General features: G+C 50.7%; 1 long non-coding RNA gene across 1 annotated transcript; it reads right to left on the bottom strand.

The window, feature by feature from the left end:
* Positions 1 to 71,538: 71,538 nt before the first annotated feature.
* LOC144936721 (uncharacterized) lies at positions 71,539 to 120,272 on the bottom strand. The gene is made up of 3 exons (XR_013637453.1): positions 120,231 to 120,272; positions 73,410 to 73,595; positions 71,539 to 71,581 (listed from the first exon to the last, which is right to left on the bottom strand). It is a non-coding gene; the product is annotated as an uncharacterized LOC144936721 (long non-coding RNA).
* Positions 120,273 to 144,179: the final 23,907 nt, after the last annotated feature.

Below are 144,179 nucleotides of genomic sequence, written 5' to 3'. Positions count from 1 at the left end.
GTGGTGCGGCCGATTTGGTTACGCCCCTTCCGTGCGACTGCCCTGCTGGCCACCAAACAGCCGTCAACATTAAGCTAAACTAAAACAAATTAACGAATTTTATTTTACCAGGTCAGGCCCACTGAGCTATATAGCTTCTTTTTCAGAAGTGACCTAGCTATCACAAACGATCGCTCAACGAAGTGGCTTATCGTCGTTTGGAAATTTATAGCAGCCAAATACTCTAAGCGCACGTTGATTCTAAAGGTGGAGTGAAAAACCAGAGGATCCGAAGAAAAATCTGCGTGACCACAGAGAGGCGCGCAAACTCCCAAATATCCAGCAGTCGGGATCAAATCCGCGATCTCCTGCGTACCAGGCGAGGGAGTTAACATCTCGCCACCGTGGCGCCCACGTGGTTGAGGACCGAACTTTAAGGTGGGCGGCTCGTGCGGCGGGTGAACCCAAGTGGTTGATTGAACTCAACGACGCGGCCATCAGGGCGGTTGAGCAATTTCGACATCGACCCGCGACAGCGAACGCTCAAAGCCATGTGGCAGCGGCAGATTACGCGGTTATACTTGACGCTGACGTCGACGCGCCGACGGGAAAACTAAAAAAACCTGCAGGAAAGCGCGACTTAAAACAATGACACGATCCGCGACGCAGGTCACTCCTGACGCGATCATCCGGCTCAGTGCGAAATTACAGCTGTTGCTCTTCGTCAACAAATCGGCGATACGAAGCAGGCAGAAGAATCAAACACGGGAAGAAGTTCGGCTCGCCGAGCCTTTCCAACAAATCCTGAGGATCGCGAGAAGCGGTGAGGGGGGGGCAGGGGCGGGGGGGGGGCAGGGGAGGGGAGGGGGGCGGAAGGCTTGACGCAAGCTCCGGGGAAACCGGGTCGCAGGCTTTACGGCTCTCGCTTCAGGACTCAAAGAGACAGCGTGGAACGGCGCGCGCGCGAGCGCGAAGTTTACAACGCCAGTGGCCGTTTTGGTGCCAAAAGCACATTTTTTAACAGCACCCTTAACATTGGGGCACATTTAATGTCCTTTTTATGTTTTGCTTACCTTGGCATTTAATCGACTGCGTTATGCGGCTGGCATCATTAGGATCAGTGTCTGCCCGTAATAATGGTCCCTTAATTAGGTTCGCAGTGGGAAGCCCGAGATTTCCCAGCCAACTAATGCCGCCGCTTTCCCGCGATTAAACCTCAATGATCCTGCCTCTTGAATTTATCCCTCGCGAACATTTCTCCCGTACAAGCAGTTTGGCAACGGGGGGGGGGGAAGCGTTTCGCTGGCACCGATCGGAATGCGAGAGTGTGGGTGGGAAAGAAGAAGAAAACCAATCCGGCGAAAACAAAAGACAACGAGAAACGGGGATGGGCCAATGACGTTGATTTTATATAAATATAGGCGAGTCGTCGTTCCAGGCCGAGCATTTCGTTCCGGTACCACAAAAAAAAACACGAAAAGTTCAGAAATCCCGTTGTCGGAGCGGCTGGCTGGGATTAGGCGGGATCACGGGAAATCTTATGACAACGCTTAACGGGCTCGCGATCGTTACCTGCAATTAGGTTGGCGAGCGGTGATGGCCGATTCATTGGAAGGTGTCATTCTTAATCGTCTCCGGCAATTAATAATGTCCAAAAATAACAAAAAGTAAAAAAAAAAATCCATTTCCACGAGCCCGAATGTGTTACATCCAGTGGCGGCGCTGGGCATACACAAAGCAGGCGAGCAAAGGCTTGTGGTGCCTAAGTAGCTCAAGGGGCATTGGATTCATGAAAAAAAAATGTGCACGAAACAAGATCAAATTCAAATCTCAACAAAACAAGCTACTTACCGTTAATCAACATTAAAAGGCAATTCATCTAATCACGATCTTACCTGCCTCTTGTCACCACACTACCTCTCTACGTCACTCCACATTTCTCTAATCTCACTACATCTCGATCTCTTGTGCAACGGCTCTTCTTTCATCTCAGCAGGATTCCATAATTGAAAGGGGGCACCACCACCACCACCACCACCCCTGGCTCCCCTCTCTCCCGCACAAAAAAAATGCATTCTGCTTAGAGCTTCCCAGTGGAATAGCACCAACGCCGGCTCCATCATTCGCCCGGCGACGACTCGCACGCTACTCACGTCCGTGGGTGCTGCAAATGAGAATTAGACCAACTGTGTAGAAAAATCTAGTGCGGGGGGGGGGGGGGGGGCAGCGCACCCCCACATAATATAATCTCTTTCCCACGCTCAAGTGGGTGTGGGGTTTACGCAGTAATACGCAGCGCCTGACTGTAACGGTGGTGACGTCTCTATTCAGCAGGTTTTTTTTTTTGACTATTCATTTTGAAAATTTACATTAAAAAACAAATCGAATTCCGCCCACGCGCCGGAGGATGAAGAGACAACAAGCCTCGCTGGTCAGCGCGGACGCGCGGTGCGACAGATCAGGGAACGCTCCCCCGCCCGCATCGACAGACGGGCAAGTCTAGTGTCACAGATAAATTGCTGTCATCCCCCGTCCGCGATGCATCACACCGCCCGGGCTCACACCGCGGCGGAGTCCATTGATTTCTCCGCTTCCCGGAGGTCGCGCGCGCGCGTCCGTGTGTGAGCGCGCGCGACGATGCGAGTGAGTGCGAGTTGGCGCACACACACACGCACTCGCACTCGCTCACGACCATAACAGCAGCCGCCATTCACCACTAAGCGATGACGCTTGCGTCGGGTGAGATGCGGCTCTCAGGCTGCGTGAAGTGTCAAAGTCTCGCTGCCAGGAGGTGACGGGGCAGACCCGAGTTGTCATGGGTTGACTGACTGAGATGACTGGCATATGCACACCACCTGTGATCTCCACTGTGTGTTGATGCACATACACTCAACGACAAAGATTATCCTCGTAAAGCCAACACAGGCTGTTGGGGCAAGTGCTGTTAGCAAGCGCATATGAATGCAGGCATGACGGCCGACGGAGTGGTGTGGTGAGCCTCACTCTCCGCCACCTTTGTCTCCCCGCTGCGGATGTTCAAACACGGCACCAGGTACTCATTTTAGAGTGAGCTGACCCACGGGAGGTGCAAAACTGGTGCAGTTAATCACCACTGATGTTATCCGTGGCTGGAAAACGAACTTGGTGCGCAAGCGACTATACCACCGCTCCCCACCCACAAACACACGCACGGACACATGAAGCATGTTCGAACAAGCTGGGCCTGTACAAACAGACACACGCGTGTACGCACGCGCGTGCGTACCCGTTGTACGCGCGCACTCGCGTTGTTCAGACGAAACAAAAGCAACTGGGCACCAATAATAATAATAATCACGCAAACGCACACACAGAGCGGTACACGGGGGTCACGACGCGACCCAACGATGCACGCGTGCGGCACTCAGTGGTGGGGATGGGGCAGTGGGGGGGGGTGCATACGAAACAATGGGGAGGGGGGGCACAACGTGGGTCAACGTGAAACAAACTTTAATAAACCTTCTGCGCTAACGAGAACGGGTGACGACGCGACCTGCTCGCGCCCTCGCTGCCTCTGCCCATGAGTTGACGTCCGCGATGGCCGGACATTGAATTGGCGACGAGAATTTGATCTGGGGGTGCTAGAGATGGACACTGCTACACAATTGCTGCTGAGCCGACAATGGGAACTCCTTCTCTCGTCCCTTGCCCCTCTCCCCCCTCCGCTCTCTCCGCACAAAGACAAAGGTCCCCCCCCCCCCCCGTATAGCCTGTAACGAACTGTCGGGGCAAGTGCTGTTAGCGAGCACCTGTGAAAGCGGCACGGTGCACGACGGGGTGGGTGGTGAACACCACGCCCGGCCGCCTTTGTCTCCCCGAGTGGCGATGTTGATACACCGCACCGGGTGCAGCATTCATTTGAGGCCGAGTCGACAGAGGGGAGGCCCACCAAGAACCGGTTCAGATAATCGCCGCCGGTGAGCGGGAATCGAACTCGGGATGGTCGGGTTCCGCTGTGCCGCACCGCCCCCTCACCAGCAGTGATGCAACAGCCACCAGACCAAGCACACCACACCACACCAACACCACCACACCCCACAACATCCCACCACACCCACCCTACCAAACCAACTCCACCACACCAACCCCACCACCCTCCACCACACCACACCAACTCCACCAAATCAACTCCACCACACCAACTCAACCACATCCTACCGCACTCCACCACACCAACCCCACCACCCTCCACCACACCACACCAACTCAACCACATCCTACCGCACTCCACCACACCAACCCCACCACCCTCCACCACACCACACCAACTCCACCAAATCAACTCCACCACACCAACTCAACCACATCCTACCACACTCCACCACGCCAACCCCACCACACCACACCCTAGCTCAGCCTGCTCTGAACCACCCTCCCCCCTCTCCCCCTCCCATTGGTGCGTTTCACTGTTGGGTCACGTCATTACAGCCATTTAAGTATCGTCTTCCACATTTAATTAAAGCTGCTGCACTGGCAGTTTTGCTGCTGCTGCTGCAGTAGATTGCCTCGAAGTTCCCGGCAGCAACGCGTACCTGGTATCGCCACGCTACGAGCATATCCCGCACTATGTAAATTCAAGGGGAGCTTATTAAAGTTAAATAATTTACCACTTGTAATGATGAATTTCACTTTTTCTAATTACACCCGCAGATACACAGCTTCTCCCCCCCTTCTTTTCTCCTATTACTCGTCTCATCCCATTGCTTTTAAACATTCACACTTTGCTTGCAGGGGGTGGAACATTATCCCCCCTCCTCCCCCCCCCCGGTCGATTCGAGATTAAATTAATTGTGGCGATTGAACGTCGTGATTCAATTCAAGAACTAATAATTTTTCAAATAAATAACACGCTAAATGGTAGCGCCTCTGGCGGTCGCAAGGATCGTATAGACACATTGCGTAGAACATATCTGGATATCTAAATCAGCTCAAGCCTGCGGCGAATCACGTGACTTGTGTGTGATCACCCCTACTCTGAACCCCTCCCCTCTCCCCGCCCCCTTTGAAAACAGACGCTGCTCCGTGCGGCAGCAGCAGCACCGAGGCCCTCTCCTCGACACTTTTCTCTCCTTACTCAGTTCCTTTTCCTCTTACTTGCCATTCTTTTTCAGCTCTCCTTCCTTTCCCATTCTTTTGTCTCTCCTCCACACAATACATCATTGACTGTACTCCCCTATCCGATGGTTTCACGGGTAAAATACTCCTAGTTACACGGAACGAATATAAATTAAACAAACATTGATAATTGCACGCGCAATTCTCTACAGGTACCGTGAAGGTAATCGTCGAGAATGATCAATGTTCATCGACGGCGTCATCGTCGTCGTCGTTCAACCACTTCATTTGCGTTTTTCGTCCCGGCTTGCACGCCAATTTACCAGCCCGGGGGAGAGATTCTCTCAAAGGTTGGGGAGCGAACGTTCTGTTAGGTGGATTACGCTGTGCTAATGGACAGTTGATGACATTTTTGGGAGGTTCTCTCCCATTCCCAGAGTGCCCCGTGTGATTGCCGGACGTGCACGAGAAGAGGTCTTTGTCCTAGTGTGGAAAAGCACGGAATGCGCTTAAAATAGGATCGAATTTTGGTGCATTAAAGAGTTACCGTTAAGGAAATATAACCGTTTGAAAGAATCGATGCCTTTATAAAGTTGTACAAATCTTATAATAATTTTTTTCAGAGATCCAAAAAAATATCTAAAGCCTGAGTAAAAGTTATTTAATGTACCATCACGGGATTACTACATTAATATGAAATACATTTTTCTCCATAAAAATGTCCCAACCGAGAAAAAAAAGAGTCGAACCCTCCCCCCTCCTCCCCCTGCACTTCCAATAATTTGTGGAGTTTGCGTCAGCCGCTGATGTATCGTTCAGCTGTGTGCCATTTTTATAAGAGTCTGTTATCGTTTTAAAATTCATTAGTCCTAAAGCTGTCTGCAAGGTACCCTGACCAAATGCTGCCACAAATATTGGAGGGACTCAGAACCTGCCCATCCATCACTCCAACGCCGGTAATAGCTGCAGCAATTAAGAGCTTCAAGCGCACGAAGATTCAAACGGCACAATAAATTAACTGGCACGAGCGCGGGGGGCTGCTTTTGTCTCAAACATTTTTTTTTCGAGATCTCATCTGCCCAACGGTCTGTCCTCTCACCTTTTCACGTCGACGCTGAGTTTAATGCGAGCAGAGTAAATTAGCGGGGATTGCGCGCTAAAAGAAGGGGGGCCAGACTGGAGGCAATGAATAACCATCCACAACACCCACTATCCCAGCTCCACAACTCCATCATACGCAACCCCCCCCCACACCATCCCGTTAAAACCCCTCGGCCGATACAAAATTTGCCATCTGCGCTGGAAAACTGACCGAGAAGCCGGTTTCCTGAAAATCATAATTTTTTTGGCCACGCGAACACACATAATAGCGCCGTTATTTATTACCGCTGTAATGTTATTACTATTGCTATTATGTTTTTTTTACCTGACTATACATTACCTAACACCGAGGTTGTTAGAGAAAAGGTTATATCTCAGGTCGTGGTGTAATGAAACATCTTAATGTTTTTAATTCGCAAGCTCACAGATTTGCACGCAGTAGCATTTTGTTACTCGTGCGAATATATATATATTTCGTCCGAGCTCCAAGTAGGAGGCGTGGGAGTTTGTGAACATCGCACGGATTTTTGGGGTAGTGGGAGGTCAGAGGTCATCCGCGTGGGATGGCATGGGGGTCCCATAATGTACGGGACCGAGGTGGCGGTGTCCATCCATCGCCTGTCACACCCTCAGTGCATGTTTAACAACTGCCTCGACATGCTGACGATATGTCCCAAGGGTAAATAGACGATTTGCAAAGTGTTCCATCCACCATTGTGCTGCCACGATATTGCATCTTGCCAACGTTTACTGGACATCTGTGAAAAAGAGCTGCAAAATATTGATTTGGAGCTTTCGTGACTGCAGGAATCTATACGGTAAAGTCACGTAGGTATAAAATACTATTTTATTAAGTCACGTAGGTATAAAATACAATTTTATTAAGTCACGTAGGTATAAAATAAAATTTAATATGTGACTTTACCGAAAGAACCAAAGAGTAAGAGCTGCAAAGCTCATCGGATTCCTCCAGTATAAATACTCTGATGCTGTTTACGTTTACGCACCGTTCCCTCACTGCTGTGTCGACCGCTCGAGGTCCCTTTTGAAGGTTCTGCATTTGCGAGGTAGCTCTGTGGTGTCTGCTTCCTGTGAACTGTTCTGCAACAAAGGGTCGCGCTGGTCTGCGAGCGAGAGCCGAGCGGATTCTCCATCTCATCACTTTGACACTGACAGCAAAAGTGGGATAGGATTGGGGGGAAAACACGATTTAAAAACCACATTCTCTCCCGGGTGGTGTTTAATGGGCCCGTGGAATCGCTGCTTGGACAATATGAACGCAAGTGCATTTCAACAATATTTCAAACCCTCGTTTTAATTCGCAGCTCGCCAAAATGTTCAGTTCTCATTGAAACTTGAAACCGCCTCGTTTTGTTTTCATGCTTAGTGTTATGCACGAGCTCTAGGGGTAGCTTTGCAAAGTCTCCAACCGCCGCAGTCGAAATTAAAACAACATCTGAGCAACATAAAGTGCGCTCAACAATTGTCAGCAAGCGCATGCGTACACCGCGAGACATTCTTAGCGGACAATGATGGTTTAATAGCAGACAATGATAGTTTATTGCTGATAAGGGTTTGGTTGTGACGCAGAGTTGGCGATAGCGACTACATCGACAAACACAGAGCCTTAACGCGGCCTTGTTTAAATGTGGGGGCGGAGGGGGGTGGGCACAACACAGTCAACGTTAAACAAAGTTTAGACAAAAATGTTAAACGCTAAACAGAATGAGTAACGATGCGATCTGCTGCCTGTGTCTGTCGTGCATTCCGCTCCGGCTCTCTCGCCCGCCCCGCGTGTGTGTAACTCAGTCGTGCATTTGCATCCGGAAACCTCTCCAAAGATTGCGGGAAATTCATGTGTCAAATTTAAGAGCAGGCCGAGCCTTTAGCAGGGGAAGAGAGAGGGGTGGTGGGGGGGGGGGGGTCAGCCCCCTGTAGCCAAAGGGGGCGACATTCATGGTTTTAGATGGGGGGTTGCTCCGTGTTTAACAGCACTGTGGGAGCCACGGTGGGGAGATGTTAACTACCTCGCCTGGTACGCAAGGGGTCGTGGGTTCGATCCCGACCCTGACGCCTGCTCTAGATTTGGAGTTTGCGTGTCTCTCTCTCTCTCCCCGTTGTCGCGTGGATTCCCCTCCGGGTCCTCCGGTGTTTCCCTCCACAGAGTATTTGGCTGCTATGCCTTTCCACAGGATAAGCCACTTCATTGAGCTATCATTTGTGGCGGCCAGGTTTGCTTCTGAAAAGGAGCTGTACAGCTTAGCGGGGGCCTTACCTGGTAAAATAAAATTGGGGGAATTGTTTTTGTTGTGCCACTGTTTACTCGGCTCTCCACCCCACCGATCCACCCCCCCCCCCCACCTGCATCCCCCCCCCCCCCACACACACGCTATGGGGCTACAACAACGGTGGCGAACCTCATGCAAGGGGGTGCAGCTATCGCACACGCCACCGCTCCATTTCAGCGACGCGCTCGGGAAATTGACGGAAGAGAGCGAACGCGGTATTCCTTATTCCGAGTCGCTTCTCCGCCACACGCCCGTCCGCCCGCCTCCCTCTGGCGTCCGCCCCTCCCCCCGCTAGCCTAAAAAATGTGATAGATTGCACCTATTAAAGAGTCTGCAATTGTACTAACTGAGCATATGTTTTGGCGATAAGGGCTCATTATGTGCGAGGCTCCAGATCGACTGATGCGTTAGTGTCTGTGCGAGTAGCTGCGAGCTCTCGTCACGGCGCTCCCAGCTGTTTGTCATAATTAATATTGTAACGAATGCCATACATAAATGTGCTAATGCACAAACGGGGGGGGGGGGGGGAGGGGGGTAGCGTAGCGCAGCACGTGGAACCCCCCGCCGCCCCCCGTGCCAACGACAACCGCGTATCTCGTGCCCGCGCTCATACCCACGGGTACCCCCGCTGTGATGGCATTGGGAAGCTGCGGCGGTGCAATGGTTTGTCGAAGGCAAGTCGAATAGACTGGACTTGGGATCCAGTGGCAGGCCGGTTCGATGCGATCCCCTGCTGCGGTAGTTTAAACAATGGGGCATGCACGGTACGTTGCTAAACCAGCCCCCCACCCCACTCACCCCCTTCCACACTGGTCAATGGGGAGGGGTGGGAGGTTACCCAGTGGCGTGTGTGGAAGATTAGGCCAAACACCCTCTAGAGGAGCTCTCGAGAACTCCCTCTCACGGAGGGACCTTCGGTTGGCAGCGGTAATGGGCTGCTGCAGCTTCACCGGTTGCACCGCTCGCCCCCAGGTGTTGTTAAACAGAGGGGCAAGCCCACACCGCCAGGGCCTCTTCCCGCTTAAGATGTCTCGTGAAATTTTACAACGGGTTAGAGAAACCGCTTAGGCAGTGTGTGTGTGTGGACTTTATATTGCGCGGCGAGTGAATTACGGCTCACGTTGAAGCTGGATGAAAGGGACACAGATTGAGTCAGGCAGGGATTTAAAGAGCCACACCGGGAGGGGGGGGGCCTGACGGGAGGGTTTGGTCAGTCCCGAGGTGGCCGCTTGGCTCAGCTGGACACAGCGGCATTGAGCTACCGAGATCCTGGATTCGAATTTGGTCAGCACGCGTCTGCTTAAGGCTGGACTCACAAGTGTGGCGAGCCAATGGCTTTTAGCCTCATCAACGGTGCATGTGCACACGCAAACAAAATATTAAGATGCCATCATGTTACATTTCACTTCATTTGCCAAAGTTACAGCTCTGACAATTGACAATATTAATCGTAGTTGTAGTAGTAGTAATAATGATAATGAACTCGGTTTTATAAGGCACCTTTCACATGAGCAACCGTCGCGTGACGATCTCAGCGCGGAGTGTGTGGGAAAGCGTGACCCCTTGCTGCGTCGAAGACAAAGAGGCCGCTTGAAGGATTTGTCTTCGGGAGAAATGTACGTATGTTGAACTTCTTGCGCACCGTACGTAGCCAAGCGGGGGAAGGGACAACAAACGAAAATCCCGTGAGCAGTCCCTTTCTCCCGCGGCCTTTCACTCCGCGCGATTTTTTCCCGAATGGATTCGTCGCCACGCGACGCGACACTGGTTACCCACCGCTCGAGCAAATGGGCATGCGGTCAATTCCCCTGCAACGCCGCATGTACTTCTCACGGCGCGAATTGGATATGTAACGCGGCGACTCTATTAGGGAACACGTTTTATTTTTTTTACAACGCGGAATGCGAATTGGATACATAACGCGATCAAGTTAACGGAAACTCCGTCGCGCGAGTAGGAACAAGTGGACGTGCGGCTGCCTCCGCCTAGCGTCATCGCACGAGGCGGGATGCTGCTGGATGCATCTCGATGTTGCCCACGCGCCTCGTTTTTGTTCAGCCTGCGTTACGCATCTCACGGTGTTATCGCGGACTGTGCTTTACCCCCACATTATTTATTATAAACACAATTTTTCCACAATGCGGTGTTCATTCAGGAACGCAACTACTACCGCATTATAACAAGGGAGGTGGGTCAGTCCCAACGCCGACCTCCATCGCTGCCAGCGGGTTTGGTGGTCATCGTTACTCGCAAAGGCCGCATGGAACAAGGCCAAGTTCCGTTCTCCTATAGCACGGTGGTACTCACGTTCCCGAAGAACACCACGCTCTGAAAAAATTGCGTTATAATAAATAGTATATAATAGAGGGTAAAGCACAGTCCGCGATAACGCGTGAGATGCGTAACGCAGGCCGAAACAAAAGACCGATTTGCCCGTGGGTAGCGTCTGGAAGCATCCAGCAGCATCCCGCCTTGTGTGATGCTGCGCAGAGGCAACCGCATGCCCGCCTGTGCGCGACGTTGCTCCGTTCACTCAATCACGTGATGTGTCCGATTCGCATTCCGCGTTATAAAAAAAAAAAACGCGTTCCCCAGTACATTCATCATTGCGTTGTATATCCAATTCGCGTTGTGAAAACAGCACGGGGCGTTGTAGTACAACGGGCCGGAGTGACACGGACCGTGGTGACACGGCCGCGCCAGAAGAGCGCAGGCCGAGCGCGAATGCCGGCCCCCCCCCCCCCCCCGCGTCGTCAGCTGGCACTTGCCGGGGATCTTTTTTTTTTATGCCGGCGCTGCGACCCGCCCGGCAAAGGGGTTCCCCACCGGCTCGCGCGCGGCCCGTTGGGAGGGAGCGACAAATCGAGCGTCTCGCGTCAATTTCACAGCTCCGCCTCGGGGCCCCCACCGCTCCACTCCCGTGGGGGTTGAACCCGTCCCTCCCCCGGTCCGGGTCCCGGATTCCGGGGCACCCTTCCTAACCCACCCCCCCCCCCCCCCGGTTCTCTCTCGACGCACGGCGCCGGGAGCACGGTGCGTTCGTTTTGCAACCTTTTAAAAACGCCGCTTTTTTTTGTCGCGTGAGCATTTCTATACACGTGGGTGTCTGTGCGCGTTGCGTTGCGGAGTTGGCGGGGAGCGGTGGCGCAGCGGTTAGCGCGCCGCGCTACGAATCCGGCGTCTCGAGTTCCATTCCGGCGCACGGCCAACACCGTTGCTGGTTATCTGAACCAGATCCTAGGCCTCCCCCGTAGGTCGGCTCAGCCTAAAAAAGAGTACCAGGTGCGGTGCATAATCCTCGCCACTGGGGGAGACAAAGGCGACATGGCGTGGCGCTGGCCAGCCACCCCCGTCGTGTGCCGTACCGGTGTTCAAAGGCGCTCGCTAACAGCACTTCTTTTGTCGTGGGGCTGGGCGCTCATCAACAGCACCTGCCCCAGCAGCCCGTATAGGCTATATGGGGGATATTTGTCTTCATAGCGGGCAGTGGTGGTGCAGCGGTCAGCACACTGCGCTATGAATCCGCTGATGACCTCTGAGTTTGATTCCTGCCCGCGGCTGACATTAGTTGGGGCGGAGATGTCCACCACGGAGACGGAGCGACGATATCAAATTGCGCGCAGGAGTTGGACGGATGGTTGCATCACAAGACCGTAAAAGATGATATGATGGCTTGGGGAGGCTTTCATCCAGCAGTGGAGAGATCATGGGGCCGACGATGTTGATTAATGATGCAAACTTCAATACAAAAGAGCTCTTCAAAACTATTTCCGCGGTAGACGATGCGCACAAAATATCCCAACACTCCACCGTCGTGTTCCACGGACGCGGCATTGGTGCAATGACACACAACGAGCAGCTCCCTGGATCGGCTTGGGCACCGGTGCGCGAATGGGGAGAAAACTTGGCCAACGGATAAACGGCACCGAACTTGTAAATACCTCGCACGTCTTTGAGAAAAGAGTTCCATAGATCATGACACGGACCGTAACATTGTAAAAGATCGCTCATGATAACAGACTGATGTAAGCAGCGAACGGGGTGAAAAAAAAACACAAAACGCTTTTCAAAATATATATATATATATTTTTTAAACTCAGCGTGCCTGATGTCATTGGTAAAACAAGCATGTGCATTGGCGTTGCCTTAGCCAAATTAATTTCCCCGATGACACGTAATCAGTTTCTGATTAATAGCAGCCTCACGTTGTGGAAAATTCAAGTCCCGGGGCCATGCAGTCGCGCGGCGGAGTTTGTTAAAGGGGACGGTCCTTGGACAGAGCCCCAGCGAACGGAGCCAGCAACGCAGCGTGACACTCACAACATTCGCAGCGCTCCCCAGAAAACCTGGGCCACGGCTGCCCCCCCCCACCCTCAATCTCCCCAACCCCGTTCCCGTTCGCTCCTGGTCAAACGATCTAACAACAAGGGCGAGGAGGGGGGGGTAGACACGAGATGTGACAAACCGCCCCCCGCCCCGACCCATAGCTACCACCACCAGGGTCCTAACAACGACGACGATGACGACGACAGCAGCAGCCATTTTGTTTTTGTCATTTGTTAGGTGACCCGGGTGACTCGCTGGCAAAATGAGACGACCCCAGTCTCTTGCGTTCTCACTTCGTTAGAGAAAATAAACTCGCAGACGGAGTTTGACTTCTATATTTGACGGGGGGGGGGGGGGGGGGCATTGGGGTTCGCTTGGTCCCTCATATTAGGAAGCATGGGTTCATATAATTGATTAAATGTTTAAATTAATTGTAAACTACTGAAAATAAATCAGTGAAGGCGTTGCTCCCCCACTCCCCGTGCCATCCTCCACCAACCCGCAAACTCCACCCATGAATCAACTCAAATGAAAACCAGAGTGTCTGTACAAAGCCAGCGAAGGGCCAAGAAGTCTAACCCGCCACCATACCTCCTCTCCACCGTGTGGATGGGCCCCACCTGTCACACAGATTTCCAGAGCAAGTTTGAATAATGTCCTCCCAACAACAGCAAAAAAACGTATTGTGCTCACCCCCCTAAATGGCGAGTCCCTGAAACTTATTAGTTTTCCGAAGTCAAGGTCGAGATCAGGGTCAGCTCCCAAGGATGTCAACGTGACTTAATAATCTAGCGCTCCTATCAAATGAAACACTCTCGGGAAATGATGGGCATGACCGAATGTTCCCAAAAAGGTGGTGGAAACCTCTCCGGGGGGCCGTGTTTCCGAACACAACAAAATAGATCTCTACACTTTATTTTGTCTTTCTCCGTATTTCTTAAAGTTTCGTCACCAGTCTCTGACCGCCTCTCCGCCGTATATTCTGTTCGTACACGAGGATAACACGCAAACTCGGGTCGTCCTCGCAGCAGTGGCATCAAACAACGCCAGTCGCCGCATCGCGCGTTATCACGTGCGCTTCTGCGGCCGTCTGGAACGTTCTTCCTTCCGATATTAGGAAACCACTGGGAGCTATTTACTTTTAAACCATCTAGATTGAAAACTCATTTCTTTACAGGTGCTTTTTTTGTGTTTAGTTTGTTGTCCATACCCCGCACCTCCGATGAGCACGGTTGGCTACGTACGGTGGGAAACATGTTCAACTTACGTACGTAAGCACTTACTTCTTTCTCCATTGCCTCTTCTACGCAGTCAGCCAATTACTAACCTTGGCGTGGCATGGCGAGGGTAGGCCCTCCGCGCGCCGTGGGACATCGGCTTCGTGGGCACACGCACGCACGCACGCGCGCGGTTAAGCCGACAGACGAGCCCGGCTGGGTGAGCCTTGAGCGAGCGTTCACGTGGAGTAGAGGAGGCGTGCCCTCCGTCTAACAAGCGAGCGCATAGATCCTCCTGAAATCTTCTCTCAGGCCGGCCTCCCACGGCAATCATGGGTCTAAATGATACGCAGTTGGTATACAGGAGGTCGTGGGTTCGATCCCGACCCTGACGACGCCTGCTGTATATTTGGAGTTTGCGTGTCTCTCTCGCTCTCTCCCCGTGGATCGTGTGGATTTTTCTCTGGGTCCTCCGGTTTTTCCCTCCGCATTTAGAATCAACGTCATCGCACCTTTGGGGTAATTTGGCTGCAGCTATAAATTTGCGCGTCATCAGCCGCTACGCTGAGCTGTCATTTGTGATGGTCAGGTCGCTTCTGAAAGAAGAGCTGCATCGTGGGGGCTTACCTGGTACAATAAGACATTTTGCTTTTTGTAGTTTTATGTTGTTATATATATAGCCTCTCTCGAGAAACGGTGCCTTAATGCGGCGAGAGAGTTTGTGTACGTCTGAGAAGCTGATCGCTATACCGTCGAGAGCCTAGTGCTCTCAGAAGGGTCACCCAAGGCGGGAAGACTTCAGTGGAGACGTCAGACAAAACCCGTTTCGAAAGGTCCCCACATGACCTTTTCAAATAAATTGTGATCCAAGAAAGCAACGGGAAACTACTTGGATTAGTTCTCCCTTGAAAACTTCAATGATGACAAGCAAAATCAACAAAGGCCCTGAGTATCGGCGTCCTTTAAATAGGACAGGGGTGCTAAGAATCTCCGAGCTTGTGTCAAAGAACCCTTTCAAAGTAGCAACTTGGAACGTTAGAAGTTTACTTCAAGCAGGAAAACTAGCCAATGTCATACAAGAAATGGATCGACTTAAAATCAACATAATCGGTCTAAGCGAAACTAAATGGCCTGGAACAAAAAAGTTTATATCGAGCGAACACCACATCTTCTGCTCCGGAGGAGAAGAAAACACCAAACAAACATACGGTGTCGCCTTTATAGTACACAAGAAATTAGCGAATAAAGTCAACAACTTTACCCCAGTATCAGAACGAATAGCACTACTACAATTAGCAGGCAACAAAGTCAACGTGAACATTCTACAGGTTTATGCTCCAACAGCAGATAAACAAGATCATGAAATCGAATCGTTCTATGAGCAACTAACCAACACGCTGAAGCCGCTGAAGAAGCAAGACATCACTATAATCCTCGGCGACTTCAACGCCAAGGTTGGCCACGGTCGAATGCAGAACATTGTCGGAGAACACGGACTCGGAACAAGGAATGAACGAGGCGACAGACTGGTTCAATTCTGCCAAGAAGAACGTTTCAGTATTGCTAACACGTGGTTCCAATTACCACCTCGACGACTGTACACGTGGACCTCGCCGCAAGACTCCGACAACAACATCGTCAGGAACCAAATCGATTATATCCTAATTAACATCAGGTTTAAGTCCAGTGTGATTACAGCAAAAACCTACCCTGGAGCCGATATATCGTCAGATCATAACCCAGTAACAGCTACAATAAGACTCAAATTGCGATCAATACAATGTACAAAGACGAGACGAGCAGACCTGGAGAAACTGAAGAACAGCGGCGATAAAAGACAAGTACAGCAACATCTCAACGATAGCATCCGCTCAATAACAACAGAAACAGCAGATGTTCAGGAGTACTGGCGCTCGTTCAAACAATGCATCACAGAAACAACAGAAGTCATGCTGGGACATCAGCCACCGAAAAAGAAACAACGATGGATGACACATTGTATTCTCGATCTAATGAGGAAACGAAGAATGTACAAAAACAACAACTTGGAGAAGTACAAACAAATGCAACAGAAGATCAGAGAAGCAATCCGACAGGCAAAAGAAAAGTGGATGGAAGAACAATGCGCCGAGATTGAAGAACTAATTAAAAAACATGACAATTTTACTCTGCACAAGAAGCTCAAAGAAGCTGGTAACATCTACAGACCAGCCCCAACAGCTACCTTGTATGCGGACAACAACCAACCAATCCTAAATAAACAAGAAAAAATGGACACCTGGACAAACTATATACACAAGCTCTATGGCACCGCGAGAACACCTGCAGAAAAAGACCAACATATGTCGAAAGACGCTCTACACATTTTAACATCAGAAGTAGAACATGCAATCAAAACAGCTAAGTCAGGCAAAGCGTGCGGGCCCGACACAATCCATGTAGAATTGCTCAAACTATTAGACAGTAACAACATACGACAACTGACTAATTGGTACAATCAAATATACAATGGCAATAAAATTCCATCCGACTGGCTACAATCCATCTTTGTGGCCATACCAAAGAAAGCAACAAGCCGGAAATGCGAGGACTACAGACTGATAAGCTTGATGAGCCACGTGCTGAAAGTCTTACTGAAGGTGATCCAACAGCGCATACGCTCCACATGCGAAAATGCATTGAAGAACACACAGTTTGGCTTCTGCAAAGGACTAGGCACAAGAGAAGCAATCTTCTGTCTACAGATACTACTACAGCGATGCTACGAACATCAGAAAGAAGTGTACATCTGCTTCATAGATTACGAGAAAGCCTTTGACTCAGTCGACCACGACCGACTAGCAGCTCTATTAAAACAACTGGGACTAGATAAAAACGACATCAACTTCATCATTGCTCTTTATTGGAAGCAAACAGCCCAACTCCGATATGACAACGAATTGACAGACCCAACACCAATACAAAAAGGTGTACGACAAGGCTGCCCACTTTCACCCAGTCTTTTCAACATCTACTCGGAGCAGATTTTTGATCGAACACTAGCAGATAAAAACATTGGTATTAAAGTCAATGGACAATACATCAACAACATCAGGTATGCCGACGACACTGCACTGCTGGCCGATTCGGAACAAGACCTACAACAAATCTTGGACGAGGTTGCCACAGAGAGTCAAATATGGGGCTTACGAATTAATAAAAAGAAAACAAAGGTTATGAAGGTCTGCCGAACTACAAGCGAAATAACAATCAAGCTTGGCAGCGAAAAATTGGAACAAGTACACCGATTTAAATACCTTGGTGTAATCATTGACGATCAGTTGAACCATGAAGTCGAAATCAAGAGCAGAATTGAACAAGCAAGGCAAGCATTTATTAAATGGAAAACACTCCTTGCAGACCGCAACTTGAGTACATCACTGAAACTGCGCACACTGAAATGCTACATCTGGTCAATTTTGCTGTACGGAGTAGAGACGTGGACACTGACAATAACAGCAGCAAAAAGGCTCGAAGCTTTCGAGATGTGGCTGTATCGAAGAATGCTGAAAATCCCATGGACAGCCAAAACCACCAATACACAAGTTCTGCAAGATATGGGCACTGACAGGCAACTGCTGAAGACCATCATTAGCAGGAAGTGTTACTACCTAGGCCACATTGCCCGAAACGACCACAAACACCAGCTATTAAAGCAAATCCTGGAAGGAAAAATCGAAGGGAAAAAACGACCAGGACGGCCAAAAACGACGTGGCTCAGTGACATCAAAACATGGCTACAATTAACAACAGCAGCACAAACTCTACACGCCGTGCTAGACCGGGACCAATATCATCGTGAAGTCGCACACGCCGTTAGGCAGCACTAAAGAAGAAGAATATATATAGCAAAAAATGTAATTCGCATTAAAAGGGAAACACTGCTGCGATTGCTTTGCTCGCGACGCTGGTGGCGGAAGGGAGCTCCGGAGTGTACTTGGTCTACCCTTCCACGTTGATGAGATACGAGACATCGACCAACGGTGCCGTACCCACTTACACTGCAAGGCGCACAGAGGTTGTGGGGGGCGCGGGGGGAAGGGGGGATTTGAAAAATCTTGGCAATGGTTTCAACGGCTTCTTCTTCTTTCCTATGGCCTAGGGCAGGGGTCGGCAACCAAAATAACAAGAAGAGCCATTTCTTTCCAATTCGGTACAAAATTCAGTATTTCAAGAGCCGCAATGCATCTGAGTACATACTGTACATACGTACATATCGTCAAGAAGCAGCCCGTAAAGAGCCGCATGCGGCTCCGGAGCCGTAGGTTGCCGACCCCTGGCCTAGGGAGAGCAACTATTTGAGCGAGATTCAGCTGCGAGTGATTTCGCCGTTCGATTGCTTTGTTTCATCTGCTCCACCGGTAGGTGAGCGCGCACTGAACTTGCAATCCAGAGGTCGCGAGTTCGGTTCCATCTGCCAACTGCTGTCGCGGCAGACGGAATCGAACCGACGACCTCTGAATTTCCAGTACGGTGTGTTAACCATCACACCATGTTTGTATGTAGGTTTTATTTATTTATTATCCTGATGGTATTCTAGTTGTCGGCTGGAAAGGGTGAGCTTTGGCGAGTGGAAGAGCTACGAAGATGTGCCGAGAGAGAGAGGGAATGACCCCAAGCGGGAAACGGTGAAAAGTCTGACGAGAAGGAAGGTGGATTGTGTTGGACATATCCAAAGGTGGAGATACGTCAGGGGTGGAGATTTGACGAAGATGATTCTGCATGGGAGAATGGAAGGAAAGAGGAGGTGGAGGAAGTAAACGGATCTGCTGGTGGGACACTGTGAGACGTGGGACAGGACTCTCTCTCGCGCGCGAGAGAGAGACGCCCAAGATCGTAAGAGATGGAAAGCATCTGTCACGCGCATCAACCCTCCGTTATGAGGATGACACCCGACAGATATAATCCAGTTGTGCTGTCAGCGTCATGCGATGGGACAAAGGAATGTACGTGAAGAACGCTGTAGGAAAGGGCCCCGGAAAATGATGTCACAGAACCGCTGCTGAAGTCACCTCGAATCAACCTCTTCATCCACACGAGGGAAATACACGTTATAATCCAAGCAAAGAATATTTGTCACGTGCCATTCAAGCTGGAATTTTCGCCTATCATCGCTGATAGGCGAAGAAGCAAAATGCAATCTGCGACGAGGCTGATATCACACGCTCAACTGCACTTGGGAACCCCGCATACTCACCGGTGGCATTGTGACCCCCCAGATTCAAACCCAAGCAGCACCAGCTGAGCACGATGAACCTCCCGAGCCACTCGGCCCACCCTCTTAGCATACAGACGCAGCTAACAAAGCAGCAGACGCACGGACAGGCAGGCAGGGAGATGAACCGCACGCGTAAGGACTCTAAAATCCCAGCCAGCGCGAGCCCACGAGTGACGAACCAAAAGGATTTGAAGCTTTCGTGACTGCAAGGATTCATACCCTTAGTTCTTTCGGTAAAGTCACGTAGGTAAAAAATGAAATTAAAGTTAATAAAAACTAAAAACAATAAAATCATTTCATTAATTTTAATTTCATTTTTTACCTACGTGACTTTACCGAAAGAACTAAGAGTATGAACCAAAAGGAGTCCAACTGCTGCGCTGCCGACGTCTAAAATTGCTAAATAAAACAAATCACGAATTAGCTGACAGACTGACGGGTCTCATGGCATAGCGACCCCCGGAGGGGGTTGTCGGGTGCGGCGGGACGGGGGCAGGCGGCCTGATTCCGGCCACTTGCCCCGCCCCCCTTGCCCCCCCTCAATCGGTGGGCGCGAACCGAGCGTGCGAGCCCAACTTGGCACCACGACGGGGGCTAGACGCGGGACACAGCTTTAAATCAGTTTGCGGGCTGTAAATCAACTCATCCCCCGTAAATACACGCGGCACAAAGAGCTCCACAGGAACACTCCCCCCCCCCCCTCCAAACGGCCATCGAGCGGCGCGCACGTCGCCAATGATGATGGAAGCCGGGGACGGACGGTGTGCCCGGGAGAAAAATAGCCGGTAATGCATTGCCGTAATAATCAAATGTGATCGGAAGAACCTGTATCGGATGGTCATCCTTATTTCATTACCATGCAAAGTGCACATAGTGCGCATTACAAAACTGTTGACCAGGCACGCGCAGCAGAGGTAGCATTTACAAATAAATGGAATGTGGCCCGCTGGCTGCGGGTTGTATATTTACCCCTCGGCGGGACACTTTTTTTTCTTTCTATATTTCGCTTTTGATTTCGGCTCACCTGAAGGATATTCCGCAGATCCGTCCCCAAACCGACCACGGAGGTGCGCGGCGTTTCCGCGTGACCCCCACGCAAACTTCCCCCAGGCCTTGGGCCGCAATGCACCCCCCCCCACCCCCAACCAACTCTCGCCGCTGTTCTTTCCCAACCGAAGCACTCCCCCCCCCCAACCCACCACCCGCCTCTCTCATTCACCCCTGTCCATCGCCACAGCCAATAACCGGCGGCATGCCTGGCCCGGATTTTACCCACAAACGCCTACCGCCCCCCACCACTCCCCCCCCCACCCAGTCCGTCTCCCCTTTACTTATTCGCAAGCCACCTCCATTCCAAAGAAAATCAAATTTAACAGACCCAGCGGAATGCTGCTCATTCCGTTTCGGAAATCGCATAACGCCATAGCGCCACACCGGCACTCACTGCCTTACTGACACGCGTCAGACTGCATCAAGTCAATGAGCAAAAGGGGCCTGATTTAATTTTAGTTCTGGTATTTTGAATAGATGGTTTTCGTTACATTTTATGGTATCATTATTTTATATATTTATTGTTACTATTATTTCTATTTATCTAGGTTTTTTTTGTATCTCTTTGATATCCGTAGCTTTATTTATTTTTTCTTGTTCATACCGGCACATATGGAAAAAAAAGTTTGGTACACATCTTTTTTTATATATATACATTATGTTTGCATGTTCTGAAATTGCTGGCTTTTATTGAGTCAGAGAAAGGCTACTGGGAAATCTGTGCGGATGCTGATTGGATTCAATTTTTCGTGTTGACTTTCAGTGTCATCCGCTGCATTCAGATTCGACTTCCGACCGGCCACAGACGTGCCACGGGGTAATTTACCTGAGAGTGCTCCGTAATTATTCATTACGAAATATAATAACGGAGCGGGGGAGGGGGGAGAAAAAAAAAGTTCAATCGCGAGATGGAATTTAGTCGGGGAGCCAGAGAGGACGTACATTTGTTTCATGGTTAAATCAAGGAACATTAATAACCAGCTCATCGCTTCGTAAAATTGCGGAAAACATTACGGGTGGCGGCAGCGGTGTTGTTCTAAAGCGAGCTCCGAGAACACAAACGGTATATTTTTATTTTATTTATTTCGCGAGTAATTGTCACCACGACCCGGAATGCAGGTGAAACATTAGATGAAAAGGAAGCTCTCCTGCGGTCGCTTGGCAACAGCCACGGGCCTGCGCAGGTTTTGACGCGGGATTCGTACCTCCGGGGCCCCGGCTCCCAGACGATGCCGGTAACCCCGTGGCTGGCCGGCCAGGTGGCCGGCCGGCTGGTCGGCCGGCCACGAGACCGCGTCGAGAGTTAACGGACAAAACCGCGAGATTATTTTAGGCCCCGTTTCCTTTATTGCGTTTCCCTTCCGAGAGGCACAATGGCGCAAGCCACAGTTGCATTCATCCCCCCGACACAAATTGACGGAAATGGAAAGACCCGAGTGTCCAGAGACATCCGCCAAAAGCGGTAATTGTTATGACGTGGGCCTTTATTGACAGCGGACCGTTGGCAGTTATGATATTCCTGCCAGATTTTGAGGTGCCCCGGCACTCAGCACCTACATTAAAAAAAGTAAAAGGTGCAGCCCTGAAATTTCTTCCACACTCCGCTGCTAATCAGCGGCGTCACGGTTTCGAGATGCTAACTACCTCACCTGGTATACAGGAGGTCGTGGTTTCGATCCCGACCCTGATGCATGTATATTTGGAATTTGCATGTTTTCCCTGTGATTGCATTGATTTTTCTCTGGGTCCTCCGGTTTTTTCCCTCCACATTTAGAAGCATGCGTTTATAGTATTTGGCTGCTTTACATTTCCACATGATACTTTGTTGAGCTAATGTGTGGCCACGTCTCTTTTGAAAGAAATAGATATTAAGCTCAGTGGGGGCTTAACCTGGTAAAATAAAAATAGTTTTGTTTTAATCACACCTCTGCTTAGCACGGTTGGCTATGTATGGTGCGAAAGAAGTTCAACGTACTGTACACATATATATATATACAATGGCCTCCGTAAGACACAGCAGCAGATAGCTCCTCTCAAGACCGAGTTTGGCCTAACCTCCCACGCTGCCCACACCATTATCCCACGCTTCACGCAACCTGCCGATCGACCGACCGGTGTACCCATGTATACTGCCGCCATGGACAGGCGGGGGAGATTTAAAAAAACTCGCCCTTTGTTACAATTGTCACGCCGGGAGATTGAATCAAACCGGCGACCTCCGAGCTGCAAGCCCGGAGCGCCAAGTGTTACACCGCGGCAGCATCGCGATTGATGCGAGGTGGCCGTTACTGACCGAGCCTTCGTCGGCGATGATATTACTGACTTAAAACCTTTTGTGACTGCAGGAATTCATATTATTGGTCCTTTCGGTAAAGTCACGTAGATAGAATTTTTTTTTTATACATAAAATAGAAAAATAAATTTAAACTAAAAGCAAAAAGCCGCAACGTTTCGATCGCAACACAAGCGGTCTTTATTTAGATTTTCTATCAACGTGACTTTACCGAAAGAACCAAGAAGATGATATTACTGCCAGGTTTGAGGTGCCCTGGCACCCCTAACCCAGCATGTGCTTACGTACACAGCGTGTTTCGGTGGAACACAATGGGCGCCCATCTCTTCCCTCCCCGGGAAACGCACGGCAATCCTCACCCAAGGCAGACGGCGATGCATGAGCAGAGAGAGAAAGAGAAAAAACCCGAAAGAAAGAACGTGCCTCATCAGTTTTCATCGCAGTTTATTGAAATAGACTTGGGCGCAGTGCCGCAATTTCCTGCTCACGCCACTGCTAGCGGAAGGTGGGCCTAGAGGGTATTTTATGTTCAGAGTATTGGCTTGCTGCTGTAAATTTCCACATGGTAAGCCATTTTGTTCAGCTATCATTTGTGGCCAGGTCACTTCTGAAAAATAAATAAAATCTTACTGTGATTTGCTTAACCTTCCTACACTTTTCACTCCTATCGTGTTTCTGTATTGTTTGTTGTTATTTCTATCTATGTGACTTTACCGAATGACCCCAACAAATACAGCTTCATAGCTCATCGGATTTCTCCAGGATAATCAAGGATTCTGATTCTGATTTGGGCCACTTTTCCATGCTGGCCAGACGTCTTGGAAGAGATCGTTCATCAACCCACACTTTACCCCACCACATGTGACCTGCCGATCTGCTTAACCATGGTGAACCCGTTGATGATGCTGCTGAGTGGACAGAGGCAATGGGATTTCGTAAACTTCCACACCAGGATATCAAATCGAATCGGATTACAAGTCCAGTGTTGCTCACCATTACACCATAGCAGCGTCACCAATTGTCACGACATGGCCATTATTTATTGACGGGGCCTTTGGCAGTTATATTACTTCCAGATGTGTGGTGCCCTAGTACCGCACCCACGTGTAAATATGTATGTATACAAGGCTTAATTTCCTCATTAAACATTTTCTGGAGCTCAGCTCGGTTACCAGCTCCGGCCGAAATCGAGCCCTCTCTATACGCAGCGTGTCCGGAGGGACGCAATGGACGCCCATCTCGTCACTCGCCAGGAATCGCGCGACAATCCTCACCCAAGGCAAGGCCGCGGTGCGTTCCCGTGAAAGTGAAAAAAAAAAGGTGCCTCATCAGTTTCCATCCCGGTTTATTGAAATCAACTTAATTTAAAACAAATTACGCCAAAATGTCCACTCGACAGAGCTTCCTGAGCCACGTACAACCGAGCCCGCCGCCAGCCTCAAATGAGCCAGACGGCATTGTGTAGCAGGCTGTGCTTGCCTTTGTAGCCTACTGATCCGGAGCTGAAACAGACCACGATAAACAACTTTCCCTCCTGGATACTGCCGCAAAAATCTGACCTGCTCCACCCCCCTACCCCGTTTCCACCCACACTACCTCCCCACACAAACACACACCCGCTCTTATTTCAAAAAGGCGCCACAGTAATTAATCTGGGCACGAAATATTTGATATACGACTGTTGTCAAAACAAAACCCTCTGCCATTAATTTTCGGCGTAATTACCCAAAAAATATGGAAGCGCGCCCACTGACATGACAGAGACAGGTGTGAAATACGACGATAATTGGATCTTCACATGAGTGACCACGGCTAGAGTGTGCTCGCGAGTGTGTGCGATCAGCAAATGTCGTGCAGAACGTGTGCAGATGCGAGCGCGGAAGGTGGAGGAGTGGTGGTGGTGGTGGAGGGGGTTGTGGGGGGGGGCATCTGCTTAACCCCACCGTGGGTCTGCTGCAACCTCGCCGTGAACCTGCGAAGCTTAACCCTTTCTGCGACGCGTTCCCCCCCACTCCCCCCCCCGCAGCCCCCCGAGGTCGGGAGATGTTAATTGGCGCGGCGAGAAAGTTACGGGAAGGAGTCCTCCGCCCGGCGCGGCCGTACGGCGGGCTGGGCGGCCCGGGCTAACGCCGCAGTGTCATATTTTATCCGCGCGCAGTAGACTGCACGACGGCTTTATATATTTTCTACTTACTTTAATGACTTAAATTGGTGGGGGGGGGGGGGTGGTTGGGCAATTGTTCCCTTAATTAATGATATTATTTAACGATAAATTGTTTAGGTGGTGGGTGGGAGGGGGCGTGCGAGTAAACGCGTGTTGTCGTCGTGTTTTTACGCAGGCTTCGAGCGCCTGGCGCACAAGACGGACGACGACTTCAGCCCTCGTGGACACTGCGCAGTCGATTCTAGATTTGAAGCTTTCGTGACTGCAAGGATTCATACTCTTAGTTCTTTCGGTAAAGTCACGTGGGTAAAAAAAAGAAAAAAAAATAATAAAAATAAAGTAATGTGATAATATTATAATTGTATTATTTTATTTTTATGATATAAAAATTAATTAAAAAAAAATATATAAAAATATTATTATTTTATTACTTTATTTTTTATTAATTTTAATTTCATTTTTTACCTACGTGACTTTACCGAAAGAACTAAGAGTATACTCCGCAGTCGAGCCTCCCCGCCTTGGCCAATGTTTCCCACACGTCCCGCACGGACCGACTGGCCAGCGGTTTCCAACGAAGCAGCCGCTTGGATTTCTTGATTTATTTTATTTAAATCACGGTCGCCGAGCACAGGACCCAAAGGCCCCGAAACGCCACCGGCCAGCAACAAACAGCCCCATTCAAGGCGAGACCTTGTCAAAGTGAACTCTAATTGTATGTTGGTGTCAATAACAATAATAGTGTGCGGCTGCTTGTCAATCCACTGCTAGACGAGGGCTCTCTCTAACGGGCTCGTCAGTGCTGCTACTCGCTAATAGCACTTGCCCCAAAAAGTCTGCTCAGGCTATACGGGGGGGGGGGGGGGTCTTTGTCTTATGGATGAAGCCATCCGCATGAGGGTTTTTTTCTTCTTCACTACGTTGCCACGCTGCTCCGTTCAAAATAAAACAAGAATTACTGCAACATAACTGACATATTTGTGAACAACAACAACAACGTCAAATTACGACTCTCGACGCGACCGAGCAAACGTATCTCGTGGTGGCGCGCAACGCAGGCCGGTTAAAGCGAGGGATTTTTTTTTTTACCCCTTCTTCCCGTGGCTTCCTCGTCAGCCTAGGGAGGAGAGCGTCGAGAGGGTCTGGACCTGGGTCGAGCCTTTGCACAGCGAAGGCCGACAGAGGAATCTCAAAGTTGGCGTTAGCGATGCGGAGTGATCAATAGAGCGTTGCAGCGCATTCATTCGCGCAAAGTAACGGAACGACGGGCGTAGGGAAACCCACTCGTGAGCCAAACGAATAAAAGCACGTGACGGGACCATCGATTAATTATCGGACGCGATTCGCTCGTTAAGCTCCGAGATCTGGTGCGATTGGATGATCGGATGATGGGACATGTGAATGATGATCAGTTTTCGCAAGCGTAATGCGACGCATTTTTAGTCGTGAGCCTGTGAATCGATTATTATTATCGACGAGGTGACGAATCATCGCATGCCGAGTGAGCAAAATGCAAGTGTCATGGATTGAACTGTCCACGTGAGAATCGATCGTTGACACTTTATGCAGATTACTTACAAATGTTACATTTCGGCTAATTAAGATGACAAGGTTACAAACAAGGCCAGAACGAATTAGAGAAAGCACTCGTTTTTTTACGGTTTGTATTTGCCGTATGTAATGGGAACATACGCACCTTGCAGCCACTAGAGGCGTTAACATTCACCGTACTATTTCATAAAATAATGCAATCAACGCGGCAATTCGTCGAATCGTTTGGGAGTGGATCCGGGGGAGGGGGGGGGCTAAATCATTACAAGCCCACCGATTAAAATCCCCCTCTCTCGGTCATCATATTTTTTGCGCGACTTTTCTCGAACACACTTCATTGAATTCCCACACTAGTGGTGGACCTGGGGGGGGGGTGCCCGAGGTGGCGGAGTTTGGCCGCCGTCCAGAAAGCGAGATCCGTCCGGAACATCGAGGACGGAGCCTTTCGTGCGACGGGAGGTGGCGAGGATTTTTCTTTTTTTGTTACTTTAAACCTCGCTCTGAGCTCCCCTGCCGCCCCCGCCCCCACCACCCGGCCTCGACTCCGCACGCTCGGTCGGGCAAATCCGCGGGCGAACCGAAATCCAGCAGCAAGGAATTGGCGCAGCATCGGAGGCGGCGTCCAATTTGCCAGGCACACAACGTAAGCCCTGGCAGAGTGAGGCTGGCGCAGTCCCAGGTGCACTTTGACCTTTGTGATGTTTGTTTGATGCCAGGCACCCCCCTTAACCCCCCAAACACCCCCCCCCTCCAACGCCCCCCCCACCACCACCATCACCCCCTCCTCAGCCAAAACTTTTCTCTCCGCCTGATGAAGACCGCTTGTGTTGCGATCAAAACGTCGTAGGTTTTCCCCCCAAAAGTTGTAAATTTTTATTTATTTAAATTTTCTATCTACGTGACTTTACCGAAAGAACCAAGAATATAAACACATCTTTAAGTTCTCCACTCATGACTGGCGGCAAGAAACTTGCCCGTGACAGGGGGAATGGCAAGAGATGTGGGCTTGAGCCAGATGATGAAGACTGGCGGTGCGCTGCGCTTCTATGCTAGCGACAACGCATGCAATAATCCGTCGATGGCATCCGTAAAAAAAAAAGAAACCGATTAATTCGCTCGCGATGCATGCATCGGATCGCACGCATGTGCGAAAAGTGGTTATCCGCGTGTTATACAGATTACGATCTCCGACCAAATCGACCGATCTCGTCAGATCTTAGAAACTAAAGTGCGCTGTGCCTGCTTACGTGCCTCAGTTGGGTTGCCACCATGCACAGACAGGTTGCCGTAGGGCCGCAGGGCGTACCTCGTGGGCAGAGGGAGACAGAGCAATGTGCACAAGCCGGACACCGCAAGACTGTGGGGAATGGTGACAGCGGTGGAGAGGGCTTCATCCAGCAGCTGATGGACCGTGGCTGATGACGACAGAGAGTATGCGCTGGATATGAAAGGCAGAAACTTTTAAATTTTGCGTGAAAATTTAAAAGAATTCTGTATAAACGGACGCAATCTTAATTACGATAATCATTTAAAGGCCTTAGTTAGAATGAGAGTGACTCAAGGCATCTCAATGCCACATCAGCCATAGGGGTTGTTTGACCATACTTCACCACACTGGTGAGTATGGGTTTGTGAATGGGGGTCTGGGACTGGTACAGACATCGCACGCCACTGATGTTAACCATGACCCCCACACAAAAGACAACGCCTCCCCTATCGAGCCTTTCAAGACTGTTGGGCCAAGTGTCAGGAGAGAGAGCCTATCGAGATCAGAACGGCACACGAGGCGGTGGGTAGCCAGCATCACGCCCGGCCACCTTTGTCTCCCCTGTGGCGATATTTACACACCGCACCAGTCGACCTAGGGGAGGCCCAGAACCAGTTCAGATAATCGTCGCTGGTATTGGCCATGAGCGGGCATCGAACCCGGGACGCCAGGTTCGTCGCCGCAACGCGCTAACCGCTGCACTACCGCTCCCCACAAGTGTACCACTACGCACGCGAACACGCAGTCACCTCGGAAAACATTGACAAAGGTTCGCCGTAAAATCCCACACAGACTGTCGCGGCAAGTGCTGTAAAGCGAGCACCTACGAAGGCCGGCACGGCACACGAGTGGTGTGGCCGGTAACCGCGCCTGGCCTCTTTTGTCTCGCCCCAAGCGCTAATGCGCGCGTGTGCGTGCGGCAGGAATAACGCGCGACAATGCCCGTGTCGTATTTCGCCCCCCCACGACTGTGACACGGCAGGCGTGGGTCAGCTCGATCCTGAGCGGGCCGCGGGTGGCTCGCGCAGGCACAGACGATTCGTATCAGCACACAGACAGTTTACATTCTGTTATTTACTTGACCAAAAAAAAAGAAATTTCTAGCCGCAAATTTACAAGCGCTGGAGAATGGTGTTTCGCAAGTCACCGGGACAAACAAAGATAATGGCCTTGCCGCAGCCAGCCCTGGTTCACGAATAACCCAGCGGTTAACGACCAGCGTGGCAGTCACTCACAAGACACTACCAGCAAGGAAACTCAGCCTGGCAGTGTGGAAGTCACCCACGAGGCACTACCAGCAAGGCAGCTCAGCCTGCCAGTGTGGTAGTCACTCACGAGGCACTACCAGCAAGGCAGCTCAGCCTGCAGTGTGATAGTCACTCACGAGGCACTACCAGCAAGGCAGCTCAGCCTGCAGTGTGATAGTCTCTCACTAGGCACTACCAGCAAGACAGCTCAGCCTGGCAGTGTGGTAGTCATTCACTAGGCACTACCAGCAAGGCAACTCAGCCTGACAGTGTGGTAGTCACCCACTAGGCACTACCAGCAAGGCAGCTCAATCTGCCAGCCCTCTGAGAGCTGGGCTGGTTGTAGGTCACCTCGTGCCCTAGTTGTCTGCAGAAATATCGTTGTAATAATAATAATATTATTCGTGTCGTTTGTTTGCTCAGGACGAGCCTCTTTGTCCGGAGGTTCCTGTATTGTAAGTTTGGATAATAACATTGATCTTGTGCGTCTTTCAGCTCATGGTCCACCCTAAACCGCATCCACTGCACAAACCGTGGCACTAGATGCTGATACCTGATGCACAAATAGGGAAATTAAAAAACACTCCTGTCGTAGCGGTGCGACTGTGGTCATCCAGAGCAGACCGTAACAATGTGTAACGACGCAATGCCCGATCCACAAATACGGAGGAGACATCGTAGCGAGGATGCAACTCCGCTGCTGCTGACGCGGTTATCTGTGGCTTGACCACCTGGGTGTGACATTGTAGTCGTCGTAGCTCTGCGTCTACATCAGCAGCAGCCGTACGAAAGAAGAGGATTACATTGATGAGTGTCTGGCATACGAGGGGATGACAAAGCTCCATGCAGATAGATTCAAGAATCCATTGATACCCTTCATTCTCCTGGCCACATCACAATTCACGACTACAATACTTGGTATTACCCAGGCAGTCTCCCATCCAAGTGTAATGCGGGCGTAAGCGACCTTCCGGAGGTGACGTCACGGGGGGTGGAGTCATGTGACGTGGGGGGTAAGGTTCGGGGCTTTAAGCGCGTAAACCGGAAGGAGAAGGCAGTCGGGGTGTGAGCGGAAAAGAGTGAGGCCACGCGGGCAAGTGTGGAGAGGGGGGGCGCCGACGGCCATCGGGAGCCAACCCCGAAGATAAGAGGAAGCTGCGGAGTGTGTGCAGCTGGGGAGGAGACAGCCAGGAGGGCTGCGTGTTAGAGGCAGCGGTGTGGCTGCCAGGAGGAGCTGCGGAGAGAGAGAGAGAGGGGGCTGCTTGTTAGAGGCAGCGGTGTGGCTGCCAGGAGGAGCTGCGGAGAGAGAGAGAGAGAGCAAGAAGCTGTGAGAGCTGCGGAGGGAGAAGAGCAGCAGAGAGTACAGCCAAGGGGGGCTGTGTGAGAGAAACAGCAGCGGAGCTGCTGTTGTGGATCGGGCCGACATTGGAGTCAGCACCGTGGAGAAGCTACAGAGTAAAGACAGCCGTGTGGGTGTATAGCACGAACCGAATAATAAAGGACACTGGGACAGACATCGTGGTCCAGTCGTTTATTACACTGGCGTCAGAAGTGCAACGGCATGTCGAAACAAGTGAGGAAGAAAGTTAATCCGGCGCCTGCATCGGCTTCTTCGTCCGACGACGACGAACTCCCTCCAACCACGGATCCTGTTGGGGTGGTGGAGGAGAGCCAGGCTGAGGCGACCACGGGAACGGGTGTGGAGGATGTTGGCGCGGTGGCGGGTCCGTCGACATCATCAGACGCGGATCAACGATGGCAAGCGATGGCGGTACAACTGGAGGCACTTCAGGACGTCCTGGCGCATCTATGCCATCTCGTCGCGCCAGGGACGATGGATGATGCAAGTGGTGCTCCGCGGGCCGCCACGTTGCCTGTCCTGCCGCCGCCATTGCCCACGCGGCAAGAGGCCGCCATTTTGCGCGCTCCGTGGCGCCAAACCGCCATCTTGGCCACGCCGCGGGCCGACGCCATTTTGAATTTGCCATCACAACCACCACCATTGGAAGACGGCGGGAAGAGGAGTCGGAGTCGCCACCTTACAACAGTTAAAGAATTTTCCGTCGGTGGGGACTGGAGCGCGTTCGCCTGCCGCTTCTTGGCGGCGGTACGCACAGCAAGATGGACCGATGCGGAGGCTTTGGAGGTGTTGCCGACTCTCCTGGACGACGAATCTGTCCGATTCTTCCGTTCCATAGCGACCGATAAGAAGGCAACTTTATGTGGTGTTTTTCAAGAAATGGCCGATGCTTATGAGCCACCAGATGATGCGCATCGGCGATTCGCTCAACGACAACGAGCACCAGAGGAGTCGCCCGTGGCGTTCAGGGGTGCGGTGCTGGAGCTGGCCATGGCAGCTTATCCTGAGACGCCACAGGACCTGCTGGAGCCTCTCATATTAGGGAAAATGTTGGAGCTGTCTCGGGATCTAGGGATCCCCATGCCTGTGTGTGGGCATGAGAAGCTAACTTCCCGGATGGCTGCTAAGTGTCTCGATGCGCAATTCAACCTCCGTCGCTGGAAACAAGTGACGGCGTGGACGGGGGAGCCCGTCAAAGAAGAGGAGGCGCTGGGGTGGAACCCTGCGCAGGCCGTCTATGTTCCGGATGACCGGGGCCCTCAACAACTGACGGCCGCCTCCGCTCCATGGACGGGACGCGGCGGGCCGAGACCGCGCGCGGTGCTACCAGAACGGGGCCGTCAGGAGGCGAGGCCTGCGCTTCGGCGCAACGAGGCCGAATGTTTCCGCTGCGGGCGTAGGGGCCACTACGCCAGAGACTGCTGGGCCCGCTTCCCGGCTCCGCCGCAGCAGGAGGCCTCGGCACCGGTCAAGTCGGCTAAAGATCCTCCGAAACAGGCATGTCGGCACGCACCAGACACTCGGCAAGGCTTTCCACCTCACCCACCACCTGTGTTGCGCGATCCTATTGTTGTTGTTAAAGAAAGGCCATCGACGGGGCCTTGTCATTCAGTTACGCAGTGGCGCAAATTGGCACGGAGAGTTGTCGCGGCCGCTACGGGTTCGTCCACTGTACCGGGGTCCATACAAGGTGTGGACGTGCGCATTTTGGTCGACTCGGGCGCGTCTGCGACTATTATATCGGATGTCATTTTCCATCTGTTGGGCATTCCGTCGCGGGCTGTGCGTCCGGTTTATGGGTCGTGCGTCGCTGCGAACGGGGGTAGCATGGGTATCGTGGGTCAGGTGGATGCTAAGATATCTATTGGGGATGTGTCGGCCTCGGGTGTTGTGTTGATATCGAGATCTTTGGCGGTTCCTTGTTTGTTAGGCACCGATTTTTTGGCTAAGATGCCCATTTTGATCAAAATCAATGAGAATTGTATTGAACTGCCGGGGGGCCGTCAAATCTCGTTTCTGCCGTCGCCCTGGGGGCGACCTGCTTCGGCCGTACAAGTGCAGGCGCTGTCCGTCGCATCTGTGGACATCCCACCTGGTACACAGATGCTTATACCCTTGCGGTATCGGAAGCCCCTGCCTGATCGGCTAGGAGCAGTAGGGGTCTTGTTGTCACCGTCCGCCACGATAACAACCGGGTTGGCGTTAGTGGGGGCACAGACCATCGTCCGGCCGGATCAATTACCGTTTTTACAGGTGCTTAATGCGGGGGGAGAAAACGTCCGTGTCCCGGCCGGTACGGTTGTGGCACATGCCACTACGGCGTTTGCGACCCATGATTGTCCACATAGCCGGGGAGTTGTTGCTGGGGTTTCCGAGCCAAGGAGTTCGGATGATCGTTGGGTTGCTCAATTATGTGACGAAAATTCTTCCCTGTCCATGGAGCAACGTGGTGCGCTGCGTAAATTGTTGTTGACATATTCCGACGTGTTCAGCTCCGATGATTTGGATTTGGGCCGCACTTCCTTGCTTTACCATCACATTGAGACGGGCGATGCTGCCCCTATTCGATTAAATTCGCATCGGATGAGTCCTGCGGAGCGAGAACACGTACGGGGGGCAGTGGAAGACATGTTGGCTGCGGACATTATATCGCCATCTAACAGCCCATGGGGCGCTCCAGTCGTCTTGGTTAAGAAGAAGGATGGCAAATTGCGATTTTGTGTTGATTTCCGCAAATTGAATAAGATATCGGTGGCAGATGCGTACCCCCTGCCGCGTATGGATGACTCCCTCGACGCATTGTCGGGGGCTAAGTTCTTTTCCACACTGGACCTCTCTTCGGGATTTTGGCAGCTTCCCCTTGACGAGTCCTCACGGGAGAAAACCGCATTCCGTACGCCGCAGGGGTTATTTCAATTCAACTGTCTCCCGATGGGATTGAATGCGGCCCCTGCTACATTTCAAAGATTGATGGAGCTCGTTTTGACGGGGTTGCAGTGGGAGACATGTCTTATATATTTGGACGATATCATTGTCTTCAGCCGCACATTCGATGAACATTTGACGCGGCTGGAGACAGTGTTCACGAGGATGCGTTCTGCCAAATTGAAATTCAAACCAAAGAAATGTCACCTACTGCAACGGTCCGTCCGCTATTTGGGGCACATTGTGAGCGCTGAGGGAGTGTCCACGGATCCGGAAAAGACGGCGTGCGTCCGGGATTGGCCGACTCCGGCCACCGTGGGGGATGTTCGGCGGTTTTTGGGATTTGCCTCGTATTACCGAAGATTCGTGCCGGGTTTTGCGACGATTGCGAGGCCTTTGCATCTCCTTACGGGTAAAGGACGGAAGTTTGTTTGGGGACAGCCGGAGGAGGCGGCCTTTCGGAGTCTGCGTGATCTATTGGCCACGGCCCCAACATTGGATTATCCCGATTTCGATCACCCATTCATTCTTGATACGGACGCGAGTGACACAGGTATTGGGGCGGTGTTATCACAGTCTAAAGGGGGTGTAGAGCGTGTCGTGGCGTATGGTAGCCGAGTCTTGTCTCCTGCGGAAACCCGCTACTGTGTCACTCGCAGAGAACTATTGGCGGTTGTTTTTTTCCTACGGCAATTTCGACCATACCTCTACGGTCGTTCTTTTATTGTGCGTACGGATCATGCGGCCTTGCAATATGCCCTTAAAATTGACCAGCCATCCGGACAGTTGGCACGTTGGTTGGACACGCTACAGGAATTTTCCTTCCAAATTCAACATCGGAAGGATGTGCGCCATGCGAACGCTGACGCACTTTCCAGATTACCGCGGCGCGGCCCTTGTAAATGTGAGTCGGGGACGCATAGGTGTTCGCCGATTCCAAACCCCCCTCAGCCGCTCACGCTGGCCGTCGAGAAGTCGGACACTCCGATGGAACCGGGACCGGCTGACGGGGTTTTGAATCTGCCGCGGTCTGTCTGGATCCGGGAACAGATGATGGATGAGTCATTGGTGTCCTTGCGGAAGCGGTCTGCTAAGGACAATGGGAGTCCGAGTACGGCTGTGGGGCCGCAAACCGCTCTCCGAGATGGTCTGCTTATGTGGCGGGAGGGGTTCCAGGAACGTTGGCGCCTGGTGGTACCAACGTCCTTGCGGTTCGAGTTGATTAGAACCCTCCATTGTGACACTCTCTTACATTTAGGGGTGCAGAAGACCTTGTTGACGTTGCAACGTCATTATTTTTGGCACGGCATGGCGACAGATGTCGTAGGGCACGTGCGCGCGTGCCCTGCGTGTGCACAACGTAAGCCGCCGAAACATCCTTACGTGCCGCCTCTCCAGTCGATTCAGGTGTCTCGAGTCAATGAATTGGTGGCACTGGACATATTGGGACCTTTTCCACCATCGGCGAGGGGTAATAAATATTTGCTGGTAGGGGTTGAGTACCTCTCCCGTTGGCCGATGGCCTGGCCGTTGCCCGATCAGTCGGCCGCGGCCATTACCGACGCCTTTTTGTTTGGGTATATTATGGATAAGGGGGCGCCTGAGAGACTCCTCACGGACCAGGGCAGGAATTTCTCGTCTAAATTATTGGCGGAAGTGTGCGCGGGCCTTGGGACTAAGAAAGTACGGACATCCCCATACCATCCGCAGACGGATGGTATGGTTGAACGGCTGAACAGGACATTGTCTGCCATGCTTTGCCATACCGTGAGTGAACAACAATCAGATTGGGATCTGCACATCCCCGGGGTGCTTTCGGCGTACAGGATGACGCCTCATGCGGCTACAGGATATTCGCCGTTTTACCTTATGTATGGTCGGGAAAACGTGCCGCCGGTGGATGTGCAATTGGGAACTGGGGTGAAGGGACCTCGGAAACCACTTCCTGAATACATCCAGGACACGGTTCGCCGAGTCACGGAGGCGCGGGAGAATGCCCGCGTGGCTACGGCCAAAGCCCAGGCCCGGAACGAGCGATATGCGCGACGGTCTGAGGGGGAGTGCCCTTGGAAGGTTGGGGACCTAGCCTGGCTTCATTGTCCACAGGTACGTCCGGGGACCTCGCCGAAATTGCACAAACCCTGGCATGGTCCCGTACGCCTCATTGCGGTTCCCAACCCACAGACAGCACGCGTCCAGATTGGGTCTCGTCGCTGGGTTGTGCATACGTCGCGCTTGAAACCATATGTTGCTCCCTTACATGATGCGTCATCCCCCAATATTGCCTTGCCGGGGTCTGTTGCTGCTGACTCTCCCCTGCCTGCGTCCGTTGATCTCGCTGGAGCGCCTGTCGTGCCTGTTCCAGACAGGCCGGCCGTGACATTGCGGGGGACGAGGGGCCCTGCTCGGAGGACGCCTGCCAGGTCTGCGGGACCTTCGAGCCCTGCAGCTCTTCCGACCCAGCTGCGGGCACGGTCACAGGACAAGCCCAAGACTAACTCTTTAGGGACACGGGACGTCGGTGGACTTCCAGCTGCGACAGGGGGATTACCCCCTGTCATTCCTCGACTTTCATCGCGTTCCCGTTCTGCGGGTGGGCCGCCGACCGTCCGGGACGGGCCGGCGACCCGCACACGTTCCAAATCGCTTACGTTTCGTTGATTGTTGCTGTCTTGTTATTTTCTTCTTACAGTTGTATTTATTGCATGCTTTTGTACGATCGTTGATGTTGATTGCGTTGTTGTTGTTCTTGTTGTTACATTATATGCTTAGTGTCCTTTAGGGGGGGAAGCTCGGTTCACCGCATTACGATTTGCTATTAGTCAGCCGAGGTCGGCTGGGATTTTTCTACGGGGGAGGGTGGTGTAATGCGGGCGTAAGCGACCTTCCGGAGGTGACGTCACGGGGGGTGGAGTCATGTGACGTGGGGGGTAAGGTTCGGGGCTTTAAGCGCGTAAACCGGAAGGAGAAGGCAGTCGGGGTGTGAGCGGAAAAGAGTGAGGCCACGCGGGCAAGTGTGGAGAGGGGGGGCGCCGACGGCCATCGGGAGCCAACCCCGAAGATAAGAGGAAGCTGCGGAGTGTGTGCAGCTGGGGAGGAGACAGCCAGGAGGGCTGCGTGTTAGAGGCAGCGGTGTGGCTGCCAGGAGGAGCTGCGGAGAGAGAGAGAGAGGGGGCTGCTTGTTAGAGGCAGCGGTGTGGCTGCCAGGAGGAGCTGCGGAGAGAGAGAGAGAGAGCAAGAAGCTGTGAGAGCTGCGGAGGGAGAAGAGCAGCAGAGAGTACAGCCAAGGGGGGCTGTGTGAGAGAAACAGCAGCGGAGCTGCTGTTGTGGATCGGGCCGACATTGGAGTCAGCACCGTGGAGAAGCTACAGAGTAAAGACAGCCGTGTGGGTGTATAGCACGAACCGAATAATAAAGGACACTGGGACAGACATCGTGGTCCAGTCGTTTATTACACAAGTACTCACCAGCAGAGGTCGCAACCGGGTACCCGATACCCGTACCCTACCCGATACCTGGGTACCCGTACCCGGCCGGTCTGACAATTTCAGGTAGTTACCTATATCACCGACTACTGATGCTGCAACTGCCTGTCAAGCATCTGGAGAAAGAGGCAGCCTCTGCGGAAGCCATCAAAACAACCGGTGAAACAGCGATGCCGACAAACAAGAGAACGGTTCAATCTGCAATCTGCCGGCTATGAGGAGACCAGGAGATGACGTTACGTCCATGGATTATTCAACGCATCGGTGTGGAGTTTTGTTTTCCACCCGTATGCAGAGGGGGTGTAAGTATATTGCTCGCCTCCCAGAAGCCAAACCGTACGTGACTAAATTCGGCCAAACATCCCAGTGCAGGACCCCCATGACACGGAGGCTTGAGACACCTTTTTGTTAATTTTATTTTGGAACAATAAAGGAAATGTTTGCTGTTAATAATCAGCATATTTATCGACACTCGATGACCTGTGACGCTCTTTTTCACAGATGTCCATTAATAAGCCAAACGACAGCACCACCGGCAGTGAAGTCTGCCAATAGGAGTTCACCCATAGCACTCACGAATCGCACGGATAAGCGCGTACACTGTATACCAGGATACATTTAGCGTTACTTTTTTTTTGCTTTGCCGCCCGTTGTCAATCCACTGCTAGATGAAGGCCTCCCCACATCCTGTCTGCCAGGTGGGTGTTAAACTGCAATTGATCAGGTGGCCCGATGAGAGTTAACGAAGGGAAGGACCAGGCCTGGTTCAGGTAATTCTCTCCGCGGGCATTAGCCGTGGCCAGTAATTGAACTGGTAGCCGATTTGAACTCACAAAGCCGATGATTCCTACGTGTGCGTAAAATTGTGGACAACCATACGAATGGATGCGCGGATAATCGGTCGATGTGTTAGCGCTAGATAACGGGAAGAGTGGATGACCAAGTTTTCACTGCAAAGCCAGACGTACGTTAAACTATTAACACTAATAAAAAATGTTTTACCAGGTAAGGCCCATTGAGCTATATAGTTATCTTGCAGAAGCGACCTGGCCGCAAATGATAGCTCAACAACGTGGAAATTTACAGCGGCCAAATACATGTTTCTAAATGTGGAGGGAAAAACCGGAGGAACCGGAAAAAAGTCCTCGCGACCACGGGCAGAACATGCGAACTGCAAATATACAGCAGCAGACGTCAGTCGGGATCGAACCCACGACCTCCTGTATACCAGGCGAGGCAGTTAACATCTCCCCACCGCGGGCGCATAGCAGCAGCAGTGCCGGGTGAACGAAGCTGACTTGTAACCCGCTGGCTGAGAGAGAAAGACAGACAGACAGGACTTGGTTGGCAGCACGTCTAAGCAGGCTCAATGTCGCCACATTAAAAACCTTTCACCACAATTTCCTCAATCTCGGCAGAGGAGGGCCCCTCTGAGAGCACCGAAGACCCCCGCGGCACGGGGGGGGGGGGCGTGGAGCCCGACGCGAAATAAAAAAAAACACCCCAGAAACGCCGTTGCCACAACACGGGACCCTGCTCAGCACCTGCTCAGCCCCCCCCCGCCCCCCAGAAAACTATAAGGGAATACAAAATTACACTCAAAAGAGAGAAACCTCCCCAAAAAATATATAAAAAAGGGGCGGGGATTGGGCAAGGGTAGGAGAGAAAAATAATCACGACGAGGCAGCGTTGTGGCCGATATGCTCTTCATCAGAACTTGAAAAGCGAATTAAATCACGGTGGGGAGAAAACTCCATTTCCTGAGCATGCTCCCCCCGCCCCCAGTTCTCTCTGCAGTGTTGTACTGCAGAACTTGGCTCAGAATGTAACACGTACTTATTAGCAATCGGCGTATTGTATTTTTAAAAAACGGGGAGAAGGGGGGGGGGCATTGATTGCTGTAGACTTGCATTCCTTTTGTGTTGCCGGTTCGTTTTAAACAAAAAATGTTAAAATAATTTTTATATGTAATTTATTTATATATATATTTTTGGATCTCGGCAGCAGTGGCGCCGCACTGTACCGAACTCATTTCGATGTGGCTCACGGCCATTTCTGCAATAAAGCATTTAAACATCGGGGCTGCGCAAACCTAAGTGAATTACGCTCCAACGCTGTATCTCGCGTGCGTACGGTAAGCGCATCTGTACTTTTCAAAGCGCGCTCACACGCACGTATTTGACGAGTGTGTTAGCAGCGGTGACAACGGATTGATTAATTGATTCGTATCGATTTCTCTCCAATTATATTCCCATCGTGTTGTCTATCGGCATCGTGTCGAGAGCCGAAGCAATTTCATACGAGAGCAGTGCACCCCCCTCCACCCCCCCCCCCCCTGACGTGTCCGGAGAAGAACCGCCCCGAAGAAGAATGCACAGCAAGTATTTCCGAAGTCACACAAATCATCACCACGATCATCGTCACCCTCTGACACGTGTCAGAGGGTGACGATGATCACACGCGCACGCGCGCGTTTTAAAATAAAAAATAATTCTCCCACTTGTGATACCGGGCTCTCCAATGGAGTCGGCTGATACCTCATTCTGGTCTACAATGACTGGACAAAATATACCCACCACGTTGAATTGTAATCACTTAATATGACCTTTTAACAATCGACGTCTGCCCCGATTGCAATCCAGCATCCCAACAGTGCCAGCTCAGTGCGCCGGCTGCTGATGTTTTTACACGCTGTGCCAGGTACTCATTTAAGGCTGAGTCAGCCTAGGGGAAAGCCAGGCACACGGTATGGATACCGCGTGCCGCTGATGCTCTCCATGGCTGCTGTTCACAGCACGGTGAGCTAACTTCTGCGCAACTGCACAAAGACAAAGATCCCACGTATAGCCTTAGCAGACTATTGGGGCAAGTGCTGTTAGCGAGCACCTATGAAGGCCGGTGACGGTACACGAGGAGGTGGGTGGCCAGCAGCACCACGACCTTTGTCTCCCCGGTGGCGATGTTTACACACCGCACCAGGGACTTATTTGAGGCTGAATCGACCTAGGGGAGGCCCAGGACCGGTTCAGATAATCGTCGCTGGTCTTGGCAGTGAGCGGAAATCAAACTCGGGTCGCTGGGTTCGTAGCGCAGCACGCTAACCATTGCACCTGACGCTCCCCCACACACATTTGAACGTAGAGAATTGTATATATATACACAAAACAGATTGGATTCTCAACTTCATTTACACTCGCAGGCCTAAGACATCCTATCTCGGCGCCCATGCTGCTTGCGACACTCAGTTTTTGTCACAGCTCATCAGCTTACACAATCATCTCATATCCGGCCCGGGTTCTGTCCTGTTCCATTTAGATTCTGCCCGAGTTCCGTTGGGTTATTTTGATTTGTGTGTGTGTGTGTATTATGCCGTGCGTCTGAGCTCTGAAACTTTCGTCGGAAAGTTTCCTTTGCCTGTTCTCTTGCCGGCAATGCGCGTTGTGTGTGTGTGTGTGCGTCTCTCCAACAAACCGGCCACGGCTCGCAGGTCAATTAAGCCAAGCCGGTTTCACCAGCCAGGCTGACAAAACCTGGGCAACGATGCTCTGCGCCAGTCCGGTCTTTTGACAGCGCAACGCAAACGCAAACGCGGGCATTTCGTGTTTCGCGCGCGACCTCCACGAGACGGCGTCTCGACAACGCTGCGAGGAGGTCACAGTGGTGCGGCACACGTTTGTTTGACAGAGAGAACGAGAGGCCAAGTCGGTGACACGAGGAAGGCGTCGAGCTTGGACCTAAACAGGGAGTAGGGACGCGACAGCACGGCAGACGAAGGGGCTCAGCAGAGAAGAAGAATGAGCGGCCTCCCAACCGAGTTCAAGGTTGACCAGGAGCTTCGACAGAAAACCTCGGGTTTGCCGGAGCAGAGAGAGTGTGTGGCAATTAAACCAGCCACCTTTGCCTAGCCAGGCTTGGCAGTCAGTCATCTCGCACGACTGACATCCAGCCAGCGGGTTACCCGTCACCGCCTCGAGTCGGAGTTAGGCCGGTTAAACGAGCCAGCTCTGTCTACCCGGGCTGGCCAAATCTAGCCAGCTATGTACCATCCATGCTGACTAAATCAGCTCGCGATGGCTAGCGATGCAAACTAAACAAGCTGGCTACACTGCTTAGCAATGCCGACAAGTCACCCCCGTACAAGGGCAGTCCAGCCAGCCATCCGTCCCTTCCATCCGAGAGCAAAGTTCAAGCTGACAAAATCAGCTGACTGCTGGACCAGCCTGGCTACGCAAGGCAGCTATGACGAGCCTGAATAGCCATGACTAGCCTGTAGACCGGCCAGACACCCATCTCTGGGTCGCTCTGGCTGGACTGCTAACTAAACCAGCTTGCTGTACCTAGCCAAACTGACTATGCAAGCTACGGCTATCCATGCCGACTAATAAACGTGGCTACGAGTCATGTTGATTACACCACAAGCTCACAATGTATACCTTAAACTAGCGAGGAAGATGCCCACAATACCCAGGCAGCCCCGGAAAGTCACTGCGCACGACCGCAATCCGGGCCGGCGCTTAGTCCATCACTGCAGCCAGCGAGAATCGCAAGGCTAGATCACCGGTCGGATAGCCGTGCTGGCTAGACCGGTGAGCCATACCTAGCCATGTCGGCAAGTCACTGCGACTCATCGCAATCCAAGCCGGCGCCTAGCCCATTCTCACCGCCTAGCCCATCCTCACCGCCAGCGAGCTTTGGGAGGCTAGTTCACCAGTCGGCTACGGATGGATAGCCGTGCTGGCTAAACCGGTGAGCCATACCTAGCCATGTCACTGCGACTTATCGCAATCCAGGCCGGCGCCTAGCCCATCCTCACCGCCAGCGAGCTGCGCCTAGTACACGCGCGAGCTCTCGCCGTGCGCCAGCGCGCGGGAAGCCGTGGAGGGGAGTGTTTCTTGGCTCGGCTTGTTAAAAATCATACATCCCTGGGCAAATAGATCTAAAGCATGATGGATGAGAGAGAGGGCCCTGCACCAGATGCTCCGCACATGATCCGCCTCTCCAGCTCAGCGTCACCATATGGGCATGAGCCTCGGCGTTCCATCATCCCTGACACAGCCTGCGCAGCTTTTTGTTTTGCTGGAGAAGGCAAAGGAGAGACCCCGTGTAGATATATATGTGCGTGTGTATATGTGCGTACTAATCTACACACACACATATGCATAGTGTACGCTCTTCATGAAGAAATCGGTTGTTTTTCCTCCCTTTTTTTCCGTCGTTCCGCACTCTTACGCGTCGTCAACGTATATACAAAAAAGCATTTTAGAAATTTCGAAATAAATTCGTGCCGTTCTGCCCCCCTCCCTCCTCCCCCGTGCCCCCCCCCCCAACCCGACAGCGCCCCCACCGCGTTCCCTTTTAACGAATGGAGATTTTGTTGCCAGTGCTGTGGGTTTTAATTATTTAATGAAGAGGTTACACAGCTTACTGTGATTACCGTGATATATTGTGTCAGCCTGTAATTTCACATGCAACGGTTTTATTTGCGTGTATTTACATGTGCGGGGGGGTGGGGGGGGGAGGAGTGGTGGGGGAGCGGTTAGCGTGTTGTACCATGAAACCCGGTGACCTGAGTTCGATTTCCAGGCACGGCCAACATCGGTAACGAGTGATATGCAAACGAGTCCTGGGCCCTTTCTGTCACCATCTGCAACAACCCAGGTGGTGAAGTATGGTCAAACAACCCCCGTAACTGACACGGCACAGTGTGGGCCTTCAGTCAGTAGTGGATTGGCCAAGGGCTGTAAATTATCATTATATTATTAATTATTACACACACACATGCGCATTTCATACATGCTATCATTTCAAAAATATACCTCGTATATTATTGTGGTTCGCCAGACGACCCAATGCAGGACCATCCTGAAAAGAGCCCCCCCGGACTCTCCGCCTTTCCTGGGTAAACATTTGACAATATCACGAATATTCATCACGTCAATGTATTACACACATCCGTTTTGTTTGCATGCATGCACGTACGTATTTGTGTACGGACATATCACAGACAACGTATACGCGCAGACCAATGACAGAGTGACAGCCGATAGAACAAACACACCCCAGAGGACATGATCCATGGAGATGGAGCAATTCAATCATCTCGTGTGCCGGCGCGAGATGGATTTGTTGCATCACAATACTGTGGATAAAAAAAAAGAAATGCGATGACTTGGGGAAGCCTTCATCCAGCAGCAGCAGATAGATCATTGCCAATAATCTCTCTGTGAAGTGTTGTGTTTGTGCATCGATGTATATGCGGTGGGAGGGGGCGGGAAAGTGGTTAGCGCATCGCACTACGAACCCGGTCACCCGAGTTCGAGTCTGGCTCGCGTGCATCACGGCGGTGAATACTTCAATTGGCCCTGGGCATCCCCGACGTCCACTCGGCCTCAAATGAGTTCCTGGTGCCGTGGTGTAAACATCAGCGCTGGGAAAGTCAAAGGTGGCGTTGGCCACCCACCCCCTCCGTGTGCCGTGCCGGCCTTCACAGGTGCTCGCTAACAGCACTTGCCCCTACAGCCCGTTAACGGTTATGGGGGGGGAGCAATCTTTTTTGTTTAACACGTAGCAGGCCTTCGCGACCAATATTATTCATAATAAAGGTTTTTGGGTTAGATCGCGTTATTTATAAAGGTGTCGTAACCCTCCTGCCCGATGATGCTGGATGTAATTGCCGTACTCAATTTTTTTTAATGTTGTGGATTCACTTTTCAACACACCGGTGGGCTAAAGCAGTGAACGATTTGTCTTTGTCAACGTGACACTTTTTTTGCTGATTGGCCGTGTCGGGTGGTGGAGGGTTACGACACATTAATAAATAACGCGATCTAACCCCAAAACCTTTATAATGAATATTTTATTGTCTTAACGAAACAGGTATAATGCTCGATAACCGCATTACCCCCCCCCCCCATTTGTTCACTCATCCCCCATTTGCCACGGACGCAACCGACGGTGGGAACGTTCGAAAAGAAGTTGGCAACGAGAGGAGGGGGAGGGGCACGCACAGATGTGTGACCTGGCCTCGCTCGCACATCTTGTTTCGCGTCTTCCTCCGCGGTTGAAATTGAGCGCCGCGATTGTTCCGCGCGTAAACACACGCGCGGCGCAGGATCCTATTTGCGTTTGGCACCGGAATGCATTTCCTGCTCCACAAGACATAACTCCTGCACTGGTGAAAACCTCCTCCAGTGGGAGCTGGTGGTGGTGGTGGTCAGAGGGGAGTGGCGGTCTAGCACGCTGCTCTACGAACCCCGGCGACCCGAGTTCGATTCCTGCTTAGGGCCGCCAACGCCGGTGCCGATTATCCGATAACCAATCCTGGGCTTCTCCTAGGTCGACTCGGCCTCAAGCGAGTCCCAGGAGCGGTGTGTAAACATCGCCACTGAGGAAGACAAAGACGGCCCGGGCGTGGTGCTGGCCAGCCACTCCCTTCGCGTGCCGTGCCGGCCTTCATAGGTGCTCCTCGCTAACAGCGCTTGCCCCAAGAAGTTTGTTAAGGCTATACGGGGGGGTGTCTTCGTCTTTGGTGGTAGTCCTGGCGATGGTGGTGATGGTGGAGGTAGTGGCGGCAGTGGCAGGGATTTGCACTGTATGTGCGTTTGCTGAACTTCTTTCGCTTCGTACGTACGTAGCCAACTGCGCTAATCAAAGGTGGCGGAGAGTGATTGGGAAGCCACTCTGACGATGTCGCAAACGGAGGTGGCAATCGCTGTACCCACAAAACATTTCGACTTTCTTTTACAATATTTCCTTCGCGGGACGTGGTTCTTTTTCTCCTAGTGACGAATTGGCACGTTCTGTTTACGTGACAACCATTACTATTTGTCTGTGTCGGGTGGTGGCGGGTTTAACGACACATATATATTTTTACGCGATCTAACCCCAAAAAAAACCCTCTATTATGGTGGTTCTTTTTGTCTCGGCAAAGGACCGTTTTAACACGGGCAGATGTGTGCGGATTATTGTCTTCCCCGTACACGTCTGCGTGGAGTGGGGCGGAAGAGGCACCACGCTTGAGACTCGAGCTGCGTTACTACACAAGCGATGGATTCGTAGACCCCATGGCACGGACGGAAATCCATACAGGCACCCGTCAGAGTGTAGTGCGTAAATGCAACTCATTTATTTTTTACTTGATTACACGCGGGGATAAAATTTTTTTTAAAATAAACAAATTGGCGCCACAGGAAGCCATAATGCCTTTTGCGCTCCTGTGCCAAGAGTCTTAAAAACAGCAGGGGTGAGATTTTTTTAAAATTGCTCTTTAAATAAACTTGCACAAAATATGTTAACGGGGAGATTGCTTAGGTAAAGAAGACATTAGCTCGCCAGATTTAGGTTCACACTCGCGCGCGGCTGTGATGAGCCCAAAAGAATTGGCTCGCCAGAGATAATTTACATGGGCTTGATGGTTCAATTCCTCTCACGCCCTTTATTTGCTCAGAAAATAATTATGCTGCGTATTTACCCATGACACCCTTGGTGAGTCTCAAGACTCATCCAGGAGGGTCCTGCATTTGGAATCTTTGGCTATTTCCATCAATCAGAATCTTTATTTAAGACTGGAAGCATCCGATGAACTCACATTTGTCCAGATTAATGAGGGTTGAGACATCACGTGTGGCAGTGGGGGTAGGGATTTGGAGAAAAAGGAGTATCTGGAAATAAAACCCACACATAACAAGAGGGGTCACACTAACATTCAAAGCTCCACACAGATGGATCAATAACACATTGCTGTACTGGTGTATCCTGGCCACATCACAGCCCAAGCCTTTAACAATACGCTGGTAATCTCAGGCAGTGTAGCATCCGAAGTATTCACCAGGCTCAGGCCAGCTTAGCCTCCAAGATCGGACAGCATCGGCCGCATGGAAGTGAAAACATCGTGGGGGGAATTACTAACCGCTCAAGAAATTTTTTTCTGCAGGTAGTTTCTAAATCATGTCGTCTGCTGCGAAGAGGCCATTAAACACCCTGTGAGATCATCACTGGCAAGATTAAGTCACCGTCGGAGTCATAAGCCGAAAATTACCCACGGCTAAATTATACGTAAATAAATGGCCCTGACACAAATTCAGCTCCTCTCAGGACTCCCTCGAAAATTTCACGGTAAATTTCAATCGACTCTCATCCGGTTAAATAAAGGACGGAGAACTGAATTGAGGCCTCGCATAAACCGATGTGTCAGCCGAGTAATGAATGTTGTAAATGTCCATTAATTGGCAGACGCGCGGGCTCGAAGATCAGCAGCTGACCCGGGGTTAGCCGTGCTCGCAAGCCCCACGCGCTCCGGATTATTACGCAACCCCATCACCCCCCCGTGTATCAGCATTACTGTAAATCTCTTTTCAATTAGCCCTCACTTTGATGCAGATTTTACTGCAGATAGTCGGAATGAAACTCCTTGCGTATGCCATAGGCTACACGGAGTTTTTTTTTGTTGCAACAAAACTGTCGGCCCTACTGCATCGGTGGTTTTCGGGTTGCAGCGTGTGCCCTTTGGCGTGATGTCCGATGCCGGGAGCTCTCTTCCGTTCCTGAATTTTCTTTAAAGCTTCCAACTAAACAATGTTTTATTTTACCAGGTGAACCACTGAGATAAATAGCTCCTTATGAGAAGCAGCCAGGTCACAAATGATAGTTCAATGAAGTGGCTGATATAGATGAAATTTCGATGTAAAGCTTTCGTGACTGCAGGGATTCATCTTCTTGGTTCTTTCGGTAAAGTCACGTAGAAGGGAAGTAATAAAATAATAAAAATAAAACATAATAAAACAATTCTCACGACGTTTCGGCCACAACGCAAGCAGCCATCCTCAGGCGAAGAATGAAACACCCCAAGCTTGGAGCGTATATTTAAGCTGGGTTAGAGGGGGGGGAGGTGGGAAGAAGAGCGCCTAAACAAAATAATTTGCATATCAAGAGGAATTCAGCATATGGAAAATGCGTAGGAGGTGGGCGGGGGGGGTTCCAAATCAATACTATGCCCGTGCATTATGCAGGATTAGCAGCATCAAAGGGGGGGGGGGAAGGGGGGGAGCATTAACAAAGGAAAGGAATGTTAATAGTATGTAGCTGTAGTTACTAAACAACCACGTAAAAAACTACAGTATAAACTGCATGACAAACTAAAGTATAAACTACATAGCATCATCAGTAAACTTACTATACTCTACAATAAGCTGAGTTACTAACAGTAAGTAATACATGAAAAATTCTACGTTGTAAAAAATTATATAATATGCTTCCATCTAAACTTTATTCTCTTACATCACACGCGTCTATACCGTACTATATACTTCCATAGGCAAAACCAACATTAAATTACATACTGTATTGCTATAAACCACCCTATACCTTATACATTTTTAATATAACACTATGTATTATTCTACCCACCCTAATGTGTATCAAAATGGTTTATTACGTCCTTCCAGTGATTGCTAAGCCAGAATCCATCTTCTCGGTTAAAATTGTCTCTGTGTTTGTAAATGTGGATCGCCTCATGTACGAATCTCTCATGATAGCCAGATGGCTTGCAGAGAACCTCTGTCTTGGAGAAGTCAATGTCATGTGAGCCCACTGAGTTGTAACAGTGATCTGCCACGGCTGAGGTGTTTGTCCTACAGTGTTTCAGGTCAGCTTTATGTTCACGGATGCGGTCCGAGACATGTCGTTTGGTTTCCCCAATGTAACTGCTACCACAGAGGCAACTTAGTTTGTAGACACCAGGGTACTGTATGTCTGGAACCATATCTTTTACAGACGGTACCAGATCACGGATTTTATGTACTGTGTTGAATCGGACCTGGATCTTGTGTTTAATCAGGATTTTGGAGATCTTTTTTGTGACCCCAGCAATGTAGGGTAAGGTGATGGTCTTGAAAGGCTCCTCAACAGGATCTTTCTTGGTGGTTGGAGTGATGGCTTTGCGGATTGTGTAGTCGGAGTAACCATTAGCCTTAAGAGCTTGGCGTACGTGTTTGAGTTCACTGGAAATGTGTTCATGGTCGGAGATGCATTGGGCTCTATGATATAGAGTCTTGATGAGAGAATTCTTCTGGGATGGATGGTGGTGGGAATCCGGTTTTAGATAAGCATCCGTGTGGGTGGCTTTCCTGTAGACAGAGTGGCTCATTGAACCATCAGGTCTCCTTTTGATTAGGACATCCAAAAAGGGTAGCTTGCCATCATTTTCGACTTCCATGGTGAATCTGATGGCTGGGTGTATGGAATTGATATGGTCGAGAAATTGGTCTAGAGCAGGCCGGCCATGTGGCCAGATGACAAAAGTGTCGTCTACGTACCTCTTCCATAAGGTCGGGCGTAGAGTCGCAGTCTGGATGGCGTCCGTCTCAAATTTCTCCATGAAGATGTTGGCTACAACCGGAGATAAGGGGGAGCCCATTGGGGTGCCCTCAATTTGCTTGTAGAAGGTTCCATTCCAGGTGAAGTATGTATTGGTTAAGCAGTGTCTCACCAGGGGGGGTACCCCAGCATTCAGTCCTTGATGAACCAAGTCTTCAATGATTGCGATGGTGTCAGGCACAGGCACCTTGGTGAACAAGGAAACCACATCAAAACTGACAAGCAGGTCGTCTGGGGACAGGGCAATCCCCTTGATTGTTGATACCAGGTCAGTAGAGTTTAGTACTGCAGAGGTGGTTTTTCCAGTGAAAGGCCGTAGGATTTCGGACAAAAAACGAGCCAGTTTGTAAGTCGGGGAGTTGATAGTAGAGACAATGGGACGAAGAGGTGTATCTTCTTTATGTATCTTTGGCAAGCCGTACAATCTTGGTGGCCTGGCTGCAGAAGGTTTCAACGAGAACTGTTTGGTCTGATCAATTAATGCGGTTGAAGCAGAAATGATGTTGTTGGTTTTGGAGACGAGGCTGTTGGTGGGGTCTCTTTTTATTTTTGTATAGCTGCCATCGGTGAGTAGTTCTTGAATTTTGTTGTTGTATTCTATTTTGTCCATGATGACAGTGGCATTGCCTTTGTCGGCTGAGAGGATGACAATGTCATCCCTCTTTTTTAATTGAGCTAATTCAAAACGCTCATCTTTGCTGATGTTGCTAGCTGGCATCTTAGCGTTTTTGAGGGTTACAGAGATTTCCGATCTTGCTTTTTGAGGGTTACAGAGATTTCCGACGTAGCAAGATCGGAAATCTCTGTAACCCTCAAAAACGCTAAGATGCCAGCTAGCAACATCAGCAAAGATGAGCGTTTTGAATTAGCTCAATTAAAAAAGAGGGATGACATTGTCATCCTCTCAGCCGACAAAGGCAATGCCACTGTCATCATGGACAAAATAGAATACAACAACAAAATTCAAGAACTACTCACCGATGGCAGCTATACAAAAATAAAAAGAGACCCCACCAACAGCCTCGTCTCCAAAACCAACAACATCATTTCTGCTTCAACCGCATTAATTGATCAGACCAAACAGTTCTCGTTGAAACCTTCTGCAGCCAGGCCACCAAGATTGTACGGCTTGCCAAAGATACATAAAGAAGATACACCTCTTCGTCCCATTGTCTCTACTATCAACTCCCCGACTTACAAACTGGCTCGTTTTTTGTCCGAAATCCTACGGCCTTTCACTGGAAAAACCACCTCTGCAGTACTAAACTCTACTGACCTGGTATCAACAATCAAGGGGATTGCCCTGTCCCCAGACGACCTGCTTGTCAGTTTTGATGTGGTTTCCTTGTTCACCAAGGTGCCTGTGCCTGACACCATCGCAATCATTGAAGACTTGGTTCATCAAGGACTGAATGCTGGGGTACCCCCCCTGGTGAGACACTGCTTAACCAATACATACTTCACCTGGAATGGAACCTTCTACAAGCAAATTGAGGGCACCCCAATGGGCTCCCCCTTATCTCCGGTTGTAGCCAACATCTTCATGGAGAAATTTGAGACGGACGCCATCCAGACTGCGACTCTACGCCCGACCTTATGGAAGAGGTACGTAGACGACACTTTTGTCATCTGGCCACATGGCCGGCCTGCTCTAGACCAATTTCTCGACCATATCAATTCCATACACCCAGCCATCAGATTCACCATGGAAGTCGAAAATGATGGCAAGCTACCCTTTTTGGATGTCCTAATCAAAAGGAGACCTGATGGTTCAATGAGCCACTCTGTCTACACGAAAACCACCCACACGGATGCTTATCTAAAACCGGATTCCCACCACCATCCATCCCAGAAGAATTCTCTCATCAAGACTCTATATCATAGAGCCCAATGCATCTCCGACCATGAACACATTTCCAGTGAACTCAAACACGTACGCCAAGCTCTTAAGGCTAATGGTTACTCCGACTACACAATCCGCAAAGCCATCACTCCAACCACCAAGAAAGATCCTGTTGAGGAGCCTTTCAAGACCATCACCTTACCCTACATTGCTGGGGTCACAAAAAAGATCTCCAAAATCCTGATTAAACACAAGATCCAGGTCCGATTCAACACAGTACATAAAATCCGTGATCTGGTACCGTCTGTAAAAGATATGGTTCCAGACATACAGTACCCTGGTGTCTACAAACTAAGTTGCCTCTGTGGTAGCAGTTACATTGGGGAAACCAAACGACATGTCTCGGACCGCATCCGTGAACATAAAGCTGACCTGAAACACTGTAGGACAAACACCTCAGCCGTGGCAGATCACTGTTACAACTCAGTGGGCTCACATGACATTGACTTCTCCAAGACAGAGGTTCTCTGCAAGCCATCTGGCTATCATGAGAGATTCGTACATGAGGCGATCCACATTTACAAACACAGAGACAATTTTAACCGAGAAGATGGATTCTGGCTTAGCAATCACTGGAAGGACGTAATAAACCATTTTGATACACATTAGGGTGGGTAGAATAATACATAGTGTTATATTAAAAATGTATAAGGTATAGGGTGGTTTATAGCAATACAGTATGTAATTTAATGTTGGTTTTGCCTATGGAAGTATATAGTACGGTATAGACGCGTGTGATGTAAGAGAATAAAGTTTAGATGGAAGCATATTATATAATTTTTTACAACGTAGAATTTTTCATGTATTACTTACTGTTAGTAACTCAGCTTATTGTAGAGTATAGTAAGTTTACTGATGATGCTATGTAGTTTATACTTTAGTTTGTCATGCAGTTTATACTGTAGTTTTTTACGTGGTTGTTTAGTAACTACAGCTACATACTATTAACATTCCTTTCCTTTGTTAATGCTCCCCCCCTTCCCCCCCCCCCTTTGATGCTGCTAATCCTGCATAATGCACGGGCATAGTATTGATTTGGAACCCCCCCCGCCCACCTCCTACGCATTTTCCATATGCTGAATTCCTCTTGATATGCAAATTATTTTGTTTAGGCGCTCTTCTTCCCACCTCCCCCCCCTCTAACCCAGCTTAAATATACGCTCCAAGCTTGGGGTGTTTCATTCTTCGCCTGAGGATGGCTGCTTGCGTTGTGGCCGAAACGTCGTGAGAATTGTTTTATTATGTTTTATTTTTATTATTTTATTACTTCCCTTCTACGTGACTTTACCGAAAGAACCAAGAAGATAGATGAAATTTATCGCAGCCAAATACTCTAAAACACGTGACTGTTTCTAAATGTGGTGGGAAAAAACGGAGGACCCCGAGAAAAATAAATGTGACCACGGGGAGAGAGACATGCAAACTCCAAATATACAGCGGGCGTCAAGGGGTGGGATCAAACCCACGCACTCCTGCATACTAGGCAAGGTAGTTAACATCTCGCCAGGGAAACGTTGGACACTGCTCCAAACACACCGGAGAAGCATTAAAAGGTAGCGTGGTTCATGAATGCGATACCTCTTAATTTTCTCACCGTTGTCACTGCAAAACAGGTTTCGCACTGCTTTACCCGCGTGTTTTTATATTTTTTGGGGCGACTGGATTAGGCCAAGCCGCCGGAGCGAGAGAATGACCCGCTACGCACGCCGCAAAGGGCGCCGGGGGTTTATTTAACGGCGCAAAGCGGACACGACCGCGAAAGGCGCGCCCCCCCCCGTTGTCGAAGTGGAGCAGACGGTCAGATTGGCAATTACATAATGGCTGCGGCGCGTCTGACCTCGCCGCATGCAAACCGAGTCGGGAAACGGCGACAATCTGGGACTCGGGATTCCGTGGCGTGCAGCTGAAAGGCGATCGTTGCCCTGCTGCTGCACGGACGCCGGCTGGTTCACGTGCATGCCGGACCCTCGGATTGGAACACGCGCAATGTTTGTGAGCCCCAGAGTGCCACTAACAAACAAAACGAACTCAACACGTTCGCCAACAACAATGTGCCCTTAAAAAGAAATGAGTTTGTATGTATGATAGGCGATGTTTCGGGCAATGGCTCTTCATCGCATGTATTGACAGATGAGTTGAGGCTTTTGTTAACTGTGCTGGTGCACCGCTGCCAATGCGACAGCAGCAGCATCGATAAATAATTTGCTGCTACGGAGGCCATCTCAATCATGTGTAGTCCATCTTTTGTCTGGCATTTCCTGTTTTTCTTTGTCCTCATTCCTTCATTTCGGGACTAAATACTGAAGGGGGTGGGGGAGGGGGTGCTGGAAGGGAGGTGGGCGTGAGGGAGAAAGGAGAGAGAGAGAGGGAGGGAGGAGGGGGGGGGGTGCAGAGTCAAATTTACGACAGCGATCCGAACCGATTGCCCCTGGTCGCCGCCTCCGCGGAGCGAAATAAAAAGTGCTTCCCCCGTCGAGTCAAAAGTTCAACGTTATCATTGCACTCCCTCTTAACCTTCTGGTGGATCTTTAACGAGCGCTGTGTCGCGGGCTAATAGTTAATTTAGCAGATTCTAATGAAGAGCGGCACTGCAATGCGCGCTGCACAGCAGGGGGAGTGATTGCCACCAGCATCGGTCCGCACGACTTAAGCACTGCAGCTAAGACACACACACACACACAAAAAGTAGATTTAAAAACCCAAACAAAACAAAATGTAATGAGCCAAAACTTTTGCCCAGGCCAGCACATTATAGGATTGGGGGTTTAAGAGCGAGTTCAATTACCATGAAGCCATGGCACTTGTTCAGGACACTACTGACAGAAGCAGGAGGAAAATGGACCTAAATGTTTGTTAATTTCCATTTGGGATTAATTTTTGATTAGCGATAAGTATTATTGTGGTTCGGTCTGATGGTTCCGCCGTTGCGCATTTTCATGCAGGCAAGCAAGTTTGCGAAAGTCGAAGCGATTGAAACTATGACGAAAGTAATGTGGCCATGTTCACATTAATTTTTTGAAATATTAAGCAAATAAAAAAACCGTTTGAATAGCGTCAACTCTGTATCTCTAACTTCAGCGTTTGTTGTTTTGTGACATTAAATCCAGTTTAGTGGTTTGAGAGCCCCCTCCCCCCACGGAAGGGAAAACAAGTATTTGGAAAAAGTCATACTTGTTTCAGTCAGCATATGCACAAACGTGTAACAACTGCCTGCGTTACAATTGTTTACACGAGCTGACTCGTACATTTAATTTCATAAGTGACCTCATCCATTCACGTCACAGCGGGTTAATATATGCACAGATTTGAAAGTGTACTTCTGTTCGCACATTTTGGTGTGTTGCTTTTAATTATCAAGTTCAGTTTTCCAAAGGCACTTTGGATATAAAAAAAAAAACTGATGTCCGCCTTTATGGTTCCTCATTGTAAGCATGGCCCACCTGCACCATTCTCCCTGGGTACACACATTCTACTGCGTCTTCCAGTTGTGCCCCTCCTTCAGATATCTCCAGGTGTTTATCGTGCTTGTTATACGCGACTTTTGCTTTTGCTCTCATTTAACAGGAGCTCGACTTTGCAACCTTCTTTGACCGAGTTCTTCAATGACGATGATGACAGTGACATGACCTGGCCTTGCAACTCCTCTCATCCACACGGCCACGAGCGAACGGAGGGGCAAGACAGCATGGCTCACGGTGGCAACATTAGCCTCACCCTCATCAAACAAATGCTCAGCACTCCGCCGTGCCGATTGTACCGCGCGCGTCGTTGAGCGCGTGTGACCTTGCCCTATCTTGTTTTTGGACGGTAACCGTCTTATTTTAATTGCACCTACAGTATGCATGACGTCTGCACGCTCAACTTCTTTCACACCAGACGTCGCCGACCGTGCTAATCGGAGGTGCGGGGGAAGGACAACGAAACTAATTGCGGGAGTTCATTGATTGCGTACGTCTACCGTGTGACCTTGTGCCCTCTCGATTTTTTTGGACAATGCCTAAATGCAATAATTAATTCAAACATTTATTTCACCACCACCCCACCCCCCACCCCAACAAAACATTATTGCAGCCGCAGCAAAAGGAAGGGTACCGTTAAATTTCGATTTAAAGCTTTCGTGACTGCAGGGATTCATCTTCTTAGTTCTTTCGGTAAAGTCACGTAGAATGGAAATAATAAAATAATAAAAATAAAACATCATAAAATCATTCTCACGACGTTTCGCCCACAACGCAAGCAGCCGTCCTCAGGTGAAGAACAGGTCTTTGTTTTATTTTTATTATTTCCATTCTACGTGACTTTACCGAAAGAACCAATAAGAAGGGTACCGTGTCGGTCTTTTTCGCGTTTGCGCTGCGTAGCACCCCGATGTTGTTTTACGGGACGGGACCGGGTGACGTCCGGCAAACTCGCGTCCGACGTTTTCGCTCCGCCTGCTCCGGCGCGAAAGCGTCGGGCGTTGTGCAAAGAAAAAACACGCGGAGACCGGAGCGGCGCAACGCGGCGGCCACCGCGGGAGGTTCGGGCGGCGGCAGACGCTCGATTCTCTCGCACGACTCTCCGGTTTCTCTCTCCGGCCACGTGCGCCCTCCATGCACCTCTCGGTGGGTGACATTTGAGACGGGCGCTCTGCGCCGTGGCCATGCAGAGCGCTTAAGGGCCAGACGACGAGCGCAGATTGATCAGCATTCGACTGTGCAGGTGTAGACCTGCACCACGTTTTTTTTCTATTGCGTACTCTTTCACGCCGGAGAGATGTCTAAGAGGTGATGTGGGAGTTACCCACAATTTACCCCCCCCCCCCATCCCCTATCACCTGCCCCCACCCCACCCACATGCGACACGACGATTAGCACGGTTGGCTACGTACGGTGCGGAAGGAGTTCAACATGTACGTACGTACGACGTTCGACGGTCTGCGGTGAACCCATTTTAGTTTTTTCTTTCAAGTGCCCAACAGTACGGTCCTTCGAGAGGTATAACACGGGGGACAAAAAACGCGCAGCGGCCCAGGGTATCATGTCCTGGAGTAGGTAGGGGATCCATAGGGGATGGTTGGGTCCACCACCCTGCAATCGTGGGGGGGGGGGGGGGCAACGACGGTGTTGTAGCGTGTTAATAAGGGGGAAGGAGGTGAGGAGGTGGCTTTAAAAAACTTGCAGCGTCGTTTCAACTTTCCGTGCCGGGAGGTCGAGCCGGTGACCTCTGGATTGGAAGTCCGGTGTGCTCGCCGTCACGCCGCTGTCTGCGACAGCATCCCCAGCCACTTGCGTAGACTCCTAGACACGTGGGGAGAATTCTGTTTAATGTGATCGCTTCAAGTAGGTTTTTATTTCATCGATGGCCAGGTTTTTGTGCAAAAAGGCTATTTTTGTACGAGTAACATCTCCGCTGGTTTTGCGTCGTTAATAATGTCATAATAATTTATGGGCATTTCTTAAGCAGTGCTGGATGAAGGCCTTCTCCATCTTCTGTAAGTCATGGTTTTTTTTTTTGTTAGCCATACTTCACCACGCTGGTTAGTGCGCGTTCGTGAGGGTCATAAATAGTAAGTAATATAAAATTATTTATTAATTAAATCATACGTTTGTTGGCTCCACCATGCGCCCGTGTGTAATGCACGAAAATGCAGTACACTTGTGGCAGAGAAGAGAGAGAGAGAGGGGCTCACTTTAACTACTCGGGCATTTACATCATTAGACCTCCTTTGCCAGTACCAAAATATAATAATACGGTTTTTCCCCTTTTTTCTGGCAACAAAACTGAAACCTATTTACAAGGAATCATGTGTGCATTAACCACAATACTTGTGGTCAAAATGCAAACAAAAAACACTCTGATAAGAAATGCATTGTCCTTGAAACTGATTGGTCCACACCAGAGACGGCTTTCTTTTGAGCCTCGATTCATCTTCTTGGAACCAAGAAGATTAATCCCTGCAGTCACGAATGCTTTAAATCGAAATCTTTTACAATCTTACGATTGGTCCAAGCTCAGAATCTCCCCTTGGCCACGTGGTGTGCTTGGACCAATTACAAGGCCGTAAAAGTAACAGCGCCAGAAATTACGACGCTGCCCGTTTGTAAAAAGTTTTACATCCACATAAAACAAAAATATATATGAGATTTACAAGAGTGCTGGAACATTCGCATTACTAATGTTGGGTGAAGGGCTGTAAAGTTAATGGCTTTTAAATGGGCGATTTGATTATTTTTTATCATCCTTTTCCACCAAAGAGGAGATCTGTTTTGTATGTACGTATACAGAAATCCTGTACACTATAAAGTACGACTCGTATCTCACGCCTGCGTATCGGCGAGCGGACATTCGTGTTGAAATATCATTGGGAGGAGGATTTATTTCCCCCCCCCCCCCCCCCCTTTGGCTGCCACTCGATCATTAGCCTCGACCACCGGCTCCCATCATTTCCAGCGCGTGCCCTGCCCAAGCCCTGCTGTCCCGAAGTTACATTATGCCCTCTGATCGACACGTTCTGCTCTGTCTCTCGACCTGTGTGTGTGTACGTACGTCGAACGTGTTTCGCGCCGTACGTAGCCAACCGTGCCAATCGGAGGTGCGGGGAAGGACAACAACACTGAACAACAACGAAAACCCAATGCGAATCGTGCATTCTCCATGCTTGGTTTGCAATACTCAGCACGAAATGAACTCCAGTCACTTGTTCACCAGCGGTAATTTCACTCCCCTTATCACTCTTCCATCGCCTACTACTGCGGTTGATGCTGCTCCGCCAAAGAGGACTCGGTCTGCCAGACAGATTCTCTCGTGTCGTCTGCACTGTGTTCAACCACCACGCTGCAGGTCACAACGAGACAAAGATCCCCCGTACAACCTTAGGATGTTTTTGGCGCAAGTGCTGTTAGCGAGCATCTATGAAGGCCGGCATGACACACGAGGGGGACGGATGCCGACCACCACGCCCGGCCGGCTTTGTCTCCCCAGTGCTGATGTTTGCACACTGCACTGGGTACTCACTCAAGGCTGAGTTGACATCGCGAAGGCCCACGATAATAATCTCCACTGTTATTGGGCATGGGCGGGAATCGAACTCACGACGCCGGGTGGATTGTGGCGCACTGGACAGCAGTGGTTGACCTTCACCGCGTACACACGCACGCACATTTCAATTTGTATACTGATGGAAATGCTGTGTGCGTATGTATGAACCAGCTGTGCCTCATGCATTAAATATTGATGGACAGCTTACGATCGATATATCACTTATCAATAGATTTTTATTCTTCTACAAATGTGAATTTAAAATCCAGCGACGTAAATATAAATACCAGGCCTTCATTGGATGTCGGTAATGTCGCACAGCAACCGTGTACACATCACAAACACATCTTTACGTGGTCAGTGCACATCACGCTACGCACTGAACGTGGGACGAGCAGGGCTCAGTACAAATGAGACGTGTGGCACAATAAAAAAATATAAAAGTTAAATTATTCCATAGTAATCTTCAGCCTACTCTTTTGGTAGGATGAAGAGTAATCAAAGAGTAATCCCTGCAGTCACGAAAGCTTCAAATCAAGTTATTAATCATCAGCCCTTTATCCATCCACTACCGAATGATGACATTCCCACACCGAGTTGGTTACTTGACCACACCATTGGAACCTCAAATGCTTACCCCGAGCTCTCATACTCTGATGGTGCATTGTCTTTGAGTTGTGCGCCTTTTGACGTCATCTGGTCCAACCCATGTGAGACTAGGCTCTAAGGAAAGCTGTCTCGGGTGTGGACCAATCAACTTCAAGGACAGTGCATATATTATCAGAGTTATGTTTTTTGTTTGTGTTATGGCTGCAGGTATTGTGGTCTATGCAAACATGACTGCTTGTAAAAAAAGGTGTCAGTTTTGTTGCCAGATATAGAAGGGTAAAAAACCAATTATCATACTTGACCACACTTCGCCACGTCGGTCAGTGCGCGCTGGTGAAGCGGAGGCTGAGGATCGGTTATTGGGTATCGCTCGCCACCAAAAGCTAGCCGTGGCCGGGAATCGAACTCAGGACGCCGGATTCATCGTGCTAACCGCCGCCGCTTTGGGAGCTAAAGCTGCACCTCGCCACCTTTGGTTAGCGATGTATGTGCGTGCGTATGTATGTTGAACTTCTTTAAAAACAGCTGATGTGTCTCCAGTTATTGTTGTGCACGCGAAGACACGGGCAGCATCACGTGGCCTGCATGAAGCCGTCGGACAAAGCATGCAATCCCACCTCAGGAAAGATGCGTGTTCCGTGAGCCTCTTTCTTCCTTCCTTCTTCATGCCATCCAGCCCCTTAATAGAGGCTGCTGCTGCTGCTGCTGCCTCCACAAATCTCCAGCAGTAGCAGCGGGCGCTCCTCCATCAGTGTACGTGTGCGCGTGTATACTTTGAACTTCCGTTCACCACCGGACGTATCCGACAGTGCCAATCGGAGGTGCGGGATGCGAGAGAAGGACAAAGCAACGCAGGAGAGCGTTCATGAAACGGCAACATTTGTACTCGGCCATCTGCTCGCCAACTACAAGAGAAGCGGGCTGCCGGGGTGGCGCGGTGGGGCGGTGGTGGTAGCCAGCTCACACAGTGTTTTCGCCACCGCTTTAGGACGACGTTTTTAAAAAATAACTAAAAAAATAAGGACAAAGCGTTCGGTTGGTTTCCACGTGAAACGAGGAACGCGCAAGCGCCTGCACCTAGGAGGGACTCATACGCAGCCCAGCGCAGCGCGCTACAATTTGTATTTACAAAGCGGCGTCTCGGTGTGTGTGTCCGCGTCCCGGGACGCCGTACACAATGAAGGGTAAGTCGTGTAATGTCTGGCTTGGGAGGTTAAATAATAAGGGGGTGGGGGAGGGCGGTGGGCTTCGATGTGGGGAATTTGTTTCATAATCGAGCCGCTGTAATGGGACGCCATCACAGCGCTGCGCTCGCGTTACTGCGACATCGCTTCCATTTCCAAGACGTCAGCGCGACGATCATTGACATTATTTAGTTGGTTTTTTTGGCTGCTGATATGAATTCCCACGTGATAAGCCTGCTTCGTTGCCCTATCATTTGTGGCCAGGTCGCATCTGAAAAATGTTCTTAATAGCTCAGTGGGCCTTAATTGGGAAGATTAGTTTTTTTTAATGATTTGCTTACTTTTCCCATTCTTGGTTTAACACGTAGGCTTTCGCGACCAATATACATTATCAAGGTTGTTTTTTGGGTTAGATCGCGTAAATATAAATGTGTCGTTAAACCCACCACCACCCGACACAGCCAAGTAGTAAACAAAACGTGCAAATTCGTTACTAGTTCAGTACACCAGGTGTGTCGGAGAGTAAACTCACAACATTCACAATTCTGGTATGACGTTTCGCCGGTAGTTACAACCAGCGTCGTCAGGTGAGAGCCAGAGTTGTGGAGACATCCTCCTTTTCGGTCTTAAATAGAGGGATCAACGCAATGTCGTCACGTGCGATCCCATCAGGTGCGAAGACCAGAGGAGGCGGGGGGGGCGTTAACGTGTTCGTATAAATTACAATGGATATCTATGATTGGTTGGGTTATTCACAGTTCATACTTTGCACTCCTATCGTGTTGTTTCATTCTTTGTTGTTGAAACTTTCTGACCCCCGTGCCTCCCCCACAGAACATCTGTGAAAGTGAAAAAAAAATAAGTTTCATAGCTCATCGGATTCCTCCTCCAGTGGTAAAAAAAAAAAAAAATTCTGATTCTAACATCACTCGAAGGGAGCTGTGGCAGCTAGCGTTGCCCTGACTTGGGCGTTCAAAATCGGCCGACGTCTTGAGCTCTCGCCCGCCTTGCCCCGCCGGCGCTCTCAAACTGCGCTACACGGCAGCAGCAGCAGCAGCAGCAGCGGCAGCAGCAAACGGACGGCAATTTAGAGCGAACAAATAGAATGCCACCAAAATTCGCGCCCCGTTGAAATCATTAAACCGCACATCAGAAGTTACCTCGGGGGCAAAAAAACTGTACGCTCTACGCTAATGCCGGCGCGCGCTGCGCATTTTCCTGTTTATCGCGTTCACTTTACACACCGTGACAGTCAAGATTAATGGCTTCTGAAGTGGCTTAACGTGTGAGAAAAATTAAATTTCCACATTTTCTTGCGCCGCTTAAGCCTACGGTGCAGAATCTGGCACAGCTGAGAGGTGAGGTGCCGTTTCCCGTCCTCTCTCTTTTTCTCCCTCCTGCATGGGAGAATTAACCCTTGCGCGGCTGCGTCGCTGCCATCAGCTGCACGCCGTCGACATCGAAGAAGGGGCAGCCCGAGCTTTATGCATTCGATCGTTTTGAGGACAGTCCTTCACGATCCGATTGTAGGGTGGGACCACCTCGCATGCAAACACTGAGCTGATCCAGTTGCTCCGTCTTCATGGTGAACGGAAAAGCTCGAAGGGATGATAAAGACGGTCGTCGAGAATAATCATGAAGCGGCAAACTAAACCTGGCCGAATAAATAAATTACTTGACGTACGCTATCTTCTACATTAAATGTCTAAAGTAGAAATATAATGAATAATAATAATTTACAGTCCACTAAATCAACCGTTGGAGGAAGACCTCCTCAAGGGATATATTCCCTTTCCCATTCCGATGACGTATGTCATCGGAACGTACGTGTACGTCATCAAAACGAAGATAAAACTAAAATAAAAAAGAATAACTTTATCAGTACCGAGGCTCCCACAAAGCCATGCGGGAGGGTGTGTGGCACAGTTTTGGCGGCAGCTATCATAGAGTTGCGGTCGTGTCGCTACGATTCTCTGCGGTGAGTACAATGTCTTTAAAAACAACGGCGCTTGCGTGTTCCGGGGTTCAGAGGCGAACGGGAAACCCGCCTCCCTCCACATTGCAGACATCTCAGAACGGGAAAGGAGTTCAACTTCACTGAGCTGGACGGCGCGGGTTGGTGGAGGGTTGGCGGCCCAGCGCCAGTTCGGATATCACTCGCCACTTACGCCAGCCGTGGCTGGCAATTGAACTCAGGTAGCCACCAGGTTCATAGACTCTGCAGGGCTTTAAAACAAGGACATGAGCACCGCCTAGAAGGAAATCAACGTGGCTTTATTTGATTTGACTGGACACATCAATTCGCTCGTAGGTACGACGGGGCAATCCGTGTTTTCCCGTGCCAGGCTACGGTCAACTCTAGTCTCCACGAGGATGATACGTGTGAAGAGCTTAGTAGTCAGACACGGGGACAGAGAAGCGAAATAACCGCGGCTTCTACATCGGGCGGCGTCTTCGCACGTGGATTGGTGCTGGGTGTTGTGACAGGGTCAGGGCGTAAAGAAACCTCCCACTGGCCCACAACAGGTGTAGTTCGCGCAGGTAAATAAACAGTGAGTGCTGTCCATTGTCTGCTTATAAGAAGTACTGAACCGTGTTAACGTTTGGACAATCGCGGCAAACGGTTGAGTGAATGGAATTTTTTTTCAAAGCACAAGGAAGAAAAATCACGCATACACATGGATTTTCACACTTTCCTTGGGAAGTCATTAATCAGACAGTGACGTTGCCTTTGGGAGTTCCAAAAAATAGACGATGTCAAACCGCTGTGTGCGACACCGCGAGGCGACGTCGCACGCAGTGGTGTCGTGGGGAGGCAAGCACACACGTGACGTGTGATGTCACACGCCACGCGTCACGCCTCGGCCGATAACGCTTAACTACTATCGCTAGAAATTCACCTCTACATTTTTAGGAAACCCTATAATCAATTTGCCCATTTTTTATATTGGGCAAGTGCTTAACAGCGAACGCAACTTCATGCTATTTTTATTTATTGATATTTGATCATCTTCACAAGAGTTACGGTGGACTGCTTGTTACCGAAAGACAGTGTTGATGTGTCAACGCTTTCAACCTCACTGGGGAAGCGTTCGCAAAGAGCCCGAGGTGCTGCGGTGGATGCGACAAAAATTAAAAAGCTCTGCGTGGTGGAAATTCCTGCGACCCAGCACTTTGGGAACGAGGGTTGGTGGTTCACACGCACTCTGAAAGCCATTGGGATGCGTGGTGGCCATAAGATGGTAGCACAGCAAGTGGGATTGAATCCATCTTCATGGAGCTTTTCAGTGTTATCCCCTCGTATGCACGGAAATTATTACATTCCTCTCTCCCACATGGAATTGGCCATACATGTTAAGGCAGGATGCTCTTTAAATGAGTCTTAACATTAAATGATGGTTTTCTGGCTAAATAATTGCAATTGTTATCTTTTTTAATGACAAAGCGTCCTACAAAACATATCATGACATTGAAAACATTGCTTTCATAACAGCTGATGTATATTATTATTATCACTTCATTAAGAGCCGTACATCACCTCCATCTCGATTATTAATTATGTAAAAGAATATTAATCTTCGTGTCGATGTTATGGGTCTCATGAAAATGTATGTAATAAAAGTAATCCCCCATCGATATTTTGAATATTCCTTTTCCCCTTCCAAAAAAAATTGGACCATCCCTTGCGAGAGATATATGCATACAGAGACACACACAATCCTGAGATTATGTATACATTTTAAATATGTATGTTGATAGTTTATGTTACACAGCCGAGTAATATATATATGTATAATACATATATACGATGTGTACAGGGTATATGTATATAAATGAGACATGTATGCATTTATAGTTGCTGTGTCAGCTTTCCCTGCCAAGGTTACCAAAAATGCAAAGGAATTTGAATAGCACCTAAGCAGAGAGCAAATGATATATTTTAACCCATCCTGTCACTTTACTGCCCTTGCATTTTCACTACTTACCGCCTAAACCGCAGCCCTTTTACGCGCACACTTGTAAGCTTGTGTACTCGTAAGCGATGTGCTGCATTACGCAGTCACAACAATGTGACGCACGGGCCGGATTTACAAGGCCATTCCAACTCAAACGCCTGCAGTTTCGCGGTTGTATCGGGGAGCGCACGACGCACATTAATACCGAGATTCGCTCAGCTCACGATACCGCCAAATCGCATCGCTTGTGTAAGGCTTACTTTCGATTTTGTTTGATGATGTCGTGCGTTCATGTGCGACCTCCGCGGCTGCTTACATTCACCACGATGAGGACGAACACGTTATAAGGGCGGGCTCATTGCACACAAAGTGGTCGTCACAAATGAACCACGATACCTCGCTGATCTCGTCAAGGAACGTAAACATTCACGTCAACTCCGGTAATACTCGCAGCGGCTTCTGGCTAGACATCGAACAAACACGGTCACTGCATCGCGCGCGTTCAGATATCCGTTTCTGTGACCGTCTGGAATGCTCTTCCTTCCGATATTAGCAAGCCACTGGGAGACATGCACTTTCAAATCATCCAGATTGAAAACGCATTTCTTTAGAACTGCTTGTCGTTGTTTTTAGTTCGTTGTCCTTCCCCCGCACCTCCGATTAGCACGGTCAACGTGCACGCCATACAGAACAAGACCCGAGCCGATTCTTAATCTGGATCTTGACCGTGAACGTGTCGCAGAGGTGCAGAACTTAACGCGACGGTGGGGGGGGGGGGTCTCCCGGCCCATGAACGAAATGCCCCCCACCGCCCCCCACCCCCGCAAAACGCACGCTCGACGGCAACGCCACTTGCTTGCAAGGCACCGTGGGTAATTCGCACGACGCCGCGCGGTGCAAACACCTCGTTGGCAAGGGCGTCCGTCGTTGCAAGCCGGGCGCGTGCACAAGCGCGCGCGACGATGGACCAACGGCCGATCGGTCCGAGCATTCGCCACTGCACCAGTGGTGTGGACGGGGTCCCGACGATTTGCCCCCAGCTCAAGACCCATCCATTGTTAATTTAACACCGCGGCGAACGCAGCGACCTCCAGCGGCTCGTGCGGAGGGGTCACATGAAGCAATTACATGCGCGATATAATCGTCGTGTTACTCAATTTACATCCTCTTGTCAATCCACTGCTAGTTGGAAGGCCTGTTGGTCATTGGAGCTGTTGGCCACACTGCACCATGCTGGTCAGTGCAGGTTGGCGAAAGGGAACCCCCTCGGGATCGGTTCGGATATCACTTGCCGCTGATGTTAGCTGTGGCCAGGGATTCGTACTCAGGCTGCCGGCTCCATAGCGGAGCGCGGAAACCACGTAAGAAATAAAAGTATTATTATACATCCCATCAGCCAGACAGTGCCTTCTGGGAGTGAATCATTGCAACTGGAATTGGTTCAACGCAAGAAAACTCTGTCACCAATGCTGGTGAACCTGACAGATGTTGATAGGCAAAGGACCCGAATCTGTCAGATATGGGTTCGGATTCTACGCAAAAAAAACTACGTACAACTTCTTTTGCAACCCACGTAGCCAACCGTGCTAATCGGAGATGCCGATTATTTTACTGATGCCAACAATGATATTGTCCCGTGTATATATACAGGACAACACAATCACTGGGCGTCATTGTGGAGAACGGCATCGTGGTGAAATGACTGAGCAGACAATGCGTCCCCTCTCCTTCATCCTCGCCGATTCCCACAGCCACTCGGCAACTGTATTTCGGGGGGCCCTGCGTTACCGATGTGGACCATCTGCTGCAAAAGTGAACGGCAAAGCCCCGAGTGGCATAGACGGCCACTGCGCGCCAGCTTCACGCCTCCAAAAATTCTACAATTTCAATAAATCACAGCTCAATTGCAAATTTTTATATAAGTAACGGCCATCCCTGTTGTGCCAACAGCAGTTACCTTGAATCGTAATTGATTTGATTGTTTTTTTCTCTTCGGTGAGACCACGAAAAGATCCGGCCGCAATTTGTGCTCCTACGCATTCCACAAGTAGTACTAGTCGCATATCTGCATTTCCCATAAATATGCTAAAATTCCTCTTGATATGCAAATACTTTTGTCAAGGCGCTCTTCCTCCTCCCTCGCCGCTTAAATAGACGCTCCAAGCCCAGGACGTGTCATTCAGACTCTGTCTTATCGACAGACCTGTTCTTCACCTGAGGACGGCTGCTTGCGTTGTGGCCGAAACGTCGTGAGAATTAATTTATTATGTTTTATTTTTATTATTTTATTATTTCCATTCTAGGTGACTTTACCGAAAGAACCAAGAAGACGCATTTGTGCTGTTAAGACGTTCCTCCGCCACATTGACACGACCAGACAATAAATACGCCATCGTCACGTGCACACACGCCTTGAACGCACCGATCGGAGTGCGATTGTTGTCAGCTCACCGGTAATTTGGGAGACAATTCCCACGGTCAAATTTAGCAAACAGGAGACACGCGACGTTTCGCCAAGCAGTCTTTGGGGAATAAAAAAATAAATTAATCCAGGAAGCCAGAATAAAAATCCAGGAAATCAAAAATGTTTTGGGCTCAGATTGTTACGGTGACCGAACCCAAAAATCAATGAAGTGTTAACAGTCACCTTGCCTTTCGGTAGGAGCGGGATTACCAATGGCACCGGGCTCTCACACACTTAAGTGGAGATATTGATCCATTGATTGATTTACTGATTGAGACAAATGAATATACAGGGCGGCTGAGAGACGGAACACAACAAAAGAACCACCTGGGTGGGGTACAGTGTTCCTTTTAATGAACAAGTTAAACATTTTTGACTACACCAGGGCTGGGGAGCCTTATACAGAGGGCCCAGCTGGACGTTCTAATACCTTTGAGTCGTGGGGGTGAGGGGGTGCACACGTTAACATTTTCAAGGGGGGGGGGGTGGTTGTGGGGGTTACTTTCGCCCACCAGGGACCAACAGTGGCCCGCGGGCCTTGCAATGAAGAACGCCTGCTGCGTTAACACGCAACTCGGTCTCCTGCCGTGACAAGAGGTGACTCGGGCTCACTGAAATAAAAAATTTGAAGAAGAAAAAGAACTGCGTTGGTGGTCCGTTCAGAAGTGGGTAGGCCTCATGTGGCGTGGTGGGCTGCTTGAAGCGGAGTGTCGCATCTGGCCCATGGGCCGTTGGTTTGGCACCGCTGGATTAGGTACGGCAAGATGGATCCTAGTCATCACAACTCTCTCGCCTCTCTCTGCCCTTCCGTCTCCATCCCGATCGTCAGCCCTGTCCCCTCTCCTCCCCTGGTTGGTGTCCACCCATTGGTGAACAATATTTCTAGGTGTTGTCAGGATTAGAATCAAATTGTTTATACTAGAGGAATCCGATGAGCGATAAAGCTCTTTTTTTACAGATGTCCAGATGGGGGGGGGGGTCAAAACGTTACAACAACAAACACGATAGGAGGAGAGGTGAGCAAATTTCGATTTGAAGCTTTCGTGACTGCAGGAATTCATCTTCTTTGTTCTTTCGGTAAAGTCACGTAGAAGGGAAATAATAAAGTAATAAAAATAAAACATAATAAAATACAATTCTCACGACCAAGAACAGCCCTGTTCTTCACCTGAGGACGGCTTCTTGCACTGTGGCCGAAACGTCGTGAGAATTGTATTTTATTATGTTACATTTTTATTCTTTTATTATTTCCCTTCTACGTGACTTTACCGAAAGAACCAAGAAGGTGAGCAAATCACAAAACAATTACAAATAAAACTAAACTTTTTTTTTATCTTACCAGGTAAAGCCCACTAAGCTATTTCATTCTTTTTCAGAAGCGTCATGGCCACAAATGATAGCTCAAGGAAGTGGCTTATCACGTGGAAATTTATATCAGCCAAATAATAAAACAATAATGTAAACCCTTATTATCAGTAGTACTACTACGTAATTCAAAGACAGGTTAACGCGACGTTGTGAGAAACGCGATTTCCCCGAGTTCTCCACTTTCATCGCACGCACCAAACGCCCACGAAATGTCCCAATGTGGGGGACCCCTCCTGGTGCAATCAGTCGCCAGAGTCGGCAAGGCTTTCCGAAACACATAATTAGCATGATTATTAATAAAATTAGTTTTTCATTATTAATTTAATAATTTTCGTTATCAGTACAATCCCCATAGGCGTGGGTTTAAGGGCTGAGACGACAAGGGCATGTTGTGTCACACTATCTGTATTTTGTTTTTAGATTTAAAGCTTTCGTGACTGCAGGGATTCATCTTCTTGGTTCTTTCGGTAAAGGCACGTAGAAGGGAAATAATTAAATAATAAAAATCAAACATAATATATTTTATTATGTTTAATTTGTATTATTTTATTATATTTAAATAATAAAAATCAAACATAATATATTTTATTATGTTTAATTTTTATTATTTTATTATTTCCCTTCTACATGACTATCTGTATTTTGTTTACTTTTCTTTGACCAATAAAAAAAAATCATCCGTTTTGTCTATTGTCTTCTTGCTGTCCAAGTCGCTAAAGCAGCCGGCGATGCACGTTTTTTTTTTATAATTTGGTCCATCGCCATCATCAGCCATAAGTCTACCCACTGCTGAATCAAGGGCTCTCTCTCTTTCCCTCGCGGCCCTGCGAAGCCACAATCCATCTCACTGCTGCACCAGACCCGTTCTCACCGCTCCATCGCTACAGCAGTTGTGTCCCCCCCCCCCTTGGCACGCCGCATGACACGGGGGGGGGGGGGGAGCTGCCACTCGCCATCCAGCAGCAGAATAAAACAAAATGAAACAAAACGCCCGCTCGCGTACACAATTCTGACGCGGTCTTCCGCTCGACAAGTCAACCCCAACCCCCCCCCCCCCCCGCACAGACGCCGGCAACAAGACCCCACTGACACCCTTGCGGCAGCTTGCTTGGGGCGCATCGCTTTTTTTTAAAAAAACAAAAAATAAACTGGGAACGCGAGCGAAAGGCCTCGGCGACGAAGGGGTTAAGTGCTCGAACGGCGCAGTCTGCCCGGCCATCTCTGCCAGACCATCTGCCTTGCGCAGTAGATCATCAATCGGAGCGAGCAGCATCCGCAAGTGCCGTCGCGCGCGCGCTTCACACATTGGGACACCGCGAGCCGCCGCCGCAAATGGATGGTGCGATGCCACGTGCTATTACCCACGTAATAAAGCAGCCATCCGCTGGCCCTGGACAAACAAACATCACTCCCCTCCTCCTCGCCCTCCCCGACAGCCTCACCTCTGACACACATCTCTCTCTGTATCTGTCCGCTTGGCCAAGCGGGCCAAAGAAACGGCGGTCCCCCCCGCCCCAGCCTCTTCCCGCAGATAGAGCTGCGCTTGGGATCTACAGCAAAACGGAGACATGGGCAGAAACTATCAATGTACATCGTGATTTACAGGGTGCTTCAAAAAAATGTTAACACTTACATGTGACTATCGTTTTTTTAATGGAAAAGGAACTGATAATGCACTGTAACATGATAACAAATGTAATGTTGATAGCTTCAAAAAGTCAAAGAGTCTCCCAATTGTTCGCCATCATTGTCAACGCGTGCCTGGAATCTTCTGCAGGTGGTCTCCAGAGCCCGGAGGCACATTTCTTGTGGTATTGTTGCAAATTCTCAGAAGTGTTCACATTTTTTTTGTAAAGAACCCTGTTGTATATAGATGTGTTTCGCGTACAGGAGCATTGTGAGCGGCAGTGGTGCAGTAGCTGGCGCACTCCCGCTGTGAGTCCCAACGATGACCTGAGTTCGATTCCTGGCCATGTCCTGGGTCTCTCTCCTAGGTCGACTCAGCCTTAAGTGAGTACTTTGGCGTGATGTGAAAGCATCAGCAATGTGGAGACGGAGATGGCTGGGGGTGTGTTTTTTTTCAGGTCACACAACTCTCTCATGTGCCACGCCTGCCTTTATACAGTATTTGGCTGCTATAAATGTCCACGTGATAAGCCACTTTCGTTGAGCTATGATTTGTGATAGCCAGGTCGCTTGTGAAAAAATAGCTACATAGCTCAGTGGGCCTTACCTGGTAATTAAAAAAAAAATATTTAGTGAGTTACTTGTTAGTTAATTTTTGATGACTAACAGCACCTCCCACAGCAGTCTTTACGAGGCTATACGGGGGATATTTGTCACTGCATCTACATTCTGGGTCTGATTAATGTGTTGGCGAACGTGCAATTTTGTCCAATCCTCTTGGTGAACACGTGCCAATGTCTCCATCACATACAATGGGGCAAATCGCCAAAGGTGTTTGTGTGGCCGTTACGTTAAAGATTTTACTCTGCCACGGTCTGCCCGTTCGTGTGTTCTACAGATGTGCGTGCGCGCGAGTGCAAGGTGTGCACTTACATCCTCCGTAAATTGAATGCTCAAGCCCACTGGCGCAATCAAATATCAATTGCAGTAAATTTGTAAGGATTTATTTTAATTATCGTTGGATGTATGCGGCGGCACCGCGGTACGAGCCGCGGAAAACGTTGGCATATGTCCACTTACGGGAATTAGGCAAAATATGTTCGGTGTGCTGCGTTATGATTTGAACTTTTCCCAGCGGCACACGATGTCAGCAGCTCGTGTAGATGAAGGCCGATCATAGCTGCGTGCAAACAGAGAGGCGTACGGTGCACAAACAATAATCAGCGGCGACAGTTTTAGCTGATCGGCAGCTCGGCTGTGGAGAGGTAAAGTGTGGGTGCGTGCACCTCTTCCGAGATGTCTGGCCAGCGTGAAATAGTTGGCCAAAATTCCCCCGGGGAAGGGGTTCTCTCTCTCTCTCGAGTATCCCTCGAAGAGCAGGGCGGCTCGGCAAACCGAAATAACAACAAGAGACATTTTTGTTGCCGTTTGTTTTCAAATTCTGTAAAAAAAAAAACTCAATATTTCAAGAGCTGCGACGCACGTGGGTGAACACGAGATGGTGGGGGTCCTTGATAAAAAAAAAAAATGACGTCTCACGAAGGTTGCCGACCCCTACTCTGGAGGGAGGTCCCCTTCCGCCAGTAGTCGCACGAGCGAGCAATTGCAGTGCTGCACCTTTATTTTTTTTACAATACCGTCCAGAGTATTCAATGTACGCGAGACAGACGGCATTTGATTGGCCTTCTCGAAGCCACAACGACATTATAGCACGCGCGCACGCGCAACACACGCATGCACACAATCTCTCCAGTTGATATCTCCCGCTCATCATTACGGCCACCATCTATTTTCCAAACTGCACGTTGAAAGCGTGCAATATATATATATATATAAATACGGAACACAAAAAAAAAGGAGAGAGATGGAATGGGAGCAGGAGAAGGAAACTCGCCCAGAGAGCTCAATGATTTACATCGGGCACGGCAAGCGAGCATGCCGAGAGGAATACGGGGTGCGCTTCTGACCACACTTAATAATTAGCAGTAAAACCTGGCCACCTGAAAAATACATGAAGGAAGAGCCATTAAGTGGGCCTCCACATGGGCATTAGTTTGGTCTCGCGCTTCACTTGATTTTACATCAAAAAGTGTTCCCGTGTTTCACCTGCGGGCAGCGCACGGTTATTTTGATGCAAAAGCATAAAGGGGACCCTTTGCGTTCAGAAGTGCTAATGTTTATGCATCATGCCTGCGAGCATCCACGGAAAAGGGAATAAAAAACACGCAACACGCCGCTCTCTGTAAGAGAGAAAGAGTTGCTTCTGGTTTGTTTGGGTTTTTTGTTGATGTTGTTGCTGCCACGCAAAGGGATTGCGAGGAACGGCGTTCGTGTGCAGCCCGTTCCAGGACTGTTGACGTTCACAACCGGCTCGCTGCTGCTGCTGATGCTGCTATCATTGCCCCAACACAGACGCGCGACACCCCAATCGCGACACAAGTAGGTGGATACACGGTAAATATAACGCGTCGTAGACGCGCAGTGGTTAGCGCGTGCTGCGAACCCGCACACCCGAGTTTAATTCCTGGCTTAAACACGGACGAGAGGGGCCGAGTGTCAAATTCATCCTGTCATCCGCTATTTGAGGGCGGATAACAAGAAGACCCTTATCGTGCTGTTGATACTGTCGCTGCTGCTGCTGCAGCTGAACCGTTGCTGTTACTGGCGACGCTAATGATAATCGATTATGACCATCATCATCTGGTAACGGGAACGTGATTAAGTGGTTACTGCAAGCGCGACATTCATCGTATTGCCCACGTCAAAAATAAAGACGCAGACACGAAGAACCGAGCAGGACAATATGCGTCGTATTATTCCTGGAAAACCGCAGAATCAGAGAAATCACTCGAAATTGTCAAAAAAAAGACCAACTCACGCCGCGTTTTAGCCGCGCTCTCCCTCCGCAAGATAAGAGGAGTGATTTGCGTGTATAACAGGACCCACATCATCACTTCGGATCACAGGGGTTCTGCGTTGCACGCTAACAAACACCCGGGGAGAGGAGGCGGGGGAGGGGGGTGTTTCATGCAGACCGGTCGATCGCTGCCCCTTGGGTCGGCGCGCGGGGGGGTCCGGAGGGGGGGTCGGGGTGGGGGGGGGGCGGCGCGGGTGGGGGGGGAGGGGTCGTGGGGCGACGGGCGCGTCACTCACCGACGGACGGCTCTCAAGACCACGAAGTGCAATCACGGAGGGCCAACCGCCACCCCGCGTGGCTCACTCGCTCTCTCGCTCTCTCGACGGGCCCGGCACGTCGCGCTAATCCCGGCGGGGCCACGGCGGCGGCGAGGAGACATCGACTTACCGTCGTCGCCAGGGCCATCGTGCTTGATAGCCGTCACTGTCGTTATCGTCATCATCGTTATCATCAGCCGTGGTCGATCCGCTGCTGGACGAAGGCCTCGTTCGCCCCTCCCCGCACCACGTCTCACCCAAGCTGTAACCATCTTTCGCGATCCTGTGATGTGGTAGCACCTGCACACGAGCTGACTTTGTCGTTAAAGCTCCAAAATAATGATGAATGATGCATTGCAGTCTTTTTGTCACGTTCACTGATGGATGGAGGCCACTCCACACCGCGTCGGCCATGAGGGATGTTTGACCGTACTTCACCACGCCGGTTGGCGCGGTTGACGATTTGAAAGGTGGCCAGTATCGGTTAGAATAAATCACTCAATAATGATTTGAGGCAAAGTCAGGAATCGAACTCGCTGGCACCGCGCCCATAACTCCCCACCATTAATAATTCATACGCTACACAATGGTTGAAATGTTAATAATTAATAATAATAATTAATACATTACACAAGGGTTGAATGCGTTTCGTTCAATGCAACATTGTGTAATATTTAATTACTCTATGACCATTTAATTATTATATTCCAATTATACTTTAATTAACTCAGCAAGGGCCCCATAGACATGCATTAGCAATGTAAACCTGTGCTTAAATAACGATGCTTCTTGGTGTAGCAGTCACCTTCCGTTGACGAGGTGCGAGGTTCCTCGCTCCGGGCTCTGCGTGGGGACAATTCAGCGGCCGTTTCACGATCCTCGACCACGTTGATCGGCAAAAGCGGAGAGATACACGGATGTGGACGCAGAGAAGCGCGGTGCAACGGCGCACTTTGCGGCACTGACTGCCGCTGCCATGGGAGTCCGTTTTACCATGGAAGTCCAGTTTACCGTGGTGAACTGGACCAAATTGAACTCCCATGGTAAAATGGGCTTCCATGGTGAACTGAACTTCGGAGCACATAGGGCCTATGACACCTGTTATGCACGGTGGTCACGCGTCAAATCAAGAAAAGCACTATTCCAGGCTCAACGCCTGCTTGGCTTGCAAGCTCTAACGAGATCGGGTGCATTGCCTGGGGCGATGCAGTTGCCGTTACCCCTCGCGATTTGACTGCGGGAATTTTTGCTGTCCGTCACATTGGCTTCGTTTCCCCACCCTCCTCGGATGAACCTTTTGCCATTCGAGGACCGAGAGGTAGAAGAATAGGTCTGTGGCAAGGCACGTTGGCAACCTGTGTAAAGGGGAGATGGCCCATCCAGAATCAGAATCAGTATTTATACTTGAGGAATCCGATGAGCTATAACGCTCTTTGGTCACAGATCCTCGTCCACCAACCCCCCGCCACGGCTGGGGTACCAATGCCAACCTCGCCAAATATTTGAGCCACTGCTCTTCGCTTTGTCTCTAACAATTCGGCTACAGATTTTGGGTGCTGGGAGTGGTGCCCGGGGCAGCCTGCCACCCCATTCGCCCGTCCCTGCCCATACCCACCCCTTGCAATATTTTGCTGTCTTTTCTTGGATTTTCTGTTTGCACTTAGTCACATATTCACTTTAAGATGTTTTCTTGTTCATGTTTTTGTTTTTTGTTTGTTGCGGTTGCACCCGATTCAAGAGCCGAATGACTCACAGGGCTATACCTAATAAATGAAACTGAAACTGAAAACTGAAATGTACTGGGCAGGATCGAACCCAAGTACTCCTGCATACCAGGCGAGGTAGTTAACATCTCTTAGCCACCGTGATGATGACGAGAGAGAGACACGTAAACTCCAAATGTACTGCAGGCGTCAGGGTCGGGATCGAACCCAAGACCTCCTGCATACCAGGCGAGGTAGTTAACATTTCTTAGCCACCGTGATGATGACGAGAGAGAGACGCAAACTCCAAATGTACTGCAGGCGACAGGGTCCGGATCGAACCCAAGACCTCCTGCATACCAGGCGAGGTAGTTAACATCTCTTAGCCACTGTGATGATAAATGAACTTGAACTTGCTGTGGTACCTGGCTGTGGGTGCGGTGTTGAGTAATCGTCCAGTGTCCTTTTTGTCTCCGGTCATCCACTGCTACCAAGCCGGAACATGGCGGGGGGGTGGGGCTTCCAACGTGGCTTCCGCGCATCTCCTGCCAACTTGGGTGAGTGGACCTCTTCCCTGACCTTGTCACAAGTTCTGGCGAGAGGCGACCTGGCTGGGGGTGGGCGAGGTGGGGCCGGGAGGGGTTTGTGTGTGAGTGACGCCAGTGGCAGCTTCAGGCACAAGCAAAAAAAATACTAAAAGGAGCAAAAAAAGCTTTGGGGGCCCCAAGCGGCTCATGGGGGCCGCAGATTTTAACGCGCGAGGATGCGGGCGGCGTCAAATGTCAGATCAAATTCAAATGCTCGGAAGCGGCTAATTAACACAAACGCCAATTGATATATCTCTCTTGTCTGCATCGCTCTCTTCTCTCATCTCGTTACATCTCTATCTTGTCTACGCTTCTCCTATCACACTGCATCTCTCGTCAACATCGCTTCTGTCATCTCACTCATTGAATGGGTGGGGGGGGCACAATATAATTTCCGCTTTCCCCAATGTGCCAGCACCACCGCTGCTTGACGTGCACATTGCGACACAAACCCCGGGGCTATCTTTGGGTTTGCGTCCAAATTCATGCCGCTTCTACAATGTCAGAGTGTCCACGCTCACAATAACTTTGCCACCTGTCCCCTGGTTTGTTTCTCAGGATCGTTCCTTGTTGTTTTGACGCAACCGCCCTGGGAAGTCGGCAAGTCTTCCGGGACGCTAAGAGTCCTGTGTTTTTTTTTTGTCAGCTGCGTTGATAATCTGCAGCTCAAGACGACGCGTGGATTACGCAGCTCTTTCCCCTTACGACACCGTCCGGGTATTCATCTTCCCCACGACGTGTCACCCCCCCCCCCCCCCCCCGGCTTTTGTATCTCAAGAGGTGGCAACCCTAGGACGGCCCACCGCGCACTCGTCAACTTTGTCTGCTCTGCGGGCTGCCTCCGCGGGGAATTCCGTCGATCCGGCGATTCTGGCTCGCGCCCAGTTTTTGTCCGTTTCACGTGCACGGTCGTGGCAATGCTTGGCAACATTTTTTTTGGGTTAATTTTAAAAGAAGTGATCGTATTAAAAATTTCCGCTTTTTCTGAGCCGCAGGGTAATTGTGCCGGCCTGTCCCGCTCGCAACCATTAAAGAACCCCCCCCCCACCACCACCACCACCAATGTTGTCACGTCCCGTAGCTCCACCGACCGGTCTGCTTTTTGTCCGCCGGTCTACCGAGACCCTCGGGTTGTTGTAGGGGCCGGAAAGAGAGAAGCCCAAATTGTCAAACATTTAACTTCCAAACCGGAACGATATTTGGTGGAGCCTGCACGCTGTTACTCACGGGGCACGGAAAAAAGAAAAATAAATTATTGACTGTGCTTGCCCCTAGCAGAGGTCCCTTGGCAAACGGCAGCCAGGCCTCTAGGGGGGAAATATAATAATATTTTTACCACTATGATGGATGGTGTTTACAAGGCATAGGAATGCAGCACTCAATGGGACCTGTCGTTTCTCCCTCCAACTTGCCTCCTGCACAAATCCTTCTTGTTTAAACATGTACATGGCACACACATGGACACCCTGCACCCCCCCCGTCTCCATCATCGCCAGTACCTACGCCGTCCTCCTCCTCCTCCTCGATCCCCCACCCACGCAACCACCCACCCCACCCACCCCATCCACCCACGCAACCACCCACCCCACCCACCCCATCCACCCACGCAACCACCCACCCCACCCACCCCATCCACCCACGCAACCACCCACTCCATTCACCCACGCAACCACCCACCCCACCCACCCACGCAACCACCCACCCTATCCACCCACGCAACCACCCATCCGCCCACCGCCGCCACCAACCCACGCAACCACCCATCCCACCCACCCACGCAACCACCCATCCGCCCACCGCACCCACCAACGCAACCACCCGTCCGCCCACCGCCCCCACGGAAGCCCGGATACACCCCCTGCAACCTCCGTGTCTCCGCCCCATCTCAATCCCAGCTCCCCGGACCCTCGCCCGGTAATGCGGGCGATGAAGACCGCGTTTCCACATTTCGTTTTACTTCATTCGTGGGGTGCGGGGGCGGTGGGTGGAGGGTGGTTACCACTCCTACCCACTGCAGAAGCAAGCTACCAGGGGGAGCTGGAGTTATAGGCCTGCAGGTTGAACAATATTTGTGTTGTAAGCTATACAGTTCAAGCTCCGCCACATTTGCGAAAGGGGTTAAGGTAATGTAATTAGCATAACACATAGGCTTTTAAAACAGTATTTTGATTCCAACCACTGGTGTGTACTTGTAGCTTCAGCCTGCAGGGATGAAAGTTAAACTGTGCTCTTGTAAGTCCAGGAAGTCGAGTGAATAATTACTCTGTTGCCGTTTCAGAAATCTGGCCTAAAGTTTAAGGTTTGAGCCAACTTGTAAAAAATACAAAATAATCAGTTAGAAAAAAAATAAAAAGAGAGTAAAATATACAAGATCTTTACGAATGTTTGCCGAGTGTTTTGTCATGCGCATCTACTCCTCGCTGTCTCATAATGGCCCGGTTAGTGGTCATAAGCGTGCCTCAGTTTGGGCCTCTGAGCTTGATATACTTGATGGGATAAAACCCAGGCTGGTCATCAGGAAATGTAAACAAAAAATGTGACCCATCAACCAGGCCTCTACGGTTTGGTTTTTATGGCTCAGCGGCATCAATGCGCAAATTATGCGCACGAGAGTAGAACGAGTGAGCAATCCAGGGGTGCGGCGGAAAATTAACGGGCAAATTTAGTTTTTTGTTCATCGGAAGGGAAGAAAAAAACATCGCAAATAAAATAGCAGCAGCGGCAGGAGCACGCGGAGCGAAACGTCGGGACATCATACCGAACGATTGCGTGGCACTAACCCGGCAGACGCATCGGAGGACCATACAGCAGCAGCAACAATTGCAAAAAATCCACGCAGTGGTGCCTAAAAAATGCAACTGGAGATTGTACGCGCAGCCACAGTTAACGGTCTTGATGTATCATACCATTTTACGACGACAAACAGGCTTCACGTAAATCAACAGGCTTATTGACAAATTTTAAATTCTACGAGCAAATCTTACGTCGTACGTTATATACAGCGCTGTTAACCAGGAGCAGACGTCGCCCCGCGTTACATCGCCTTCAATGTCTTACTTCGTGGGAGACGAATTGACCGGGGGTCACTGCCGGGCACCGTGTATTTGTAAGTGTTCAGCACGAGGTTTGAAAGCAATGATCCAGCCCCACGAGCGAAAGCAAGCAACATTCGGGCTGCAGTCTTGGCAGACAAGAGGAGGGGGAAGATTGTGCCCCAAAAGGACGACCACGGCGGAGATGGAGGGTGGTAAAAGTGGTAAAAGATCGGTCCGCGTGCAGGAGGGAGCAAGACGGGCGGTCGCGGCGCTGTACAGTGAGGGATGGTGCTGGCGTGGACGGGCCTTCATCCAGCAGTGGAGAGACAGCGGCTGATAATGATGATGAAATTTAAACATTTTGGTCTTTCTGATTTTTAATAGATAAAAGGACAGAGTTGACATCATTCGTCACAAATTTCAGCAAATCCCTCCCTTTTAGGACGACGTCAGAATACACGGCAGCCACTCGAGCATTTAGTGGGCGATTTCCCGCAATGACACATATTGTCAACTTTTAAAAATTCAACAACTAACTGCTCCTCGCCTTCATATGCAAGCACCAAGAAGCGACTTTCTCGCGACAAGTGCCGCTGTGAGACCACACACCGCGTGCTAACGCGACGGTCAACAACAGGGCTCTCTTATGGTCCATCCCAAGTCCACTCCCCACCCGGCGCACAAGCCATTACACCAACCCTCAGGCGCTGGATCGTGCTGCAAAAAGCACAACGTAAAAAATAAACCCAAAAAACTAAACAAACGCCAATGACCGCACAATCTGTCTCTGAAATAAATGGAAGGGAACAACGTCCAAGGGGGGGGTACGTACACAAGGGGAGACAGAGCGATTAGATCATATCGCGTTCAGGTGCAAGGCGAATTATCGCGTCGCTGGATCGTGACAGATGTCTATTTTTTTGTTGTTGTTGCGGCTTGGGCGAGTGCCTTCATCCAGCGTCGGATCGACCATGACCGGAGGTCCCTTAAAATTAGAACGCGCTTGCCGGGGGAACGCCTCTGCGTGCCAAGATCACGACCGGCGCAGATGACGCGACCAAGGCTCCACAAACCCGAAACCGAGACCGGACGTACGAATCGCTGGACTCACTGTATATAGTCTTGCAGACAGAGAGAGAGAGAGCGCGAGAGAGCGAGAGACTTGAGCGGTAAAGTAAAAAAAAATAAGATACCGATCTTGCCAGGGAATAACCTTGAGGCGTGGAGTATGATTAAATCAGCAGCGGCGCGTATTAGATTATCGGTCCGATCAATGTAAATCGCTGGCCACACCGGAGGCAGCCGGTCTCCCCACTCTAATTACTGCCGGGCGTGATTTACACTGGGGTGAAACGGGCAATATTAGCAGTAATTCCAGTCTCTTAGCTGTGGCCGTGCAATTAATCCTCAGCGACTGCGCGCGCCCGCGATCCCTCTTCTCCAACCCCCCCCCCCCCCCCCTTATTTTACACCCGAGCACGCGCACGCAACAAAGACAAAGATCCCCCGTATAGCCTCGACAGGGTTGTTGGGGCAAGTGCTGTTGGCGAGCGCCTATTAAGGTCGGCGCGGCGCACGAAAGGGGTGTGGGGTGGCCAACACCACGACACCCGCCGCCTTTGTCTCTCCCGGCGGCGATGATCGCACGCACCGCACCGGGTGCTCATTGAATGGCTGAGTTGACCTCGGGGAGGCCTAGGACCGGTTCTGATAATCGTCACCGGTGTTGTTGGCTGTGAGCGGGAATCGAACCCGGGTCGCCGCCGGGCTCGTAGCGCAGCGCTCACCGCGACGCTGCACCCGAGCACACGGCAGGCACGCACGGACACATACACACACACACGGCAAAAGACAAAGATCCCCGTATAGCGTTAACAGACTGTAGGGGCAAGTGCTGTTAACGAGCACCTATGAAGGCCGGAACGGTATAAGAGGGGGTGGGTGGCCAGCACCACGCCCGGCCGCCTTTGTCTCCCCATTGGCGATATTTACACACCGAACCAGGTACTCGTTTGAGGCTGAGTCGACCAAGGGGAGGCCCAGGACCGGTTCAAGTAATCGTCATTGGTGTTGGCCGTGAGCGGGAATCGAACCCGGGTCGCTGGGTTCATAGCGCAGCGCGCTAACAGCTCCACTACCGGACACACACACGGCACGGACACACGCACAGACACACACACACACACGGACACACACACATGGCACGGCACGCACGGATACGCACGGACACACTTGGACGAGCTTGCGTTTCGTCTAATTCTCTCGCGGTCTCGGTGGCTGCACGACAACACGTGCGCGATCGTTTTACTTTCGGGCAATTATACCACAAATATGTTGCATCAATTAAGGGGCAATGCACAACAGCGCACGTACGATTTTGCTAATGGAGAATGTGTGGATGAAGGGTTGTTTCTTACTGTGATGTCGGAAGCTTGTGTTGCTTCCGAAACGTCGTGATTTAATTTAGTTATTTCTATTTTTTTTTATTCTTAATTATTATTATTTTTTTTCTTTTTCTTTCCACCTACGTGACTTTACCGAAAGAACCAAAGAGTAAAGGGGATGTGTGTTTGTGATCCCTTGGAAGTTTTTTGTTGCGTGAAAGCCTGGCATCATTGGTTGCCTCTTCTGCCTGGAGGGGGGGGGGGCACACAGACAACGAAAAGAGACAAAATACATGTGCAGAGAGAGAGAGACAGACTCCGGGAGACATGGAGACACAGAGAGATACAGAGACACAAAAAGAAACACGAGAAGTTGACAGACAACGAGATATTGGAGACATTGAGAGACAGACACACAGGACGACAGATATGAAGAGACACAGACACAAATCCTTCCCCATTCTAGCCCTCCCCCGATCCCTCCCTCCCTCCCTCCACCTGGCCCCTCCCCCGCACTCCCATCCCATGATGGCCCCCAAACATAGTTTTTGGACCTAATAAGCCCCAAATTGTTATTGTAAACATGAAAACCGTCAATGCTTTGGAAAAAATAATGAACTCTTCACTCGTTTCTGCCGAAACTGCGTAAAATGTTTGTGAAATTTACTCTTTCATCCATGCATCCATCAATATAGCCACCCACCTACCCATCCATCCGGCCACCTACCCATTGATCCATCTGATCATCTGCCTACCTATACAACTGGCCACCTACCTATCCATCCATCCACCCACACTCACCCACACACTCACCGACTCACCCACCTATCCATCCATCCACCCACACTCACCCACACACTCACCGACTCACCCACCCACCGACTCATCCACCCACCGACTCACCCACCCACCGACTCACCCACCCACCGACTCACCCACCCACCCACCCACTCACCCACCCACCCACCCACTCACCCACCCACCCACCCACCCACTCACCCACCCACCCACCCACTCACTCACCCACCCACTCACCCACCCACCCACCCACTCACTCACCCACCCACCCACTCACCCACCCACCCACCCACTCACTCACCCACCCACTCACCCACCCACCCACCCACTCACCCATACACCCACCCATCCACGCGGTTCACCTATCCCACCCACCTATCCACCCATCCATTCATCTTTCCGCACACCTTTTTTCAGCACGCTCTTTCCACTTTGTTGCGTACGCCAAGTGCGCGCACCTTGGGAGTAGAGCAGCAGAAGCCTACTAATGCCACGTCCATTAGTCACAGCTAAACGCAGGATATGTATATTAATTTTCTCAGCTTGCTTCGGAGGAAGGAAAAGAAAAACTCCGAGCCACACATCTCGCCAAGCGTGTCGTTGGGCCCCCCCCCCCCATGCTGCACACTGACCGCGCTGTCCTCCTTCATTTTATTCTTCGATCCGTGGTTCATGAGCGTTGCGCTCCAAAGGCCCAAAAGGCCAAGCGACCAGCAACAAGCTGCATCATCGTTTTTTTTGTTCCCCCCCCCCCCACCGGAAGCTTTGGACATATGTTTGCCAGTTTTTCACGGCTGCTAAAGTAGCCTCCCCAACACCGCAAGCCCACAAATCTCCGTCCACCAACCCTGCTGCTTCTGCTTTCTTCCCAGTAGCGCACGCAAGAAATCGGATTCATGGGGTGTTTGTTTTTTTGTATCTCCCACCGTACGCTAGAGTCCAGGTGAGGATGAGGGCCCTTCGTCTGCTGCGACGTAAGCTTCCTGCAAACGGCGTGGCTCAGGTTTTCACCTGAAGAAGGCTGCTTGCGTTGTGGCCGAAACGTCGTGAGAATTATTTTATTATGTTTTATTTTTATTATCTTATTACTTCCCTTCTACGTGACTTTACCGAAAGAACCAAGAAGATGAATCCCTGCAGTCACGAAAGCTTTAAATCGAAATTTAACCGCCTCTACGGGGAGGGATTCCACGTAACTTTGAGATCCTTCAACAAGCTCCGTGATAAGAAGGCTCAGCTAATCGAGTCTCTCAAATTATTTTGTCAAGGCGCCCTTTCCCCCCCTTCCTACCCAGCTTAAATATATGCTCCAAGCATGGTGCTGTTTCATTCAGACGCTGTCGCCTTCAACAGACCTGGTTTTCACCTGAAGACGGCTGCTTGCGTTGTGGCCGAAACGTCATGAGAATTATTTTATTATGTTTTATTTTTATTATTTTATTACTTCCCTTCTACGTGACTTTACCGAAAGAACCAAGAAGAGGATTTAATTTCTCACCGAATGTTCTATCGTTTCGTCGGTGGACCAAGGCAGGAGGGGCACGTGACCAGTAGGCACGCAGACAGCAAGAGGTAATACTGGATGCCGTGTGCCGGGCGCTGAATATATAGTTCTGGGTCGCATGGTCCAGACAGACTTGGCTGAAATGAACGCCTGCGGCATCACAAATGTAGGCCGCGTGGTTACGCTCTGCCGAGTGCGTACCACAAGCTACGGCTCGGGTCGGACACGAGTGTGGGTGGGGTGTGACAGGCGCGTGATCACGTGTGTGAAATTAGCTGCGTGCATTTGAATGCAAAGGCCGTGTGTGGAGGCATACCGAAGTATGTGTGCAAACTTTTTGCAATCATTTTGTATGAGTGTACACGTCTGGGGGCTTAAAACCGCATGCTTAATCTGTTATGCAGCAACGCGTCATGCATGTATGCATGAAGCATTGCTGTTCATGTATTTGATGAGGCAGTGTGTAAATATGCCTGCACAGCGATAATCGTGGCTTCATCCAGGAAAGCCTTAATGAGTCTTAAGACTTTTTCAGGAGGGTCCTGCCACAATTGGGATGTTTGGCCAATTCTATCCGTGAAGCGCCCGTCCACGTGGAATCAAGACGTCAGTGCTCTTTGGTTCTTTCGGTAAAGTCACGTAGATGAAAAATAATAAAAATAATAATAAAATGAAAAGAACTAAATTAAATCACGACGTTTATTTTCATTTCATTATCATTTTTATTTTTCATCAACGTGACTTTACCGAAAGACCCAAAGAGTATGGATCCTTGCAGCCACGAAAACTTCAAATCTAGAAAGACGTCAGTGCTGTGGAAAAAACCCCCAACACGTACGAGGGAATAACGTTCAAAGCTCCGCACAGATGGATCTAAGAAGCCCATCACTCTCCTGCCACCTCATGGCCGCCCCGCAGCTCCGGTGCGTAAAACACCTGGGTGCGATCCCAGGCAATTCTCCCCGCTTCTCGTGCGATGAGCGAGGCTCGCGGGGTTTTGACATCGGACGCGGGTCCGCTGTGCATTCACGGCCGAATCGGTCGTGGGCTTACCACGGGGGCGCCTCTCTCTGAGTGAGGCACAAAGCGCGGGGCGCTCGCCGCGACCGCTGCATTTAAACGCCACACAATCACGCAATTAAAAACCGGAGGGAGGGCTGGGGTACTCGACGGGATGAGAAGGGGTGGGGTGGGGGGGTGCGTTTGTGGGGGAAAGCAAGGCGCTCTCTGTCTTGAAGGCGTCTATAAGACGGCACGTAGCAGCGGTACTTTGTTTGTCAAATTTCCCCCTGAAAAGCTCTGCGGAGGCTCTGCACCGTTTAGTGCACAATGTTCGGAGTGGCTGTCAGTCAATAAGCTGCCTATGGGATTGGAGCAATTACTGGGGCTTGCCAGCCAAACCCAATAAACATGCAGAACACCGCTCTTCTGGAGGTCACATGGAGTCTGTCTTCACATTGTTTATAAAAAGTTTAACCTACCATCAAACCCAATTATGAGTTCTCTCTGTTGCTGGATTTAATAAGTAAATAAATTATAAAGGCGCTTTTTCGAGGAGCGGAGACGAATTACAATGACGGAGCAAAGGGAAACAGAGAGAAAGAGAGGCGGCGGGAGAAGCGGGATTTTTGCGTTTTGTTTGAATAACTTTAAACAAAAAAGACTTCTAATTTTATCAAGATTGCGCTATATTTGGCGTCACGTGATAAGACGAACCATCTTGCGAAGGGGGAATCGAGGTCCTTTTGTGTTCGAGATCACTCCGTAGGGAAGCCGAGCTTAGGGAACTACGGTCGGGAGATCCCTTCAAGTGACCTCAGGTCAACACTGCAGGGGGCAGCACTTTCCCACCCACCCTGTCACATACAGACCGTTCCAACCAGAGGTACACACGGACAACACTGTGTACACTTTCATTGCCGCAGGATAGAGATCTGCCGAGCTAAGTTCGGAACCACATTTTCTGGTTACGAGTTGTTGCCGGTGCAGTCAGCGTTGACCGGGGCTCAGACCACAAACTGTCTCCACTCAAGAACCCAGCTTAATCCTAAGCGGCTGAAAACCTGGATTTGAACAATTTCCAGGCTCAATCTTAATTTAGGAGCTTTCGTGACTGCAGGAATTATTCTTTGTTTTTTTTTTTTCGGTTAAGTCACGTCTAAAAATAAAATAATAAATTAAAATAACATATTACGACGTTTCGATTGCAAAACAAGCAATCATCATCAGATATAAAAGAAATAGCAACAAAAATCTAACTAGAAAACTATAGACAGACATGCAAGCAGACAGACATCTCTCTGTGTGCCGTTGTGATGTCTGTCTGCTTGCATGTCTGTCTATAGTTTTCTAGTTAGATTTGTGTTGCTATTTCTTTTATACCTGATGATGATTGCTTGTTTTGCAATCGAAACGTCGTAATATGTTATTTTAATTTATTATTTTATTTTTAGACGTGACTTAACCGAAAAAAAAACAAAGAATAATTTTCAGGCTGTGCCCCCACCCCGCACCCCCCCCCCCCCACTCTCTATTTTACGCTGTCGCGAGGCCAAGACGAATTAGCCGAGTTGGACGTGTGAGGGCTCTGCGTGTTCCCACGCAGGTTTGGTGGTCACATTGTGTGCTGCCCAGCAAGGCCCAGGTAAATGAATACATTCTAATAGATATCCATTGTCTGAACCACAGCATTGTCTGGACCACAGCTATGGATATCTATCAGACCCACATAGCTGTGGTCCAGAAAATGGATATCTATCAGACAATAAATATCGATCAGAATTCTGCCACGAAGGGAAACCTACAAATCGAATATCTAAACGAACAGAAATATGATGAAACGCACGGATAATACGCGAACCTAGTATGAAGTACGCACACTTATCTGAATGCGACTAAATTGCAAGAGACCACCGGCTAGATGGAGCAATGGCATCAGCTCATGGGAAAGAGCTCGGCAGGTTGTTACGTCATAGAATGACGAGAGATGGTGGGCAGCTTGGGGAGGGCTTCATCCAGCAGTGGACTGGTCATGGCTGATGATGATGAGCAAACATCAGAAAAACGACACGTGCAAGCTGATGAACTAAGTGGAACTTCTAACAGATATATGTTTAAACATTTTACTGGTAGGAACCACCTGGTTCCACCAGCCCACAAGGGATTATTGTGGCCGTCCGTCGTGTATCCAAAAATGGGAGGGGCGGGCTGGGTGGAGAGGGGAGGGTGGGCTGGGTGGAGAGGGGAGGGTGGGGAGGGGCTGGGTGGGGAGGGTTGGTAGGGCTGGGTGGGGAGGAGCTGGTCACCCCGTGGTGCCCTTATAAAACTCAACGTTTAACCTACTCACGCCGGCTTGTGCCCGCCCTCACAGTCGGCCACATTTGCGGAATACACCACGCCGCCGTTGACCCTGGCCATTGACCGAGCAACCCAACGTTCCTACCAGCTCCCTCCGCAGGAATGTGTTAAAATTGTATGTCCTGTGTTATGGGGATGCATGGGTGCTTGCTTAAATAATTATACATGCAGAAATTTGTTTTATTTTATTTTACCTAATCCATAAAATTAAATGCGTAAATTACACAAACTAATTACGTGCAGTATCTTCCATTGAATAAAATATCAATTATGCACGTAAAAAAAACTGTAAGCAGATTATCGCAGATTATAAGCATAGAGCTATATACCAACTGACAGCACAATTTTCCGTCCAACAATTGTTTTTGTGATACCTCATTGGCTATGCTGTGTGACCGCAAATAACACAAACTCATAATATATATTTTTTTGTTGCGTTAGATCGTGTAAATATAAATGTGTCCTTAAACCCGCCACCACCCGAAACAGCCAATTAGTAAGGTTTGTCACGGAAACAGAACATGCCAATTCGTTACTAGTACAGCACAACGGTGTGTTGGAGAGCAAATCCACAACATTTGCAATGTTATGGATTTGCGTTTGTCGCATAGGGCCCCGCGGTGGTGAGATGTTAACAACCTCGCCTGGTATACAGGAGGGCGTAGGTTCGATCCCGACCCTGACACCTGCTGTATATTTGGAGTTTGCATATTCTATCTCCCCATAGTCACGTAGATTTGTATCGGGGTCTTCTGGTTTTCCCCTCCACATGTTGAAACGGGCGTTTGAGAGTATTTGCCTGCTATACTTTTCCACGTGATAAGCCACTACATTGGGCTATCATTTGTGGCCAGGTCGCTTCTGAAAAAGAGCTGTATACCTCAGTGGGCCTTACCTGCTAAATAAAAAAGTAAAAGTTTAGTTGCCCAGTGGGAGCTCCTTCAGCGCATGTTGTCGAGGTTCGTGGTTCGAATCCGGCAGGCTGCCCTGGTTAATCCCCACATGGGTGCAATAATCATAATATGTGCGCCATCTGCTTCACAGTGGATGATAAAAGAACCTGTGACATCATTCGAAATGAGCGGGCCAATGTGTGCCGGCGTAAAATTTGTAACAAATTTTTTTACTCAATTGTGATTATACATAGCAATCATCGCCCACCCCTCACGTATTGTCTGACTAATGCCCGCTTGCAGGCCAGGTGTTGAGTCACTTTGTGCCCCACAGGGATAGCTGCCACTGGGGGAGCCCTTCGAACATTCGAGTTGCAACGTAAAGTGCTTTGAGTTGCTCAGGTACCGTACAAATGCACAAGATACATTTTTTTTACGATTATTCAAACGTCATCATTAGTATTGCCCAAAACGTCACCCTGTTATTATATACACACACATTTTCCTTTAATAGCAGTGTTATTGATGGCTTTTGTGTTTGAATAGCTTCATATCGCCGGGCACTGCAGTGATCCAACACCACAGTTACTTTACCGATGGAGCCACTGATCAGCACTCTCCAATTACCAGCGAGGAATTTCATTATTAGTACATTTCCATCCGTCTGATAAGACGCACAGTGGCTTATTATAATAAAAAAGAGCCCAGCAGTGCCCCACCATTTCCCCTACTCCTTACGAATTGCTTCATCTAATCAATATTAAGTAGATGGCCGTCTTAATCACTGCTACAAATTGGTAGTCTTAAGTTGTAAAAAAATATATATAATAATTGAAAATTAGGGAGGACATCATTATCATTTAGGCGCTACGTATTTCATATTACAAAAGTAAGCGTGTGTATTCCCGGGACATTGCCTGTGCCCCTTTACAGAGGGCACACTTAACATGCCAGAAACACACCCTAATTACAGCAGACCTTGGACCTGACATTGTATGCAACAAAGTGGGGGGGGGGGGGGGAGGTTCGTGTTTGGATAGAAGTGGGGGGGGGGGGCCCTGATATTTTAATGCAAATTAGGCAGCGACAGATCCATTAATTAAGGCAAGGCAGGATTGATGTCTTAAGCAGTGTGGAGGTGGTGGTGGTGGTGTGGGGGGGGTTCTGAATGCCTCGTCTGCATGCGTGTGTCTGTCTGTGTGTGTCTGTCTGTGTGTATGTCTGACCGTGTGTGTCGGTGTGGTGGAGTGTGTCCACTTGCCCCGACAGTCTGTTTAAGGCTATACGGGGGGAGGGTATGTGTGTACCTGTGTGTGTGTGTGTACCTGTGTGTGTGTACCTGTGTGTGTGTACCTGTGTGTGTGTACCTGTGTGTGTGTATACCTGTGCGTGTGTGTAAATGTTGTGAGCAGAATGAAGCCGGCGAGTGTCACATTGTAGCGGAAGGAGGACATGGCTCGGCTCGGCTCTGAGTCGGACGATGGGGACGGCGGTGTTCCGTGTCTGCGTGTGTCCGTGCGAGCGGTTGGCCATGTAGGGGGAGGGGGTGCGGGGGATGGGGGGGGGTGCGGGGGATGGGGGGGGGTGCGGGGGATGGGGGGGAGGGGTGCGGGGGATGGGGGGAGGGGTGTGGGGGGAGGGGTGTGGGGGATGGGGGGAGGGAGTGCAGGGGATGGGGGAGGGGTGTGGGGGGTTCGGAGGATGGGGGAGGGGGTGTGGGGGAGGGGGTGCGGGGGAGGGGGGATGGGGGAGGGGTGTGGGGGGTTCGGAGGATGGGGGAGGGGGTGTGGGGGAGGGGGTGCGGGGGAGGGGGGATGGGGGTGTTGGGGGAAGGGGGTGTGGGGGGGAGGGGTGTGGGGGGGAGGGGTGTGGGGGGGGTGGGGTAAGGGTACGATTCCATCGAGGCGCATTGGGATGGCGAGCGGCTGGATGATAGTGACCGAGGTGATGCGGGAGGGATTGTGGCAGGCGGTGTGAAGAGAAGAGGGGGTGGGACGGGTGGTGGTGGGACGGGAGGGGGTGGGACGGGTGGTGGTAGGTGGGTGGGTGGGAGGTTGGGAGAGGGTGGAAGGAACGAGGGGTAAGATCCTCATCTCGATAAACCCGCCGAGCATGATCATGTAAAACCACTGGGACCTTACAGGGCCAATCAGCATCAAACGCTCCTCATTCCAGGAATCTCATTTTTATTGATTCCTCACCCTGCCCCCCCCCCTGGTTCCTCCCCACCTCCACCCGGCACACCCGCCCGCCCACCCACCACTTATTTCTTTCAAAAACAAACTACCATCGCTTGCTTTGCTTTCGTTTCAGCCACCCGTTTGGCGACGGTCACTGCGGGCAATTCGCGTCGATTTGCCGTCGCGTTAACCCGCGGCAGTGCGCGGTGATGACAATCTCCGCCACTTTTGCCCCGGGACATCTGCGACCTGGGTGGGGGGGGCAGGCGGGGTGAGAAACCAAAAAGCACAAAGCCCCCCGTGGCTCGTGTGGCAAGTCGACGTAACGGAGTTCGCGCACAAGCAACCGAGGACAGTCGGCCGCGTACACTCCTCTCTCTCTGTCACGTGCGCGCTCTCTGTCTGCCACGTGTGTGTCCTCTCTGCCACGTGCGTGCCCTCTCTGCCACGCGCGTGCCCTCTCTGCCACGCGCGCGCGCTCTCTGTCTGCCACGTGTGTGTGCGCACTCTTTCGAAGGCGGCGTAAACGACGCGTCCGTCCGTCGATTTCAAATATCGATTCTCGAAGGTCAAGGTCGAGATGTCGCAAAAAACATCGCCAACGCACTCCCCCCCACCCCACCATCTCCCTCTCCATCTATCTGTGGGACCCTTTTTGCCGGTGTCAAGATAACAAATAAAACCAGGTGTTCAGATGTTAAAAACCCAAATTAGACACGTATTTTGGTAAATTATACAAACCAAAATACTCTGACAAGGTATGCACTGACCTTCAAACTGTTTGGAACGCGCCAGAAACAGCCTATTTTTACACGCTTTTATTTAACTCACTCTGTCTGTTGTTGTTGTCGTTGTATCCTCAAATCTTGTAACTAAATTTTAACCCACTTCCAAATGTGGTATCGACTGCAAACTTGGTATACTTTTGTCGTACTGATGACAATACTATATTCTATCATAAAAAATAAAAATAAAATATTTTTAAACAATCTTTTTTATATGTTATGTTTCGGCTTGGTTCTAATTGTCCACAATAAACTGACGTAATTGGCCACGGTCCATTACGTTATGGCAAGCTTCGGGGCCACTTCCTGGAGTCGTGGAGTTCTTCCATTACTAGTACGGTACATTTCATGAAAGTCTGTTTTTAAAAAAGTTTTTTTTTTAATATTACTTTTTATTCCAGTGGACGACCAATGGCTGCCAAAAGGCGAACATTAAAAGGGTCAAGCAGTTACACCAGATCCCTCCACCAGATCCTGCGTCTATTGTTCCATTGATAAGTGACCGATCGACGTTCCTCCTCTTTTACTCTTTGTTTCAGTAGCCGTGCTGTCTGTATGTATAACTTATTTATGTTCGTATGTTGAACTTCTTGCGCACTGTACGTAGCCAACCGTGCTAATCGGAGGTGCGGGTGAAAGGACAACAAACTAGACACAAAAAAGCAGTTCGAAAGAAATTAGCTTTCAAACTCGATGATTTAAAAGGGAATGGCAACCAGTGGCTTCATAACATCGGACGGAAGAGCGTTCCAGACGGCCGCAGAAGCGCACCTGAAAGCGCGCGATGCGGTGACCGTGTTTGTTCAATGGATAGGGCCAAAAGCCGCTGACCGGGGTTCGCGTGCGGGTGGTTCACGCTCCTTGATGAGATCATCAATGCCCCGTCTGCTGCTGATATTTCACCGTCATTCCTCGTGGTTCTAGAACCTTCTACCACCTGCACACCCCCCCCCCCTCCCCCATCAGTCAAGCTTCATTTTTTTGTTCTCGGCCGTCCTCTCTACTTCTGTTACCTTCCACTGACGTTGCAATTGCTTTTCGCCAGGATCCTGTTTGGCGGCAACCCAGCAAACGTCGCAACGTTGGCCCCCCCAACGTCGGCAATGTGGTTAAAACCGGCGGGGACCCAACCCTGGCCCAAAGTTGTGTCCAACGTCGCCGCGTTTGCCGGTCGATTCTTCCGACACAACTGTAGCACAGCGGGTGCGCGCCTTCCGTCGAATTCGTTCCATCGCCCCTCGCTCCTCCTTCAGTTCTTCTCATTCTCTGGAACGTCGCGATTCCTCGCTCCATTTCACCTTTTTTTGGAACGCCCTATCTTCTGCATGAAGAACCCCGCCGCGCGGGGGCTCGCTAGCAGATGCCCGGAGCGCCGCGCCATGCGCTTTCACTTACAGGGCTCTGCGCGGCGGGCACGTTTTAAAAAACACGCGGCGTCCTATCACGAGCGCTGGCAATCGCCCCTCCCCGCCTCCCCCCCAACCAACTCCTCTCTCTCCTTGCCCCCCTCCTGCGGCAGGGCGCGAGCGTGAGATTTTTCCGAGCCAAAAAAAAAAAAGTTCGCGGACACGAAGCGACGCATACGAATCGCACTAAATCTGTTGTGAAAACCGGCGCGGCCAATATCGCCGTGGCCTGGAAAGTGTCGAACCTCATCTGCTCCACTGAAAGGTTGTGCCTAAGCTCCTTTTAACGAGGCACTTTACCCCCCCCCCCCGCCCGCCTCTCCACCCCCACCACCACCACCACCAACCCCGTTTTCGCTTCCCGTGACGAGGATCGCATGCCTCCGCGAGGGCAACGCAAGCCATTTATTCTGCCGTTCTGCCACCAAGTCCAGCTGTTGCGTGTAAAAAAAAAAAGTCGGAACTTGTAAATATTTTCTTTTATTTGGCAATAAAACACGATCACGTTGCCTTTTTTGTTTACGTCTGTTTAGCACGCGCGGGCCCCGATGCGGGGTCGGTGAGCGAGATGGGCCCGGCTCGCGGATCTTTACGCTTCAACGTTCTCTTTGCACCGGTCCTCCGAACACATGGTCTTCGTTTTTTTTTTTACCGAAAAACTGTCGAGGCAATTACAATAAACCCTGCAGAAAACGGACGTGATCCCACAGCGGAGAGATGCATGTTTTGAATTAAGGCCTCCCCCGAATGCTTCTCTCGTGTATATGTAAAAATGCCTGCCATTCCTGCTCCGTTGTTTAACCCACGCCTCCCCCTGATTTCATGCAAAATAAATAAATAAGGCTAAACAAATAATAATTAAAGAAAGAATCACTTAGCTGTCTAGAAGCTTTTCTGTAATTTACATTACAGCCAGAACTGTTTATTTTAATAAAAAATAAATACTTCTAGCATTTTGTAACAGACCACAAGCCAAGTTTTCTGAAGATTGAAAAGATTGGACAGAAGTAATAATGTATTTTTTTCCCCCTCTTTTAATAATAACACAACTTATGAATTATGATTATTATATAATTTTTTCTTCTTCCAGCCTCTGAACACGTGTGAATTTACTTACGCCCCGGCGCAGCCCAACGCGGGGAATCAAGGGGTAGCACAAGCAGCGGACGCACGGCGGCGACTCGCGCCGTCCCCGCTTTGCGTCCGGCAAAGGGTTCCGTGACCAAACCAGATAGCACGTGCCCCCCCCCGCCCACCCGCCCGATCTCGTGACATCGCGGAAGCCAAGCGGGTGTCAGCCTGGCGAACGCTCCGATGAGCGACCGCCCAACACCCCCGCCCCCCTCTCCGCCGTACGTCCAACAAGCGTCATCATAGGCAGCGGGCCCAAGTTCTGGGCAGTGCAGTAGGGTGGAATTTCTCGCTGTAGGTCTATACTCTCGCATCTGTGTACCCAACCTTCACCGATCCTCACGAACCAGCACGGTCATTCAGTATCTTGATACCTGCCAAAAAAGGGTCCCATAGTTACAGGTGATGTACGGTCAAATAACCACCACGACCCGCACGGTGTAGGATAGGCACTCATCCTAGCGTTAATGAGCAAGTGAAATTTAAACGATAAGTACTTACAAAGGCAGGCCTGCCTTTCACATCAAGCCTCACTTCGTATTACAGGGATTCATTTCGCACTGGATATTTCCTCGGGACGCTGGTAGACTGGACAAGGTGGCACGGCACTACGACGAGGAGCCATGACCACACTGACAGCAACCAAGAGGTATACGATGTTGTGTGCCGGGTGAGCAGATATTATCCGGGTCGCCAGACCCACCTGACAAGGCCACTGCAGTGGCATTCACCCGTTCAGTGGGAGCTGGGGAAAAACATATCCCAAGAAACCACGCGACTGGGCCAGATATCTGCGCCAAAGCTGTGAGCTGGCACACCGTGTTAAGTTTCTACGCACGGGAGGTTGAAGGAGACCAAGAAGTTCGGAACATTATTTTATTAGCCCGCTTTTATTTTTTTAAACCTTTCTTCGGTTGCCGACAATTTAGACTGATTACAATTTGTGGGTCTCATGAGAAAATTCCTCTTATTCGTGACATTTAGGAGCGGGTGAGGGCGGTGTGGGTGGGTGGGTGGGTGGGGAGGAGTGGGGGGGGGGGGAGCCGGTAACATTCGGCACAAATTGCGTTATGTAAGAGGGAGTGCATGCACCACTCGCTGGGTTCCAGCAACGGCGAGCAACGTAGCAACCGCCCCCCCCCCGCCTCCACCACCTCTTCAGCCCCCCACCTCTCCACTTCACATGTGCCAACCCCATAGCACGGGTTACGACGATATATACGTAGAAGAAAATAGGACTCGTGGTGTGAGCCCATTCCATTTTTGCCGTTATCTTCGGGCGCGGCTGTTGAAACTGATGGAGCGAGTTTCAAAAATCGCCCCCCCCCCCCCCGGTCCTCCTATGCCACTCTCACTGTTAGTCAATCGGCATGTCGCGACTGGTGGGGTAAGGTATGGGTATTTTTTGTTTGTTGTTTAACTATAAACCATTGTTTTTATTTAAAACTGTGGTGACTGCAGGAATTCATATTCTTTGGTTCGTTCGGTAAAGCCACGTAGATAGAAAATAATCAAACAAAAATAATTTAAAATAAAATCAGGCGCCTGATGACGACCGCTTGTGTTGCAATCGAAACGTCGTGAGTTTTTGGTTTTGATTAATTTATTTTATTATTTTCTATCTAAGTGATTTTACCAAAAGAACCAAATATATATTTTTTTATTTAAACCAGGTACGGCCCACTGAGCTGTATGGCTCTTTTTCAGAAGCGACCTGGCCACAAATGATAAGCTCAACGAAGTGGCTTATCACGTGGAAATGTATAGCAGCCAAATACTCTAAACGCCTGATGTTGATTCTAAATGTGGAGGGGAAAAACCGGAGTGAGACACGCAAACTCCAAATATACAGCAGCAAGCATCAGGGTCGGGGTTGAACCCGCGACCTCCTGTACACCAGGCGATGTAGTTAACATCTCTCCACCGTGGCGCCCCCTGCTCTCACAAGACGTCTGGCCAGCGTGGAAGAGTAGGCCAAAAACAGCTTCTGAGAGGTGGCACCCCGAGACGTCTCCGTCAGCAGTGGCGTGAGCGAGATACTGGGGGGCTGTGTCGCTGTACCCTGGGGAAGGTGGCTGCTGCGGTCATGAACCCAACTCTAACCTGAACCCTTTTAGTATGGGTGGAACTATCCCCCCCCCGCCCCCCCCCCCCCCCTCTGCCCCCCCCCCTTCCTGCACCCTCCCCTAATAACGCTTCCCCCTGCCCGCCCCCCTCAATCCTGCCAATTCAAGAAATTGTTACGATTCAGGGTTTAAAATTGATTTAAGAATGATTTTCTCTACACCGCAATTCCAGAAAAAAAAATGCCCCTCTTATTTTTACACTGTAGTGGTTATAGCAGCCTCGAGTGGCTGCAGAAGTTATAGGAACCCAACATCAGAATTGAAAAACAACAAAAACCGTCGATTTTTTTTTTAAATGCACGCACACGTCGCGAGTTTGAGAATCGACATTCATCTATGAATCTCCGTCCATCAATTTTTGCAAGCTTCCGATGCAATCGTGTCACCCCCATCCACAATCATAAACCCCGACTCTCGAACTGTAACCGTAACCCATTTAACCCCAGATTTATACGCCATCTGAAACGCACGTCAATGCACAACTGCTCCAACTCCAACCGCAGCCCAATCTTTCATCCGTGCTGCGACGTGGGCGTTTCGAGCTTGGCCCGTGCCGAAGCTGCAACGGACGCGTGGGCGACTCCCACGGATTGTGGGTGCACAGCGAGCAAAGCGAGCGGCCTGAACCATCACACGGCAACTCCGGTCATCCTCGCCAGAGGCGGCTTTCGGCTATAGCCGGTGGACAGAGACGGCCGCCGCATCGCGTCCTATCAGGTGCGCTCCTGTGGCCGTCTGGAACGCTCTTCCTTGCGATATTAGGAAGCCACCGGAGCTATAGCACTTTTTAAATAGATTTTAAAGTAATTTCTTTAGAGCTGTCTGTTTACGTTAAGTTTGTTGTCCTTCCGCACACCTCCTATTAGCATAGTTGGCCATGTACAGTGCAAAAGAAATTCGACAAACATAAAATGCAGATGTGTTTGCAATTCCCGAATGGTTTCACATTAGACTGCTCTCCGATTCTGATCCCACACTCTAACGTTATATTCATCACAATTTGTTTTCATTCCTATAAACGCAGAGCCCTGCTCACTTCAACAAACACGTAAGCTCTGCTATAATATTATCATGGGATCTCCTTTGCCAGTACCAAAATATGAGAATAGGTTTTCTCCTCTGCTATAATAGTTTTTTTTTGGGTTAGATCGCGTAAATATATAAATGTGCCGTTAAACCCGCCACCACTCGACACAGCCAATTAGTAAGGTTCGTCACGTAAACAGAACATGGCAATTCGTTACTAGTACAGCATGCCGGTGTCTTGGAGAGCAAATCTACAACATTTACAGTCTTCGCTCTTCGTGTTAAAGCTCTGTTTTTATACAGCATCGCTGGGGGTGGAACGCCAATGCAATGGTTAACTCGCATCGCTGCGATTCCGGCAGGCCTGAGTTCGGTTCCCGGCCACGGCTAATATCAGTGGCGAGTGACATCTGAACCGGACATGGGTGACAACCCTTTCCCCCCTGCCCCCCCTGAGCAGTGACCACCGTGAGTGACAACACGGCAAGGGGGAGGCCTTCATCCAGCAATGAGTTGACCAAGTGGCTAAAATTACGAATATATATTTGCAATTGACGTATTGTTAGCGCTCTTAGTTGTTGAACTGCTTTGCATTATAGGCATCCGGGGCTGCATTCAGCGGCTCTGTAAAAATAATAATATATAAATCTTGTACACCACATCGCAGCCTGAGTTCGTCCAGGTTCTTGCGCTGAGTTATTGCGCTCCTTTGCTGCTGGTGTGGTGGTGGTGGGGGTGGGGGCACTGTGGTGTGACCCCCGTCTGTGTGATGAGGCCTTGCTTGCGAGCGCGTGCGTGTCTGTGCGCGGTAGGGTAGCGGTTAGCGGCGCTGCACTACGAACCCGGCGAGCCGAGTTTGATTCCCGCTCACGACTAACACCAGTGACGATTATTTTAAACGGTCCTGGGCCTCCCTTAGGTCGACTCGACCTCAAACGAGTTACCTGGTGTGGTGTGTAAACGTCGCCACTGGGGAGACAAAGGCGGTCGGACGTGGTGCTGGACACCCACCCTCTCGTGTGCCGTGCCGGCCTTCGTAGATGCTTGCTAACAGAAATTGGCCCAAGTCTTTTACAGGTTATACGGGGGAGCTTTGTCTTTGCTTGTTCGTGTTTGCGCGTGTGTGTGCATGTGTGTGCGTGTGCGTGCGTGTGCGCGTGTGTATGTGTGTGCGTGTATGTGTGTACGTGCGTGTGTATGTATGTGCGTACGTGCGAGTGTATGTGCGTGTGTGGGTGTGGAGGCAGTTATTGCCCATTCACACGGAGACGCCACCCGCTCGGGAGGCCGAGGGCGGGAGTGCGCGCTCGGAGCACGAGGGTTTAAATTGGACGGAGACCAGCAACGTTGTATTTTGTACGGAGGGGCAGCAGTTGAGGTCAGTGGTAAAGAGGTGAACTCGTGGTTCGCGGAGCCCTTATTCAAACACAGATAGTGGTGCGCGCGCGTGTGTTTGTGTCCGCTCGAGTATTTTCCTGCGTCACGACGCCACGTCTGGTCACTGGCAGCGCGACGCCGTCAGAAGAGACTCGCAGACGGGAAAAAAAAAGAAGTGCTCGACGCGTGAGACACGATAATTCGAGCGCAGCACCCCTCGCCGGACAAAAGAGACACCCACTGCTCGTACTGACACGAGCTGGCTTGAGGCACTTGCGTTTTGTAGACCCGGCGACCCGAGTTTGATTGCTGGCCACGGCTGACATCAAGAGGGCGAGCGATATCTGAACCGGTTCTAGCCGAGGCGAAGTACGGTGAAGTACGGAGAACCATTCCCCGCGACTACTGCCAACAACCTACGGAGGCCTTCATCCAGCAGTGGAACGACAAAGGGCTGAGATAATGCCTCCGAATGCGACAAAACGACAAACCAAAACGTGCCCTACGAGTGTCGCGTGCCGTTGGTGGACTGGCACCAGAGGTCGCAACCGGGTACCCGATACCCGTACCCTACCCGATACCCGGCTACCCATACCCGGCCGGGTACGGGTACCCGTTTGCGACCCTGGTGCGGCCGGGTACGGGTATGGGTAGGCCGTGAGTCACTGGTGAGTAACCGTTTGTCACTCATTTCCCAACGTCTTGTCTCTTCTCACAATTCAAGTTCCTAGAATCAACCCACCCGCGCCTGCAACATGGCTTCATCCCAGAGGTCGCAATCAGGTACCCGATACCCGTACCCTACCCGTACCCAGCCGGGTACGGGTACAGGAGGCCCAACTTACGTTCAGATATCCCTCACCACCGATGTGAGCCGTCGCTGGGAATCGAACTTGGGTCAATCCGATCTTAGCGTGGTGTTCCAACCAGTACAAAATCGCTCCCCACATTGAATATATACAAAGACCCCCTGTATAGCATTAACATAATGTTGGGCCAAGTGCTGTCAGCGAGCACCTATGAAGGCCGGCACGGCACACGAGGGGGTAGTTGGCCAGCACCACGCCCGGCCGCATTTGTCTCCCCAGTGGCGATGTTCACACACCGCACCAGGTACTCATTTGAGGCTGAGTCGACCTAGGGGAGGCCCAGGACCGGTTCAGAGAATCGTCGCCGGGTGGCCGCGTTCGATTCCCGCAAAGCGCAGCGCGTCAACCGCTACACTACCGCCCCCCCACAAATATATATACACACACGCACACAGACACGCGATACTTCTGCGTTTGTTCATATGTGCATAACACACAGCGTGTGTAATGCATCACGCACAGTGTACGCAATGCATCAACGTATTTTACTGGCACGCTCGCGAGCCGGGCAACGCAATTTTTCACGATGCCTCCCGCATCACGAAAACCATTATGACAGAGCTGGGGCGGCACGGGGCGTTTGCGAGTAATGTGGTAAATACATCTGTGTATCAATAGCTTCGCCGGCCACGATAGATCACAGAAGCCCCGGGGCCCGTTAGGATCAATTATCGCACACATCACCGGGGCCACACCACTTTGCCGTGTGATTGGTTGACGCCGCGCGCCCGCGTAAAGCTCCTCTGACAGGACTGCACAGCTGTTAAGTATTGTTATATTGTACTCGTTTTTTTTTTTTGAGGGGCATAAATTGTTGGCAGTAAAAAAAACTGAAAAAGTAAATAAATTAACAACATTGAAACGAGAAAGAGAAAAAAATATATATATTCACGGTTCCCATATGGGAAAGGCAATTTATGTGTGCGCTATATTAGAACTATACCAGCGTGGGGGGGGGGGGAGTATACCGAAGAAGTTTGTTACAAAAGTGGCCTCATAATTTCTTGAGCATTTTCCAATTTTACGTTCGTGTTATTGTTGCCCATTCGGAGCGCCCGCCGCATTGGAAGTGACGCTGAGTAATACCGCAGCGCGCATCTATTACTGGCATCCCCCTCGGCAAGGGATCGGGCGGGTGGGGGGCAGAGGGTGGGAGCGGGGGGGGGCCTGGTGGGTTCAACTCCTCGCCTGTGACAATTCCCGTACTCGTCATGCGCGCACCGCTGTAAAACAATCAGCTGTCACTTATGGAGCATTTTCGGCACACACGGAAAGGAAGGGGTCCCTCTCGAGACATATTGAGTTGCACAAACCCCCCACCACCACCACCACCTCCTCTCTCTCCGCATCCCCCCCCCACCATCCTCGCTGCACCCCACCCCAAGCCCAGCCGTTATTGCATTGCCCCCCTCCTTCCTAATATTTCCATCTCCACCTGTGGCCGATTAAGGAGCCGTGGCAGGGCCTGACAGCAGGAGTGCCGACTGGTCCCACCGGAGGGCCTCGGAGCGTCCCATCAGGCCACAGCGAGACTCTCTCTCTCTTCCTCGCCGGCATTCTGCGCGTCCATCTCTCTCTCGCTCTCCCCGTCTCCGTGTCTTTGTCCGCCTCGCTCTCGCCCCGCACTCTTCGTGTCCGTTTGCATCTGTCTCTCACTTTCTCTCTCTCTCTCTCGTTCGGCAGGGCCGCGTCACGTGGAACCGTTCTCACCGCCGCTTCTCGTCTCTCGAGCCGCCCTTTTAACTTCCTGCCTGTCCTTATTTATAATTGTTATAACACCATCTTTGTCTGTGCTCTATCTACTGCGACCGCCACCCTCCCCCCTATTCCCTTTGTCAGTTTCTCTCTTCCTCCCTTTGTCACAATAGCTCACTCTCTCTCTCTCCGCTCCCTTTGTGCACGCACGCAAGCACAAAGCCTCTCATAGTACCCTTTCACGGCTGACGTCTAATACATTTCAGGTGTGCTCGCTAGACATGCCAGGACTGAAGCGTCAAATCGGAAAATGTGATGTTTGGCACAGTTTTTCGAGGAAAAAAAAATTCACCCATGCCGCCTCCCCCGACCCACCCCCCCCCCCAACCACAAACCTCCTCTACAATTTATTTCTTTTTTTTTAAGATGTGCATATTTTTTTTTTTGTTTCAACTTAACCTCTTCAAATCAGACACATCGTTTTGCGGAAAAAATTGGGGCGAATCCCGCCGAAGTCACATTTCGATGAATCGTGGGAATGCTTAATCAATATCAGAGCCTACAAAAACGAACATTACGAGGCAATTTAGAGTCGCTGAGTTTGTTTTCCACTACATTATGAGCAATGCGGTGCATTTTAAGCAGAGACAATTACTTCTGTAAATATTATTCTTGTCGCTACTACTACTACGACCCGCCTGTATTGGTTTACGCGCAAATTGTGGCAACAAAAACAACAACACGACGCATTTCTCGACCGTCAACAACTTGCGGCCTTGCGATCTTGACCCCTGCCCCCCACGGGAACGCGAGACAAGACTGTCGAGACGTCCCTGCTGAACGTTTCGGCGTTGAAAGCCGCCTCTCGCTTGAACGTTGCCCAGGTGAATGAGGTCGGGACCTAAAGGCCAAAACTAAGCCCGTCTCTCTCCGTGCATTTCCGCCAGTCTCCAAGCAAGGCTTTTGAAAATGGCCTTTACTCCATTTTTCATTTAAGTTTTTTTCGTCATATTATTATTAGGCGTGTTATTTTTTTTTTACGTGTTGATTTATATAACTTTTACATGGGACAAGCTGACCATGCAGGTGTTCATCAACAAAAGAAATTCAATAAAACACTAATACTCACGGTGCCTGTTTGTGTAACCGTACAGTAACGTTTGGCAGACCGCGGCAATGAGGGTGTAACCCAAACCCACCCGGCCAATGTTCCAATGTCCTAATTATTATTTATATAATAATAACGTGTTGTTTTTAGTCCTACCGTGTTGTGTTGAGCGCTACACTTTGGTGGTCTCCGAGTCCAGGCGCTTGTCATTAGCTCGCATAATTTTCCGTAGATATTTTAATAAATGCGAATTATTATTATTGCGCAAAATAATTTTTACCCAGGAAAGCCTCGCCGAGTTCTCAAGGCTCTCTCTTTCAGGTGGGTTCTGCTACATCGAGAGGATGGGGGGGGGGGGGGGGCAACTCGGGGGGCCAATGCGAACCAGAAATTAGCGTTTTCTGGTTCGCGTGGCAGGAAACCGGAGGCACCCAGAGCAAACCTTACGCAGGTGGTGTGGGGTGTAATACTCATAAGCTGCCCACATCCTGGCCATGCACCGCCGGGCCTGCGCCTGCACCACCTGGCCAGCCTCCGGCGGTGTCATCCCATCCAAAGTACTCACCGGGCGCAAACTCTCTGCCCCCCTTCCAGCTTTCAAGAACCTAACGAGAGTGGGGCACATTTTTCCGGGTGATTTTTTTTTGTCGTGGGCCTTGCGGTTTTTTTCTTGGCCTTTGCGGGCAATTTAAGCAACTCGAAAGCAAATTTGCGGCCCTAATTTTTTGTTGCGCGCGCAAAAGCCCTCACGATCTGAAATATAAACTCGGGGGGCTTAAGGCCTCACGCGGGCTACATCGAGTCAGGATCTGGTTTGAGTCCATCGCCAGCATTGCCACAGTGGATGAAGCGTCCCTGTGTGGGGGCTAAATGGCTTCTGTGAGGATGCACGACGGTGCTGCATGGCTTACATGTTGTATTCCAATAGTGTTGCGCGGCTCATATTCTGTTCCAAGTAAGTGTTGTTCGGGCTCACGTGCTGTACCAACGGTGCTGGCCTGCGCAGCGGAAGCGTGAACTGTGACAAAGAAAGAAGCGAGAAGGATCAAAACGCAGGCAGCGTCATCAATCGCGAAGCACTGGAGGGGACCAAGAGCGAACCGGTGGCTCGGCAGGTCGAGGATATTTTACAACAGCAAAATAGGGAGCCGGAGGGGGGGGGGGGGGGCAAGACTGAAACGGTTCCGGGACACGTGAATAAGGAATGGAACAATCGGTTGCCAAGAGGGGTGAATCAAATGTGAATACACGGCAACAGGAGAAAGGGGGGGGGGCGTCCAAGAAAGAGACGGAGTGAAACACGTGACGGAAAAAGACATGGAAGACAAAAGGTGAGGACTGGAGAGTGGTGGCGGCAGGGGGTGGGGGGGGGGGAGACGCGAGGATGAAAAGAGAGCGGAAAAGCACTGCAGCGACCCGCCGCTGGAGTGGAGGAAGGACGAGAATGATGACAGCGACGACAGTTGAAGGTGACGATGATGACGAGTGCATCACCGGATGTGGTTAACCCGGGTAAAGGAGCGTAGCGAGGTTGAAGGGGGTGAGAGCTAGGGCGCACGGCGATGATCTCTCCCCGCGATTCGGTAAAACTGTCGCGATTTGACTCGAGAATTGAATACTTTACGTCTCGTATGAGAAATGGGAATAGGTTTGACCCTTTCTGGCGATAAAACAGTTGTGTTAAGATGTTCAAACACCAAGTAGATAGCTTTTGCAAAGAATCAAGTCTGCATCAACCACACGGACTTGTGGTGAACATGAAAACAAAACATGCTCTGCTAATAGACGGATGATTGTCTTTGAAACTGATTGGCCTACACCCCACACAAAAGGCGAACAGTACAAACACAATGCACGTATCAGAGCATGTATAGCTCAAAGGGTGAGCAGCGATACCATGGGACCCTTTTGCCAGTATCAAAGTATGACCCTTTCTGCCAAACTTTTTTGTCTCGTTGTGTGCCATTCCCGTTTGGGCGACGTGAATGTCGATCCACTTCGACACACGGCGGGCCACGAGTCGCGAAGAACTGCTTCTTGCGCACACGGCGCGACGGGGTGACCAGGGGCTGGTCACCCCGTGGTGCCCTTATAAAACTCAACGTTTAACCTACTCACGCCGGCTTGTGCCCGCCCTCACAGTCGGGCGTATTTGCGGAATACACCACGCCGCCGTTGACCCTGGCCATTGACCGAGCAACCCAACGTTCCTACCAGCTCCCTCCGCAGGAATGTGTTAGAAGTCCCGTGAGATCTCCTTCCATGGCCATTCACAATGAGAGTTGTGTTGCATTCATCTTTCAATTCAGATACAACATTACCAATTACTTTGTGTAATGTAGATACTAATTACAATTTAAATCTAATTACATGTTTAAATGACCTTATTCCCCGGATTATAAGGACCCCACTTTTTGCTCCCCATATTTTCAAGGACAAGTTTGGGATGCATCTTACTTCATCCAGAGAATTCGTAACATCTACGTTAGACACTGGCCATCACCTATCGGCTCTCTGCTGTCAGAAAATAATTCTAGGTTATAATGGAGCTTTGTTTTGAAAGGATGCCAGTCGCGAAAAGTAATGAAAAGTAAAGTAAATAAGAACAACCTGAACAAAAAATGAATACAACGCAGAAGCATTGATCCATCAAGAAGCAGTCTAGTGCTCCATCAGGAAATATAAGCACTCTTTCTGTGGAGCCACACATCCTTGGCCAATGTTATTTTGTGGTTAGAAAATGAAGGCCTACTCAAAATGCTCCCGCGCAAGCCAGAATTGTGCAATTTGTAGAGCGAGAGAAGTGTTAAAACATATAATTATGCACACAGCGTACTCCCGGTCACAACACAATTAAAAGTTTTCCAATTGTCTTTCATCAGGTGTTGAGTACGCAGATTGATTCATGACAGCGTGTTTATTTTCGAATCATAATAATAATGATTTATTATCCATCCACTATTGGATGGCCTTCATCCATCTATCGATCAACCAACCCCCGTGCTTTTTTGGTCACGGGGGGGGGAGGTGGGGGGGGAGTCGATTGACCATACTTCACCATGCCGGACAGCGTGGATCGGTGGTCCAGAACCGGTTCAGGTATCACGCTCCACCGATGTTAGCCGGGGCCAGGAACCAGACTCAGTTCGCTGGGTTCACTGTGGACTGCACTAACCACTCCGCCACTACTCCACACACCAAACCCACGCATGCTAATATACACACCAATGTGCTGGCCATACCAAAACATGTGCTCACACGCACTGTACAGTTTTTGCAGATATGTCACGAACCACTGCATAGAAACAGCTAAACAAAAATAAAACACAGGGACAGTATCGCTCAAGAATTATTTTCGCAAAAAGCCAAGGTTCACTTTACTGAGATAAAAAAAGCAGCTCTTTTATTTATACTGTTGCACAAGTGCCTTGGCTGGAAAATAGCAAATATTTACAAGTTTGACGGTCGTCACGACGGCCCTCCAAACAAGAAGTAGCCATCTGGACATGGTCCGTGTGCTCCGTGAGTGCGTGAACACAGGCTCACTCGAGGCTTATTTATTTCCTTTTACCAAGTCCCTGCAAAGGGTCCGCTTTTCATTTTTTCAACACCCAAATCAAAACAATGCAATAAAGTTTTGGATTTTAAAGCATCTAAAAATATACAAATGTGAGATTAAGGGCGCAAGATAGTTTGGAAACAACTGGGTAAAAGTCTGTGTGTGCAATGCACATCGTAGGCTTTCGCGACCAATATCATCCATAACAGGGTTTTTTTTTTGGAAAGATCGCGTAAATGTCTAAATGTGTCGTTAAACCTGACACCACCCGACACAGCCAATTCGTTACTAGTACAGCACACCGGTGTGTTGGAGAGCCAAGCCACAACATTTACAATCTGAGTACGACGTTTCGCCAGTAATTACAACTAGCTTCATCAGGCGACAGACAGATTGCGAGTTCTCTTCTGCGTCTTATTGAGGTCACCTCCAAGTCGGTTTGATGGTGTCACAGACGTTCTACTGTTCGTTACGCGGAAGCGGCCAAACAACCACGATGTAGGACTCTACCCAAAAAATTGTCCCGAGGGTGGATCGGTTCAAAACAAATCGTTCGAATCCCTAGAAACAATGAAACGGCTGCAGCCATTCTGACCGATGAATAAACTATGGCATTGTAATGGACAGTGGACATATTGAAAAGGAAAGAGAGTTTAAAGTTAAAAAAGGTAAAAAAAAAAAGTGAGCGAAACCATAAAATTCGGGATGAAGAAAAGCAGAGATATGAAAAATCGTGAAAAATTGCAAACACAAGATATAATACACAGAACCGTTCGGACAAGAATGAAAGTCGAAATCGGAGGACATAACACACGAGAGCGATTGAAAATGTTACAATAAACAATGGCAGCTCGAGAGGAGCCGAGAGGATGTTGATAGAAGCCGCGAGAGCAAGATGGAACAATAACACACAACAGAGACGGAATTATAATAAAACTAGTGGTGGAATTTTACGCACATCTCTTTCGCTAAAATAAATAAAAAAAATTAGCCAGCCCAGGAGAATTCTCGCATGTCAGATGAGCAAGAAAAACACATCACACGTTCCAGGTGTCGCGCGCTGGAAGAGCAAACCACTGCTCTTTGCAGCACACGAAGAAGGGGAAACTCCCGGACCAGATGGAGTAACTGTGGGCATCACTCAAGCAGGAGCCACATACGTTAAATCGAAATGACCCGACGCAATGTTCATACAGAAATCAAATACCCCAAAATCCCGCTCCTCGTCAACAAAGAGGTGCGATAGGAAAAGGTGCAACCGCCCTGCAACTACTTTCTCACGCCACTGCCGGCGGAAAGGCATTTGGCCTACTCTTCCACGCCGGCTAGACACCTCGGAATAGATTGGAATAATCGCGAAACTTTGCACCGTCGCACAAGACCTGCCGATCCACCAACTGCGGTGCACCCACGTGACTGGGGGTAAGAGAGGTGGGGGGCCTGCGGAGGAGGGGGGGGGGCGTCAGGGGAGTTTTCAAGAAACTCGCAACCGTTGAGCTGCCTCGCCGGGAGGTGGAATGGAGCCGGCGGCGTTCGGATCAAACAAATCGGGCCACGCTACCGACTGCATGTCGATCGACGAACTGCCGCGTCGTCGCACCGCTCGTCGTTACGGCTCACTCCTCTGGCAGTGGGCGCGGCGGGGAGAGCGGTGGGGCAGTTTCAGCCGCAGAGAGCACACCTGTGATGTAACAGAACGTGGCAATATGTCCCCCGTTAAGTAAGCTAGGAGCGCGCGAGACCGCCCCACGTAAATGAACGGAGCACAGCCAATACGACTCGCGAAACAGGGTCCCCCCTTGTGTCGTGGGAGCACAATGGAACGGTTCAAAAGCGTTTCACGAGGGCCTTTCGCGGCCCTTAAAGCGCTACAGCCCTGGCCCCATTCAAATGTTTGCCGAGAGGTGGGGGCGTGCGCCGCGCGCCTCGAGCGTGATATCCGCGGCACCCTTGGCCGGAGACAAAAAAACAGCGGGCCGACCCGCCGCTGCTGCCGGGCGCGGGAAGCGACGCGCAAAAGCGCCGCTCGGATCAGGGGAGGGGGTCTCGGAGGGCAAGACGCGGACAACGGCTCGCGCGCGAGTGTGAATTTTCACGCGCGCGCGCGAGTTTTGACAAGGGCGCGAGCGGGTACACGGCATTGCGCGTGCTTGACGTGCACACGTGCACAAAACAACCAGTGTACACACGAACAAAGACAAAGGTCCCCTGTGTAGCATTAACACACTGTTGGGCCAAGGGCTGTTAGCGAGCACTTATTGAAGGCCGTCAACGGCACACGAGGGGGTGGGTGGCCAGCACCACGCCCGGCCGCCTTTGTCTCCCCACTGGCGACATTTACACACCGCAGCAAGTACTCATTTGAGGCTGAGTCAACTGAGAGGAGACCCAAGACCGGTTCAGATAATCGTCACTGGTGTTGGCCGTGAGTGGAAATCGAACTCGGGTCACCAGGTTTCTAGCGCATTGCCCTAACCGCTAAACCACCGCTCCCCACCTACATACATACCAATACCCCTGCCATTCGCCACGAAGTGACGGTGACGTCACCACGGCGCCTGTGCCAGGCTAGGTGCACTTGGAGGCCACGCAAAGTGTCGAAGGCTCGCTGGCAGGAGGTCTCGGGACAGACCCAGGTGCCATCGGTTGGCTGACTGAGAGGGAGATGCACCAGCTGTACCCCCTACTGTGCCAACTTGCTGAATTTTAGCCAGCGCTCTGCTCGTTGTTGTGAGCGTCGCTCCTCTGCTCTCCGCTGTTGCTGGACGGCGACTGCCTTGAACTGCCCAGTAGCATCCTTCACGAGCCTCCTCCAGAGGCCGATATTGACACCGCTGGTATCAGTCATTGGCAAGTCCACTCAGCTCCACATCCTCCCGTACCGCATCAGTTCATCTCTTCTCCAGACCATGTCGTGCCCATTTAGCCCCCTCTATGCGGCCAAACAGAAGCTGGGCATGCAGGCTCCATGACCCAGCCAACGCAGCCTTGCCTGCCGGCAATAGGACTTTGGCCAGATCTTTCAAGGATTTGTGAGCTCCTCACGCAATCCAGCATGGTTAAACCCAGGATGGATCGTAGGCAGGCCAGCCTAAATGTTTCTAACCGGCGAGGATGTTCCATTAGGGGGATCTACATTTCACAAACATAGAGAAGGGAGGGTATTACTGTGACTGAGAAAACCCAACGCTTTGTGCGAAGCGACAGACCAGGTAGTTTCCACGCAGTATTATGCAGCCGCTGAAAAGATATTGCCGCCCGACTGATTCGGAGTGAAACCTCGGCTGTAAAACAGGAGCTGGGCATAAGTACACTGCCCAGGTATGGGAAACTTTCAACTCTCTCTACAACAGCCCCATCACCAATTGGGAGTTGTGGGGTGGAGTGTCTGATGATACAAAATACCCAGGCAGGTGCTTAGTTTTGGTGGGGCTGATGGTAAGGCCCCACCTCTTAGTGGCACACTCGAGGTTCAGCAGCAGCACCTCCAACTCCTCTTCTGAGTGAGCGGCAATCACCAGATCATCAGCATACGTAACATGGTTGACCAATAGGGAGCCATCCCTCGACCGCACCCGGGCATCGATCAGCCTCCCATTGTATCTGTACCAGATAGGAATTCCTCCGGTAGAGCCATTGAAAGCTTCTCGAACAACGTGAACAAAGATGATGTTAAATAATGTGGGAGCCAGAGGTCATCCCTGTCGTACTCTAAGGTGAACTGTGAATTGCTCCGACTCATGGCCACGTAGCTTTACCCAGGCTTGCCCACCATCATGAAGGCCCTTAATGATTGTGAGCAGAGAGTCATGGACTCCGAAATCAGAAAAAAGAACTGCCCAGATACGTACACATGCATGCACACGCGCACAAAAACACAAGTGTGCACACAAACACGTACACACGTGGACATGCATGAGCGTGCACACATATGAGCACATATACACAATGGTAAAGATTTACCCGTACAGCCTTAACAAGCTAGCGCAGCACGCTAACCGCTGCTCGACCGCTCCCCACCATTTCACACACACACGCGCACAAACGCACGAGGACCCAAGCACACGTGCACGCACACACCACACACGTATGTGCACGCACGTGCGCACGCACACCTGTGCTAACAGTTTTTCGGGCAGCCCTTTTTGGAACAAAGTGAAACCAAACTACGCCCTCTCCACGCCAAGCTTTTCATTTATTCACAACTTCCACGTACAGCCCCTCCACGCGCAGGCAGTATACACCGAGGAGGCCCGTTCTCCATCACGTGCAATGTGCACAGCATTATCCCGAGTCAGATCCCATTGAGAGTCATCATCTCCTTTGCCAGGGAGATCTGGTTCAGTTGTTATGTTTTTACAATTTGGTTGTGGGATGTTGGGGCACGCCTCCTGACAACGCTTCGGCAGAGATGGCTTCATCTTTAATCGACGGCGGAGAGACATTTGGCTGCGATGTCGCTCGTCCTGTACTTTTCTTTCCCACCGGGCAACTATTTCTCGCCTCCCCCTTCTTATTTTCCCTTCTCTTTGTTTCGCTCAAACTATTAAACAGCGCCGATGCGCCGCGGAGGAAGGAGTGCGCTGGAGGCGCACGTGCGTTAGCTCGAGCGTAGCACCCGACCACGGGAGATCGGCGCGTCGCTCGCGATTCCTAGCCCAGAATCACGTCTTGATTTTCGTAATCGAAATACAATTCGCTTTCGCGCTACGGCTACCACACGTCCCAGTTGCTGTGGAGTGGTCCTGGCGAGTTCATAAAGTTTGTCCACATGTCCACCCACTCGCGACGCCACTGTCCGCTCACCCCCCCCCCCCAAGCTCCCACGCCTCCCCCCCACCCTCCCCCACTCCTTCGCCACCACCGCGAAGGTTTTAGAACACGTTTTAATTCGTCCTTGGTTACATAATTTCTGGCCTAATGCTCGTATCATGATATGGGCAAAGGGCGGAGCTATCTGAGCAGTGGGTGGGGTTGCCTGAGCAGTGGGTGGGGCTACCTGAGCAGTGGGTGGAGCTACCTGAGTAGTGAGTGGGGCTACCTGAGCAGTGGGTGGGGCTACCTGAGCAGTGGGTGGAGCTACTTGAGCAGTGGGTGGGGCTACCTGGGCAGTGGGTGGAGCTACTTGAGCAGTGGGTGGGGCTACCTGAGTAGTGGGTGGGGCTACCTGAGTAGTGGGTGGGGCTACCTGAGCAGTGGGTGGGGCTACCTGAGTAGTGGGTGGGGCTACCTGGGTAGTGGGTGGGGCTACCTAGGTAGTGGGTGGGGCTACCTGAGCAGTGGGTGGGGCTACCTGAGTAGTGGGTGGGGCTACCTGGGTAGTGGGTGGGGCTACCTAGGTAGTGGGTGGGGCTACTTGAGCAGTGGGCGGGGCTACGTGAGCAGTGGGTGGAGTTACCGGAGCAGTGGGTGGGGTTGCCTGAGCAGTGGGTGGGGCTGACTGAGCAGTGGGTGGAGCTACCTGAGTAGTGGGCGGAGCTACCTGAGCAGTGGGTGTGGCTGTGAGAAGTGGGCAGGGCTGCCGGCTCTCCATGTGTCCTGGATGAGCCTCCCAGATCCGTGGTCGCCTTGCTGGATGGCCTAGTGGAGGGCAGCCCAGAAACGGTTTTGACTCGTGCCAGCGAGGGGAGGGTTTGCAACAGATCTTCGATGGCAGAATCCCAGTTTGAATCCTATTCAAATCGACAGTTTTTTTTATTTTTACATGGCAAACGCTCACAGACGGACCACGATTCCTGTAGGAATCTTCCAGCTCTTAACGACCACCCAAATCGCTCGGAATGTGCTTGGCCTCGTCAGGCCTCATCCCATCTATGCAGCTAAGCAGCTTTCGAGCCTGGATAGCGCTTGGATGGGCAACCGCCAGGCATAAAACAGGCGTTGTACGCTGCTGCTACGTTATTGACAAGCAGTCGGCAGTGCAGCAAAATCCAATGTGGTACTGCCCTATGAACCTACTGGCTACTGCTGCTCGCCTTCGTCATGCCATCCTCACCGGCGTGATGAAGTACGGTCAAACAACCCACACGACCAGGCGATTAATTTCGCACAGAATATTTATCTGCTCGAAGGCAGACACGTGACTTGTAGTCGCAGCTGTAGCGCGAGGTACGTATGGAGGCAGTCGCCCTCCAACAACAACGAAGGGCAGAGGAGCGACACTCGCAACAACGAAGGGAGCACCGAGTGGATAAACTGCAGCAAGCTGGCACAGTCGGGGCCACAGCTGGTGCATCTGCCAGTCATCTCAGTCAGTCAACCGATGGCACGCGGGTCTGTCCCGTGACCTTCTGTCCAGCGAGCCTTCGACACTTCACGTGGCCTCAAAAGTGCATCTGGCCTGGCACAGGCGCCGTGGTGATGTCACCATCATTTAGTGGGTGTGTGCATGTCGAGCTTCTTTCGCACCGTGCGTAGCCAACCGTGCTGATCGGAGGTGCGGGTGGTGCGCCGGGTGCAGAACTATGCATCAGGTCGCAGAGCCAGACCAACCAGGCCCTTGTCGTGTGCTAGAGGCCTTCATTCCAGGAACGCGAATAAAGATCACATTTGCCTCCGCCAACAGCACAACAGCGGCCTTCGTCCCGCCGTAACGGTGGGGGCCACAGTTCCACCCGGAGATGAACGCAAAAGTCAAATCAAATCGTATCTGTGGCCATTCTCGTAGCACGAGGCTGTCACCGAAGGTGCTGTGTTTCACAGGACACAAGCCTGCAGTGGTTTCACAGTGCGGTGTGGGGGGGGGGGCGAAGTTGCCGCGTGATTTATAACCAATCAAAACATTTGCAAGCATTCTTCAAATTTGACATATCTGAACCGTTACGACTGCGGATCGACTGCAGATCGACGACCGTAGTCGTTTTACGGTTGAAACGCCCCGGGGGGGGGGGGGGGTGGAGGGGTGGGGGGATTTGGCCAGGAAGGGCAGCCGGAGCTCAAAACCGCTAAACCTCTGCAACAAGCGGCAGAACGAGCGCTGCTGCTGCCAATCCCTCGGACCGTGTCTGGCCTGCGCCCCCCACCACCGCCTGCGACGGTTAGAGACGCGGCCGACGGCGGCGAGCGGAGGACTTGCACACGCGTGCGCAACGACGAGAGAGACAGAGAGAGCGAGAAAGCGTTTAACGTCAAAAGTCTTATTTACAATAACCCAAGCGGAACGGTTTCGGGGGGGGGGGGGCGGCTTTCACGCGGAATCCAACCGGGCTGCGTTTTATCGCTCCCAGAGCACAGGGGGGGGGGGGCTGGCAGCGTGGACAACGGCACGTCATCTGTGAAGCCAGCAGCCCTCGTTCAAGCAGCTGCACGCGCGCGCGCGCCAACGGCTGACCTCAACTTTTCACGTCTGCAGGACGTATATTGAAACATTAGAAAAAGGCGATGAAAACGTCACGCTTTATGGCCATCGTCCTCCCCACCCAGAGATACGTAAATTGTCCCCCCACGTGTTATGAGGATTTTGTTTAACTTCACAAAACTATTGTTGAATCTCAAAAAAATATATAATAGGTATGTTGAACTTCTTTTGTACCGTACGTGGCCAACTGGGATAATTGGAGGTGCGGGGGAATGACAACTAAACACGCACATCAGTTCTCATGAGAAGCTTAAGAGATTTCATCTATAAAATCCCTTACTGTCAGCAAAGGTGAAAATATTAAATCGCAATCTTTTGGGCCTAAGCCCAAGATCACAGACCACAACCAAACTCATCATCACATCTCGTCGTGCACCTGGTTCTCTCCGGCCTGAAAGAGCTCCCACCCGTCTCTCTGAGAGGTGAATTACGTTCACCACAACACGATTAGGAGCTATCAACCACCTACACATGAAAAGGAAACTCAGGTTACGTCCAACAAGAGTTGGGATGTTAGTTGTGGACGTGGACAACAATACTGGAACAGGGACATATTTATGAGGGTCATAAAAAAGTCAGCATCAGCCATGGTCTATCCGCTGATGGATGAAGTCCTCGGCCACCGCTCACGATCCTGCGATGGAGTAATCCACCCAGCACCTGCCCGTGAATGATTTCATCGCTCCATCTCCCCGGTGAGCAACCCTCTCGGGACGCATTCCATTCTGTGGCCGATACTCCGTCAACATTATCATTCTCGAACCATCGTCCACCATCCCTTCTAAGCGATATACAGAGCATAAACAAACGTGTGTGCATATACACACAACTAAAAAATCATCGATGCCTAGAGTTTAACAGACGTGTGTCGGTGTTGTTTCGGCAACGCCACGCACCCGCGTGGATTAACGCGCCCCGCGAGCTTTTGAACAGAATCCGAAAACTGTCAGCGAAGAAATCTGTTTGGCGTCACGCTCCCAGCAACGCGCGGTCATTTATGACTTCACGATTGCCCCCCCTGCGCGCGCTCGCTCTCCACCCGCCGCTGGCACACCGGCCATGGCACGCAACGGCGTTGGCGCTCTCGGGTTTTTCGCGAGGCTTGATGCCACCGCCCCTCCTTCCACGTGGGACAACGCGTGGGCGAGCGAGCGAGCGGGCGGGCGGGCGGGCGTTGAGAAGCTTCGTTCGGTTTCGTGGGCGACCAAGACCGGGTAGAGGTCCCCGCGAAAGCCTGGCAGAGCCTTTTAAAGACGACGCCACTTTTGGTTTCAAACGCAGAAATAAAAATACGTACAAATATTAATGAATTTGGAAAACGCAAATGTCATGAGCAATATCGTAGCAATGCCATTCGGCTGATATAGCTGTCATTTCAAAAAAATATAAAAAAGAAGTTTCTATGAATGATCACCACGCATTCCTCCCTGCATAGATTTTATTAAAAGCACGTGGGCTCCTTGATATAAAAACAGAGTTTTTACTGCAGCGGAAACGGCTTATAGGAAGAGAGAGAGAAGCGTGCCTCAAAGGCCTGTTACACGATTTGCCATGGCGACAGTGAAAAAATACAAATATTCTCCACCGGGCTGATAGATTTTACTCACAATTAGTGCGGACAGGGTACAGGAGGCTCAGCGGGCTGACGTGCACAGGCCGCGGACGTTATAGCAGGTAAGGCCCACTGAGCATTTATTTAGAAGCGACCTGGCCAAAAGTGATAGAGCTCAACGAAGTGGCTAATCGCTCAGAAATTTAAATCGGCCAAACACTCTAAACGCACGTCGATTCTAAATGTGGAGGGGAAAAACCGGAGGTCCCGGAGAAAAATCCACGGCAGAGAGAGAGCGAGACACCGCAAACTCCAATTATGCAGCGGGCATCGTGGCCGGGATCGAACCTACGACTTCCTGTACACCAGGCGAGGGAGTTAACATCTCGCCACGGCAGTGTGCACCGCCTCCCCCGCCACTCGCAGGAATCTGGAGGGAAGGTGCGCTCTTTGTCGGACAACTTGACAGGGCAGTCGTGGGCCCTCCGACGCAACTTTCACGTCGTGCCGCGCATCGCTCGGCACGACGCCCGACGCTGCGCTTCCACGTCGTGACGGGGAGCTTCTTCAGCGAGCGAACTGAAATCAAGAAGCTCCCGGCCAAACTCATCGATTCGGATCACGAAGAAGCTGCTGAAACGCGGAGCGTGCAACGGCGGGCGCGCGGTTTGACCGGAACAAAAACAAAAACGTGCCGGTGGAGGCGCGCAGCAAAGACCGCGAAAGCCTACGCTGGCACGGTCAAGCGAGCGCAGATTTTTCTCTGGCTCTGCAAGTGGCCAGCCCCTCGTTTTGTCTGCTCTTCACGGAGAGGTGCGCGGGGGGGTAAACGCCACCGTCCCATCGCACCTCTCACGCGAATGCCGACTCCTGAACCGCATGGAACAATTCATTCAAACGAACTACAAAGAGAGAGAGAGAAGAGAGCGGCATAAAAGCTGCCAAAGCCAGTCTAATAAGCCAGCCCCCTTCTCTGCATCAATAAATCATTTGCATCGCGCGTGTGCGCGAATATAAACCGCTCTGCGTCCACAGAAGGACGGCGACCGGGAGGACCTACGGAGGCCGTGCCTCCGCAAAGCACGCTTGGAAGCGCACAAATAGCAAGGCAAATAATAAAAAGCCAATATTTTAAAAATGATCCGTGTCAAAAAAAAATAAACCACCCCACCACGAAGCTATCTTGTATCAATATTTCTCTACCTAGCCGGTTTCATCGGGGGGGGGGGCGGTTAAAATCGGTGGGTTTTTTGTTCTTTTTCCGTTGCATCAAGTCACCGTGCGCCAGAGGGGCCTGGGTGCGTGCACGCAGCGCGAGCGAAGCGTAGGAACGATCTTAAAACACCGCCACTCTTAGATGTGTGGCTTTTAACTGCGCGGGCCGCTCCCTCGGGCAGCCTTTCAGCTCCGATTTTGAAGTTACATTTTGAGGAAAATTTAAATTAAGCAGACTGTGGCACGCAAGGATGGGTTGGTGGCTCGGGCAAGCGCTGACAAAAAATAGCTCTGGTACCACACGGCGCCGGAACCCGCACGTGTACCGCACAGTGCCCGGCATTGTCGTGCCCACTTCGCTATTGCAGGATTACACTGGGGTGCAGCGGTAGCGGTGGTGGCGGTGGCGGTGGTAGTGAGGAAGTGGTTAGCAAACTGCGCTACGAACCCCCTGAACTGAGTTTGATTCCCGGACTGGGGCTAAAGTCAGCGGCGAGCGATATCTGAACCGGTTCTGCGCAAACACCGCCCCCCTGAACCACTCACCCCATTTCTCTAATCTGCACTGACCAGGGTGGTGAAGTACGGTCGAACAACCGTCACGGCTGACACACGCTAGCTGATCTAAAACTCCACGCACGTTCCGTCAACATCACTGAAGTCTGAAGGTGCCATATCACGGTATAAATATTCTGGCCTTACGTGGTAAAATAAAAAAAAATGTGTTTAATAGTTTAATCTGGCCACGTATATCATTCCTAACCAATTGCATAATGCCGCTGGCGGCGTAGAGAATCGCGGTGGGGCGGCAGCTGAAGTAGGTGATGCGGGCGTTGCGGGCAATCGGGGCAAATGCGGGCGATGCGGGCGGCACCCACGGATAAACGGAGCGGGGGAACTCCGACCGCTCGCCGGCAGATGCCCTACGAGAGAGCGTCGACACGTCGCAGGACCGCGGGAGGTGTCGGCCGCACGGGGAGGGCCTTCGTTCGGCGGCGGGACAGACCGTGGCAACGATGATCTAACACCCTACACGATTGTGCCCAAACGGGCACAACGCCTTTCCCGCTCAGCGGCTCCGTGCTCGTGCGGAGTACGCGATCGACTTTTTTGCCGAACCGTCGTTTCGGTGCCGATCGAAGGCGACGACGGCAGTCCACTGGCGCGGGACGATGGACAAACACAAGTTGTTTGAGCGAGATCTTGTAACTCGTCGCGGCTAAAACTTTGCGAAAACAAAACTCAACCTTCCCATTCCCCCCCCCTCCCTGCCGCCTACCAGGTAAGGCCCACTGAGCAACACATTTCTTTTTTAGAAGCGACCTGGCCACAAGTGATAGCTCAACGAAGTGGCTTATCACGTGGAAATATAAACAGCCAAATACCCCCCCCACTCCCCGCCCCCCCCCCCCCCCAGTAATATTAAACCCAAGCCAGTTGAGGAGCCCTTTGTTTTGCTTTATTCAGCAGTGGCACTGACATGGCTCTTTGCGATGGTGGAAAACAAACGTGAGATGCACGCAGCGTGTTCGTTGTCGTCGGACATTTGGCGGACAACCCACGAAACGAATCGGAGTTTTTTAGCTGTGAAGCGGGGCCTAAACAACAGAGCACGCACGGCCTCAGGAAACGCGGCCTGCTCGAGGAGGCTGCTTGGCTGAGAGCTGTTAAACTTAGAAGAAAAAAAGACTTGTAATTTTTACCAGGTAAGGCCAACGGAGCGATGTGGCTCTTTTTCAGGAGTGACCTGCCCAAAAATGACAATTTATAGCAGCCAAATACTCTAAACGCATGTTGTTTCCAAATGGAGGGAAAAAGCAGAGGACCCGGATAAAATTCCACAGAGAAAGTTCCTGAACGGACTCCTCTTTCGTTTCGCTCTCCACACATTGGCCTCATGAGGATAACAAAAAAAGTACGAATAATAGGCGACATTTTGGGAAAAAACAGCGTGCGCTATGATGAAGGGCCATATAATGGTCGAAAGCGTCTGGCTCCACAGCTCAGCCGGCAACACGTGTTTTGTTTGACTTGCCTGCGCATCGAAGTTAGTTCACTTTAGGGACAGGCTTACATTGTATGACATCGCAAGACCCCCAACACCACTCTGAGACAGGCACGCAGCTGGCCGGCTTATGGAGTCAGAATCAGAATATTGAATTTATACTTCAGGACTCCGATGAGCTATGAAGCTCTTTTACAGATGCCCAGTAGGGGCACGGGGTAAGAACGTTTACAACAACAAAGAGTACAAAAACACGATAGTAGTGAAAAGTACAAACTCACCCAAGCACATACAAATAAAACATCCCCATCCTATCAGGCAAAGCCCACCGAGGTAGGCGCCACGAACGGGCGATATTTAATCTCGCCGGGTGCTCCCTCCTCAACCTGCTTCTGAATAGGTGGGGCTTGGAATCGAATTAATTAGCCAAATAATTCGTTTCGGGTGAACACAGGGCCGTGGCCGCGCGAATGAAATGGATCGTGAAAATAAACGCAAAATAACAAAAATTAATAAACAAAATAAGCAAAAACGAAATAAAAAAGAAACAAAAACTAAATAAACAAAAAATAAACAAAATAACCAAAAACAAAATAAACAAAATCACCGCGGAATACGGCGCTCCCTTTTCTGCAAATCTGGGAGGGCTGGCGCGTGAGCCAATGTCGGAACCTTCAGTGAGCCATGCACAGTTTCGGATATATATCGCCCTCAGCCAGCTGTGTCAACACGGCCAGCTGACCCCCGCTCAGAGTCCGCGCAAACATTGTACGAGCGTGCTCGTGCGTGCGTGCGTGCTCGTGCGTGCGTGCGTGCTCGCTTGACTTGTGCAAATGCGTGCAGAGATTGATCCGGCCCGGACCGACCGACCGACCGAAAGCATAAAAATTAACCCGTAAAAACAAAGTTTTTCACTATAAATCCTTTATATGCGTGTTCCATGGGCCACAACCCAGCCCACATTGGTCTTTGAAACGGGCGGCTAGAGTCCTCTCGTCTTCTGGCTTGAGATGGCTGCCACCTATGGGTCAGATGATTGCCTGGCAGCATTAAGCAATTGGTAATTAAATATAATTTTATTTTTCCTAAAAAGTGTAAAATTTTGGAAAAAAAATTTCACGAAAATAAATTGTCACGCACAACGAGTCTGTGTGCAAAATGTCAGCTCGATTGGATCACGAGAAGTGGGTTAAAAAACGACCGAAAGATTTGCACGGTCGTAAGAGCGCAAGCAAGCAAGCAAGTGAACTTAATATAAAGGATTTAAAAATCGAAGCGATCTGTCGAGCATCATCCCCGTGACCGAAGAGTTGCCGTCCGCGTCGGATGCTTCCCACCTCTCGCGATGATTTGGCGTCCCTCACAGAGAGAGAGTTATCGTCCCGACCGCTCGCTGATCCGTTTCAATTCCACTTACTTCTCGTCCCCCCCCCTCTCCTCAATTCCGTCAAAGCCTCAATTGAAACAGGGCAAGTGTTAGCGAGGCGCAAAGTGCGCGTGCGATGCGTGCCCATGCAGCCCGTGCCGATGCGGAGTCGAGGACGGGAAAAATCTGGTGGCGTCAAAACAGAGGGGGGATTCCTATTCTTGGTTCTTTCGGTAGAGTCACGTAGAAGGGAAATAAAAAAATTATAACAAACTATAAAACAAAAACATTTCTCACGACGTTTCGACTGCAACACAAGCAATCATCATCAGGTGTGAAATGCACAGCAAGAGGGAGGATTAGCAAGCGGCCGGGTAGCTCAGGGGTTAGAGGAATGATCCAGCAGCTCTGCGATTTTTGGTTTTTAGCCACCATTAGTTAAACAGGGTTCGAAACGTGTAACGAGTCAGCGGAAATCAGCCTGGTACTATAAAACTATCAATTTTTTTTATTTCACCAGGTAAGGCTCACTGAGCGATGTAGCTCTTTTTCAGAAGCGACCTGGCAATCGTAAATGAGGGCTCAACAAAAGTGACTTATCATCGTGCGGAAATTTATAGCGGCCGAATAACCATCAAACGCTTGACGTCGATTCTAAATGTGGAGGGAAAAATCCGGAGGACCCGGAGAATACACGAGCACACGGAGAATACACGAGCACACGGAGAATACACGAGCACACGGAGAGAAACAGGCAAACGGGGGATAGAGACGTGGAGTCAGGGTTTGGGATCGAACCCACGACCTCCTGCATACAGGGCAAAGGAAGATAAACGATTCGCCACCGGTGGCTGCACAAAAATAAAAAAGGCCCATCCGCATTCAGTATGGGCTTTCAATTAATGTGGCTGAATTCCAGCTCTCAGAAATAAAAGTAGTGTGTACATCGGTTCGACTGCCATGCGCCAAACATTGCTCAGGAGGAGGGAGGAGTGGGAAAGTTTATCCCCTCCACCCCTCCACCCACACACACACCCCACCCACCCCCCCAACCAGCGTATTTTATCCACGCCGTGTCAAAATCTCAGAAGGAGATCCGTGGCATCAGCTGCTGCGGGCCGTTCGCTAAACGTCGGGGCGACGCGTTGGTTGTTCACTCCCGAGAGCTCCGCCACAATGCCATTAGCATGACTGATATAACATTTGTGGGGGAGTGGGGGGGATGGGAAAGCCCAACATTTTTGGAACAATTTCACCCTTCCCTTCCCGTGAGACGTGGGCAGGAGCAGAGCAGGTTTAGCAGTGAATGCTACCACTGCTAAGTAATGATTTAACTCTTAATGACCAGGTCTCCCGTGCAAAGCGTCCGTGCATCTTAAGAGGGCTGCTAGACACTGAAAACTGTCAAAGGATGATTGAACGAGTTAATGTATTGATTGTTGTTTTAAATTTAGCAACTTTAAGATGAGCATTCGCGCGCATATTTGAACAATGTCCACACACGATGATCAAAACGCGTGTTTTTAAGTGCTGGATTTAGCAGCATCATCATCATCAATGCCACTGATAAAATCATCATCATCATCTGCAATCGTCACTGCGTGGTCGAGTTTCCTGAATTATTAAGGCTGGACGACTGGCATCGATTATCCTAAAGTGACGACGATTAATCTATCGTAAAATAAACAATCGATTCATTAGTGTCACTCGATTAACCATTTTTTTCCCCCCGTTTAACTGGGCTGCTCCTGTAAACAGATTGATTGAATGGCCGCACCCGCTGCCAGCCGCTCTCAAGGAGATGGGGCTCGGCGCAGCAAACGGTTTTGGACAACTGATGGGGCTATTTCTGTCAACCATCGGGCTCCCTCGATCGGCTGGAAGAGGGCTCATAATGTGAACACGGCTCAACTTGTCTTGAGACCTCAGGGCATCAGAGCTGAGGCTTGGAAGCTGGTAAGATGACACAATCTCAATCTCTTTCTTCCCTGCATTTCTCTTCCATTGGCTCAGCATCTCTCTCTCTCTCTCGCGTCCCTTCCCATGTATCCCCCCCTCTTAATCTCTCTCGCTCCGCGACTATTTTGCTCCCATTCTTACTATCGCTCTCCAACCTCCCGCTCTCACATACTCCACACTCACACACTCGCGCACATGCCTTGGCGCACGCACACACGCACGCGGCCGGCGCTCTCTCCCCGCGCGCGTGTGCACGCACGCAGATGTGTAAAAAAATACAGCAACCCCTGAACAAAAACAAACCCTGGCAGCGCCTCGTCTGCCTTGCCGGAGCGTGGCCAGCCCCCAGCACGGGTGTGTGCGTGCGTGTGCGAGATCGCAGTGCTCTATTTAATTTTTTTCAACGATTCGACAATTTTTTTTGGATTTTTTTTTTTACTAGGTAAGGCCCCACCGAGCTATTAAGCTAATTTTTTTTCAGAAACTGGTAAAACATGTGATAGCTCAATGAAGTGGCTTATCATCGTGTGCAAATTTACAGCAGCCAAATACTCTAAACGCGTGATGTTGATTCTAAATGTGGCGGAAACAACCGAAGGACCCGGAGAAAAATCCACGTGACCACGGGAAGAGAGAGAGACACGCAAACTCCAAATATACAGCAGCAGACGTCAGGGTCGGGATCGAACCCACAACCTCCTGCATACCTAGGCGAGGCAGTTAGCGTCTCTCCGCGGCGCCAACTCATGTGGCTCCTGGCCACCGCCCGTTCCACACAGCAGCCGAAGCAAGAGCGCGCGGACACGCGGGAACATTGTTGTGATTGTTACGGGAAAGCGGAGCATGTGATTTATTCACTCCGGGGTTCCACACTGCCCGCGACAACCAACTCGAACACGCTTGCCTCTGGGTGTTCGGCGGTCCAAAGCACTGTCCACCCTCAACCGTGCTTAGCTTCTTCCGAGATCTGGCGAGATCCAGCCGGCGCGATTTGGTCACGGGGATTTAGAATGAGCAGCTCGCAAATGGAAAGGCTGCGAAGATGATAATCCTCGTTGGGGGTTGACTCAGCCCATCATCCCTTCAGATCGATTAAACGAGTCCATCAACAAAATAAACGTGGCTGCCATATGGATAGACTCGTACCTGTCATAGGAATGTGGAGTTTGCACCGCGAGCTCGGGGTTGTGAAACAGGAGATGAGCGCCACATCATTGCCCGGAAATCACGTTGGCTACAGACCAGGGGTGGGACACGAATAGGTTCTCTGATAGGCCACACATTGACACACACACACATGCACCTCCGTCACTTCTGTCACTGCAAGAGGGTCTTGCACTGACAGACCGTGACCAAACACACGGCGTTGGCAGACCAAAAATATTTCTCCTCCAGTACCCGATTAGCGCGGCTGACTTTGTGAGATGCTTGCATTGAAGGGTACCTACAAGTTTGCGGTAGGCCCACTCAGTTCCCGAAGAAGCTCACAGCACGTGCGGCGAAACGTCAAGGCAACACGAAGCACAATCGGGAAAAAAAACGTGCGACAGTGACACAGCACGATGGCAACGACCTATGCAGCGGTTCGGCCTTATTGGGGCTGCGGGACGTATGAAATGAAGTCTTGGGCCGCGTCTGGCCCACGAGCTGTCGGTTCCGTGACAGGAGTCGATCGTCCACCGCAGTCGGGGGCACGGCCGCGGTGGCCTTTGGCCAGGCGTTAAAAACGCGCTTTCACATTCGCCCGTTGTTTTGTGTGTGATTTTTATTTTTTTTTGCTCGAACACTCGGGGCAAATTTGTGAGTTTTTGGTAAACAACAAAGGGCTCTTGAATTAAAAAAGAAAACCTATTTTTTTTTTATAACTCAGCTCAAGCCAGGTTTTTGTGTGTGTGTCCGCGTGTGTTCGAGGAGTCTTTTTGAAGGTTGCTCCAAGACAAACCCCATTTTTCTCAAATCCGTCTCCACTGACCTTCCAAGTATGTCCTGCTCACCATCCGCGCCCTGCCCCACCATGGGCGCCCTGCCCCACGTTCACCCTGAACCACGCGCACACATTGCCATAGCACATCGTTAGGACACACACACACGCGAAGATAGCAAAGCAGCGCAGACGCAAGCCTCAGAAAATGTTTATCCCAAGCACGCTCCGCTCCGACCTATCACAAGAGCACATTGTTCGATAAGCACCAGCTGCACGATTTCGCAGAATGCAAACACAACGGCGCTTCGAGCACAGTTTATGCAATTTGTAATCTGCCCGTCTTGACGCTACTCCACTGCGGCGTAAACACGGCCCCCACAACAGGCCGATGTTATGTCCCCCGTAATAAATAATGATCCTCGTGAAAACTCCGCTCTCCACCAAAGATGCTCCGCGCGCGTCGAACGATATCGCGTCTCTTCTACTTTGAGAGTCAAAACCCCGTCTCGGTGAAATTATATTTTTATTTTTTATGGGAAATTGGACTTCTCGCTCAGTACGCACGCAAGCCTCGAGTGAACGAAACCTTTACACCTCGCGTCAAAATGTATCGCCCCGAAATCCGACGCTCCCCGTTAAATATGCATGTTCGGTATTCTTTTCGTCGCTTTAATGGTCTCAATATTATTTGGGGGTCGCGGTCCCTGGCGCTTGGCATGGTGAAGTGCGATGCACACGACCAGCACGGCGTGGGGCAGGGTCCCCATCTTCCTACGGCGGTGGATTGACGCGGGGGGCTGTTGCAGGCACTCCGCCGTCGTGAATCAGAATATTTGTTTGTACCGCAAGAATCCGATGAGCTAAAAGCTCTTTTTGAGAGATGTCCAGTCATGTTTTCCCTTCACCAGTAGCTCGTTGGTCTCTAAACTAAATTTGTTTTTTTCACCAGGTAGTTCTTTATAGTTATTTGTTTCAGAATCAGACCTGGCTAACACAAATGATAATTCAACGAAGTGGGTTGTCGTCACGTGGAAATTTATAGCGGCAGCCAAATACTCTAAAAGCACGCTGATCCTAAATGTGGAGGCGAAAAATCAGAGGACCCGGAGAAAAATCCACACGACCACAGGGAGAAAGAGAGACACGCAAACTCCAAGTATACAGCAGCAGGACTCGGGGTCGGGGTCGAACCCACGACCTCCTGCATGCCAGGCGAGGGAGTTAACATCTCCTAGCCACCGTAATGAGGATGAGAGAGAGACACGCAAACTCCAAATATACAGCAGCAGGCGTCAGGGTCGGGGTCGAACCCACGACCTCCTGTATACCAGGCGAGGGAGTTAACATCTCCTAGCCACCGCGGCGCTCCCCAAGGGGACTCTCACGGTGGGACACGAACGAGCAAACCATCCGAGCCTTTAATGGAAGAGGCATTAAAAAGAAAACCGCTCCTTCCACACTATAACCCTCGCCGCCATGGCCCTCGTCCGGGCTGCCGTGCGACGCATCCAGCGCCATCGGCAAACGCAGGGACGGCACCTGCGAAAACGGACCGGTTGGTTTATGTGTTGTTGTTGTTATTGTTGTTGTTATTGTTGTTGTTGTTGTTATCCTCGAGCCAGGGGCCCAGTTAATGGTGGGCCCCCGACGTCCGCAAACGGGAGGGACGGCGAACGAGTGAAGCCTGGCGCGGCGGAGAGGTGGCGGGCCCTGCGCATCGACGCACGCAAAACGCACGCACGAACACGCGCACAGATGTTCCCAAAGTGCATGCACTGTAATAGGGCAGTTTATAAGCATCTATTTTTAGTCCCCGTCGCAGTAGGGTGCAAGGGCTGGTGCTGCTGCTGCAGGGGATGGCTGGCTGAGAGGTGGTAGTGGGGGTGGTTGTGGGGGGGGGGGCAGGGGCTGGTAAGGTTGGGAGTGCAGGGGGATGTGGAGAGGAGAGAGGAGAAGGTGTGGAAGGTGACTGACAACCATGGGAAACGATCAAGTAGAGGAGAGGGCGCGATGGCAACTGGCAGCGCTGCGACCGCCGCTCCGAGATCTCGGGCGCGCGTGCGGCTCGACGAGACGCCCCGACAACAACAACGACAACAACAACGCGCCGGGACGCCCCAACGTCGAAAAAATAATAACACTTTTTGTAAAAATGGGCGTCAGTCTCGCGTCGTAAAATTAATCCGCGATGGTTCAGGACGAAGCCCCCAAGGTTTTGGGAGCGAAACGTCGGGACGGCACGTGCGCACGAGCCGATGCCGAAGCTCCCATCTCCGCGTTGCGGTCGTCCTTCTTGGGCCGTCTCCCTCCCCTTGGCTGCCGTTCCATCACCAGTCTCGTCCATCTCATACAATTCCTTCCTGGTAACATTTCCGCACGCAGGCCCATTTCTTTTTTTTAAACGGCCAACGTCGTCTCTGATGTACGACGGCTCTCGGATCCACGTTGGTTTTTTTCCAATTTCTGTGCCTCTCGGTGCAATTCTCCCAGTACGCTTCTCTCCACGTTCCACGCTCCACGTTCTCCGTCAAGGGTCCGCGAGTCCGACTCGCGCGTCACCGTTGAAAATGGTCCGCTTTCGGCCGGGCCGGTGTGTGGCGCGTCTCCCGCTGTCGAGCCCGGCTTTCCAAATCTCGCTTCGGTCCCCTGTCGTCCACCTCTGGAGTTCATCGACTTGACCCTGTTTAAACCGGGCCGCCGTTTAAAGAGAGCTCCGTGGCTCAATGGGCCTCATCCGAAGGAAACTAATCTCGGTCTGCTTTCAATACCCGACCTGGATGTTGAGTCCCGCTAATGTGGCAAATCTTTGAACACGTCCCAGGCCTCCCTTAATACGTTGACTCAGCCTTACGCGAGTACCTGGTTTGGTTGTGTAAACATCGCCACTGGGGAAACAAAGGCGGCCGGGGGTGGTGCTGGTCACATCACCTCCCCGTGTGCTGTGCCGGCCTTCATCGCTGCTCGCTAATGGCACTTGCCCCAACAGTCTGTTAAGGCTATACGGGGGATGTTTGTGTTGCCTTTGTCTGCGAGTGTGTGCGAGTATTCATCTGTGTATGTGTACGCGATTGTATGTGTGCGGGGATTCTATGTATTACATGTAATACATGAGTGGGACAAGTAGAACCCTCGGGGCTGGTTGGGGGTGTTGGGGTATGCGGACTTAAACCAAGACATTTCACCAGCATTTAATGGCAACATCATATATATTGAATTGGTTCTTTCGGTAAAGTCACGTTATTATTTCCCTTCTACGTGACTTTACCGAAAGAACCAACAATACGAATCCTTGCAGTCACGAAAGCTTTAAATCGAAATTTAACACCATATATATGCAATTGTTTCCTTTTTTTTTTGTCACGGTTCGCACCCGGCACCAAAATGTACCGCCGCCGCCGATTGCCCCGCATCCATCGCTCACGTGAACCACGACCCCCGCATCTCGAGCCTTCGTCCTGCAGCCACGGGCGGGCGGACTTTCAGCAACAACAAAAAAACAAACCAAGCAAGCCCAGCGATTACTGAAGGGAGACGGCGTGGGGAGGATGGGGAGAAGGCCCCCCCCCCCCACACCGAGCGCTATCGCCCCGCGCGATTGAACAGAAGGTGCCGATACTTCCCCGTTAGCGTTGAACCCCACGGGCCGCCGGCGGGAGCGCGCGTGCGATATTGAAGTCGGTGCTTAGGACAGATCCATGCTATTGATTTTAATGGTCTGCAGCAAGAAGCCCTCTATTTGCATGGCAGATGACTTCCACCCCTCCCACCCCCACCCCTTATCGTGGGTGCCCGTGTCCTTTATGAATTATTATGCAAGTCGGGGATCGGTTACAGTCCTCCTCTCTCCGGGACGGCGGGGGGGGGCGGAAAACCATCAGGGAACATGTTCACATGCTTTGCATTTGCACGTTGAATCTGGCTTTCATTTGGACCAAAAAATTTAATCTGTTGACTCGTACCTCCCTCCCGCCCCCCCTTAAAACTGCCACCCCACAAACACGCCGCACTGTACAGTAGCCTGCAGCAAACAACAGCTCGGGAGAGGGAAGGGAAGAAAAAAGATAAATCGCGGACAATGCTTAGCCTCAGAAATCGGAAAATGACAGGGAAGAATGCGCAAATTAAAAAAAAACATTTAGGCGATGTCCACCGAGAGTGAGGGAAAATAAAGACAAAAACCGCAGGCGAAAAATACAGCAGGCGTGCCCGGTCGAGTTTCTCCTGCTTCGTCGCAGAGCCAGAGTTTGCAAAGGAGTCAAACGATTCGATTCCCGGCTGTCGGCCAGTAACTTCGGCGGGAAAGGGAAATCGCCTAAACCCATTGTCTACTTTAATGAGACATTAAAGATCCTGTCGCGTGATTTGCGAGAGACGGGGGCATTGGTAGGCGCTGCTTTGGCGAGATGTTAACTCCCTCGCCTGGTATGCATGAGGTCGTGGGTTCCATTCCGACCCTGACGCATGCATGTTTCTCTCTCCCCGTGGTCACGTGGATTTTTCTCTGGGTACTTCGGATTAGCGATACATTTCCACGTGATGAGCCAACTGAGTTTAGCTAACATTTGTGGCCAGGTTGCTTCTGAAAAAAGATAGATAGCTCAGTGGGCCTTACCTAGCAAAAAAATAGTTTAGTTTAAATAGTTGTATAGCTTCATCCAGCAGTGGATTGGTCATGGACACCGTTGCTGATAAAGATTATTCATGGGCAAGAACATGCCATCATGCTGCCATGTCATACTTCACAATCTCAAACGTTTAAAACATTTTCCGGTGGATGAAATCGTTTGAAGAAAATCGCCGTCATTATGTAACGGCTGTTGTCCAATTCTCCTTGCAAAATAGATAATGAATCTCTATATCCTCTCACCTGCTTAAACAAAGAACACCCGATTGATTGACGATCGATTAAAATGGCTTCGCTGCTGTCATTAACTACGCACCAGCATCGCCCAACACAAAGATGTAAGCGGCAAATAAACAATTGAGCCGTGGATCTAAGGTCAAAGCGGAAAAGAGACGCGGTAAACCAATAATAACAGGACTGCGCGGAGAGGACTCGCCGCAACGAGACCAAATCAAATCACCGGTGCACTTGCCGTTTGACGCCACCCTTGACGGCACGCGTGGCCGTCACGAAGGAAGGCCCCTGACGTGTCGATCACGAGCACAATCCTGAAGCAGTTTCACGTCGCAGGGAGTAGAGGCAATTTCACTGTGTGCTTGCCCATTGCCACATACATAGCCTTGCTGTAGCTGCTCTCTCGTTTGTTCAGCACTTCCACTGCTGGATTATATTTTGTTCCGCCCGACGACGACCGCTTGTGTTGCGATCGAAACGTCGCGACTTTGTTTATTTATTTTATACCGACGTGACTTTACCGAAAGAAGCAGAGAGTATGGATTCCTGCAGTCACGAAAGCTTCAAATCAAGATTTTTCACCGTGTCGTTTTACCCCAATTAACTCCTTCCCCGTTCCGAGACGAAAAGCTAAACAATGTTTTATTTTTACCAGGTAAAGCCCTCCGAAGCGACCTGGTCACAAATGATGGCTCAACCAAGTGGTTTATCACGTGGAAATTGATCGCAGCCAAATACCCTAAACGCGTGATGTTGATACTAAATGTGGAGGGAAAAACCGGAGGACCCGGAGAAATATCCACACGACCACACGGAGAGGGAGAGACACGCAAACTCCAAATACACAACAGGGTTGGGATCGAACCCACGGCCTGCTGTATACCAGGCGAGGTAGTCAACATCTCGCCACCCTGGCACCCCAAGTTGCCGTGTGGGTGCCGTTCACTGCCGAATGTCGGAACGTGCAAGCGGTTCAGCGTTAATTTGATTTAGAGAGGCATACCGCCGCTGTGTTAAAGACATTGCACTGTACTCATCACATTGAACCGTAACAACAAGACGACCGCACTCTACGCCCTCCAGCGTGTCCTTGTGGGAGCCTCGGTAACGATAAAGTAAAAACTTTCTTCAGGTTCCATTCCGACGACATACGTGCACGTACGTCGTTGAGAACGGAATCGGAAGAAACGGACATGTAAAAACAGATGACGAACACGTATGGCACGTACGTCATCGGAACGGGAAAGGGTTAAGATAAACGTTCGAGTAATTTTAAAATTTTGGAGAAAAAATTTGCACCGTGACGCCGGGAACGCATGGCCCACACCTCGCTTTCGGCGAACATGACGGGATTTCGAACGTCCGCTTCGAAGCAGCCCGCGCGTCTTTCCAAGGTCATTGTTTACGTTTAGCTAATATCGGTACACGGAGGAAAGAAACTGCATCAACAAAAAATAGGAGGGCTCACTTTTCCGTCTCGCAGTATTTAAACAAACAAAAAAACGCCCTTCGCGTTCACGAACTAACGTCGCTCTTCGGTGTGTTTCCGGCGTTCATCAGAGGGGAAGCCACTGAAGTGACAGCGAGCGCGTTAATCCTGTAGAAACGTTGGCTGACAAATGTCCATGAACCCTGCGCCTTAATGTCCCCTCCCTGGAGAGAGACAATCTCACAAAGGCTCTTTCGCAGGCACACTGCAACCCCAAACTCCCGAGGGGTAAAACCATTTTGTTCTGACCGACGCCACAACGCGGCTGCTGACTCCGTGGACGTTCACCCATTGATGAATTTTTTTTTGAGCCGTTCACCCCCCTCCCCCCGACGTCCGAAAGGCTCGTCAAGTTAAAACACAACGAGCTGAAAACGCGCGTGGCCGGCACCGCGCGCGCGCGTCGGGCTGCTGGGGCTCGCGGAGTCACCCCACGACCGCACCCGGGACGAAAGAAAGGCCTCGACGCCGTTTGATTGCGGGGAAAACAGTGGATCTCTCCGTCCTCGTCGGAGATGCCGTTCGCAACCTCCACCGCCACCGTTGCCGCCGCCGCACGCTCGCAAAAAATGCGAGTGCCGACGATGAATGGCAGAAGTGCGGGGGGTGGGGGGAAGTCTCTAAGCAAGCAGGTGCAAAAACCTTTGAACAACTTTCCCAAAAGGGCTGCTTGCTGTGTGCAGCCAGCGCCGAGATGAACACCGTGACCATGCACGTGAAGGGACAGGGTGGGGGGGGGGGAGCTGGCATATTTACAAACGCGCAGTGCGCTCGATGCCAAAGTTCAAAGTTCATCGTTTTGGCTTGGGGTTTTCGGGGCTGCCATATTCTCCTGTCATACGGTGGCGAGAGATGATTGCGTAGAGTTTTTGCGGTTGTGCCGTATCGCTCTCTGAATAATTTTCGCGTTTGTACTGCGCGTCCGATGTCCGACCGTTTTTCTCCCCGCTCTGAGAGCTTCTGCAAGAACCGCTTTAATCCCCCGAACTCGCTCCCTTGAATAAGCTCCCAGGAAGTCGGAGTCCCCCCGAAGATATATGTCAGAGAGTTTTACGATCGTGTGGATGGTTTCTTGAGGACGAGCCTGGTGAATTTGTGAAATGGGGCCGGCTTTTCATCTCGAGCGGCAAGTGGCGTTCCCCTACGCGGTCCGTGGTTTGGGTGCCGTGGTGGTGAAATGTTAACTGTCTCACCTGATTTGCAAGAGGTCGTGCATTCGATCCCGACCCTGACGCCTGTTTATAAGTTGCATGTTCTCCCTGTAGTCGCGTGGATTTTCATGCGGTTCCTCCGGCTTTTGTCCACATTTAGAATCAACGTGCGCAAACAGTATTTGGCTGCTATAGATTTCCACGTTGTAAGCCACTTGTTGAGCGATTATTTGTGATCAGGTCACTTCTGAAAAAGAGCTAGAAAGCTGCCTTACCTTGAAAAATAAATAGTTTGAGATTGGCCACCGCAACTGAGAAGCGCACCGTAGGCACCCACGGACATCAAGTCGGTGGGTGCCTACCGCGATCGCGTGAGCAACTGGCAAAACGTTACAGAATTAATTTGTTCTAGTCTCGTGGTGGACCGGTCTTAGCGGAGGGCTCTTACCTAAGAATATCAGGAGCACCCAGCAGCATTTGATGATCAGGCTTTGCTGCGGTGATAAGGTTCTGAAATTCAAAATCTGTTCAGAGTTTTCCCGCTTCAGCATGCACGGGCTAACGGGACTAAAACGTTGTTATTTTATCTCCATTTGTTGAGGGTGGAGCGGTGGCGCGGCCGTTCACCCACTGCAATGTGAACCTGGCAAGCCTGAGATGCGCGTGGCGAGTGATAGCCGAACCAGCCCTGGGTACATCACCCTTCACTAACCCACGCTGACGAGTGTGGTGAAGTATGGTCAAACAGCCACACCCCCCCACCCCGCCATGACTGACCTGGCACGGGGTGCCCATCTTTCAGATGTGGATTGACTAAGGGCTACAAATGATCATTATCGATCATTTGTGATTAATTTGTTAGCACCCAGCAGCAGTCGTGGAAGGCCATGTTTGCCACGGCACACAAACTCTCCGTGTGGTTTGCGTGATGGACGGGCGAGCGTGTGTGCGGTGTGCGGCACGCACACATGCAATTTATTACCGCAGTGTTGGTTTTCAAACCATCGTGATATAATTTGGGCATTCAGCGGCCATTATCGGGGCAAACTAAACTCAAACTATTTTAGTATTTTACAAGGTAAAGCCCACTACATAGCTCTTTTCATAAGCTACCTCACCGCAAATTATATCACGTGGAAATGTATTGCAGCCAAATACTCTAAACGCGTGATGTTCATTCGAAATGTGGAGGGAAAATCCGGAGGACCCAGAGAAAAATCCACACGACCACGGGGGAGAGAGATAGAGAACGTGCAATCGCAAGACATACAATCGTCAGGGTCGGGATCGAACCCACAACCTCCTGCATACCAGGCGAGGTAGTTAACATCTCGCCACCTTTGTACCTTTTTTAAAATCGGATGTGAGGATATGAGCAACGATGAATGCTACGCCCCGAGCAAGGCTTCCGCTGTTGTAGTCGGGCATGGCGTACGACGTGGAGGGTTGTGCCCATTGCGACCTCCTTTTGTGAACACACAAACGATGACCCGTGATGACGCCGTCCAGATTTGCCATTCAACTAATTGTCCCGTCCACGCGATGAGCCATCTTTACGTCTCACTGGGAGGATAGACGTCCAAAACGACGCGGTTAATTCATAGCACGTCTGCGAACAAATTCAAATTAACCACCGGGACACATTTCTCCCAGAAAAGGGGCCTTGCCAATAAACAGCGGGCAGCTCGCCAACATTGCTTCAAGCCAGCCTGGCTGATATTCAGTGTCTTATCAGACACCGAATGTCAAGACCGGCCCGGATTTTTGCTCGTATTGAACCAATGGGCGCTTGATAAGATGCCGCTCCCAGAAGGCCGAGCGGCATTCGGTTTGTGGGGGAAAAAAAACACATACTTCGAGTTTTAACGGGACAAACATTTGCTCCGAAATCTTCGGAGTCCTGCGCCACCCTCCCTCCGACCCCACTCCCCTCGACGTCCACGTGCCTTCTCACCGAGTAACCTTCCTCCCGCCACCTCCTCTTGCACGCGAGCCCATGTCAGCGCTGCGCACCTGCCGACCGGCACGGCTGGCTACGTACGGCGCGAAAGAAGTTCAACATACGTACATCCATACTACTCGCACAGAGACCCATAGACCCACACAGGAGACCCATTGTCTGTTGTCCTTCACCCAGCACCTCCGATTTGCACGGCTGGCTACGTAAGGCGCGAAAGAAGTTCAACATGCGTACCCTAACGCAGCTTTGCGATCGCGCCGCTGCCGTCGTCGTTTTTGGGGGGCTCACGTGTTTTGGATCGAGCTCCACTAGAGGGCAGCCAGCGCCAAGACTTTGCTGGCACGGCTCCCTTCAGCAAGCCCGCAGACAGGCAGGCAAGGAGGGGGGGGGGAGCTTCCGTCGGTCAGCACCGCCACCGCCACCGCAGCAGCAGCACGGGATCACGGCGTGGCGGTCAGCGGAACCTGCGCTTGCCAACGCGGGCGACCGCCGGAGACCGATTCCCAGCCACGGCTGACATCAGTGGCGAGCGATTTTTGGCGAGTTGAACCCAGCGTTTAGTTTGATACTTTTTAGTTTAACCCCCGGCGTTGCGAAGGGTGCTCAGATGCACCGCCCTACGACCGCATGTCCTGGGGAAGGCCTTCATCCAGCAGCGGATTGACATTGGTGTGCATTATTATCATATACACGGACCTGATGCGATCCCACACGTTGCAGATTTCATTGCGTAAAATCACGTGTTGGGGATTATTACCTCATCTTGGTGGTGCAAAACAACCAACAGGAGATAGTGGCCACAATGGAAGTATACAATGACTGCAATGAGGCAGACAATGTTTCAGATCTAGCCACTGGCACACACACACATCTCTTGAAGAAGCTCCAATCACGTGCAGAGAAACGTCTTCTTGACGAATCTCCCAGCACGTAGAGCGGAACATCTTCTTGAAGAAACTCCCAGCATGTGGATAGAAACGTCTTCTTGAAGAAACTCCAAGCATGTGGATAGAAACGTCTTCTTGAAGAAACTCCAAGCATGTGGAGCGAAACGTCTTCTTGAAGAAGCTCCCAACATGTGGAGCGAAACGTCGTCTTGAAGAAACTCCCAACATGTGGAGCGAAATTTCTTCTTGAAGAAGCTCCCAACATGTGGAGCGAAACGTCGTCTTGAAGAAACTCCCAACATGTGGAGCGAAATTTCTTCTTGAAGAAGCTCCCAACACGTGGTGAGAAACGTCAGATAGTGCCGACAAACGCACTGTACAACCCCAAAACACATCAAGCGGCTATACTTGCTCATTGTATTTTGTTATACTTCATTCCAAGAAATGCTTATTATTATTTCAATATATTTTTTTCACTGCATGTCTCTGAACTACTGCCAGTGTCCTCTGTATCAGCGGTCAGTTGTTGGTTCGTGCGGCTGCTCATGCCCCGCATAAACCACAAAGCAAACAAATAACCCCGAGGAAACTCTGGCATGCCGCGCGCCATCAAGGCCGTGTATGTATGCACGCATGGGGTGTGCCACGGTGGCGAGATGTTAACCACCTCGCCTGGTATACAGGAGGTCGTGGGTTCGATCCCAACCCTGACGCCTGCTGTATATTCAAAGTTTGCATGATCTCCCCGTTGCCGTTTGGATTTTTCTCCGGGTTCTCCGGTTTTCCCCTCCATGTTTAGAATCGACATGCGTTCAGAGCATTTGGCTGCTAGAAAATGTCCACGCGATAAGCCAATTTCGTTGAGCTATCATTTGTGATTGCTGGGTCGCTCCTGAAACAGAGCTGTGTAGCAGCGCAGTGGGCCTTACCTGTCAAAATAAGAATAGTAAAATAGTAAAAATGTTTAACTTCTTCTCTAAGCAGGGGGGGGGGCGTGTGGGGGGACATCCAACTTTTATTCTAACCTGGTGTGCAGCCACTGTTGTGGGGGGTGGTGGTCCCGATACCCCCAACGTTTTTCGACAGAGCTACTAAAGGACGTCAACAATATTTTGGCCAAAAAACCACCGCGTTTCTTTGAGTCCTTGCTCTTCTCCAAGTCAACAACGAAGGCGACATCCACGTCGTTTGTGCCGACGACGGAACCTTGGGGCAAAAGCCACCGACAGTCGGCTCAGTACCGAGTCAGTAGCCAGTGGTTGCTCGGATTTAATACGATCACTAGAGTTCCTATCCGTGTCAAAGCAAGGGTTGGGGGGGAGGAAAGGGAGATTGTGAACGTCAAGGATCCTGTCTGTAATCTCACCCATAACCGCCACGAATCATAATGTCGGTAAGACACCACAAACTTCCAACCAAAATGCGTTGCTGCTTTCCAAAGAGAAGGAAGAAAACCAGCGCTCCATCTATCAAGGCGGAGTTGGGGCGGCTCCTGAGCATGTTCCCTCCACTAAAACAGCGATGCTGCGGCGTTCCCATGACTGGGGAAGTGAGCCGGCCGGGTTCACGAAACCGGGGCAAGGTGGGCTCGCGCGCTCCTTCGATTTTTCACGGCCAAGGCAGCAACAAGCTATTTTTAGTGGGCCGAGTGGCTCCCTTTGCTTAAGGGGGCTTCAAGGCTTCAGACCCGGGGCCGCCCTTGGAAACAGCAATGATGATGATGTTGTCACGAGTATCAACGGCGATGAGAAACAATTGGGGTCCGTTGCAACTGTCGCTTTAGCAAACTTCAGGGCGGTGTTTTTGTAAAAAAAAACATTGAAAAATTACAAAATTGCAACGGATTACGGGACGGTGGAGACGTAGCACAAATACAAGGTAAAAACCTGTAAAAAAATATTTCTAAACATTACAAATTGCTTCCCTGTAGAGGAAGGATGGGGTGAGAGGAGAGGTTCGGAGTGGCGAGGGACCGACAGCACGGAGGGCTGTAGCTAGTAGGAAGCCCCACCACAAGAAATGAGCCGTGCTTAGCAGTTCGATGATAGTGTGGGGCCTATAGCATATGTTATAAAGGGGCCCTAAATAAAAAAAGCACGTAAATATTAAAAAACTAATATTTTACTTTCATTGTAAAGTAATTGTATTTTTTCATTTGCTATACAGCCAGATAAAACGACAAATCGCTAACCTTAAACACCCAGTCGTTCATAAAAGTTGAAGGCAGTATAGTACTATAGTAATAGAGCAAGTGCAGAATCACTGAACCGGAATTGATAGCTTGAAAGCATTTAGCGCGGGGCCCTTGAAAGTGCAGGGCACGTAGCATATGCTACTTTTGCTACGAGGATAATCGGGCAGTGATTGAGATTGATATTTGCTCCTTGACGAGCACCGACTGAAGGCGTTTAAAAAGACGAAGGAACAGCACGTAGAAAAGGGAGCATTCTTCTGAATGTACAGCGAACAGCTCCCTGTCAATCCACTGCTGGATGAAGACCTCTCGTGAGCCATGCATTTTTTATTCTCAGTGCAGGCAGAAAAAAAAGTGGAAGAGTCGGTTAAAATAAAATCTCTAAGGGTAAAAATATCCGAGCGCACGCATTTCAAGAACACCGGATTACAATGTGCTCGGCACGCACCCATCATCCCATTACATAAGTACGGAGGAGGAGGGAAATAAAAAAATGTATAATAAGCAACACATGAATAAATAAATAAGCAATCGAATTCCAACTAAGAGCAGAGACCGCGACCCATCCACCAGAGCTATCCTCCAAGGTCGCTGCTCAACTAAACTGGGGGCGCCCCGTGGCAAGATGTTATCGGCCTCGCCTGGTACGCAGGAGGTCGTGGGTTCGACCCGGACCCTGACGGCTGCTGTTTATTTGGAGTTTGCGTGTCTCTCTCTCTCTCTCCCCGTGGTCGCGTGGATGTTTCTCCGGGTCCTCCGCTTTCTCCCTCCACATTTTAGAATTTTGCTGCTGTACATTTCCACACGATAAGCCGCACTTCATTGAGCTATGAGTTGTGGCCAGGTCGTTTCTGAAAGAGCCTTTACCTGATCAAATACAATTTTTTTTTTTATTAAAGTGGCAGAGACAGGGGGGCGTGCGTGGCCCCACAGGGTCTTCCCTCTGGCTAGTCAACAACCGAGCGTCCGTCCGTCCGCGATCGTGACTCGTACGTACGTTGAACTTCTTTAGCACCGTACGTAGCCGACCACGTGAGTCGGAGGTGCGGGGGAAGGACGACAACGACACTAAACACAAGGCTGCCCCGTCTCGTGCGCGCAACGACCGAACGCGGCAGCTTCGCAACGGCTTCTCTCTTCTGGGGCACCGCACGACCCTCGAACTCCCTCCGAGCATCTATCTTCTCTTCTTGGTTCTTTCGGTAAAGTCACGTAGAAGGGAAATAATAAAATAATAAAAATAAAACATTATCAAATACAATTCTCACGACGTTTCAGCCACAACGCAAGCAGCCGTCCTCAGGTGAAGAACAGGTCTGTCGGAAAGACAGCGTCTGTTCTTCACCTGAGGACGGTTGCTTGCGTTGTGGCCGAAACGTCGTGAGAATTGTATTTTATTTTGTTTTATTTTTATTATTTTATTATTTCCCTTCTACGTGACTTTACCAAAAGAACCAAGAAGATGAATCCCTGCAGTCACGAAAGCTTTAAATCGAAATTTATCTATCTTCTCGTTAACGACTTTGCTCAATTCACGATATCGTATGAACTCTATTCCATTGAACTGGGGGTGAAGTGTGAGTACTCCCACCTCTTGCAAGGTGTCCGAGCAGCGTGGAAGAGTAGGCCAAACACCCTCTAGTGCCCTCTCGTGGAAGCCCTTCTGCCGGCAGTGACGTGAGAAAGATATTTCAGGGCCGCACCATTAACTTTTCGGCTACACCTATTAGCGCTCTTTGTTGCTGGCGTATTGGTGGGCCTTTGGCAAGGGGGGCGGAGGGGCTGTGCTCATCAGCAAGCGAACCCCCCCAGAGATGGAGGCGGCAGCCCTCACCGAACAGAGTAGTTGACAGCTGCGTTGCCGCTACGAACCCCGTACGACTGCGTATGAACCCCGTACGACTGCGTATGAACCGCGAGGTTCCAACCGGGGCACCGGGGCGGCGTTTGAAACACGCGGTCGGCGTACGTGCCAGCACCGTGACGCTCATCGCCACTGTTTAATGTCTTTACCCCGGGGTCGAAGGTCAAGGCTGCGGTACTCACTGTAAAAAAAAAACTCTGCTGCTGTACACCCATAGAAGGGGGGGGGGGGGGGAGTCTCTGGGCAGAGATAGAAAGAAAAAAATCGTCCGTCGCATCGATGGAGGTGTAATGGCTTTGCACCTTGGCCCGTGCGCACCCCCTGTGCTATTTGCCGCTGATTTAATTATATTGGAGTGCACGTGTGGGTTAAAAGAGATACATAATTTACGGGCCTCTGGTTAATCCGCTGCTGGATGAGGGCCACCTCACGGTACTCGCAACACCCCCCCCCCCGCCTCCCCCTGTGTGCCGTGCCGGTTTTTAACAGGTGCTCGCAAACTAACACTCGCCCCAACAGCCCGTTAAGGCTACAATGCGGTGGATTGCAGCTCTCGCGTCCGTACGCGCGCAAATGCATTCTCAGCGGCCTCTCTCCCCACCGTTGCATAGATTTTTTTTCTTTTTTTCTGACTCGATTATAGAATCTGAATATTTATCCTGGAGGAATCCGATGAGCTATGAAGCTCTTTTTCACGGATGTTCAGTAGGGGTGGGTCAGAAAATTTGAACAATACAAAAAAAAACGATCGGAAGAACGTTGCAACAACAATACATGAACAGGAAAGGCAAACCGATCACCCATAAAACATACAAATACAACTCAACTATCCCCGTAGCCCACTGCGGTACCAAAGAATGTTTCCCTGTGGTTATTGGGGACGAAGTTGCCCCCCCCCTACTCACCACCCGGCCCAATCCAGTCGCAGAGTACCGGCATTGAATTAATTCCACGCAACTACCGGCTACCGACTCAACGCCGGTCCCCGCTGTTTGGGCGCTTCCCGTGCATTTCAAAGGTTCCTTCTTCGGCGTAATCAGCATTTAAGACACCTTGGCGTACACACACGCTGAACTTTCTTTCGCACCGTACGTAGCCAACCGTGCCAATCGGAGGTGCGATTGCATATCCGACCGTGCTGAAGGCGGGTTCAGAAACACCACGACGTTTGTCAAAAAATGTTGAGGGTGTCTCTTGGCCATTATCTGCCCAACCTCCCCCCCTCCCTCCCCGTCTGCGTCGCCCCGGCACACCACATCCAGTCCACCATCCTCCACCGTCGCGACGGCTGTGCCGGCTAACCAGTCACGTGCCGCCCGCTCCAGTCTACCGGCGGCCCGGGGAAATGTTCAGTGATGAATGAAGACCTGCCTTCCGCGTAAACAGGGCCGCGCCTTGACTGCTTGACGTGGCCGATAGGAATCAATGCTTATCAATAACCATCGATCCTACTCATCGATTTTGAGCCGTGCTTTTTTTTGTCTAATGTAAGGTTTAATTGTTACCAAGCGTGATCAGATTTATCCAGCGGACCTGCTCCAAATATGCCCATTGCCACGGTGGAGATGAGATGTTATCTGGCCTCGCCTGATACGCAGGAGGTCATGGGTTCGATCCCCGACCCTGACAATGCCTGTTGTATATTTTGGAGTTCGTGTGTACTCTCTCCTTGTGGTGGTTGCGTGGATTTTTTTTTATCCGGCTCCTCCGGTTTTTCGTTCCACATTTTATAAACAACACGCGTTTCGATAATTTGGCTGCAACTATCAATTCCCACGTGTGATGATGATATCAGCCACTTCGGTGCACACAATGTGTGGGGCCAGGTCACCACTGAAAAAGAGCTCATAGCTTCGTGGGCTTTACCTGATAAATACAATTGTTTCGTTTATTGCCGGAGAGTGTGGCATGATGGAACAATAGCAATTGTATAATTCATATGACGCCCTTATTTAAATCCAAGGAAACCTCACTAAATGGCAAACTTGTTATCCATCAGGACAGTCCTGCTTTGGAATGCTGGGCCAATTCCACACGCATGCAAGTGGAAAACCCTGCACAGATAGCTTCAAGAATGCGCTTTACTAACTGCCGTCATTGTTGGCCACATCAGAGTTGGGGAATTTTTCAATTAATAATTATTTTTATTTTACCAGGTAAGGTCCACTGAGCTATACAGATCGTTTTTTCAGAAGCAACCTGGCTTTCACAAATGTTATAAGCTCAACGAAGTGGCTTATCACGTGGACATTTATAGCAGCCAAATCATAATCTAAGAGCACGGTTCTAAATGTGGAGGGATGAAAGCCGGCGGATCCCGAGAAAAATCCACGTGACCATGGCGAGAGAAAAGCAGACATGCAAACTCCAAATATATAGACGTCAGCGTAAGAATAAAACCCACAACACCTCCTGTATACCAGGCGACCACCAACTCTCATTTCCAAAGCACTGGATCACAGGCAGAAACATCTGACACTACCACGATGCACTGTGGAATCCAGTCACCCCAATAACTAACTTAAATTGTTTATGTTTTTTGCTCTGATTTCTATTTTATTGTATAGTTTATTTGTTTAGCTTTTTACTCATTTTGGTGAGCCAGGTCACTGTTGCAAATCAAGACTCAATCCTGGTCTCTGGAATTCTCACCTTGGTAAACAAAATAAATTCGACTTGACTCAGGGTCTGCTGAATCTGATTATAAAACAATTGCCCGGCTAACCCCAATATTTACGAATTTCAACACGTCCACCCTTTATTTGCACGGATTTACAAGTGAAACCAATTACCAACATAACGCGCAAAATCAAAGACCAGATATTAGCGAAAGGCGTCGCATTTCATTGAGCGGAGAGCGCCGAGATCTTGCGAGAACCCACACAAATTAATCACAGCGGCTCCCACGAGCAGCGTCGGCGCACGCAGGCGCCCCGGGTCCATCAGCAACCGCCCGCATCATCGGCTCCTCCCCCGCGTTCAAGGCCTACGCGGTGCGTGCATTCTCCCCGCAGAATCGTTTTGACACAGATGCAACGCTCGGCTGAGCGCTCGCTCGCTCGCTCACTAGCCCGGTCTCTTCATTTACACACGCACTTGCTCACTCACTCAACCATCTGGCTGGTCCGCTCGTCCACTCGCTCGCTCTATCGCTCGCTCGCTCGCCGTAGAGGAGGCCCCGCGACGCGCCTGAACGTGCTTAATGTTGGGGCGTAACGGGCGGCGACAGACACCCTCCTGCCGCGGCTGAGAGCACGGCGGGGTAAGTGCTCACCGCTCACTCGATCTGTCTGCCTTCACCGGCGTAAATTTATTGAGCCACTCGGGAGATCCAATTGGGGGCAGTGGCGAAGTGTCACCTCTTCATGAGCACGCGTGCGCACACACGCGCGCAAGTACTCTCGATAGAGGGGTGGTATTTAATTGCAAACAAAGTCTCAGTGAATTCGGTTTTTTTCATGTTTCCCATTTTTTCTTGTCGCTTTATCAGTCGACTCTCGTTCGGTTAAAACGGAGAGCCGGAGGACGAGAAGGGGGCGAGGGGAGCTGAGGAGGCGGACGAAGGACATGGGGGGGGGGGGGAGCCGAGGGGGGGGGGTAGCCGAGTGAATGAGGGAGGGAGAGAACTCACGTTAGAACAAACCGCATTGTCAATCAGGAAGAAAGCACGTGTTCTCTTCCTTACAATTGCAACCACTTGACTTTGAGTGCACTGAGCCTCTTTTCAAAGTGCTTTGTAAATATGTACTTGAGTTTAATTTCAGACAAAGATATATCGACTTTTACGGACTGTGGGGGCAAGTGCTGTTAGCGAGCACCTATTAAGGCGGGCACGGGAGGGGATGGGTGGCCGACACCATGCCCGGCTACCTTTGTCTCTCCTGCGGTGATGTCTACACACGGCAACCAGGCACTCATTTGAGGCCGAGTTAATTTCAGACACACAAACACACACCCTATACGTATAATGAAATACGGGGCTGCATTGGCAGTGGCACACAAATAAAAACGGAGAAAATACACAGCAGCTTGACGTTCCAGGCAACCGCCCCTTCTTCAGAGCAGAGAGACTTACGTTTTTAAAAACTGGACGACACACACGGGGTGGGTGCCCTGGGATTATCGCGACGTATATTAACAACAACACGCTCAATTGATATGGCGTCTATATTTGGAGATAATGAATAGCCAAAGATACCCTTGTAAAAACAATAGTTTAAATGGCTGAAAATAACAATAATTAGACGTTTACTAATTTACTTCTTCAAATGTTTATTTTTATATTGACGCCACATAAAATGTGTACGAACATCCCCCCCCCCACCAAAATACTTTACGGCTTGTGAGAAAAAAAAACCCAAAGCTAAATCTGTAAACATCATTTCGAAGTTAACGTGACCACGTGGAGAGTTACGTGACCACGAGACACGAACATTTGTGGCCAAAGGCTGCTCGACACCGCGCGCGCGCACGTCATTTATCTTAGCTCAGAGATCATATCGGAGTGCCGCGTAAAAGCTCTGCCCCCCCCCCCTTCATGGGGGAGACGTTGGCAAACAATGGGAGTGTTGTTTTCAAGACGTTCTTCCAAAGCGGCATCAGCAATCATCGTGATTTCACGTGCACACAGCAATCGCACACATGTACAAGACAAAGATGCATCGCTCCACGCCGCCCCGGATAGCCTTAACAAACTGTTGGGGCAAGTGCTGTTAGCGAGCAGCGCCTATGAAGGCCGGTACGGCACACAAGGGGGTGGGTGACCAGCCCGGCCGCTTTTGTCTCCCCAGTGGCGATGTTAACACACCGCACCAGGTACTCATTTGAGGGTGAATCGAACAAGGGGAGGCCCAGGACCGGTTCAGATAATCGTCAATGAAGTTGGCCGTTAGCGGGAATCGAACTACGGTCGCCGGGTTCGTAGCCCAGTAAGCTAACCGCTGCGCCACCGCTCCGCCTTACACAAAGATCCCCCGTATAGCATCAACAGACTGTTGGGGCAAGTGCTGTCATCGAGCACCTCACACATACACACGTGTGTGTGTGTGGGGGGGAAGGAGGTTCGAACAAATGGGTCCCGGCCGCATTATCCGATAATCCTCCGAGGACGGCTGCTTGCGTTGTGGCCGAAACGTCGCGAGAATTGTATTTTATTATTTTATTATTTCCCTTCTACGTGACTTTACCGAAAGAACCAAGAAGATGAATCCTCCGAGTATTTGCCGGGCGGCCAACGTCGCGCAACGGTGATCGAAAGCCTGGTGCCAGCGTCCCGGATGGATTGGGGATGGGGAAAAGGCTTCTCTCGGTGCCCGCTCCTGGCGCTCGCTGCCACCTCCTCCTCTCCTCGCTTTCACCAGCACGGAGGCGTTCGGGGTTGTGCAAGTCTTGTCCGAGCTCGGTTTGACCAACCGCGAGGCGTGGCGCCGGACTTGTCGTTGTTCTGTTCGTGTGGCGAGATGTTAACTACCTCGCCTGGTCCGTACACAGGAGGGTCCGTGGGTTCGATCCCGACCCTGACGCCTGCTGCTGTATATTTGGAGTTTGCGCGTTTCTCTCTCCCCGTGGTCGCGTGGATTTTTCTCCGGGTCCCCCCCGGTTTTTCCCTCCACATTTGGAAACGCGCGTTAACAAACACATTTCCACGTGACGATAAGCCACTTCGTTGAGCTGCCACCAGGTTGCTTCTGAAAAAAAGCAGCGATGTAAGCTCAGCGGGACCTGACCTGGTAAATATTAAAAAAATAGTTTTTAGTTTTAAAACTGCGCCGAGAGTGGCACATAAGCGGAAAATAACTTCAATCTAGATTTTAAGTTAATAACTTGTTACGTAAAAAAAAAATCGCCCAAGTTTTGTTCAATTGCCCTTCTGCACAGCTGCGATCTCTCTGCTATGAAGAGCAGCCATTGCCTAAAACGTCACCTCATTGCTGTTGTTCGTTTCCGTTTAATGGCCACAGTGTTAGCGCGTTCAGTTTATTACAATTCCCAGATATTTCGTAACTTCTTCTCACCGAGTGGTCCCCGCACGAAGATCGGAACTGCTCCGAAAGACTGGCCAGGCTCCAGCGCTATGCCGAGTGTCCTGTGCAAACTGGATCGGCTCAGCCGCATTGGAACTGGCTGCGACCAGGTTAAGTGCAGAGTTAGAGCATAGTTCAAATGAAGTGGAGCGTTCGTAGCCTCGACATGATTCCACGGACGATCTTTCCCACCCAAGCCACGGGACGAAAACGACGAACGTACGCACGCCCAACATGTGCAGAAACAAACGAAAACGCACGCTCGCACACGCACGCACACACACACGCGCGCACCCATCGCGCTCTTCCATTTAGCCTTTGTCTAACGAGTAAGGTGATTAAAAACATCGCGGGGGCGCGGGCATGTCGAAAGAACACGGCTGCCATTTATTTTTAATACAGCTGCACTTAAATAAAACATGACGGGCAACCCTTTGACATTGATCACTTTGCAGTACAAAGGGGGTGAGAGCAATCGCTCTCGTATTGAGTGTTACTCGAGTTGGGAAGATTGTGTGTCTGTTTGTTAATTATTGTTTGACATGCGAGATGCCCCGGAGCCCGTGGGGGATGTCCAGGTTATTTGCCTGCATGAATATTTGATGCGCGGGGGGGGGGGTGTTGAGCCGGCGAGTCAAAACAAGAAACGATCGTCGCTAAAATGCCACGCAGATATACGTGTCGGCACTTAACCCCCTCTCAGCCCCGCGGCGATGCGAAGCAGCCTCCTCGCGGAGTAGCGGGGGGGGGGGGGAATGAGCGGCGCTCCCAGTGGGCGCTCGTTCGTCCCAAAACGCTCCGTTCCGCGGAGCGTCCACGGCCAGCCCGACACGGTCAAGCCAACAGGCCAATTCGCGCGCCGTTCGAGCGGAGGCCAAGCGCCGTCGACTGCGTCTGCGCGAAGACGGCGTCGTCATCGCGAGCGCGCCGCGTTCCGCTCTTTGTTCCAAGGAGCGGGCGCGCGCTCGTTACGGCGGGGGAGGAGGAGGATGGAAAAAAGGCCAGCGTCGCCACGAATTAAAAACGCAAGAGAACGGCAAAAGGGTTAACGGAGCGTTAGGAGGTCTCAAACCAATACAAAAGCAATTCCGCAGTGCACGTTGCATACGCCCTACGCTTTAAAACCTTGACGAGGCTTTAAAAAAAGACACACGCGCACGATTACAGAGAAATAAGAAACAATCCCCCGTACAGATATTCAGAATAGTGCAAGGGCTGTTAGCAAAACACCTATTAATGGAGGCACGGGAAGGTGGCGTGGACACAGCCAGCACCGGCAGCTGACCACCTATGGCTCTTCCCCAGTGATACCCGTACGATGCAGCAGGTACGGTACTCATTCGAGGCCGAGTTGACCTAGGGGAGGGGCCCAGTATCAGTTCCGATTTCAGTCACCACCAGGCATCAGCCGCGGTGCTCTGTGTAATGAACCCCACCCTGACGAACGTAGGTTCGATTCCTGGACGTGGCTGACATCGGTTGAGGGTTAGATCTGTATCAGTCCCCCTGGTCCCCCAATCACACGACCGGACACACCACGTGGAGATGCCTTGACCCAACAACGGATTGACAAAAGGCTGTATATCTGTCACAACCTTTATACACACAACCACATTGATGCATCAACAAATGAAAAACAGATATGTATAAAAAAACACGCACACGCAATTATATTGAGATGCATGCAGAGTAAAGCTGCTTCCCGGCTTAGTAAGAAGTTCAGAATTCCAAGAACATTCACATTCTAACATCAAACCTCCTACTATGTATGTTGAACTTCTCTCGCACCGTAAGTGGCCAACCGTGGTGCCAATCAGCCAGGCCCTCCGATTGCGTTTGCAGGGGGCGTACCGCGCATCGCTCAGCGCGATGTCCGACGTTCCGCTCCACGTCCTGGGATACACCACCCTGGCGTGAAGACATCGTCACCGAGCTACACACAGCACAACACCCACGTGGCACCAGCCGGGTTTGTTCCACATCCTCTCCCAAAACTGCCCGTATTTTCCAGCAGAGACGCCCCACCCCCCCCCCCCCCGTTTATTTAAGTCCTCGACAAAAGAATCTCTATTTAGCAGTGCTCATTAAGTCTCAATTCAAATGTTGCTTGGGGTGTTTTTCTCTCTCTTTGCCTTAATAAAAATACAGGAATCCCTCAGAGGTGAGGCGCGCTCGTTAGTTTGTATATAAACGCGGGGCATTGAATAACTTCCAGAAACACAAGCGTTGATGTAAATTACAACTGCCGGCGCTTTTTTATTAATTTTATTATTATTATTTTAAAGCCAGACTCTGGCACCGAAACGCAGGTGTGCTTTTTTCAGACACACGACCCCTTGTGCCACTTTGCACACGCGCACACACACACACACTTAAGACACCCTTCATGCGCACGTACGCGCGCAAGCAACACACGCGTAGCCGCCCCCGATGCACTCTCACGCACCACGGACGGTCAACCGCAGACACCAGAAGCCGTGGGAATCCGAGGCACGAGGTGGAACCCGCAACGCCAACCAACCAATCGGGGGTCACCCACGCGTTCAGCTCCAGCCACCTTCTTCTCCTCGCTGTGTATCCGAGCGAGCGGTCGGATACGCAGGAACAAAAATATACATTACACTGCCTTGATCAATTCGCTGCTGGATGATGCCCCAACACCCCCCCCACACACCCCCCCCCCGACACCCCCCCCCGACACCCCCCCCGACACCCCCCCCCGACACCCCCCCCCGACACCCCCCCCCCCCGCCACTCCCCGCCCCATAGTGCGAGAGTTTCCTGATGGTACGGACAGAAAAATCAACACGTCCGTCAACTACAGTGGGGCCTAAACAGGAAATGGCCCTTTCTTACAGGAGGAGGGCCTTTGCCCGAAACACCGGCTGCGACATTTCGTATCCAGTTTGGTGCAGCGATGTTCATCATTTGCCCCGTCGACACAGACCATCGCCCCCTTTGTTGTTTAACTGTGGACGTGGCAGGTTGGTGAAATTGGGAGCCGGAGTGGTGGTGGGGGCCGGTGTCAGCCGTGTCGAGTGTCATTTGTCACCCGCCGACGCTTAGCCAGGACCAGGGATCGAACCCTCGGGTGGCCAAGGATTCTCAGCGGCGCAGAGCGAGAAGCGTAACCGCCGCGGCACCGCTCCACACACGCGCTCACGAGACGCCAACATCGCTACTCCTCTGCGCCCGAGCGCCGCGTGTTCAGGTTCGCGTGGTGGAGTGGGGTGGGCGATGGAAGGAGTAGTAGCATGAGGGGTGCGGGGGGAAGGGAGATGGCTGGGAGGTTGCAAGGGCACCAAATGAAAAAACAAACACAGAGTCCAAGCAAAAAAAGAAAATATGAAAGAACCATTTTGGCACTTGGCAGGCTTTAGCATATGTGATCAAGGCATGCTCACCAGCCTCTCAGCCACCACAACGCATGTCAGAAATTGAATCTGGCAGGGATAAATTATTCAAAAACGGCCCTGCCTACCGATATTACTATCTTGCATATTAGGTTCGCTCCGGCCTCTTTTATCCATTTATTTGCCGAAGGGAGTTTGATGTGTCACGAAAGAATAGC

This window comes from Lampetra fluviatilis, chromosome 17 (genome assembly GCF_964198595.1).
Source record: "Lampetra fluviatilis chromosome 17, kcLamFluv1.1, whole genome shotgun sequence".
NCBI classification, from domain to species: domain Eukaryota; kingdom Metazoa; phylum Chordata; class Hyperoartia; order Petromyzontiformes; family Petromyzontidae; genus Lampetra; species Lampetra fluviatilis.
The sequence above is the reverse complement of the archived record's forward strand: the minus strand, read 5'-3'. Positions and strand labels throughout refer to the sequence as shown.